Genomic DNA, 103942 nt, shown 5'->3' with positions numbered 1-103942 from the left:
ATTTTCAGATGAAAAGAATGAGTTTTTTTCCATCAGCAGATACTCACTGAAACAAATTCTAAAGTAACATACTTCAGGACAGAACGAAGTGATCCCAGATGGAAGTCTGAAATACGCAAAGAAAGGATGAGCAAAAATAATGATAAATATTGGGATAAATCTAAAAGGACATGAAACAATGCTATCTTATGAGGTTAAAAAAAGGGAACATGCAAGTCAGACGGGGTGGGGGAGCTATGGACAGAATCGTATTTCCCCAAAATTCACATGTTGAAGCCCTTACTCCCACTGTGATATACCATTTGGAGGCAGGGCCTTTGGGAGGTGATTAAGTTATGAGAGGGGCCCTCATGATGGGATCGGTGCTCTTATAAGAAGAGACCCCAAGGACTTCCCTGGCCGTCCAGTGGTTAAGACTCCGCCTTCCAGTGCAGGGGGTGCGGGTTCGATCCCTGGTCGGGGAGCTAAGGTCCCACATGCCTCGTGGCCAAAAAACCAAGACATAGAACAGAAGCAATATTGTGACAAATTCAATAAAGACTTTAAAAATGGCCCACATCCAAGAGTAAATCTTAAACAAACAGAAAAAGAAGAGACCCCAAACAGCTCTCCCTCTCCCCCCACCCTGCCGTGTGAGGACACAGTGGGAAGGCGGCTGTCTGCAAACCAGGACGGGGGGCCCCACCAGAATCCAGCCACACTGGCACCCTGATCTTGGACTTCCAGCCTTTACAACTGTGAGAAAATACATTTCTGCTGTTTAAGCCACGCAGGCTGTGGTACTTCATTATGGCAGCTGAGCTAAAACAGGGATAAATGCTGCAAAGACCCTTGTATTGTCCTGAAGGAGTGAGCAGACAGGGCTGGCACCCAGGCGGCGTGAACCTGTACATCGTCCCAAGTGAATTGGCCACTAGGGTTCTGATTGGTCCGTGTGTGTCATAAAACAAATATTTTTATTACCTCTGCAGAAAATTATTGACTAACTTTAGACTTTGATAAATTAAGCTTTCATATTATAATTCTTAGAGTAATGACCCATTAAAATTTTTCCATTTAAAACACAGAAACTGTCAGAATGAGGAAAATATCCAAATATTTGCTAACAAGAGGCATATCTAAAACATGAGAATACAGATGTTGAAAGTCAAAGGACAGTAAAACATGCAACAGGAAGATGTTAATCAAAAACAAAAAAGCCACTGGAACATTATAAATATTAGATAAAATAGATTTAAGGCAAAGAAAATCACCAGGACGAAGCTCGTGTCATAATGATAGAAGCTCTTTCAGTAGAACAATGTCAGTTTGGTTAAAAGAACAGGTTCCAGAGTCAGTCTGTTCAAGTTCCAGCTCGGCTACTTACTATACGTGTGATCTTCAGCAAATTGCTTTGTCTCTGTAGTTTTCAGTTTCCACACGTAAACGGGATACTAATAGTAACTACCTTGTAGGATGGTTAAGAGGATAACAGAGTTAGCATATATTTAAAGCACTTAGAACAATGCCTGCCATGTATGGACACAGTAGGCATTACACACATAGGGCATGAAATTGCAAACCCTAATAACATGCATCAAAATACGTGAAGACAAGTTTAACAGCACGACAGAAATGAACAGATACCAGTCCAAATTCTCAATGAGCTATTTTAAACACATCCTCTGAGTGATTAAAAATTCAGTAGCAATATGGAAGAGTTGACAATACAAAAAGTCTATGGACACATAAAACACTGCATCCGATAACGTATACGTTATTTTCCAAAATTTGCCGTATACTGGGTCGTAAAGTGAATCTCATGAAATTTCCTACAAAGCATGCATGAAATCATGAGAGACATGTTCTAGAACTACATGCAGTAAAGCTAGAAACCAAGAACAAGCCAAAACACCTAGAAAATCCTCATCTGGAAATTAACATTTCTAAATAATTCACACAAAGTGGAAAATGTCTTGAACTGAGTGCACCATCACTCCCCACTGTACAGAGGAGGAAACTAAGGAATCGGTCATTTGAGTAACTTGCCCAGGGTCACAGAGCAGAGGCAGGACTTGAACCCCAGAAGCCTGATTCTAGAGCCTCACTCTTTACTGTGGTGCTTTACTGTTTCCCTTAATTATAGAAAAATAAGGTGAATGTTATAATGGTCAGCAGCAGTCTTTCGTCTCTATATCACCATGTCCAGCATATCAAAAGGCCTTTATACATTTAAAAATAATTGATGAGTTTTTTTTAGGTAGGTGAACATTTACTTGGTTACAAAATTGACAGGTACTGAAAGGGGAACGTAGCAGAGATTCCCCTCCCCACCCCCAGACAGCCGGGTGCCCTCCGGAGGTAATGCTGTCACAATCTTATGGGTCCTTTCAGAAATGTTTTATGCACATATAAACGAAGACATATTTTTTCTTTTTATCTAGTGAATAGCATATATGCCCATTTTCCTGCTCTTTGTTTCTTCACTTTAATGATCTATCTTGAAAATCACATGAATGCATTTGAAACATCCTCATTCTTTGTACAGTTGCAGAGCATTCCATTGTGTATGTACTATAATGCCATCCATATTCTGTTGCCAGAACAGTAGGTTGTCTCCAATCTTTTGTTATTTTAAACCATGCTGTGGGGAGTATGTCATTTTGCACATGTTCAATTAGGTCTGAAATACCTATCCGTCCCAGTTACTGGAATCTGTCCCGGTTCCTAAAGATGTATAACCAGTTACACCAAATCGGAGTTACCTAAAATGATGACATTTATTTCAGCTCACAGATCTGCAGTTTTGCCCTGATGAGCTCTGTCGGGATGGATGTCCCTGCCTCAGCAGGTGTCACCTGTGGCAGTTCATGGCGGGGACTCTGAAGGGGTCTTGCCCACTCATGGGGCTGGCAGGTGATGTTGGCTGCTGGCTGGGACCATGGCTGGAACCAGACTTTGCATGTGGCCCCTCAGGTGGCCTGGGCTTCCTTACAACATGGTGGCTAAGCCCAGAGGGGGGTCCTGAGGGAGAGCCAGGCTTCTTGCCTTTGTGACCTTGCCTTGGAAGTCAGGCCTGCAGTGAGGCAGCCCCCAAGTCCCATCAGCTCCAAGGGGAGGGAAATAGAATCCACCTCTTGACAGTGGAGGGGCAAAGTGCTGGAGGAGAACGTGGGGCTGAAAATACCATCCTCACACTTTTGGAAAATCCACTCTAGATGTGGATTTACTTGATCACGCATATGTACAGTCTTTTTTTTTCTTTTTTGTCCTTCTTTGTTGGCATTGCCTACCATTATTACTATTATTATTATCATCTTGGCTGTGTTGGGTCTTCATTGCTGTGTGCGGGCTTTCTGTAGTTGTGGCGAGCGGGGGCTACTCTTTGTTGCAGCACGTGAGCTTCTCACTGCGGTGGCTTCTCTTGTTGCAGAGCACGGGCTCTAGGCGCGTGGGCTTCAGTAGTTGCGGCACGCTGGCTCAGTAGTTGTGGCTCGTGGGCTCTAGAGCGCAGGCTCAGTAGTTGTGGCGCATGGGCTTAGTTGCTCTGCGGCATGTGGGATCTTCCTGGACCAGGGATCGAACCCGTGTCCCCTGCATTGGCAGGTGGGTTCTTAACCACTGCACCACCAGGGAAATCCCCTACCATTATTTTAAAAAAAAATTTTATTGGTGTATAGTTGATTTATCAACACAGTGTTGTGTTAGTTTCTGCTGTACAGCAAAGTAAATCAGTTATACGTATACATACATCCACTCTTTTTTAGAGTATTTTCCCATACAGGTCATTACAGAGTGCTGGGTAGGGTTCCCTGTGCTATACGGTAGGTCCTTATTAGTTATCTATTTTATATATAGTAGTGTGTATATGTCAATCCCAATCTCCCAGTCTATCCCTCCTCCTTCCCCCGGTTTCCCCCCTGGTAACCATGTTTGTTTTCTACCTCGGTGACTCTATTTCTGTTTTGTAAATAAGTTCATTTGTGTCATATTTTAGATTCCACATATAAGCGATATCACATATTTGTCTTTCTCTGTCTGACTTACTTCACTCAGTATGACAATCTCTAGGTACAGTCAGTGTTGACAGATGTTTGCTAACTGCCCTTTGGAGAATGTGTCCCAATTCACTCCTAACAGCAGGGCGCGAGAAACACATGCAGGACGGATTAAGGGAAAGAAGGGGTGAGTGGATGTGCCGCAGGAGTGAAGCTGGTGCACCATGTGGCCACTGGGGGGCGGAGCTGCGCCCTCGGGAGGCTCCCTAGCACTTGGTGACACGCACTTTAGCAGAGGGAGGCCGGAAGCTCCCTGCATCCGGTCCGTACTTCGGGGTCACACGGCATGGATGCCTCGGTGGACGGAAGAGGGGAGCCGGGATCACAGATTTCCGTTTCTCTAGCTCATCTGTACAGGGGGCGTCTGTTCCCCGTGGAGAGTCCTCCCCAAACCACAGGACCGGGACTCAGAACCCACCTGTCTTCTGCAGGGGCCTCAGGGGGTGATGCAATTCCTTTAAAGGCAGGTTTCCAAACGGCCTCCGTGTTAAGCCGGGAGTCGCTCCGCCCCGGGAGAACAGGAGATGCTGCTCTGCGGCCCAGAGACCGTGCGGATACTGAGCCCCGCGCTCCGGCTGTTGCCCAGGTGATTCCAGGGGCGCAGCTCCTCGCCCCGCCCTCCCGCGTGCAGAATCCTCAGTCGCTTCCAGGGACCCCAGACCAGAGACCCCGAGAGCACGGGGGTCGGCTCCGGGCGTGGCATCCTACGGGCAGCAACACCCACTCTGCAAACATCTGCCCACACGGTCGTTTGCGGAACCTCGCATCCTGAGATGCAGGTCCGCCCTGGTGTCATCATCATACAGATGCCTATTCCTGACAGACCCAGTGGGGATGTCCGCGTCCACCACTGAGACCCGGGCGGGGCTCGGGACCTGCTGGAGTCAGGGAGGGTCGCGGGAAGCAGCACAGCGCCTCGGGACATCCAACAATTGCTTTCAGTCCAAAGTGGGGGACCAGCAGCCTTCTTCCGCTGAGCCCTGCCGCCTGCCATGAAGAGGCCGTGTTGCCCCTTGCACGGACTCATCTAGTTCTGGGGTCCATTTGTGCCCCAGCCCCTCGCTTCCACCTTGCAGTCCAGCCTCAGTCCGGCAGCGGGGAAGGCTGCCCAACGAGTCCTCCTGCAAATTCCTCCAACGCCTGGGAAGGCGGGGGCGCGGAGTCTCATCAGGAAGGCCTGGTTTGAACCTCAATCCTGGGACCCTGGGCGGGTGATGTGGCCTCACTTTTCTCACCTACGAAACGGATCACAGCCCCCACGGCACAGAATCGCTGTGTTCAGTCAGAAAGCACACGCAGCCATCCTAGCGTGAGGCCTGCCACGGGGGGCGGGGCAGGCCAGCCCCTGTACCAGTCCCGCCACTCTGGCCCTGCCCTGACCTTACAGCTCCCAGCCCTGATGCCTTCGTCCAAACGGGAGATGCAGGCGTCCCGGCCACACTCACAGCAGAGGCGGGTCACTCTGAGACTCAGCACCAAGGCTGCCGGGGCTCACGAGCCTCCCTCCAGCTTCCCCTCCACACTGTTTCTCCAGCTGACGTGGACGGGCCCTTGGGGACACGGCAATTGCTCCCCCTGCATCACCTGTGTTGGGGGGCAGGTTGAGTGTCAGGCCCCGGGTGCCGGCTCCACCAGGGCCCAGCCCCGCCTGACTCTCTGCTGGACTAAATGGATGCTGGACTTGGCCCTGAGCCCGGTGCTGGTGGCTCCAGGCCACAGAGGGGTGGGGTGCCCTCCTCTCCATGCCGTGGCTGGCCCCTCACTGCCCTCTATCCACATCCACTAAGGAGCCTGCCTCCTACCCTCCCAGGTCGGAAGCGAGGCCCCTGCTAACCTCCTTTCGGGATTGCTTTCCTGCGGTGGCCTCGGAACAGACTCCGTATGAGTCCAGCGGGCAGGGCCGGGAGGGGTGGAGGCTCCAGCAGGCTCCCTGGGCCCCCAGGCTGAGCACAGGCGCGTCTTTTTCATGCAGAGGTGGAGGGCCCGGCGGGGCGTTCATTAGTCTCTCTGACCGCTTGTCTTAGCAGAGGGCACATAACCATGGTACTAGGTGTGGGGCTGACTGGAGGATGTTTATTCTGTTTCCCACTTAAAGGCAGTTACCACATGGGAAAGGACAACCTAGGGTGCTCCCCACCCTGGACCGGTGGTTAGGGACCCACCCGCCTGGGTCAGCTCTGCAGACCAACTGCACCCGGGGCAAGGAAGCCCCCTTCCCCCCTTCCCCCCTGGCCCCGCGTGATGGGCCAGGACCCCAAAGCAGCATCTTTGTAAGACACGCGGCCCGAAGAAAATCAAGGAAGTGCTTGGCTCTCTTTCACGCCGCCTTTGACGCTGCCCGGCCCCGCGGGGCCGAGGGGCAGGGCACCCCCCGCCATCGTAACCTGCCCCACAAGCTGGTTTTATGGGCCATGAAGGGAGATAAGGGAACCTTTAAGAGTAGGTGCTCACAAGCCCAGGAGAGAAGTCCCGGGAGCCTGGGGCCAATTCACACACCTGCGTGCATCACGCCACCTTGTTCCCACCCCAAGGACCCCATGGCGGTAGAAACAGAGCAGAGACTCAGACTAACATCTCCCAGTCCAGCCGCGGGAGGATGAAGCCCTGTCCAGTGAGTGACATCAACGGGGACAGCCCCCAGGCAAGGATCAGGCCCCAGCATTTGTCTTCCCAGGTTCTGAGGCCAAGAGCTCAAAGGGGCTCCTAACTTACCTGCCCCGAGACCATAACATCTCCCAGGGGCTTTGGGCAGCCAGGACCCATCGATATAAACAAGTGAGAAGCTTGGTGGAGGTGCCGAGCCGCAGGCAGGCTTGGAAGCGAAGGGACAGCCGCCCTGAAAGGAACATGGAGCTGGGCCACCGGGTGTGAAATCAGGGATGGCGATTCTGCATCCCTGCACCTGGGGTCCAAAGACGAAGATGGCCAGCAGGGACTCAGCTCGCCCCCGAGTGCACCAGGGCTGCACAGAGCCTCCTTCAGGAGCCAGAGTGACACACAGCCCCCTCCTGTGGTCTGGGGCCCAATGTCCAGTCCGCTTGGTGCCTCCGCCGGCTGAGCAACAGCCTAGGTCACCGCAGGGGCATCTCTGGGCTCCTATCAACCATGGAAGGGCAGGTGCTGACCTGGCGTTTCTGGAACTTTGGCGTCCCTAAGAAACACCTGCGTGACGGGATAAACTGTGGATTCCACAGTCTCGCGCTCAAGGTTTGGGAGAGGGCCCGGAAATCTGCATTCTAATACGCATCCCAGGTAACTTTGAGGTGGCTAGGGTGGGGGACCGCCCTGGGAGAAAACCCCGGCTCTGCTGGTAAGACAGGGAAGGGGCGCCTGGCCTGGCTCCTCCCCCCACATTCAGGAGCACCTTGGCTCCGATGCCAGGCTGAGTCCTCTGTTAACTGCCTTGGGCCCCTGTGCCCCCAGCATTGCCTCAGAACCCGCTGTGGCCGCCAGCTGGCCGCTGGGGCCCGGGGCGGGGGGGGACGGCGGCGGGGCGGGCGGGGGGGCCGAGTGGAGGGGCGGGAGCGCCTTGGAGGGGATTACGAGAATACCCCGCGGTGACTCGCTCAGCTCTGCCTCAATGCACAGGCCGTTGAAACTCTCTAACTTACAAATCAAATGAATGCCTGGGTCCTTGAAATATTTCAAAGGCGCTCAAAGGTAACAACACCCGACCTTAATTATCAAGGTCATAAAGTCTCGATTTCGAGAGGGTACATTTCGAGCCACCGTCACGCGCGCACGCAGAAGGCAACGTCTGATCCACGCAAACGCTAAGTTACGCTCATGTCTGCAGGATGCGAAGGCTACGTACTCTTCAATTGCCCGACTTCAATTTAAACTGGTTTTAGGCCAGAACAGCCGAAGCACATCCTAGAATATTAAATGCTTTGAAATGTCACTTCATGGGAAGGCTTGGTAGCTTTAAATTACTCTCAAAGGGCATATTTTCTTCATTTATCTTCATTGTGCATCAGCTACCAACTCACCACCTCTAGCTAATCACGGTGCTGTGTTTGACGCTAATTACTCAGATCACAAATGTGAGGGATGGATGCAGTGGGGGATCTGGAAAGACGACAGAAGCAAATATTCACGACAGAGCTACTGTGTTTGGGCACATCCATGTCCAGCAGGTGTCAGCTCTGCGAAGAAAGCAAATCTCTTTCTCATCTGAGTCCCTGTCAAGACAGATACCTCTACAAGTTACGCACACCTGCAAATTCAATACGTAAGTCTTCTCAAGCTTTGACACACCTCTGTATTAGCACTGCCTTTGCGGAATACAAAACTGGCGCCCAGTACAATGCGCTGTTAGCGGTGTGAATGCTTCTTGGTCAAAGGATAAGAAAATCAGAGAGTGATGATGTCAAGCAGTGGTTCTCAAACTGTTAAGTAGTGAAACCATATTTTCAAATGAACCCCCAATAATAGAATTTCCATTTCTAACACTCAACGAAAACATTAAGGTTCTTTGGGGAACATAAAAATTTGAGACTGGGGTTAATTAAGGCCGGCAATTTGCAAAAGTAGCTTCAATCTCCACATTATTTATGTACTGTGCTTTGCTGGCGGTTTAGAGAATATCCTGATTCACAGACATAAGGAGATGCATACAGCACGTGTTTCAGAGCACACCATGCGTGCAACCCTTCTATACCATATGAGTAAAGATATCGCAAGTTTTATTGCAGAGTCCTTGCAAAAACAGGTTTGCCTGGTAGAAAATCTGAACCGTTGGTGGTCTGTTATATTTTGGTATTCGACAACAGTCTGCATTTTTAAAAATCACATTTAAAAATATTTTAAAAATAAACATTGCATCAAATATTTACAGACTGAGGGCTCCTGGGAATGAAGGACTAACCCATTCCAGACCAATTCTTTACAGAAAACAATTATAAACTGGACAAAATAGACCTCACAACTATTTAAGGCACTGGAGAGAAATCAAAAAGACAGTAGAGGAAGTTGACGCTTGGAAGGAAAGAAGTTTGGTGCATTTCCTGTTTTTTAATGGCTTTTTTGCCTGAGGACAGGCTCCGTCCTGCCAAGCAGGGCAGCTAAACTTGAATAGAAACCCTGAAGCCTTGCTGGCGTATCCCAAAGTCCACTGGCTCAAAGAATAAGAGGACTAAGTTCAGAGTGACCAGAGTAGATAGAAAGTGAAGGAGGATCCAAGAAAGGAGAGCCTGAGAAGGGACCCAAACATTCTGTGAAAAACTGCCCACCTCCCGTTGATCCTGCAACTAGGCCTGAGCAACGCAAACTCCAGGCAGCCTGACTAAACTAAAAGAACCTAAAAGATTTCTGCTGTTATACATTGCAAGGGGAGTGGGGAAGCCTTGGGAGCTTAATTCTAGCCATGTTAACTGTCTCTCTTAAAAAAAAAAAAAATTGGCACTTTTCAGAGGAAAATAATGGAATCCAGAGTCTCTGAAATGCGTTATTCACCAAGTTTAGGATACAAACCCAAACTACTAGGCCTTGTGCACTCAGGAGAAGAGGCCATCAATAGAGACTCATCCAGAAAAGATCCAGATGTTGGAATTAGCAGGCAAAAATGTTTAAAGAGCTGGTGTAGCTATGTTCAAAGAGGTAAAGGAACATAATTCTTATTTTTTGGCCGTGACGCGAGGCCTGCAGGATCTTGGTTCCCCGGCCACGGATCGAACCCGTGCCCCCTGCAGTGGAAGCTCAGAGTCTTAACCGCTGGACCAACAGGGAAGTCCCGGAAAATAAGCTTTTCATAAATGAACAAGTAGGAAATCTCAGCAGAGAAACTATAAAAAAAGAACCAACAGCAAATTCTAGAATGGAAAAAAAAGAACAATGAATAAAAGATATACTAGATGGGCTTAAGAGCAAATTATAGATTACATATGAAGATCCAGTGAACCTGAAGATGGAGACATAAAAATTATCCAATCCGCAAAACAGGAAGAAAAAGAATTTTTAAATCGAAAGAGTCCCAAGCAATTGTGGGCCAACATCAAAAGGTCTAACATATGTATACAGGCAGACCTCGGAGATACTGCAGGTTTGGTTCCAGAACACTGCAATAAAGCGAGTCACGTGAACTTTTTGGTTTCTCAGCGAATATAAATTTATGTTTACACTATACTGTAGTCTATTAAGTGTGCAATAGCAATATATCTAAAAATTAATGTAAATACCTTAATTTAAAAAACTTTATTGCTAAAAACTGCCAAAACAATTAACAATAGTAACATCAAAGATCACTGATCACAAACCACCATAACAAATGTAATAATGAAAAAGTAAAATATTGAGACAGTTACCAAAATGTGATGCAAAACATGAAGTGAGCAAATGCTGTTGGAAAAATGGCACCGACAGACTTGCTTGAGGCAGGGTTGCCACAAAGCTTTGATTTGAAAAAAATTCAGTATCTGTGAAGTACAATAAAGCAAAGCACAAAACGAGGTCTGCCTGTAACAGCAGCATAAGAAGGCAAGTATGGAAAGGGGCAGAAAATGTATCTGAAAAAATAATGTCCAAACATTTCCCAGATTGCATGAAAGACATAAATTTACAGATTCAACATCAGTGAACCCCAAGCAGGATAAATACAAAGAAAATCACATCTAAGGATGTGGAGCAACGTTGCTGATGGCGATAAAACAGTATATCCACTTTGCAGAAGTCTGGCAGTTTCTTATAAAACTAAACAGGCACCTACCGACGATACAGAAATGTCACTCCTAGACTTTTATCCAAAGATAGATGAACACGTATGTCCAGAAGGGACTTGTGTTAAGTCTTATCCAAGAAAATGGATAAACCCACTGTGGTATATTCATACAAAGGAACAGTACTCAGCAATAAAAAGGAACTAACAATTGACACAATGACACAATGCAATAACGTGGATGAATTTCAAGAACATTACGCTCAAAGAAGCCAGAAGCAAAAGGGCACGTACTGTTTTATTCTATTAGATGAAGTTCTAAACAGGCTAAACTAACCCATGGAAAACAAACAAACAAAAAGCTAGAACAGTGGTTGCTCTGGGGACTGGAATAGGAGAGAACTGAATCTGAGAGCGCCCGAGAGAGCTTTCTGAGGTGAGGATAATGCTTCTATCTTGATGGGATTTGCACTACACGAGCGCACACATTTTAAAACTCATTGACTGGTATACCTAAGATGTGTGCATTTCACTCTAAGTACCTTTTACCTTAAAACATTAAATACAAATATTAAACTCTAATTTATGATATACTGAAGTGCTCAGGGGTGAAGTATACTGGAACTTTGAAATGCATAAAATAAGGTGGATTGATGGATGGGTGGATGGATAGGTACGGGTGCGTGGGCATTTACTGAACAGGTCTGCTGTGGAACAGGGGCGCCACCGTTTGAAAATAAGACTTAAGAGACCAAGTTCTGCAACCCAAGCGATGGCCAGATTCCCCATCTTTAAGGCTAGGGAGCTGGACTAGCCTAGCACTAAGAAGCCTTCTAAATATAATATAAATAAATAAGTAAAACTGACCTAAGTAAAACTAATACGCTACATAGAGTATTAGTACTAAGGCACGAGGCTGTCGAGATCAATGAATAACCAACATGCTGCAAATATGGAGAGATTTTCTATACGTTTGAAGCTGCAGCTGTGGTGGCTTAAAAAGCCCCCTCAGGGGCTTCCCTGGTGGCGCAGTGGTTAAGAACCCACCTGCCAATGCAGGGGACATGGGTTCGAGCCCTGGTCTGGGAAGATCCCACGTGCTGCGGAGCAACTAAGCCCGTGCGCCACAACTACTGAGCCTGCGCTCTAGAGCCTGCGAGCCACAACTACTGAAGCCTGCACGCCTAGAGCCCGTGCTCTGCAACGAGAGGCCACCGCAATGAGAACCCTGCGCACCGCAACAAAGAGTAGCCCCCGCTCGCCGCAACTAGAGAAAGCCCGCGCACAGCAACGAAGACCTGATGCAGCCGAAAAAAACAAAAAGCCCCCTCGGTCCTGAGTACTGGGCCCAGGAAGGTCTCCACCCTATTTGTACCCCATCTCATGACACTGTCCTTCTTCTCGCTCCATTTCACCGATCCCTGGGTTCCATGGTCACCTGTCACGGTCTTTCCCACTCAGCAAACACCAACGCTGTCCCCGCTATTGAGAAACCCCCTCCCTGCCCTTGACTCCCAGCTAATTTCTGTCCATTCCTAGACCTCAGCTTCCCCTGGTCCAGTCTAGACTGAGCAGACCTCACCTCACCCCTGACTAAAGTACACAGACAATGATCAAAATTACTTATTCGACAACATATGACGTCTTTCTCTTTAGACGAGATGCTCCATGAGGGTTAAGACCGACCTGTGCCTCATCTTCCGCAAGTGGCCTGCAGATGCCTACGGCCAACATTCCCAACTGTCGACAAGGTGTCCGGCACAGTTCTGTGCACTTTACGCGGGTTATTGCATTTACACTCTTCTTAAGCCTTCGAGTGTGTGTTGACGAAGGCTTCTCTTCTGCTCTTTCTTCTGCAAACGACCATCAGTCAGTAAAGATGTGTGGGCCCCTAGGAAGTACCAGGTGCTGTGCTCAACAAACAGGCTGTAACAGTAAACACGAGGCCCCACGTCTGTGCTGCGGAGCCCAGGCTGTTGGGAACACACCCAGACAGAGTGGGAGCCGTGCGTCCAGGGACAAGGAGGAAACCCGGGGTACCTGGCAAAATGCTTCATGTTGTAAAAATGGCACACGATTAACTTCGGGTGAAAAAAAGTAACTGGAAAATCTGTCATCCATCCAATCACTGCACAAGCAGCTGCTCACCATCGAGGGGTCGGGCCGTGCCGGGAGGGTCTCGGGACACGCAGAGGAACGTAGCACACGCGGAGCACACCATGCACACGGGCAGCTCGGGGCAGCGGCCACAGCAGCCTCGACGCCAGCCTGCTCCCGCTAAGGCGCCCCTCTTACCCCCCGACCCCCCGCAATGCTGCAGTTCAGATCTCCCGAGAACCTTCCCCGGGCCAGCAGCTGATCTTCACTCCGTTCCCTCCCACAGGACGCAGAGAGGATGCCCCTTTCAAAGGTTAAACGGAAGCATCTCAGAAGCAATCAATGCTCCAGGGTATCAGTCGCTATGATAACTGAGACTGGAGGCGGTCGAGACGCCTCTGTCTTCTGGGCAGGCTGCTTCCTGCTCTGGGAACGGCTTCTTCTTTCTAACTGTACCAGTGCTTTCCCGACTCACTCGAGAATCCAACCTGAACTCTTGGCTACACAAGAATTGTGCAGAAATTTAAATGGGAATCAGAGCAGTATCTTCTGTTACCTAATAAGGAAAATGCTAATTAAAAGCCCCACCCTTGGGCTTCCCTGGTGGCGCAGTGGTTGAGAGTGAGTCTGCCTGCCGATGCAGGGGACACGGGTTCATGCCCCGGTCCGGGAAGAGCCCACGTGCCACAGAGCGACTGGGCCCCTGGGCCATGGCCACTGAGCCTGCGCGTCCGGAGCCTGTGCTCTGCAACGGGAGAGGCCACAACAGTGAGAGGCCCACGTACCACAAAAAAAAAAAAAAAAAAAGCCCCACCCAACCCCCAACTTCCCCCGCTCCCCGCCAAAGATTAAACATACAACACTGTTATAAATAAGCAAAAGTGTTTAGGGTTAAAAGTGTAATTTTATTTAGATGTTACTTGTACATAATCTATAGTAAGATATACAAACAGATAAAAATTGTTTACTAGGAGGTTTTTTTTTTATACCACTTTAAATTCAATGTACAACAGCATTGGTAATACTGCAAGATGACAGACTCTGGTTTAGAAAACAAAAATTACTTGCTACTGTCGCTGACACATTCCCATGAGTGTTCAATGGATGAAAATGTATCATGGATTTCAGCTGCAAATTATTACAAAACTTTCACAACCTAGCCACTTGGTGCTCAGAAAAGATTTCGATATTCTAAAAATTTACTGAAATGAAAATGCTAATTCTCCAACAGTATACTTCTACTGAAGAAAACCAAAAGTGACCAAATCTTATGGTTTGGGGCCAAGAACAGAAAATCAACCACATCATGGGTGGTTCTGAGGAATCTTCTCATCCCTCTGCCTGATCTATGACGTGAGGAAAAGCTTGTAAGAAATTAAACTAAATACACGCCGGGGGAAACGGGACAATTTAAAATAACCTTACCACATACAACTACTTTAAAATGTAAAATCCATGGATATGAAGGATGCATTTACATGTTTTTCTCCATCTGTTTTGTAAATACTTTTTGCAAATGAGAACGGACAATTCAAAATAGTCACTTTTTCCTTTTCATGTACTATCGTATTAGAAAAAGTCTGGATTTCATTTTTAGAATAAATCAAATGCGCTGAGAAAAATACTGCAAAAAATAATCTACACTGGATTTCAGTCCTCTCCCCTTCTGTTAAAGGCTACGTAACACATCAGGGCGAAAGCTTTTTCACTAGTCAGAATATCAAGTTGAAAATAACTTGCTAATTAAACTACAGGAAGACAACCAATACTTAACAGGCTCATGAATATTTACGGATAAAGTGCCACTAATTTTATCGTGATGAGATATAAACAGAAGAAATCCTGACACGGATAGTAGCTTTACGCATTCTCTCCATCCTGAGGACAGAAGGGCCGTAAGAAAAACCAAGGAAGCATTACAAATACAAGTTCTAGAATGACACAGGTGACTCCTTATCCAAAGTAAAGCTAAAGACGAAATATTATAAGAAGGACAAAATACGATCAAAAGTGGTAAAAGTCCCGAGGAAAATGCCAACACAGTTGGCCTCCACACTGGGGAAAAAAAGGAGAGAAATTAAAGAGAGAAACTGAAAAGTTCATTAACAGCTACTACTTACAGGCAATAAACGTATGGTGACGAGCTCCAAGACACAGAAACTCAATCAAGAACCACGTGCCCAGACAGCTGGCTTTAGCTGAAAAGACTCAGATAACCTGGCCCGGGCACTGGGAAAGGTAATACAGACCTGAGGCTTTTCAGAGTTCCAACCTAGGTGACTAAAAGCCCGTCAGGCTGGCCTTACAGGACGACCACGACCTTCCACAGGCCACAAGTGTCCCTCGGGGACACAGACGTGATGGGGGGGGCCGGTGACGTCCTGAGGAGAACTCATTAACAAAAGCCGGCAGTCAGGGTCCTGCTGACATTCTACCATCCACCCAAACACCTCTGTCTCAGCTACAGATTCCTGGGCCACAACTGAGTCACTAGGACCCACAGTCCGTTTGACACACGGTACAGACGAAAGAACTGCTCAGTGGGTAAAGTGTCTCGTACATCTGTGAAGTTATATCTGAGATCAAAGCCTGGGATGTTTATTCCTTCCAAACAAGCAGTTACCCTTCACCCAGCATTACAGAATGTAAGCTCTCATTTATGAGTTTCCCAGGGGTTTGCCTTGGGCAGGAAAATCTGCCTGGGCTCGCGTGTCACCACGTGGGAGGGGACAAGGAAGGGACATGACCTGCTCCAGCGAAGGGGCGACTCTCCTCTGAGGTACCTGGTCCAGCCTCGTGTGCTGACAACCGTGTGGGAAAGGGACCGATGTGCTTCTAGGACAGAGCGAAGGCCCTACTCGTGCTGGGTCCCTAACTGGCCATCGCGCCAGGAAAGGTGAAAAGCTGCCCCAGTCTCCTTTCACCTAAACTGAAGCTGTCAGGATTCAGACCAGGTGGGGCGAGGTGCCGCCCGGCCCCTCCTCTGCAGCACCGAGGCCTCCACGTGGCCTCACTTGGCACATGGCTCCGGAAGAGAGGTTGTGCAGGGCTCTGCACCCGGGGCCACCCGGGGCCGGGCAGCCTGGCACCCGAGCTGCAAGGACCGCCAAGGGCTCTGCATGCCATCGCAGACGGCAGTGGCCCTGAAGGAAGAAGGGCTGATCTCCACTTTCATTACGGCTGCGCTGCTGAAACCTCTTACAAAACTCCTCAACAAGCACCGGCTCCACGGATGCCCACAGGGGATCCTGCCTGCAAAGGGCCAAGTTCCCATTTCACAAGAGGGAGCAAAGGAAGCGCAATTCTTCAACAGAGCGTTCCCACGCACAGAGGCTACCAGGCCGAGAGACTGAAAACAGAAACATCTAACTCTCCTACTTGTCAAATCTTTCTCTCTAGAACCAACTTCTTCTGAAACACATTTAAAAAAAAAAAAAAGTGGAAACAATATCTCTTACGGATGGGAAGACATCAGTCTGACGCACAGTCATTAATCTTGCAAAGACCAGACATCAGGCAGCTTCACAAATGCACAGCGAGTCTGCAGGATTCTAATGATCAAGGGGAGTGAACCCAGACTGCACTAAGTACTCTCGTGGCCAGGAGGGAGGAAGCAGAAGGCTGTTTTCGGGACAATGCAATAGTTACAGCTTATTTCCTCGTGTGCAGCACGGTTTGCTATGTTTCGTGGCACTTAAGTATTCCACAGTAAATACTGAAAAACCCAGAATTTTTGCATGTGCAAGAGCAATCTCACGTTATCGATACAAAAGTCGCTAAGCTACGGGATTATAATACCACTATGTGGGCGCCGGGGCCACAGAGATCGTCAGCACACTCCCCAGCCCGGGGCCCTGGGCGCCAGCCTCAGTCGGACCAGTCGTTCTCGTCCAGCTCCGAGTCATCGTCCGAGTCGCTGTACTCGACGGCGATGCGGCGGGACAGGATGGTGGCCACGTCGTTGCCCACGGGCTCGCGCTTGGCTTCCTGCTCCTGCAGTTCTTGCACCTTCTTCAGCTGAATTCCTGGATACACGGGACACGGCTTAGAACGACACCCCTTGGCTTACCGCTCCAATCACACAGAACGGACAGGGAAGTCTACCCGACTGCTGTTCTCCCCACTGACACTCTCAGAAAAAGCTTGAGAAATCTGAGGGGAGAAGCTTGGGAAACAGAGTTTCATGAGCAAGAAAAAAGGAATGTGCGAAGTCATAAGGTTCTTTACAGCGGTGCGTTGAAATGTAAGAAAGTCAGTTACAATTTCAGCGCACACGAGCACCGTGAAAGAAAACTCCAGGACGGCACAGCCTGACCCGGCAGCCACCGGGCACGAGAGGCTGTTTCAAGGTAGATTTACGGTGGCCGGTGGCCCCCATAGTGGACCGTGTTCCTGGACAGCCTGGGACCCAAAGGCTTGGGAAACAGAGCCAAGCTTCTGGCTAAGCGGGCGAGGTAATTGAGAAAGCTCAACTTCAACAATTACCGTTGAAAATGGGTATGAGATCGCAATCACCTTACTCTCTTACTTTTGTAAGTAACAAAATGGGATATCTAACAATGTGCTGTGTTATTTCCTTAACCTTTTCTTTCAGAGTAATTTCAGACCTATAAACTAGCCGTAAGACTAGTAGAAAAACGTTCCCATATAACCTACTCAGATTCCCCAACTGGTAACATCTGACCAAATTTATCCTCTTTCGCTCTCATTTACACACACACACATACTTTTTTTCTGGACCATTTGAGAGTTAAGTGGCATATAATGTCCCTTTGCCCCTAAAATACTTCATGTGTCTTTCCTAAAAAAAAAATTGATCAAAATCAGACTAGCAGCAGAGATACAATAGTACCATCTATTCTACGAATTTTATTTAAATTCTGCAAATAGACCTAATATAACAAACGAAAAAAGTTTTCCACCAGGTTTGGGATCCGCCATGGGATCTCACCTGTTACATTACTCGCCACGTTTCATTAACCTCCCTTAGTCTCTGTGTTCTACGACCTTCACGTTTCTGTAGGACGTCCCTCGATGTGGACCCCTCAGAGGTTTCCTCTGACACATCCAGGTTACGGATCCCTCTCATTGGACAAGGCTCACAGGTGTCAAAAAGCAAAACACTGTCCTACCAGGCCCGCAAACGCGTGATCAGTGAGGTATTCTGACTCTGGGACTTTCTTCTTGACAAAATCATCGTGCGTCAGTAACGTCAATGCATACAAGAGCTCCCCGCCCTGATCTGACCAGAGACGCTCCACTTCTTAAGGTTTTGTGCTCTGGGGTTTGGTGTAGGACCTTCACCTGACAAGGGTTTTGCTACTTAAATAAATGTTGAAAATCTACTGGCTTAGCACATCAAACTAAAAATATGAAAAGGCTAAGTAAGTTACATCCTAGGTTTCTAAAAAAACTAAATCACTGACATGAGCTCATTTTCTTTCATTTATACTTTGGCCCTTAGAGTAGAACGCAGAGAAAAAAGATCCAATTAACTAATGATCATTTTTATTATCCGTTTCTGCTCAAGTAAAGCTTTCCCGAATTCAGTGCTTTATCACTGAGCTTACTTTGCACTGAAAAAAAAATGTATCCACTATCAAGAAAAAAGAAAACCAAACAAGGCTCCTTCAACCCTCTTCTACCGGCCCTCTGGGGCAGAGGGGGTCCCTGGAAGCAGACGAGGCTGCAGCCGCCGGGACAGGGGGCAGCGTCCCGGGACGCGCACTCACCCATCCGAATGGCAGCGAGGAGGTCGCTCCGGGCGTCGCTCACGGGCGGCTGCGCAGCCTCCGGCCTCTTTGCCTCGGCTCCCGGCGGGCCGTGCATCGGGGAGGGGGAGAGCGAAGAGCCGGCACCTGGAGGGCCCGGCGGCGGCGGCGGGGGGCCCGGGGGGGGCGGGGCCGTGACCACCAGCCCACCGGAGGGAGGGTGGGTAGGACCCGCATAGGAGGGGCCGGCGGACGCTGGGAAGGGGGGCTGCGTGGGCATCTGGAGGGGGCTGACGAAGGCAGTCTGTGCGGAAGGGATCATGGGCGGGGGCGGCGGCGGCGGGGGTCCTGAGGGGTTGTAATACTCCATGATCTGTGCCGGGAGCATCCTGGCGGAGACACGAAACAAGAATCACCAAAGAGCAACCCAGGGTCCCAACCTCGGAGGTTCCCGCACGCCTCGGAGAGGGGCCTCCCCGGACAAGACGCACACTGGCAGCTGAATTTACAATACTGCAGGACGCGAACATCCACGCTTTGGACCACAGGACCACACCAATCCCTAGGTCGGAATTCAAGAGCATCTACTGACGTGCACCAGAAAGTTAACCACTGAAAACGTAACTTTCTGTGGAACACTGGAACAGCTGACTGCAGAGGTAAGAAGGCAGCACACATGCATCCTCTGCACGAGGCATCTCAGAAGTGGGGGCTTGAAAACCCATCTTACAAGGGTTCTGTGGCCAATCAGATTGGACACTTCTGTATTTTATATCGCGTCTCCACGGAAATTCCCCAAGCCCATGACGCCCATCAGAACATCCAAAGCTTTGAAAACCCCTCCAGCCGAGAAATCTGCTGAGTTCCATTTAGCCAAGAGCTTTCCAAACCAGCTGGACCGCAAACCCTCTCTGCCTGATGCTTGGGAGGAGCCACAGAACACACGCTGGGGATCCTGACTTAAAGAGAACCAACCACGGGAGAAAACCTCGGGGAGCTGAGGGACCTACATCCAGAACGTGACCCACGCTGCTCTGGAGTGAAGAAAAACAGTCGATGGGAACACATTTTCAACTTCCCTGGGCGCTGACTCGGAGGGGCTAACTCTTTAAAGGCTGAGGGGGTGCGAAAACCACAGCCTATCAAAACACAGGCGGGGGCTTCAACGAACAAACGCTGAACAGGAGGGTCTTTGTTTAGGTGGTGTTCGAATTTCTCCCAAACGACAGAAAACAAGAGGACCTGGTGGCAGAAGAGTATTTGGGTACCAAGAGGTCCGGGTGACATGTACACGTGTAGCAAGCGCTGCACTGTACAGCCTTCTCCTTTGAGATACGCGTTCTCTGCGGTTCGCCCGGCATATCAGAGAAACACTGGAGCAGCTGGGACAGGCTCACAAAACCGGCAGCTCATCCTTTGTCAATGCCTTGGCTCAGTCATTCAGACATAAAGGGAACGTGTGTTTGCGAATACAGACACCAACCTGAGGTTTATCTGTAATAAAAAGGGGCAGCAGCATGACACTGCATTTTTTCACACAGGATTTCTCACGACTGACAGTATCCGTATCCGGTCATTCTGGGCTGCATCCTGGCCTCCACAGTGTGATTATTCAGTGAAAACTCTTCCACCACGCACAGCAAGACCCCAGTGCAATGGCAAGGCACGGTCAGAGCCCGGGAGTGGGGAATTACCCGTAGTCGGCGGGAGCCAGGGGCGCGGGGGCCTGCGACGCCTCTGCGGCCTGCGGCGGGGGCGGAGGCGGCTTCTGGGGCCGGTTCAGGGCCAGGTGCCTGGCCGAGGCCGACGGGGGCCGGAACTCGTGCTCGGGGGCCTGGGCTGCCGGCCCGCGTGGCGGTGCGTCACCGGCTCCGTGGGAAGGCGTCCCGGGCTGCGGGTGCAGAGAATGGTTGGGGGTGGCAGGATACGAGTAATCCGTGACGTCCGACGCGTGGGACCTGACGGCCAGAACCAGGGGTGGGAGAAAACGACGTAAGTGAAAAAGATTCCCCCTCCCAGGCATCAGCATGTATTTGAATAATAACATGGCCAAGGCACAGAAATCACACGCTTTTTCCCTTTCCCATCAGCTAGGTCTAGGCCCACAAGCGACAATGTAATCACGACTTTGGCAGCAAGCGCCAGGGTTACGCGGATTCAGAGCCGCAGCTTTGAAGTGAGCGCATCAGACGGACACAGACGGGCAAGCGGCAGGCAGCAGAGCCCCCTTCCTCAACATCGCAGCCGACTCTCTTCTAAGAGAGGCTGCAAGACACACTGTGCTTAACTTGAAAATGGCATCGGAGACCTAAGATTTTAGTGCAACGAAACTGACAGCACATGATGAGACCTTATCAAATGGCAGACGAACCGGATACATATTAACAGTAAGAACAGAAAAAGAAATCAAGGATGCGATACGGTGAGTCGCGGTTTTCTTAAACAGAAGAAACATATTTAGCCAAAAAGGAGAGGAGTGCGGTGCCACGCGCAGAGGCCCTCTTGCTGTCTCTGAACGCACGGGTGGGAGGGAAACTCTGAAAGGAATGCGCGTCTCGTTTTAGTCAGCAGGGTTCAGGAGGATGCTGGTACCCGGCCGCTGGGGGAGGGGAGGGCTCGGCAACGTCACACGGTGTTAGTCACCCGGGTTACGGGACGCGTGGTCAGTACAGGGGGCACATCCTCTCGAGACGCCGAAGCAGGGGGCTGCTGAGGCTGCGATCCAAGAACAAGCGGAGCGACAAACCCTCTGGGCGTCCTGTCGTCTCCCGAGCTCCCTGCCTGCTGCAGTTTCCTGGCGTCACTCATAAACTCAATGCCCATCTTCCTTCTCTCCCACTCTTCTCTTCTCGTTCTTACTTTTCTCACACTTACTTGCTGGTTTCTGTTAGGATTCAGCTTGTGTCTCTCCCTCTGAAGGAAAGAGGCAAACACACATCGGGTCTTTGGAATTCAGACAGTAGCGTCCCTGGAGCGTCACACCACACAGAAAAGTTCTTTAAATGGCAAAAGATCGCTGGCTTTTTTCTTTTTCCTTCCCTAAGTGCAATATAATAATAACCTGTAACTCACTTTCTTCTCCCCTAAGTGCCCTATGAACTCTAGCTTACAGTGCGCGTGTGCCTGCCTTCTGAACTGTGGCAACCGCTCGCTGGTCAGAGAGTTAAAAATATTTTCAACGGGGGAAGACTCTGACCTGTATTTAGATTTATCTTATTTTAAAAACGTAAATACCTAAAACTCTGGAGTCCTTGACGATGGGTGCCTGGCTCTGTCGGGGGGGCTGCGTCATAGACTGGGCGTAACTTTCTAAGGGAAATGGACTCGTCTACAAAACACGGACTGCTCCTGAGGGGATGAGAAGCCAGGAACTGGGAATATCCTGGCACAATTTGGAAAGCTGTCCTGTAGAGCAGCTTGGTGATAAAGGGCCGAAAGGAGGCAATACAAACGGCATAATCGGACGGAGGAAAGGAATGGGCGGTGAAGGTCCGACATCAAGAATTACAGCAGGAGAGCGGGAAGGACAGGGCTCTGACGAAGGGTGGGTGGGAGACGGGACCGGTCACTCGAGGGGTCACTGTCCAAGTACAGGGGACACCGGTGGGCTGGAGGAGAGGTGAGGAGGGGGGTGACCTCTGAGAGACAAGGACCCCTACAGGAAGGCAGAAATCAGCCACAGAAGACACGGCACTAGTGTGGGCACGAGCGGGTGGTCCTGAAGCTGCATGAGCGTCAGGAATGATCTGTTACAGGAAAGAGAACTTGGAGGAGTGAAGACAAGATGGCAACAGGAGGAAGTAGGTGTAAGCAGTGGAGACCCAGTGGGAGAATCAAACGAATCCCGCAGGGTTCTGTGGGTGGGAGGGTGGGCAGAGTCGGGCGTCTGCAACACCCAGGACAGGAGGAGGAAAGGGGCGAGGATGGTGGGCAAGGAGGCATCCTGCTTCCGGATCGCTGAGGAGAGCAGTGGACAGGCACTGCATCAAGTCTCATCCTAAACGTACGCTTAGAATCAAACCATCCCTGACCATCTACAAAGAGAGTAAAACTTAACATCAGTTTATGCAATCAGCTTAAAATATGTAAGTTATATGAACAACTTATACACGTACCATGATACCTGATACTCAAATTTCCCTCAGTTATCCTGAATACATCCACTAAAAACCAAGTTTCTAAGTAATACTTAAAACGTGAATACAAGAAGTTAAAAAATCAAAAGATAGAAAACAGAGCAGGATTTCACTTTTGTAAAAAAAAAAATTTTGCATTTACAGAAAAAAGACCAAAGAAAGAAATACACTAAAATGCAAAAAAAGTGGTTTGTTTGGATAACAGGATTATGAATACTTTAATTTTTTCTATAATTTGCAAATATGGAAAGTTTATCTTATTTCATAATAAGAAAAATAGTGATATGCTGTAGTCAAATAAAAATTTCCAAAATAATTTAAGGGAAATCATCCATCAATTGTACACCCAGTATGGCACAATCTAATCTCAGATTCTAGAATAAATATCAATTATTCAACTGAGGGATTAAAAAAAGTCACTTTCCATCTACCTACTGAAATGAAAGGGAATATATGGAGAATTGCAAAGTATATGTTTTGCATGAGTCAACGGTCACAACTAAGTTAGCTGGAAAAAAACAAAACCCAAATGGCTCTCCTGGGACCGATCAAGTTCAAGCACTTCTCCCACCCAAAGAACTATGGGCACAAGTGTGTCATCATTCTTACTTTCCACAGAAATAAACTGACATAAAGATTAAAACTTGAGGCCAAGGCTCAGTTAAAGCTCCAGTAATTCTCTAATAGCTAACCGTTGGCAGCTTGTACAGAAAAATGACCTAGACCTGCCTCACAGGCAATGACTGACAGCCCTTGTGGGGTAGGAGTATTTATAGGGCTGTAACCACCAAACATCAAAAGTATCTTCCATCTGTCAGTCTGTGCTAAACGCTCAGGTTAATAAAGACAAACATAAAAGAAACCAAAAACCCAGATCTAACGCAAGGTCCAGGTTGTTGCTGTTTGTGAAACATCCTTGAATCATGTAAGAATTCTCTATTCACATTTTTAAACACTGACGGAAGACTCCAACTTTACAGAAGCAGAAATAGGAAGTTAACCGTAAGTTACAATTGACTGGTCAGCTCTTCTCCTTCAGTGAAGCCCTTTTGGGATACATGCTGCTTACCGACCACATCTTTCACATCTGCAAGAGAGATTTTTACTTAATTGCTAACAAATTTTTAAAATAAACTTCCACAGAATTCTCCTCCTGCAATTAGAATACATAAGATTAGCGAACTGAAGGAAAAAAATCTTTGTTCATCACTTTTAGAAAAGGTTATCAAAAAGAACAACAGTTATTCCTTGATCACATCAGCTACCACCTACCAATCGGTTCAGATACCAAGTGAAAGGAAAGGCAACATTCTAAGCAAAAGAGGCGGAGAGAAAATTAAATGATTATTAAAAGGGTCAGTCATAGGCAGGTACTATGCCCAAATTCAGAATCAATGTTAAAACAGTGCATCTAGGTTAATGGAATGCTCGAGTTAAGCCAGAGAGACAGAAAATCACACAAAGTAACCCAACGTCACAGAAAACTGCTGTAAACTACTATTTCGAAGTCAAAGCATATATACCGTTCATTTTTAAGGAAAGTTTGGAAACACACTGTGGGCCAGAGAAGCACAATGCTACCGTGCATTTCCATTTACAGGGAAGCCAAGGCCGGCTTTGCACACACACATGCACACGAACACGCACACGCACACACACCTAGTGTCTGGGGACAGGGATCCCTCGGAAGATGCTCCGTGGTGTACGCTCTGCGACAACCTGGTGTCGGGTCTAAGCTCTTTGTCATACGCCATCATATTCCATTCCTGGCGCCTGTTTCTGGCTTTTCTAACCTTTTTCACCTCCCGGGTTGTGCCATCTATGCGCTTTTGCTCCTGACGTCCGGGAAGGAAGGCAAGCGTGCCGAGACAGAGGGAAGGAAAAGAGCGGGTTAGTGCAGCGGCCCCGGCAGCCACGAGCCTGGCGTGCAGGCAAGGCAGGCCCGTTTCCATCACTCCCGGGTCAAGAACGTTCTAACATGCTTACCCAACTCAGACCCGACCAAAATAACACATACCTAACGAGTTAACGTCGACACATCAGAGTTACCGTGCTGCAACTTCAAGAGTCGCTTACCAGCATTTTGGATCAAGAATTCCCACTTCACTAGGATTTAGCTCGTTTTCAATGTACGACACCTTTTAGATCCCTATTACACACATGAAATACCTGCCCGCACCAGACAGAGAAATCGTTTCCCACCCCTACACCATTCTGACTTGTTAACGTGCAATCATCTTTCAAAACACAATTTTAAATGCTCCATTTCAGTTTGAAAAGGTTATTGCAGAATATTTAAGCAAACCCTGCAACTAGCTTAACAAAAAAAACAAGATAAGAACTTACCTTCCCTCCCGTACAAAGAATCATTCCTGCTCCAGCCCTACTTTGCCAGCAAAAATGTCTTCGATAAATAACTTGGGTCCTACGCAGGTGCTTCTTTAAAGGTGAGGACAGTTACTTCTACGTGTGTTTACGTCCCTCCTGCTTCCCCCGTGAGATCTGCTGACCTTTAGGGAGGTGACCTATGCGCCTTTATGTCCTACGCTCCCCTCACGGCACCTCCACGCGCGGCTCTACAGAGGGTCCACGCTCAGTAAACGCGGACTGAATGATCACGTCCAGGTGAGCGATGGTGCTCACTACGTCCCAGCACCTGCCAGGCCCGGACGGTACAAACGGCAAACAAAAGAAGACAAGGATCTGCCCTCATGGAGCTTGAGGTCCAGCGGGGAAGCCCACAGAGTCACACAGGTAAATGAGCAATTATGAAATGTGCAACAACACGACTGTATTACACAGAGAACGCTGTCCAGTCTGGAAGTCAGGGAGGGTGCCCGAGAGGCTGGGACGAGCTCTGCAGGGTGAGGAGGCCTGAGTCCTGCAGAGGAGGGGGGCAGACGCACACAAGAGGCCATGGGACAGCATCTCGCCAGGAGAAGCGACAGAAGGCGAGTGTGAATTCGGGCGAACGGTGGGTAAGACCTTGAAGGCTGCATAGAAATGTTGTTCTTTATCCCAAGAGCAACGGGAAACCATGAAGACTGAGAGGGGAGGGGCTGGCACGTGAGAGCAGCCCCTGTGCTGGGGACAGAGTCCACGGGGAGAGGCAGGGATGCCGGGCAGAAAGCTGCTCAGGTGTCCAGAAGGAGAGGAGGCCCATGGGAGAGGAGGGGAGCCATTAGCCCACGTACCCAGGAGGCTCAAGTGATGTGCTGGCAGACGACGTGAACGTGAAATTCACAGAACACATGCCAAGTGTTAATAAAGACACAGAAAGATGTGCAATTTGTATTTGATTTTTTTGGGGGTGGGGAAGCTCATCAAAAAATAATAATAGTTCATCAGCAGATGAATGGATAAAGAAGATGTGGTACATATATACAATGGAATACTACTCGGTCACAAAAAAGAACGAAATAATGCCATTTGCAGCAACATGGATGGACTTGGAGGGCATTTTGCTCAGTGAAATAAGTCGGACAGAGAAAGACAAGTACTGTATGATACACTTATATGTGGAATCTAAAAACTACAACAAACTAATGAATATAACAAAAAAGAAGCAGACTCACAGATACAGAGAACAAACTAGTGGCTACCAGTGGGGGGGGGCACGTAGGGATGGGGGAGGGGGAGGTGCAAACTAGTGGGTGTAGGGCAGGCTCGAGGATGTATGTACAACATGGGGAATAGAGCCAATATTTTGTAGTAACTGTAACTGTAAATGGAAAGTAACCTTTAAAAACTGTATAAAATTTTTTTTTAAATTTTTAAATAAATGAAGATAATGCCAAATAATAATAATAATCTTCAGGACCGGAGGAGGCCTGTTAGGAGTATAAGCTGGTTCAGTCCTTAAAGGGTCAGGAGCAATAGGATGGGATCTTTCAAATTTTCACGTTCACATTGCACTTCTGGGAATTTACTCTGACGAAATATGTGCACATGAGTACAGGTACCCCCTGCAGTGCTGTCACAGCAACAATTCAGCAGCAACCTAAATATTCATTAATTCGGTAATGGGTAAATGGTTTATGAAGCCTCCGAACTTTGGAACATGACACAACTATTAAAAAGCATGAAGTCCACCTTTATTACGTCACTGTATGTATATGTCTGTGTGTGTGTGTATACAGGTCAATTCTAGGAATAAAAAATACTCTGTGACGTGTGTACACATGTATTTATGAACGCCCTACAAGGCCGAAAAGTATGCACATGTGTTACCAGAGGGTGGTTATGCCTGGGCAAGGGAGAAACTCACCCCCAAATTTTCTAAACAAATGTGTTTTACTTCAGGGTAGGTGGGGCATTTTACAACTGGCATGTATTGTGTGAACACTTTTAAAACCAAAAGAGAGAACAAAGAAGGGAGACCTCAATGGACTCCAATATACATCTCACTCAAGCGTCACTGTACTACACTAATTGATAACTATCACCCTTACTTTTAAGAGATGTATGCTGACATATTCAGGGATAAGTGTTGTATCTGCCACTTTCTTTACAATGGTTTAGCCTCCAATCTACCCATCAACACGCACCCGACACACACACACACACACACACACACGCACACACACACAAGCACACACACACCCCAACTATAATAAAATGCTAACCATGAGGCATCTGCATCTCAACTACGCTGCCTAGGTTAAAATCCTGAGGCTACTGCAGGCTGTTTCCTGCCCCAGGATGATCCTAGCTGCTCCTATCAATACCTGAAAGCCCCTCGGTCTGCCCAGCACGCCTCCGGCATCCCCTCTCACGTACATGCACGCACAGTCGCACACACACTCACTCTGCGGAGCTAACTTCTGCTCTCAGTCCTTGCACCTCAGCGAGCAACACCGGGGGGCCTTCCTCAACTCACCACCTCACCTTCTGCACTGTCACCCCACCTGCTGCTGCCACCTCCCCCAAGGCTTCTCCTTCCCAGCACTGTAACTACAGCCTTACAACGACATAACTATTTGCATAACTTAAAAAAAATGTTCTTAGACCATCAAACCAAGGAAATTTAATGTTCAGAAACAATGGATGTCTTATCCCCAAATTTTCTAAACTAATTCTTCCTTCAGATAGAATTGTCTGTTCCAAAGTGAAAGTGACTTTTGGGCTTCTAAAATCCTGGGAAATTAAGGATATCTTGCCTCATTTTCTGTTCCTATAGAAAGCAGATTTGTATTAAAATTTTCAAATTTCTTTCCCTCTCTGAGTTCCAAAGGACAGCATGATTATCTAATGTTTGTTTCCCCCGCTATATTTTCATCTCCATGAGGGGGATAATCCTTTCTTTTTCATCACAGCATTTACAAGCCATTCAAAAAAGAACCGTTATATAAATGAATGAATAAGAAATTCTCATCAGAATTTTACGTCTTTGAGGAATATGGAATGAGACAAAACTGCCAAGGAAATGACAAATAACTTTGAAGACACAGTAACCACACAGAGTAGATTAAGACTAAAGAACAGTGGCAAAAAAGTTAAATATTTTTGTCAAAAGTATCACTGATGCTTCTAGGAAATCCTGGGAGGCCACTTTAAAAGCAGGAGATTTTTAAAGGAGAGTCCTCTTAAAAGTACTTGGGGGTTTGCCCTGTTACCATCAAAGAGTTCGGGGATTCAGACCAACAGGCCTTTAAATCTCTGTTCCTTTTCCTTTGGAGAGATTAGTGTCTTCTTTTTCTTCACCTGAACACTTTGCAGCTTCTTTGCTTGGCTATTTCTCCACGTGAATACCCAGCAACTCTTCGAAGATTTCCCATTAAATCTCCCCAACCCATCAGCACGAGAAGTGCACACAGATAACCAAGTCTGTGGAACTCTCTCCCAGAATTCGTGGTAACCTCTCACACTTGCAGTCTGCAACCTATTTCCATGTTCCCTTTCCTAAATCCTGTTTTCAAATCTCAAGTTCTCTTCCATCTCGAACTGTCACTCCTACTGGGCCAATACACCTACTAGATGTCTCAGAACCTTCAGGCAGCCAGCCCACAACATGCTAAGCTCTTAATTCACACACCCTAATAGTTGTCAAACAAAGCAGGTGGTCATTTTTTAAAACACAGCTCACATATAAAAGGCTTGGCAAATATCTGCCTTTGGAGAGTTAACTCTGATTTTCAATGGTTTAAGTCTAATTTCTGGGCCCCAAAGGGATAATTTTCAAAACGGAAGTTCCTTAATCTGAGAGTGGGTTTGTCCTCCCAAGAGCGTTTGCAGTACAGATGTCTCTCAACCTTCCAACTTGCAATTCTCCTGCCTACGACCACCCCACCAAAGGGAATCTCATTTTTAGTAAATACTACCCTCCTCCAAGTGTGCAGATCACACACGCTTTTCAATCCAATATGAACCTCTCACCACGGTCTTAATTACAGTTAGGTGACAACCCAACAATTAATAATGTTAAAAAGACCAAAGCAGAAAATTCTAACTGATATGGAATGTTGACTACTTTACGAAATTTGAAGAGCAAGAGAAAAGTTATAAACCACAGTTACGAACAAAACTGTATTTATTAAAGCAAGTATTAGAGAACAAATCAACAGTATTTATTGAAAATAGTATTACTGTGTTAGACTGAATGGTATCTTCATGTGACAAATGCAACCTCTAAAACAACTTCACGAAATTCAACATCTCAACCGTTTAAAGAATTTACTGATTTTAAACTTCTAATTTCTAAGGGAGAATCCCATTTATACGCACGTTTCCCATACTAGAATTATTTACCTTTTGACGTCTTTTCTCTTTCCTTTTGTCTTCTGTGTCCTGTAGCATTTTTTCTTTCCAGAGGTCAAAGAAATAGGAAGGATCAGTATAGAACTTCAGCCCGTCCTTTTTATCATCTCTATAAACCAATGTATTACAAGTCGGGGGGGAGAAAAGGTCGTTAGAGAGTTTCATACAGGGTAAACATTAATGTTAATTCTAAATCATGAGATGGTAACATCTACGTGAGGAATTTGAACTGTCCTTATACACTGTTAAGTCTCCCAATTTTCCTTATTTGGAAAAATGTGTGAACATGCAAGAACAGCACTTTTTTTCTAGAATAATGAAGTAAAAACTACTCTTGCAAATTTAGATTTCGGTACAGCAAAGTGCTGCCCGAATCACAATGTGGCTCGTAAACAGCAACATTTAGTCCCACAGTTATTCCAAGGTATGTTCTGTTTATTCCAATGGGGGCCACACACACAGATGGATGGATTCTCAGTATATATATACATTCACTTCTACTCTGGAGCGACAATGTTATTAGGATAAAAATTAGCAAGTACTCTGTGCTTTTCTCTTAATCAGGTTTGCCCAATGTCTACAATTCAATTAGGAAAGGAGCAAAAGGTTCATGGTGTATAAATGTAACTAGGATAAAAAATGATGACCTAGATATTTTTTTAAATGGAAGTAACCGACAAAGAAAATTCACTTGTAGCCATTTCATTGTCAAGAACTGCTGCAATTACTATATTCTAAAAAATACTTCAAGTCTTTTTTAAAAAAATTTATTTATTTATTTTGAGCTGCATTGGGTCTTCGTTGCTGTGCACGGGCTTCTCACTGCGGTAGCTTCTCTTTGTTGCAGAGCACCGGCTCTAGGCACACGGGCTTCAGTAGTTGTGGCTCACGGACTCAGTTGCTCCACGGCATGTGCAATCTTCCCGGACCAGGGCTCGAACCCGTGTCCCCTGCATTGGCAGGTGGATTCTTAACCACTGTGCCACCAGGGAAGCCCCAAGTCTTTATATAAGTTATTCATTTATCATAAAGCCAATAAGAATGCAGCCAATATGAATCCACAGTTGTAATATAAATCAATAGACAGCAAAGCTCAAAATAATCATGATAAGGAGGGAACACTCTATTTATTCTACTAATGCTTTAAAAAGTATCTGGCCTGTATATTACCTTCAAGAGAAGGCAAAACATTTACATTTAAAATTAGCATGTCAGGGACTCCCCTGGTGGCGCAGTGGTTGGGAATCCGCCTGCCAATGCAGGGGACACAGGTTCGATCCCTGGTCTGGGAGGATTCCACATGCCGTGGAGCACCTGAGCCCATGTGCCACAACTACTGAGCCTGCGCTCTAGAGCCCGTGAGTCACAACTACTGAGCCCGTGTGCTGCAACTACTGAAGCCCGTGTGCCTAGAGCCCGTGCTCCGCAACAAGAGAAGCCACCGCAATGAGAAGCCCGCGCACCGCAGCGAAGAGCAGCCCCTGCTCGCCACAACGAAGACCCAATGCAGCCCAAAATAAATTTATTTTTAAAAATTAGCATTTCAATTAGTCATTTAAGGCATACAGAGAAAGAAAAAAAAAAATCAGAGAAATGAGTATAGAAAAGAGTTTGTAGCCACACAGTCAAAGAAAGTGACATGAATTACTCAAGGAAACATGGTCTTGAAGTTCCTGCTATGCCGTGTTCTGTAAGCTTCTCAGCATCAAATAAAGAGACCCAGGCTTTCATGAGGGTCATCTGGTAGCTCTGTCTTAAAGTCGCTAACAAATCAGCACAATTCACTCTGTACTTTAAACTTTAATTACTTAAAATCCTTTCTTTTCCAAATTTCCTAAGTGAGAAGCAACCTGCACTATTGAGATTTTATTAATAACATTATTGTGAAAAATATAAATTATTTCCCTAAGATACTAGGCCTTCAATATAGGTGAAGACAGAAAAACTGAGCAGGAACTTGCTGCAATTTTAAGACGTATAAAATGCACCTTCTTTTTTTCAAAAATGGAGCTAATACTTAATGGAATAAATATGTTTAATAACTTAAGCAAATGTTAACCTTGACATCAGAATATAAGCAGAAATGTCCTATGTTTATCGCAACTAAACATTCGATTTTTCAGTCACATTGTACATCTCATATTTAAGACTGCATTGTGACTGTGTCATATTTAAGTCCAAATGCAAAAGTTTATGTGTTTTCTTACCCCAAACATTTCTGTATTAATAAAAAGTAGATTTGAGCTGGCACTACTATTCTTAAATACTATTAAAAAGTCGAAGACATTTTTCTTTTCCATAAAACTGAGTAAACACACAATAATATAATATATAAAGGTCGATTCATTTTTTATGCAATTAAACATTTTAAATCACCACAAATATTTAATCATGATCTTGAATAATCAAACACAAGTGGTTCATTGAATTTTCTGGGTTTCTTTTTTCCTTTAGAACAAAGTATTTACTGAGGTTTCTTAGGAAAATTTTACTACGTTCTCATGGCTCTGGGCTAATAAGTAAAACTGAAATTGTCCCAGAAAAATGTCTATTGAACAAAAGCAAAGTCACAAGTTAAAACGTTAGGCTTACAGTACCACTATTCATCTACATCTTTAAGTGAGTGCGCTAAAACCTCCAGAAAAGTGTGCTTGTTTCATATAAAAATGTGGTACCCTGGTCCTCTCCCATCACGGTTTCCATGGAATCTCTATTACATTTTTTGGAGAGTCTTTCTGTCCATGCTGAAAGACAGGGATGCAGTCTGAATTACTGCTTTACTAGCAGAGCCGCAACAAAGCACAGCTCCAAACGTCTCCTTTTGGACCCTGCGAAAGGATAGTTAATTCAGACCCAAAAAACCTCTGGGCACTCCCTGAGAAGGGCCACTGGGCCCAGGAGGACAATAATGGACGTGAAGGACACAGTGATTTCAAGAAGGCCTCTGCAGGGGTACTACCCAGCAGAGCTAATCCTGGGGGACCGTGGGGACCCCACCACCAGCCTGACTGAGCTCATCAGAAGCTGCACCAGTGAGCTCGACAGTGGGGTGAAAAGACAGGGAAGTACAGGGAAGTACATGAAATGGGAAAGAACACACGGATGTGGCCGGCGGGAGGGGAGGAGTTCTAAAGGGCATTTTTAGTTAGTTTCTTAATATTCATTTTTTGCGCATTTTCTATTCTTTTTCCTGGAAGTTTGGTCCTAATAATGTGTCCTACCACTTCACACAGAAGGTTAACTTCTTGACTATATATTCACTCTTAGAAACCTCTAATGCTGTAGAACATGTTTCTCTGAATTCAGTAACAAACGTCTGCAGGGCTGAAATGCTGAGACAGGTGTTTTGCTGCATTCGAAGTGAATTATGCAGTTCCTTTAAACTTGATTTTGCATGCGAGGAACAACACAATCACACAGGGTTATTACATAACGTGCCCACTTCTGCTCTAGATATCTGCGTTTAAAAGCTAACATGAGCGCTCCCACTTCTCTTGGTAAACTTATTTATATTTTGAAAGACTCAGACTTTAGCAATTCTGTAAATAACTAATTTCACTGTGGCTAACACCGCAATTACCATTCTCAAAGTCTGAAAAGATATTTTCACCGCACTGCTCGCCTCTCTCAACTTACTTACGCTGAAAAGGCTCTGGGGATACACAAGGCCGTACCTGTATGGCGTAAGGATATTCAGAGGAGGCGGTTTATCACTCTGGTTGTAAATGTCAGCAACAGGATTGGGAATGCTGTTCTTTGAAACCACCTGCTGGTCTTGGACTGTGGAACTTTTGAAAGCTTTTTTCATGTTGATATCCTGTAATGACACTATTTAGAGAAAAGTCCAAGTCGGGTTATATGGAAATATTTTAGAAACAAGTATAATTTGACTCACAATCATAAACATCTCCTAGAATAGCCAAATAATGTCTTTTATTGTTCACTTAAAACCATGCTTAAACAGTACATGCCTTCCCTCCCTCTGATAAACAGTTATCTCTGTAAGTCGCGCCTTTCCTTCTTCTGTAGCGATATAATGATTTCATTGAACCTGATATTAGAGCGTCATTCTTTACTCAAATAGCATTTCTCAGAAACCACACAGGAGTAGAGTTATGAGTATAACAGGAATGTAAACACAATGTATCTTAGGGGGGAAAATCACTCAAACAGTTAATACCAGTTTAATTACAATACATGTGGGAAATACTTCTGCAAAAAACACACAAATGTAAAAACTGCATTAAATTTTTCTGACACTAACATTAAAGAGAGAGGGCAAAGCTTTACAACCTACCTGTAGTCCTAGAAACTAAGCAGCATGATACAAATCTGCACTAAGGAATGAGAACCAGGCTAATTATCCTCATTTCTTGAGTTTGTACAACATGTTACATCTCAGGTTTCAACTCATCTGACCTCCACACAGACTTTTTGAGGTGGGTAAACTGTTGCATTAACCCACTGGACCAACGAAGCTGACGGTCAGGGGTGTTCAATGACCTTTCCAAGGTCACCCTGCAGAACAGTGGCAGGCCCAAGGAGAGCACAGAGTTCCTAACTCAGCCACGGGATTTTTCTACAGTTACATCCATGGCAAGGAAAGTAATAAGGTAAAATCTTGACTGGCAAGAAATGTTAAGGATATGAGATATGCTGTAGAATCTCATGAGATTTAACCTACAGACTAACCTTCTCCAGTGTAAGGTTTATCACAGGCGTTACAACTGCAAGAACCAACAAAAAACTGAAGACAAATATTTTTTAAAAAAACACTTGTGATACCATTTGAAAAGTGAATGATTAATTTAAAATGTTAAAAATTTCTTATCTGAATAGACCAAGCAGCTATTCAGATTTTTATTTTTTAAAATAAGAGACAAATTTTAAAATCAGATTAAAAAGAGCACAGCCTCAGCTTGTTACTTACTGTTCGAAGAGTCAGTAAGAAATGCTCGTAACAGGTATTAAATATCAATGTTCTACATTTCTGTTAAATTTTTAGTTTGCTAATTTAATTTTGACCTTTGAAAAAGATCTGAACATGAGAAAACATGTTTTTCTTAAATGATGAGGGATGAATTCCATAAATAACTATATTAAAAAAAAGAAAACCTTCTTATTACTACTACTATTAAAGGCCTAGTAGAAAAATCAGATGCTAGGATTGTTTTAATGCAACAAGAGAAATTGTAGGTACCCTTATATAAAGGTAAAAATAACTTTTCAAAGTAAATATAAAATGGCATATCTTGATTTTGGGGGACAGATTTTTTCCAGTCTAATTTCAGTCTTCTGTTCAAAAGAGACAGCAAGTGGAAAAATTTTAAAAGGAATTGTTGAATATTCATTTTGTTGAAACTACCCCTATTTCAGGGTATGACCACCAATTAACTACACAGCGCCTGTCAACACTAACTTTGTTTTAAAACCCTGAAGCCTAGAGGCCTTCAGTAAATGTTATTTCTGGGCAGTTAACCCAGCAGGATCAGCGGCATGACTTAGAAGCCTCGGCCCTAAGGAGAGCAGCAGGTGATAGCTCACCCTCCCCCTTAGTTGGACAGAGTCTGTGATTTTTAGGTAAGAAATTATCTTTACTACCAGTAACTACCAATGACGTCCATGAGGACTTCTAATACTGAATGCATTCAAAGAGTCCTTTAAAACAAATACTACATGTGTAGTTTATTTAAAAAGAGAGTGTGGGGCTTCCCTGGTGGCACAGTGGTTGAGAGTCTGCCTGCCGATGCAGGGGACGCAGGTTCGTGCCCCGGTCCGGGAAGATCCCACATGCCGCGGAGCGGCTGGGCCCGTGGGCCATGGCCGCTGAGCCTGCGCATCCGGAGCCTGTGCTCCGCAGCGGGAGAGGCCACAACAGTGAGAGGCCTGCGTACCAACCAAAAAAAAAAAAGAGAGTGTGGCACACAAGGCTGACAAGATAGGACTCTCTTAATTACTAATTAACCCCATTGTTGTGGGTTTTCCCCCTCATCGTTCTTCTAGAAAAAGACAAGATGAAATAACAGCATATGACCCCAAGGAAGAAGCAGGAATTACCCTGTGATTAACCACTCCTGTCCCGTCCGCATCATTTCCAGCTCACAGCTCTCAGGCAGTTACCTACCCTCTTCCACTGTTGAGTCCAGCTGGGTGACTTTGACAGCAAGGCGATCGATTCTGTCTTGAAGAGAATTTGCTCGGATGTAGAAGTTGTTGGCCTCATTAAACAACTCACCAAATATGTCTTCAGCATGTTTGCCTGGAGAAGGAACGCATGGGAAAGGCCACCTGGTCAGAAACCACATTCTCACCCAAGCCAAACTCCAATCTCAACACGTGGGGTTTTGCGCAAATGATCACAAAAATAAAGTATCACAGTCAAAGGCCTGTAGAATTTTTCAAAATTTATTAGGCATGTTCACACATATCTGAGACTGACCCAAAGTTGTAGAATTTTTAAATGCCCCAAAATGGTATAGAATTTTTACTTGATTGTTCCATGAGCTATCCCACCAGTTGCTTTCCATTAAACTTCTTTAGAAAAAACTACTCTCTCATTTTGCAGGCTGCATGTATAAACATCTCAGGACCTACGGTTTCCCTTTACTTCCCAAGGTAATTCAGTAAATCATGTTGTTTTCTAAACTTAGGATTTTACCTCATTCACAATTGGAAATGTTAGACATCTCATATGGCGCCGACAACTTTCCAATAGCATTAACTTCTTCTAATTCATATTTCAAAATCTAGGTATACAGTGCTGACTCTGGCCCTCCCTAAAAGTCGACATGTTGAATTCTGAGTTAAATTGTTCTCTGTGGATCACCTCTTCATGCTTGTGAGTGCTAGACATACTTCCCAATTTTTCTTAAAGTGTAATTAATAACATTTCTGAAAGTTTAACAAGCAAGATAGGAATCAGTATCTTACGATGAATTTCCAAATCCGAACGCTATTCCTTTATTCTCTCAACAAGCATTTAATAACTACCTACTTGAGTGTACAAGGCATGCCTGCATCCTCTCTCCCCGGACAGAGATACCACTATTTTTTTTTTAACTAGATTTCATTTTTTAGACAGTTTTAGGTTCACTGAAAAACTGGGCAGAAAGCAGAGAGTTCCCATGTAACACCTGCCCCCCACACACATAGCCTCCCCTGCTATCAGCACCCTGCACCAGATGGCACGTGTGTTATAACTGATGAACACACGCTGACATGCCATTATCACCCCAAGTCCACGGTCTACATTAGGCTTCACTCTTGGTGTAGGACATTCTATGGACTTTGACATGTATATACAATGACGGGGATCCACCACTGTAGTTATCATACAGAGTAGCTTCACTGCCCTAAAAATCCTTTGTGCTGCAGCTGTTTACCCCACCCCATCTTGGCAACCACTGATCTTGCTTTTACTGTCTCCATAGTTTCGCCTTTTCCAGAATGTCATAGGATTGAAGTCATATAGTAGAGAGCCTTTTCAGACTGGCTTCTATCACCTAGTGATATGCACTTAAGGTCCCTCCGTGCCTTTTCATGGCCTGATAACTCATTTCTTGTTGTCACTGGATAACATCCCATTGTCTAAATGTAACACAGTTTTATTTACCCGTTCACCTACTGAAGGACATCCTGGCTGCTTCCAGTGTTTGGTGATTATGAATAAGTATTTGGGTGCAGCTTTCCGTGTGGATCTAAGTTTTCGACTCACTTGGGTAAATACCAAGGAGCATGACTACTAGATTCTACGGTACGAGTATGTTTAGGTCTTTAAGAAACAGCTAAACAGTCTTTCGAAGCGGCTGCACTCCCACCGGCAATGAACAAGAGTTCCTGTTGCTCCACGCCCTTGCCAGCACTTGGTGGTGTCAGTGTTTTGCATTTTTGCCATTCTAATCGGTGTGTAGTGGTGTCTCGTTTTAATTTGCACTTCCCCGATGACATATGATGTGGAGCATCTTTTCATGTGCCTGTTTGCCATCTGTACACTGTCTCTGGTGAGGGGTCCGTTCAATAAAAAGCCTGCACACAAATTACATATGTTTTAAATACTGCAACTAGACGTGGCACCAGAGTTAACGTCTGTTTGCTGCCTTGTCAACTCTTTCCTGAGCAGACTTGTGCATCTAATTACCTCATAAACATCTCCACATGGATGTCCTGTAAGACTCTCAACGCCAGCACAAGTTCTCATAGGAACTCGTGTCCACCTTAACTCAAACGTGCACCCCCACGTGGAAAGGCACGGACCACCCCGAAAGAAGCCCAAGCGAGAACACAGTCCTCCGGGACAGCTCCCTCCCTCCACGGCCACTGACACCAAACCTCGGCCCCTTACGCCCCCAGCCCCTCGGCTCTGGCCCTCCTTGTTTCTCGCCCGAATTACATCAACAGCTTTGTTTTTCTGCCTCCAGACTGACCTTCCGCCCTCAAATCCCTGCGGCACGCTGCTACTGCGCCGACCCTGCACGGCTCCCAGCAGCCTAACGCCACCCCTGAGGCTCTCAGCAGGACACGGGGGGCCCTGTGCACCTCCGCGCTGCCCCTTTTCTGGGCTCCAGAAGAACGCACTGGCGAAACCTGCCCCACTTGCTCACAGACCCTGTTAGTCCCTCCTCAGGTTCGAACCCGTGCACTGTCACCTCGCTCAGAAGACACTGAAGGTGTCTGAATAAGTACACACCCGTACTTATTCATCCCGTTTCCTGCCTGGCTCCTGCCACTAGGACATACGATCCGGAGAGGAGGTCTCTCCTCGGTCTGTGCGCTGCTGTTTCAGTCGCCAAGGTCTAGGGCGTGCCTGGCTCATCACAGGTGCTCAAAAAGAGTTTTGAATAAACGAATAAAAATGCATACACTTAAAATCAATCCTTCCAGATGCAGACTGGGGTCTGTGAGATCAGAGGCCCCTCTCTGTGTTCGCAAATACAGTAAGTCTGTTACATACGAACCTTCAAGTTGTGAAATTTCAAAGACCCGAACATGCGTTCCCAGGTCCAGTCGTGTAAGTTAGTTCACGTGTCTGGCGTACATGGTCACGTGCGTGCGTCCTCTACATGTGGTTGTGCTTTTGTGTACTTTACTGTGCAGCACTGTATAGAGTACAGCAGTACAGTCCCTTCATTTCAAGCCCAGGATGTCCAGAAGCAAGTGTAGAAGCAGCAATGATGTGGCTGGTACTACTGTACTTTTCAAGGTGCTGTACTGTAAGATTAAAAATGTTTCATTGTTTGTGTTTGTTTTTTATGTATTATTTGTGTGAAAAGTATTATAAACCTATTACAGTACAGCACTATATAGCCAACTGTGTTAGCTGGGTACCCAGGTTTTGTTGGCCTTATGAACAAATTGGACTTACGAACGCACTCTCAGAACAGGACTTGTTCACGTGTCAGGGACTTACTGTACCCAAAGGACGCCTCAGTCACAGGACGCATCACATGCCCCTATTCTTGTCTTTATTGACGAAGTTCTTTAAGGGTGTGAGCCATGCCTTATCTGCATTGCTTCTCTGCACTGTCTGTGCTGAGCCTGTGCTCAGTATCTCTTGAATAAAAACACATAACCTGTACCAGTGTTTTCTTGTTAACAAGGACACAGCCAACAAAGGCTCCCTGCTCATGTAAGTTTGGGAAATGCTGGACTAGAAGGATTAAACGTGTATCTACGCCTCAGGGCATCTTAAAATCTTTAACACGCTCGTGTGTGTTAGGATTCTGCAGAAGCCCCTAGCACACCCTGTTTTCAAACTGACTGGGCCTGGAAACACCAGTAACACCTTTCAGAAATACTGTTTTCTGAAGCCCATTTGGGAAAATGCCTGCCCGTTCACCGGGATGACCTGTAGACAGAGCACCGTGTTCCGAATGCTTTAGATCCAGGTCTAGGAGTTGTTTATTTGGAATGCCAGACATAGTCAAAATGGAACCAACTGATTTTTGTTTTTCTACTTGCCCATTCATGGTTAGAAAAAAAAAAAATTCCAGTGCAACTCCAGAAGAACCCTTTTCCCTTCAACTCTGCAGAAATCTAACTAACAGGGACAGCATATACCAGCAAGAACACAGGCATGTACAGCACGACCTCTTGCAGAAGACATCAGCGTTCTCAAAGCACAGCAAGCACTGCTGAGAAGCACACTCTGCTAGATGCTAAATACGTTGAAAAGGGTCAATAACACGGGCCCTTTACCTTCCATGCTTAACCCTACTTGAAAAGAACATACAACTGCTACTATACTCCCATTGGAAGTTCTCAATTTATAAAAAGAAACAGAAATTAAAGACTTGCATACTTAATCCCTTCCAGCTGCTGAAAGCTGACGAGTGACTAAAGAGAAGAAAATGGAAGAACTATATTTTCCGATGAACAAGAATAAAGTGTTGCAATTACAGCATTCCGTTTTGCAAACTGCAACTTATTCGAAAAGCTTAATTGTACTCACTCTTCCAGTGGCAAGTCCAATAATAGCTGCACTAAAATAATTCTGAATTGAATTAAAGACCACACAGAGGTAAGCACCATTTATTCATTCTTTACTGACAAAGGATCCATTTACAGATTTATTGGCACCACCACGAGCTTACGTCCAAGTGTGTCAGGTCGCGCAGTGCGCCTCCCAACTGCCAAAGCATCAAAATTATGTGCGGATTTTCTGTTGTATTTAGGATTTTCGGGGAACAATCAGTGTGTCTGTGAGAGTCCTTCCTGCGGAACAAGGCACCAGTCATAATGAGGTCCTTCAGAAATTTTAATCCGTACACCTAGCACCTTGATCTTGGGTTCGTCACGATTTTGGCTTTCCATTTTCCACTAAAAGGAACGAGGCTCCTTGAAAAAATGACGGATTCTAGGGATGATGGTGAAAAAGTACAAGATGTGCTTAGAATATCTTGGTGTGCTTTTCAAAAAAAGCAAAGAAGTATTCAGAGAGTGGTGGGGACACGTCAAAAGGACACAGAAGCCAGCATGAAAGGGTCCCACTGGCCAAGTCCGGGAAAATGTGAGTACTAAGACAAATAATCAAGATGACGGCTTATAATCCACGGAATAAGAGTCCATGAGTCCAGACTGTTGTAAATAAACGAATGAATGAATAACAGGCAAAGAAGTGAAAGCACTTACATCAGAACTCCAACTAATAAACGCAAAAGAAATTAGGGAATGACAAAAATCACCATTCTGTGACCCCCCCCCAATAATAAGTGCTTTGGCCAAGGACCATCCGTGGATGCTAAGACTACTGGGTAGAACTGGGACAGAACATGGTCTCAAAGTGTCTCCCCACAAGACACTTACTAATTACATAGGGGATAAAACTTTACGGTACAGGAACCCACAGACAAAATGTTAACCAAGCAATCAGAGTTCACAGGGGCAGTTACGGGACAAGCCAGTAACGTGAGCTTCCAGATAGAATGCCCTGAGTAGGAGGTGTCAACCCTCTGTGACAGTCCTGAGAACATCTTAAATCTAGTCATGAGGGAGCATCAGAAGATAGACCAAGGAATGGCCCATAAAACCATGGCTGGTTCCCCTTAAAATGTCAAGATGTCAAGTCATAAAAGTCAAAACAGACTGAGGAACTGCTCCAGATTAAAGGAGAAAGATAGAAATAGATACGTGTTTGTATATATAAGAACTATATATGTATGTGTACGCATGTATGTACACACAGACACAGGAGGGGACAGAGGAGGAGAAAGCAGGGCAGGAGGAAAAGAGAGGAATTTCTGAGAAAAAGAACAGATGAGGTAAAATAATATGTGGGTGAAAGTCTGAGAATTCTTCATTCTCTTTTTGACCTTTTTGTAAGTCTGAAATCATTTCAAAATTAAAAATTAAAAAATTTAGGGCTTCCCTGGCGGCGCAGTGGTTGAGAGTCCACCTGCCGATGCAGGGGACACGGGTTCGTGCCCCGGTCCGGGAGGATCCCACATGCCGCGGAGCGGCTGGGCCCGTGAGCCATGGCCGCTGGGCCTGCGCATCCGGAGCCTGTGCTCCGCAACGGGAGAGGCCACAGTGGTGAGAGGCCCGCGTACCAAAAACAAAAACAAAAACATAGCATACAGCCTGATTCTCTGAAATGTCTTTGTGGGTATATAAAAGCAACACAAGCTCATGGAAGAAAATTTGCAAAACTCGGAGAACAATAAAAAGTAAAAAATGTCACGCATAGTTAACCACAGTGAACTTTTTCGTACACTTGTTTACAACACCCTTTCTAAGCATTTTATAAGAACTAAGACAACAGATGCTGATTGTTATGCATTTTCAGCTTATTCAGCAAATATGTATCAAACACCCACTGTGTACCAGGCACTATGCTAGTCACTTGAAGAAATACAGCAATGAACACAGCTTTTATTATATGCAGACAATACCACACAGACCATAAATAAACACACAATCCATCACATGACAAGTGGTATGAAGAAAACAAAACTGCAAGAGAATATGGTAGGAAGTGGGTGACACTCAGGTGGTCACAAAAGGCCTCTCTGAGGAGGTGACGTTTGGGCGGACGGTGGCTGGAGGTGAGGGGGCACCTTCCAGGCAGAGACAGGCTGCAGGTGAGGACAGCGTTCAGGGAGGAGGGCGAGTGGCGGAGGAGGACGGAGAAAGGGATGTCCTTCCCTTGCGGTGGGGGGACCAGAGTGGGGCGGGCAGGTCCCACAGGGCCCCCGTACAGCAGGGCTGGGGCAGCTGGGACCAGGACTGCGGCAACAGAGGTGGGAGCAGGTGTGCGGATTCAGTACACACTGTGAAGATGCAGGAAGAGAGAAGGGAAAGACCACGGCAGCCGGAAGAGCAGAGCCCCCACCTGCTAAGATACATGGGGGGGAAGAGAGAAGAAAATCATTATTTCGGTTTGATCACGTTGCACGTGAGATGCTTCCGGAAGCAGCTGTACACACAAGTTTGAGGTCTGGGGAGAGGTCGTACGTTTGGAAGCCGTCAGCGTGAAGGTATTCGGGCCACGGCGGGTGAGGTGGCCTGGGAACCGGGAGCGGGGGAGGGCTTGTGGCCACACCCTGGGGCCCAACGATGGAGAAGGGCTCGTGAGGCGAGAGACACCCTGAGGGTGCTGGCCCGAGGCAGGTAAGGAAGCCCTCCAGGACGGGGAGGGAGTTATCAGGGGTCGAATGGTGCTCAGGCATCAGGCCACACGCCTGAGACTGAGCACGGGACTTAGCAACGTGGGTGTCACTGTGGGTGACCCTGACAAGCACAGTCTCAGGAAAAGATGCGACAGAACTTCAGTGGGGACAAGAGACAAGCGGGGGTAGGGTAAAGGCAGGAGTGGTTCTTTCAAGGAAGCTTGCTGTGAAGGGAGCAAGAAATGGGGCGACGGGGAGAGGATGACCTGAGCGTGATTTCTCAGTGTGTTAACATTCAGTAGGAATGATGCGGACGGGGGTGGGGTGGAGGACACGGGAAAGACGGAGCGTAACCCAGTCCTGGAGTGAGTCCTGGGGTCAGCACTGGAGCAGGGGGGGCAGGGCGCCGGTGCACAGGCAGGTCGGAGGGCTGACCTGGCAGGAGGGGGCTGTTTGGTTCTCCCCTGAATGCTCTTATTTTCCCAGGGAAATAAGCAAACCACCAGCTCAGAGTTTGGGGTGGAAAGAGAAGATGTGACACAGGCACCTCCGGGCGGGGAAAACTAACGAGCGAAGGAATTTCAGCAGGACTGCCAGGCAACCGAGTGCTCACCTGAGGAACGCTCGTGATTTGACATCTCTCTTCTTTCCTGATACAAGCATTTAAAGGCACAAATTTCCCCCTAAGCACCTCTTTACGTTAATCCCACAAATACACTGGGGATTCTGTGTGTTCATTACCCACACAGTTAGAGACAGTTTGCAATTTCCTTTTTGATTTCTTCTTTGACCCAAGGAGTTATTTAGAAGCTATTGCTTGGTTTTCCAATATGTGAGAAGTATCTAAAAAGGTTATTGTAATTATTTCCTCATTAACACCACACTCTTTATGGTATCAGTCCTTTCAAATGTCTTATTCTCTGGCTAAGCATATGTCCCACCTCGAGGAACATTCCATGTGGACGGAACATTAGAAGAACGTGTATTCTACAGGTGGGCGTTTAGTGTTCTGTAAAGCTCCATCAGGTCAGATTGGGGGGGAGTATTGTGCAAAACTTCTGTATCCTGGTGAGTTGTGATTCTCAGAATCTGTCTGTCTTTCCAAATTTGGGGGCAGCGGTTTGTCCTGTGACCTCAGTTCTCTGAAGGATCTAAGAGAAGCTGGTGGATTTCGGTTTGTTGAGCTCTTTTCCTGTTATGCAGGTGGGAGTGGCTTCTAAGTTCCTGAAACGCCGGGCTGGAGTCATCTGTGGATCCTGTTGCTACTAACTTCTCTTTCTCTTAATTATGAGTCATGCTTTTCTCCTTTCCCATGTGTCTCCTATTTTAATTTTTTGCTGGACAACGTGTGTAAAAGACTAGTCAAGAATGAAGTAGACAGGGCTTCCCTGGTGGCGCAGTGGTTGAGAGTCCGCCTGCTAATGCAGGGGACACGGGTTCGAGCCCTGCTCTGGGAGGATCCAATATGCCGCAGAGCAACTGGGCCCGTGAGCCACAACTACTGAGCCTGCGCGTCTGGAGCCTGTGCTCCGCAACAAGAGAGGCCGCGATAGTCAGAGGCCCGTGCACCACGATGAAGAGTGGTCCCCGCTTGCCACAACTAGAGAAAGCCCTTGCACAGAAACGAAGACCCAACACAGCAAAAATAAATAAATAAATTACTGAACTCCTACCCCCAACATCTTCTTTAAAAAAAAAAAAAAAAGAATGAAGTAGACAACATTTACTCCTATGAAAGGTGCTATGTTGAGGAGGAACACGACTCAACTCAGGACGCTGGTAATCACAATCGTGGACCTGAGAGGGGAGTGATCATGGTTAGGAGAACTTTAGAAAACAACATTAAAATCCTTGAAAATCTTCCCTCAAAGTTTTTAGATGATAATAACAGTGTAAATCACAACCATCAGGAAGACACCTGTAAGTCACTGAAGACACGTTACCATAAGCCTATGAACTCACGAAATGGAAAGAATACCGATGACAAAAGCAGAGAGGTTTGACGGCAGACTTGACTGAACATTCGGACGTGGCTAGCTCTCCACCTGTGCTCTGGACAATTAGTCTACACTTAAATCCTGCCGTGTCGCAACCTGTCCAGGGCAAGAAGTGAGAAACGGCCCCCTCGTCGTTTCTTCTGTGAAGGAAGTGTTTCCGATGTTCCAGGTGGGGCGGTAAGTGCTTGGATTCCCAACAGTCCTGCCTTTGTGGGGGACTCTCATTATACTCACCTCCAGTTCTACGGCTGACGGAGTTGTGCCTTATACTTTCCTAAGTACACATTTCTCTTACCTCTCTTCACTGGCTTCCTATTTTTATCCACAAGTAATGCAAATACTTATCTCAGATTGAAGCAGTAAACTTTAAAAAATTCGTGCTGTTTCTTCCAGTCAGCTCTGTCCACTACATTCACACGTTTCCTCTTAAAGTACCTCAACCCAGCCTTAACCTGCATGGAAATGAACTTATGACCTATTTCTTGCATATACTGTGTTTACATCTTCCCTTTCACTTCAAAAATCCCATTTGGCTAAGACCATCCAAAAAATCTATTCAGTGCATGCCTTCAAAATACTTAAATCTCTATTCTGACTAGAACTGCACTTGGTATAATCAATTAATACAACCCTGAATTTCAGATCCAATTACATAAAGCAGATGTATTATACTGCAAGCCCTCAAGGAAGCATTTTTATGACGATTTGGCATTTGGTTTGATACGAGACATAATACATACCATAAGGAGTAGCAATAAAAAAAATAATCACTAATTAAAATCTGAGAAGAAAACAGAATTTCTTTCTCATTTATACAAGTACTCAATATAGAAATTAATAGAAAATAGATTTTGTAATAACTTTTTTCAGAGACTCACATTTAAAATTAATGGAGTCTCAAAATTTTAGACCATTTGTAAGAACGATCCTAGCTCTTTGTGAGGAAGTTTGATGACCTATAAGATGTAAGAAATCTTAAAAAAAAAAAAAAAAAAGTGCCAAAAAAGACTAGTGCCTCCCTGACAAAGAAACATACAGTTATGTCCAACAGCAAGATAATGGTTAATGATACTGTATCAATATAACACAGTAACCTCTAGCTATTAAAAATGTGTCTTAGAAGACTCAACAAAGATGTTTACTGTATACAAGCGAGTATAGGCTACAAAACCGTATGTGTGAGGTATCATTTTTATAATGATATATACAAAGCATTATCAATGATTTCCTGATTAATAGAAAAATTGTAATTTTTTTCCTTTGTGTTGTCCTGTGCTAAGTTCTCTATATGATCTTATTAGTACCATCAAATATAAACAAAAACTTTGGGGCAGGGGAGGCACCTAAGGTCTAACTCCTTTCCTTGTGACATACTCTTAAGAAAGGAAAGAGAAGACAGCTATAATCACAAGAACGAAGTGAAAGAAGTGGAAACCAGCCTGGGAGGTATTGAAGTGGATTTGCGTCATCCTTGGTACAAATGCCCTATTTCCTTCTTAAAGCAAATTATATTCAAATTACATTATAATATCAGTAGGAATTTGATTGCAAGACACTGTAATTTTTTTTTTTTTTTGCGGTACGCGGGCCTCTCACTGCTGTAGGCTCTCCCGTTGCGGAGCAGAGGCTCCGACGTGCAGGCTCAGCGGCCATGGCTCACGGGCCCAGCCGCTCCGCGGCATGTGGGATCTTCCCAGACCAGGGCACGAACCCGTGTCCCCTGCATCGGCAGGCGGACTCTCAACCACTGTGCCACCAGGGAAGCCCAAGACACTGTAATTTTAATTGAGCAACTAGCTGATAAGAACAAGAGCACTCAGATAATTAATCAAGGAAAACGATGCAAAAGCACTCCTGATTTAATGTTAACTGCTACACTAAACTGTCATTATCTGAAGAAAAAAATATCAATATTCCATTACTGGAAAACCAAGTGACACACTAATTTTTTTTCAATGAAGTAGAGTTGATTTACAATATTATTTTAGCTTCAGGTATAGAGTATAATGATTCAGTATTTTTACAGATTATATACTCCATTAAAAGTTATTACAAGATAATGGCTGTAATTCCCTGTGCTGTACAATATATCCTTGTTGCTTATTTATTTTATACCTAGCAGTATGTATCTCTTAATCTCATACCCCTATCTTGCCCCTCCCAGTGGTTACCCCACTGGTAACCACTAGCTTGTTTTCTATATCTGTGAGTCTCTGTTTTGCTAGATACATTCATTTATTTTTTCGATTCCACATATAAGTGATATACAGTATCTTTTTCTGACTGATTATTTCACTAAGTATAATGTTCTCTAGGTCCATCCATATTGCTGCAAATGGCCAAATTTCATTCTTTTTTATGGCTGAGTAATATTCCACTGTATATATGTACCACATCTTCTTTATCCATTCCTCTGTCAATGGACATTTAGGTTGCTTCCATGTCTTGGCTGTAGTGAATAGTGCTGCTATGAACACTGGGGTGCATGTATGTTTTCAAGTTAGTGTTTTCATTTTTTCTGGATATAAACCCAGGAGTGGAAGTGCTGGGTCATATGGTAATTCTATTTTTAGTTTTTTGAGGAACCTCCATACTGTTTTCCATAGTGAATTCACCAATTTATTGATACATTCCCACCAACAGTGTACATATCCTCACTGACATTTGTTATTTGTAGACTTTTTGATGATGGCCATTCTGATAAGTGTGAGGTGATATCTTGTTTTGATTTGCATTTATCTAATAATTAGAAAAGCTGGATATATCACCCTCCCAGACTTCAGACTATACTAAAAAGCTACAGTAATCAAAACTGCATGGTACCAGCACAAAAATAAACACACAGATCAATGGAACAGAATAAACAGCTCAGAAATAAACCTACACACTTATGGTCAGTTAATCTACAACAAAGGAGGCAAGAATATACAATGCAGAGAAGACAGTCTCTTCAACAAGTGGTGCTGGGAAAACTGGACAGCTGCATGTAAAAGAATGAGATTAGAACATTGCCTCACACCATATACAAAAATAAACTCAAAATGGATTAAAGATCTAATTGTAAGTTGTGAAACCATAAAACTCCTAGAAGAGAACATAGGCAGAACACTCTTTGACATAAATCACAGCCATTTTTTTCATCTGTCCCCTAAGGCAAAAGAAACAAAAGCAAAAATAAACAAATGGGACCTAATAAACTTAAAAGCTTTTGCACAGCAAAAGAAACCACTGACAAAATGAAGAGACAATCTATGGAGTGAGAGAAAATATTTACAAATGATATGACTGACAAGGGATTATTATCCAAAATACACAGACAGCTCATACAACTCAATATCAAAACAACCAACCAACCCAATCAAAAAATGGGCAGAAGACCTGAACAGACATTTTTCCATAAAAGACATACAGATGGCCAACAGGCCAAGTAACACACTATTAACCAAAACCACTTTAAAAAGTGGCTTTCCTTCTCCCTCCCACTCCCCTCCCCACGCCGTCACTCATATTAGAAGTTAGTAACACTCAAAGGAAAAAAACCTGAAAACTACTAAACACTAATTTTTTATTTTATTGGACAAAGCTTTGAAAGCTTTTGATACTTATTCTCTAATTATAAGGCTGTTCAAGTTACAAATTTCCTCTTCCTCATTTCTATGACTGTTCTTATACTCAATACCAATAAGCAACATTTTTTCATTGAAAAGAAACAATTCCCTGAAAAGCCTGGGAAATATCTAGTTCTGACAAAATTTCTGGCCCTTTAAAGTCAAGTGTCTAGTTTGGATGTAGTGGGAGCACTGTAACCGGTAAAAACCTAAAGATTTCCCCAAAGTTACGTAGAGTCACTGGGGCTTCAAAGGCCTATCTGGTACCAGGACCGGGTTCTCTTGTTTGATGTAAAGTTATTTAAACCTTCATGATGACCCTGAACTGTTCCCCCATAGATGTGATGAGAATCAGAACGATCTGGTGAATCGGGCCCTCAATTGCTAGTCTTCCTTTTTGGAAAAGACCAAAGAAACTCCTTCTGGCCCCTTGGTCTGTTCTTCCTTCCTTAGACCCACTAGAGAATTAGTTACTCTGGATTACGGCAGGAGGACAAGTCTGCTGCTCAGGCAGGTATGACCGCTCTAGGATCAAGGCAAATCCCTAAAGTTCCCCTTGGGATTCCCCCAAGACGGCCTTTGTAGACAAAGTCTAGCCTCCCTCTGTATCACTTATAGGAAGTTCAGATGACTGTACATCACCTGTCCTAATCTGGGAGTGGAGGCGCTGGGGCAGGGTGGGCAGGAGCCTACTGAATGACGGTCAGAAACTCAAAGGAATAAAAAAATAGACTCTGTTTTGACTTTATCTTGAAAATTCATCCTCAGTAATAGATGAATTTTAATATGACAGACTCATACTTTCCTAAAACTTCACTTTAAAAATAACTGATGAATGATTAGAAAATTAGAAAACAACACAAAAACTCTACTCAGTGCTCTGTGGTGACCTAAGTGGGAAGGAAATCCAAAAGGAGGGGATATATGTGTATGTATAGCTGATTCACTTTGCTGTACAGCAGAAAGTAACACAGCATTGTAAAGCCACTATACTCCAATAAAAATTTAAAAAAAGAAATCTATTTATGTCCAGGAAAAAAAGGAAAAAAACATTGTTTTATTGATTTATAAACATTCTTTTAAATTCTTATTTTCCTTAACAATTTTAGATCATAAAAATTTTTTTGCATATACCTTTTCTCATCTCCTGTATTTCCACTCAGTGGGAAGAAAAACCTACAAAAACTAAAGATTCACCCAAAATGTAGACGCCACTCATCATGTGCGAGAGTTTATGGCAGGTCATAATTGCATGTTGCCTATTGTATGACCATATTGACGTCAATTATATATGCTTTTGTAACTTCTAAGTAGGGACCCAGTTGACTTTATTTGCTGTAGGCTGCACCTAGAGGAGCACCAAGTGAATAAACAGGAAAAAATAAATCACTGGTTATCAGTAATTTGCTGCTCCACCACCAATAAACAACCATCCTAGTTTTCTGAAGTTACACCCTTGGTTCTCACGCCCCCGTCCTCCCTGGGCGGCGAGCACGGGGCACCTGGGCACCTGTGAGGGTCTGCCGTGAACCGGCCACGCGGCTCCTTGACTGGGCGCGGGGCCATCAGTGCAACCCTCCTGCCTCGCCGGCCTGGGGCCTCGCTTGTGCCCAGTGCCTGTTTCTCTCCCCGCGCCCTCCTGCCTTTCTTCGTCCGCTGGCTTCCTCTAGCTCCTTGAGGCCTCCCTCCACCCCCCGCAATAACCACGCAGGCCTGCGATGGCCACCGGGACCTCTCGGTCCTGGGCCACACCCCAGCGGTAGATCCCACGATAAACGAGCACACGCGCTGTGTCTTAGTTCAAACTTCCCGACAGAACACGACTGGCCCAGACAGGCTTTTCGATCCAGACACGCAGCATCTGACTTCGTAGGTCACCCCGATCACGATCCCTGCAGTGATTCCTAGCATCTTCTGTTCAAGCTCCCCCAGTGATTCTAGCAGAGAATCAGGGCTGAAGCAGGCTGACTGGGGTTGGACTGTGCTTGAGGCCAGGACCCATGCCTGGTCCACTCACGAGGCTAGAGCAGGATGTGTGTACAAAGTGTCACCACGGCTCCAGTGGTGCACTGTTTCCTGCTGCTGCTGTAACGAATTTTCACAACTTCAGTGGATTAAAACAACACAAAATTACCATCTTACAGCTCTGGAGATCAGACGTGTGAAATGTTACCACGGGGCTGAAATCCAGGCGCTGGCAGAGCTCTGTTCCCTTGGAGGCCCCAGGGGAAGGTCCAGTTCCCAGCCTTTTGCAATGTACAGAGGCCACCTGCACTCCTTGGCTTGTGGCCTCTTTTCCTTTCTTCGGACCAGCAACGGTTGATGGATCCTTCTCACATCCTATCACTCTGACACTCCTTCCTCCCACTTAAAAGAGCCCCGGGATTACATGGGGCCACCAGACAGCCCAGGATAACCTCCTTCTCGTGAGGTGAGCTGACGAGCAGCCTTAATCCTCCCCTTGCCCGGTCACACAGCACATCTGCGGGTTCCCAGGGTGAGGATGCAGACATCCTCAGAGGGGCTGTGATCATTCTGCCTACACACGGACTCTACAGAACAAAACGTACCCTGCGGGTAGTTTCACTTAGAAGAGACTGTGGCCAGGCAGGCACCTCTGATGTAACCCTGCGCACGAGGCATGGTGTGATTATTAAAACCTCAACAGTTCATGTTGGTTTTCATCACTTAGACCTTATGCCAATAGACGTTTCAGTCATAAGAAAACAAGAGACTGAAAAAACATTCTCGTGGAGATATATGAATGCACACAGAAATACTTTCACCCTTCAATAATTCACAAGGTATCCTCCTGTAATTATACGAATTTATACATTTTGCCAACCACCACTACCAAAAATCAATTATAATTAGTTCAGATTCCAGAAGAAATCTATTTTGAAGCACATTTTAAGCAATTTCCAAATTACTTTTGTTTAGCCAATGATTATAGACATAATATATCAAAAATATACCAATAATGATGCGCTACAATTCTTCTAAAGAAAAAAAAAAATACTCATCCATAGTGTTTCTTCTCCAAAACAAATAAAAGCACTTGAGTTGTTTTTAAAACCGCTCTCCCCGGCTTGACGCGGCCAGGATGTGAAATTTCATGGAGGATTTTCTCATTATTAACAGAGGTTCTGAAAATTTAACTGTGAAAACCTGTCATCCAAAATGCAGTGTGAACCATCTAAACTGAAAAGGAGTGGGACGAAGTGAGAAAATAAGATCATGACGTAAATGTAAAAGTTAGGGAGAAAGACTGCAACTTCAAAAAGCTCTGAAGGAAAAGCATTTTCATGCATATGTGAGTCTTAAGAAATAGAATATTTCTTGGGTATTTCATATTCATGTTCAAAATTAGAGTAACAGGAAGTCCTCTCTTCCTTACGCTTGTGTTTGCTTATATTTCTATAATCTGTGTATGCAATGTGTACATGGCACTGCGTACGTGTAACCATCAACTCATCTGCTGACCTCAATCTGGAAGTCAATACCTGCATTTTAACCTTCAGTAGGTTAAAATCAGCAAGTCTCACTAGCTTGGGGCTTGATTCTTTGATTCATTTGGAATATTATTCAATCAACAAACATGTATTGAGCCTCTATTCTAACGCCGGGCATATCACAGGTGCGACCTAGTTTTCAATTCGTTACACTGAAAAATAATTAGTCCTGTCCAAGTTTAATGCATAATTCACATTTTTGAAAATGCCAATTATTTTATCCTCATTTTTAATAAGCTTTTAAAAATGAACACTACTTTAAATCTACACGTTTGGTGGTACCTAGTGACTTGTGAACTGGTCAATGCTAACTTCGTCACATGAAGCTGGTAGCAACAGACCAGTGAGGGGGCCACAGCTGATTGCGTGCTGGGAAATTCAAGAGGGAGGGTGGGAGGGAGGGAGGGAGGCTCTCTCCTTCAAAGCTGCAGGCCTCTTCTCTGGACAATCACATAACTACTGAATTGAAATCAATTTGCTAATTTGTTGAACTATGTCACTGGTAATCAGAAGAAAGGAGTCCCGAGGCAGGACACTCACTCAGACTGCTCAGCTGACGTATGATGGCGGCCAGGGTGCTGTTGGTCACACACTCGAGTTCACTGGGGATGCCCTCGGGCAGGGCTCCCCGGCACAGGTGCCGGGGTTCGATGTTCCTCTTCACTAAAGGCATGGCTCACAATCTGAAAATTAAAAAGACAGTTTTAAAAGCTCATATGCACGTTTTAACAAGCCTAGAGTTTCAACTCCCTGGAAAACTGACTCTTTTCCAGGAATCCGCATTATCCTATCATTTCTATGTGAGAGAATCGGCTCAATATGCAACAGATGTTGAATTCCTTACGTGAATGCCATAGACTTCAGAGATATATGGACAGCACAATCCCACTTTTATAGAAAAGGGATGCACGCGAGATTTCCAGTGAAGCGTTAGCGACTGAATACGTGCATTTTTACCCTTCCCCCACTCCGCTAAAATGACGAGAGAGAGGAAAGGCACAAGCCCACACGTACTAAGGGAGGAAAGGACACAACAGCCCAAAACCACAGGCAGCGCTTACAGACTAGGACACAGGAAAGGCCGAACCTGGGCTGCCAAGGAGGGAGCAGGACGGAGCCCACCTACCTGGGCGAAGGGTCACCAGACACTCAGGAAAGCCTTCCCCGTTATCCTGGGAATTCAATCCACTTCTCTCCTCAAAAAGTACGTTATACATCCAATGACATCTCAACGTTTTGTTTAAGGAGGTATATAGAATTTCAAGCCTACCACCTATACAGCAAATCTACTGCCCCCTACAGCAGGAGAAAACCCAGTGACTGGGACACACTGTCACCCTGACAGGGCGCCCACAAGGTCCAATTCACAGAAGCAGCACCAGAAAAGCCAAGGAGCCTGGTGGCGTCTGAGCAATTCTCGCTATGTGAGACAAATAATACCCTGTTCAAGTCACTGTTGCTGGGTGTTCTGTTACTGAATTAAATTTATTCCCAACTGGTACAACGGCTCACCTCAAGAAGCCGGAACTAGCGAGGCACACGGTAAATCTTTCTTTCCTTCCTCCCTTCTCCATTACCTCTGTTCACGCATCCCATAAACACCTGCTGAGCACTGACCTGACACCAGGCAGTGTGCAAGGTGACGAGGACCCCGTGGTGAGTGAGACAGACAAGGCCCCTCCCCGCCCCCCCGGGGAAGTGAGACATCGGTCCAACCGCCCAGGTCAGTGGACTCAGGCTATGAAACCCCCTGGGGGACCCTGGGCAGCCTCTCCGTGGACGTGACTGCTGAGCTGAAATCAGAAGGGTGGACAGGGGCTATCTCACAGGGCTCTAGCAGAGGGCAAAAGGCAGGGGCAGCTGTAGAGGAAAAGTTCTGCTCAACTGGCCAGTGTTTTTATCGACTATTTCCGCCTCTTGTCCATTAAGGGGCTGGTTGAGCACACCGACCACATCTTCCAACCCAAATACTACTTCATCCACCGACCTAGGTGCACAGCCTGTGGTACATCACTTCACCCCTCCATGCCTTCCTTTCCTCCCCACAAAACGGAGATCACAACGGGACCTACCTCACGGAGTGAGGACTTAATGCATTATTACATAATAAACCACTTAGAACAGGGCCTGGCATATAGGGACACTCAGACAATGTGACTAATTACATTAATTTTATCATACCTCATATGTTGTTATGATGTTAATTCTGACTCTGATTATAACAATAAAAAAGGAACAGTTCACTGTTTGAAAATAAGGCTGAACCACAAAAGACGGATAACAATATCTACATTAAAATTATGTCCAAGAACATATATGCACTATTATGTATAAAACAGGTAACTAATAAGAACCTGCTGTATAGCACAGGGAACTCTACAGCACTTTGCTGTCCAGCAGAAACTAACACAACACTGTAAAACAACTATGCCTCAACTTAAAAAAAAGGAAGGTAGAACTGCACGTAACCTCAATAGCCGTGGACCCATCAAACACTGAGCACCGACTGTGTACCGGCCCGATGCTGACGTCTAACACCTTCATAAATTCAAGCGGGAGACTGAGAGGTACCAAAGGAGAAGGGACTGGAATTATCTAGAAACTGGAAGAAGTGAGGAGAAGCCCCCGACCCTTTCAACTGAAAGCCTGTGGGCCTCCTTCCGTGCAGACACTGTGGTGTCCACTGGGCAGGGTGGGTTTAACAGGCCTCATGATGCTCTCACTGGCCTTCCAAGGCCATCCCATTCCCCACTCCCATCCAGAGCATCAGACTGGGATGTCCCAAAGCCACATCACTGATGGGAGAATATCTGAGTCCTATTTGGGGGACTAGTTTGGGGAAGTCGGGCACCCAAAGGAGCTGTTAGAGTCTGGTTCATCTCAGTGATGTTAGCCATACTTCTACATCCGTTCCTAAAATTGTTTTTCTTCATGTACACATATGCTGACATTAGGAAGACATGGGCACTGTCTCCCACCCCGTCCTTAAACATCTCATGATAATTAAGAATAAGAAAGGGACCAGGTGGTGACGAGAGAACCTTTATATGCATAAAGATAAACTAAAAATCTCCCAGAGTGCCAGAAAAAAGAAATGATGTCAAAGAAGAGGTACACATCCAAGGAAAGCGTGTTAAACTATGAAAATTCTAGATACACTAGCCTCTAGTCAAACGTGTAGCTATGATTTATGCCATTTCTTCCTGGGAGAATCAATTAGAGCAAGAGGCTGGTAACGAGTCATAATAAACTAGAAAATCTCCTAAGGAAAAAAAGAAAAATCATTAACAAACTTAATAAGAGCATAAAGTATAGGAAAGAAAAATACTGAGAACCAATCAGCAGAGACTGGAGAACTAGAAGGCAATTAGGCAACAGCAACTACCAGGTACATAAAGAGGTGGCGAGCACCGCGGGGGCGGGGGGGGGGGCGCAGTTTCCACAGACGCCGGTGAGCAAGGGATGCGGACGGGACCGCAAGGCTCTGAACCCACCTGCTCAGGACGCTGCTCAGTGAGAACGGCCCACGTGTGAACTAGCTCTCGAGTAAGTTCTCACAAGAGGGTTGTACAAGGGCTTGGGGTAGACATGAGCTCGGAGCTGAGCGCCGACTGTGTATATAACATTCTCTTCCAGGTGCATTTGTATTTATTCAAGATGGAATGTCCCTCCTTCCCCATATTTTTCGACCTCTGACAGCCCCAAAACTTGCCAGTCTGACACCCCCCGACCCACCACCCGTATTTCTTTGGATCCGCCGTCGTTCAGATACACAAAATCCTAACTACACACGCACCCCGCAGACGTCCCCCCTGCACGTGCAAAGCAGGCCAAGCGGTCATCACCTCCCCCTCCTTCCCTGACTGGGTGGCTCTCCGACGTCAGATGTGCCGTCACGTCGTCGTCCTGGCGTATCTGGAGCTAACACCGCCGTTTCCCACAAGCCGTCCTGAAAACCACACCAGTCTTTTCGGAGTCTCCCCTGCCCTGCCGCCCTGCCCCGCCCCCGCTGAAGTCCTTCACGTTTACACCTGAGACACCCCCTCCGGCATCGGTGAGCTGCCTGGAGCCTCCGTGTGTCCCTGACAGACGTGCTGAAGGCGCCCACCCGAACACTCGCCTGTGATGCTATCAGGGCACAAAGGAGAAGAGCTTAAGTCTCTGCAGGGGCATTCACCACATCTTGTCTTTTCTGGATTCTCATGCTTCGACACCTGAGCCCAGGCTCAGCCTGCAGGGGCTGCCCTCCCGGGACTGGCCAAATCCTGAACTCGCCTCGCCCATCCAGCCCACCAGTGCAGGGCCCTCGCCACCACCTCCACTGCTCCCAGCAGGCCACCTTCCACCTGCCCTAATCACCCGGGCGCCAGACACCAGGGGTGACCTCACACCCCAGAGCCCCTGAGATTATTCAAATGAGCTCCTCCTAAACCCGCTCACCCTGCCTCACCCGTGCCTCTGAGAAAATCCACAATACAGGCTCCTTCCCCTGATCCCCCCCCACTCCCTCTGCCTCGACGGCCCTGGTGCTTCCCCGTGGGGCCCCCGCCCCTGGGAGCGACTCACTCTCTTGTCAGTGGCAGTTGTCTCTGGATCCACTGGCTTCACTACACCTCGTGTTTCCTATTAACACACCATATTCTAAACAGTGAGAGGTCTGAGAAGGATTCAGAAGAGGCTGCGTTGTCAGACGCTCACACAGCTCCCCGCTTACTGTCCCCAGCACCCCGCAGAGCCGGTGTGCCTGCACTGGGCCAGCACAGACGGCGTCTCTCCCCGCAGGGCAGACCGTAAACTGCCCAGATTTCGGGGCTGAGTCTATCGACTCTGTTCCCCACAAAGCCCTTCACAGCCCACACCATGGCTCGAGCACCCCAATGATGCCTGCTGACCTCGTGCCCATATACATACACACGCATATGTCTATCTGCCCCTCCCTGGGCACCTGGCCTATTGTTCAGTAGTTCAGCTCTAATTAATCCCAGCCTTCACTTCTCACTGTCATTATACCTAGATGTGGGGTTCCCGCACCTGTCTAAATACACAAGACAACAGAGAGAGAGGACATGCTGCCGTCTGTATAATTTTAGAAGAAGGGTTGCATTTCACAGATCCTTTTGAAAGTTCTAATCACCCAGCAATGACTTTTATGGCTTTCCTGTCAGTGTGAAGTACTCTAACAGATGTATTGTTTCCCAGACAGCCTTTATCTGACGCGAATCCAGTTTTGAATAAATGGAAGCGCAAGGAAGAGGTAAAGGAGAAAATGTTGAGTCAATCGATTCTCTTGAAAACGCTTTGCAGTTACAGAAACAGACATGGAATGAGCGAATCCACCCAGTCACCAGCAAACAACTTCCATGCGCTTCACCAGCCCATCCCTGGAACGTCCCAACCATCCTTCAAAGCCACCCTGCGTGCTAAGAAAAAAATCTAACACTGCTAATCAAATGCTCAAGGACTATCCGAGGTAGCATGAGGTTTACTGCTAAGCCTGCAGTTTGTCCAACTTTTCTGGGAAATGTCTCAGTTTACAGACACAACCTGGTTCACGCAACTGTGAACTAGATTCCAAGGCACGACCGAAACCAGGCCAAGGTCCCTCCCCAGGAACCTGGAAGTGGGACCACGATGTCCAGATCATAGTTGCTGCTCTTTGGAGCAGCAGAGATGGAGCACTCTTCACCACTTGAGTGGGAGGCTGACGGTCAGTCTGCAGCAAGAAATGAGAACGGGACAGCTGAGGGGAACCAGCAAAGACCAGACAGCGACGGGGCTCCCAGTGGCTCTGCCCAGGCTCCTGCAGACCTCAGCCAACCAGGACGGAATCTTCTCCTACACCCCACCTCGGGGTCGGACGTGCATCACGCAGGATGCCTCTTCCAGCCTCCTCTCCTCTTTTCACACAGGCACATCCCCCGTCAAACTTTTGCAGGTGGGATCCCATAAGGACACAGAATAATATACGCGGACATTAGACTTTGATTTTTGTGTCACCTTTTCAAAATAACCCCGAGTCAGTGTGTACTAATTACACCTTCTGCGGGTTCCTTACAGGCCGTATGGAGGCTCGCGTGAAAACGTGTGCTGGGCAACAACATGTAAGATACTAATGATCTTATTACTTTAATATTAATATCACGTTCATTACTGAAATAAGATACTTAATATTTCCCATCTAATTTTGCTTATTGTACAATTAACCTAAACCTGAATTTTTCCTGTAATTTTACTCATTATGCAACGAAATGTCTGCAAACTGGCATTTAACTTCTCCAAGTAGTCCTCTTGTGATTAAAGTCAAAGGATTAAAGAATTTCAGAACCATATCAATGTGTTTTCTACTTTCAAACTTTCCTATCTTCCAATAACTTATTTCACCTCTTTTTAGAATTCCATAAACTGAAAATCTTCCGTTTTCCTACAGCATCATTAATTGGAATGCTTTTTTTTCTTAAAAAAAATTATAGAAGCAATTCCACAGATGTTTAAAATAGTAAGAAGTTCTCAGAATGTCCCTTTCCACAGCCATTCCTGTCCATGTGAACCATCTGGAAGATCTCTTTCGGGCGAGCAGTCGACTTAGTAATACAAACACAATGAGTGGGTTTTTCCAGATATCCCACTGCTGCTGGTGTTCAGTTGAATTTCATTGTGTTCAGAGGACAGGCTTTGTCTGACTTTAACTCCCTTAAATTTGCTGAGATTTGTTTTATGGCCCAGAAACCCACGATTGTGATCATTCCCCAGTTTATATTACAATTGTAGAAAGGGTTAACTGGATGCAGAGTGACTTAAAGAAAGTGCACTAAGTCCTTATTACATATTTAAAACTATGTTACTGATGGCCCTGTTTGAGTGTATAAAACTGACAAAACTGTGATGGATTTCTGCCTCCGCCCTGCAGCCATAAAGACTTCCTGAGGCTGGAGGACGCGCACGGCTCAGGAACCTGACGGCGTTAGTGATGCTTTCGTTTCTGCTCCCGACGCGCTGGTAACCTCTGCTCTGACTGCCACATGCCTGGCAGCTACAGCGCAGCACGTAGCAGAGGAAATCACGCGCCCAGACTCTCCTGCACCCAGCAGACTACACGTGTGCCTACTGCACATGCCTGGATTTTTAACCACATTGACTTGTATGTAGGAGTTGTGTCCTCAGAAGAAACGGGATCCCAGCACATGTGGCCCCATCCCTGCACCCACACAGAGCCGGTCCTCTGATTCCCACCATATTTCCCGCTGTGCCCCTTTTACTGTGAGGGGCAAGGACCGTGGCCGCTCCTCCCTGGCTTTACGGGACCCCGCCTGCCTGCTGACATTCCCCGGAAGGTACCCCCAACGCCGTCACATTCCCGCAGCCAGAGGAAGAGCCTGGGCCTCCTCAGCGCCCACCCTGTTCTGTGGTCTTCTAGAGCGATACTGCCTCACCTCTTTTACGTAAGCTTCAGAGGCAAGTCGTGATGAAGTCGGGGGGCGAAGTGGGGGAAAGACTGCGTAAGTGTGACAGTTGTGTTTCACTGGGATAAATGTCTAGGCTTTGTTACTAGACCATGGTCTGTAGGCTCCTGCATGATGAGGGACAGAAAGGCGCAGAGGAACCGGAGGCCCTGGGTTCCAGGCCCAGTTCTGCCACCAGCACTGCGTGACCCTGTGCAGGTTTCTTAACCAAGGTGGGCCTCAGTTTCCTCCTCCGAAGAAACAGATTTGCTCTCACAGGGCCCCCGAGCGCTGGCGCGCTTTCTTTCCTTCCAGTTAGATATACAGCTGGCTTCCAGAAATAGCCATATTGGATTCAAACTGTGCTCCAAAGACCTTGTGCATTTTTATTATACTTTAGCCAATGGAAATACAAAGAATAAACATCAAAAATAAGACAAAATCCCTTTCCTGGAGGAAGTAATGGTTCAGTGAGAGAGGCAGGCATATCAATAAAGTTACAATCCAGGGTGACAAGCACTAGTTTAAGGTATTTCTCATACCTGGGAAATTAAAACACAACTGGAGGGCTTCCCTGGTGGCGCAGTGGTTGACAGTCCGCCTGCCGATGCAGGGGACACGGGTTCGTGCCCCGGTCCGGGAAGATCCCACATGCCGCGGAGCGGCTGGGCCCGTGAGCCATGGCCGCTGAGCCTGCGCGTCCGGAGCCTGTGCTCCGCAACGGGAGAGGCCACAACGGTGAGAGGCCCGCGTACCGCAAAAAAAAAAAAAACAAAACACACAACTGGAAAGACTTCACTGGGGGATGGGGAGGTCACACCGCTTCACCGACCCTGCAGCGCACGCTCGGCACACGGAGGCCACTCAGGAAACGTCAGGTGGTGGAGGAATGCAGTTCGTTTCCAAGGGTTGGAAAGTATCATCTCGTTTTTGCTCAACAGCCTCAACAAGTAAATAATAAGTACCCCAGGGGAAAAAAGCAGATGTATGTCTATGGAATAACATAGTGATATGAAACCCCTGTCAAGTGCTTATTTTTGGAGGACGCTCAGAGATAAGAAACGGTCGCTTGTCTTTTATGGGCTACAAAACATCACCTGGACATGTTTTCAGGTGGACGCTAACATCTGGTTCTAACTGAAAAGGCAGAGAGTAGAGGTCGAGGCTGAGATTCCTCTGCACCAGCGTGTTCACCACTGGCTCCTGTCTTGTTTTTGTCTGCTGTAGAAAGAAAGCTCAAGGCCAGAAAAAGTGAAGAAAATAACCTACCACGAGTGGGATATGGAGAAGCAAGTGGTGAAGAGCATCCAGTAAGTGAAGAACAATCCGTGGTCTCTGCCCCGCCCTCCTCTCCTGGGCATCACGGGGGTGGCCATGGGGCTCAAGAAAGCTGCTCTTCTAGAACCTTCCACCAGTTATCTGCCTATCTACATTGAAATTGACTTTTAAGCTCTGTTATGTCCTTCTTTAGTTTGGACTGGTTTTTTTTTTTCAATTTAAAGTGATGAAATAAAATTATTTTTAAGGCAGAACAAGAAAATGTTTAAACATAAAATTTTCTCTGCCATTTGAGCCACTACCCTCCCCCCCTCTTTAGTGTGCACTTTGCATCTGTATCACACATTATATTAACTGGATCCCCTTAAAGACACAGGAATGCCTGCTCACCCAAAAAAAGCAACTTCCTACTGGTGCCAGTGATGCAATGACTTAGGAATAACACTCCTTTCTCAATCCTGCAAGAGGTCACCGTGACCCACGACTCGCCTTGTTGGGCTCACAAACTGTCAATATGTTCCTCTGATGTATGACTCTTTGTCTCAAAAACTTATATAACGTGTGCTTTGACCTCCGATGAGCAGAGTCTTCAGAGATTTCTAAAAGACTGCCTCCTGGGTTATAATCTTCAGGATGGCCTGAGTAAAATTTTCTCTTTCTTTCTTAGATTGACTATTGATTAATTTTTCATCAACAAATTACTAAATTCCTTTTAGATGTAAACCGCTTTAAAAATATATTCGTATTTTATTTCTAAGTCATTTTATAGTGTCTTGGTATCCATATAATCAGACACTCAGTACATCTGGGACTGTAGGATACACTTTATATTTGAGCCTACACCTGTTTTCTATTTCTCTGTTGCACATTGAAGTTTATTCTGATTCACGTTACTAATCCAGGAACCTCAGAGATGCTTTCACCGGGAACTGCCTTCCTTCCCTGTTTGACCAGCCAGACAAAACCAGCTACTTAAATAAACTTTTTTTAAGATAAATGGAACCTGGGAGATCTAGACTGTAAAATAATCCCAGTCACTCCCAAAAGCTTCATTCTAGAGTAAAGGGGGAAAATCACTAGTAAAATGGATGAAAGTACAAATCACTTATTGAATGAAGGTCTTATATGCAAAACATACAAAGAACTCTGAAAACTCAGTGATAAAACTATCCAATTAAAAACATGAGCAAAATGTATGAACAGACACTTCCCAGCAGACAGACAGATGGCAAATAAGCACCTCAAGGACATTTCATACCATCAGTCATTAACCATGAAGGAGATGCAAATTAAAACCACAAGGAGATAGCACTGCACACCTACTAGAATGGCTGAAGGCAAAACCACTGACCACACCGAACATCGGTAAGAATGTAGAGAAACCAGAACTCTCTGCTGAAGGGGATGTAAAACAACCCAATCACTTTGGAAAACAGTCTGGCAGTTTCTTAAAAAGTTAAACGCACACTTATCAGAATGACCCTAGGAACCATTCCACTCCCGGGAATTTATGCAGAAGAAATAAAAGCATATGCCCAGGGACTTCCCTGGTGGTACAGTGGTTAAGACTCCCAGCTCCCAATGCAGGGAGCCTGGGTTTGATCCCTGGTCAGGGAACTAGATCCCACAGGCATGCCGCAACTAAGGAGCCCGCCTGCCGCCACTAAGACCCAGCACAACCAAATAAATAAATTAATTAAAAAAGAAAAAAAAGCACATGCCCACACAAAGACCCGTACATGAATGTTCATACAGCTTGATTTGCAAAAGCCAAAAACAACCCAAAAGAGAAATGACCCCAAAACCCATCAACGGGTGAATGGATAAACAAACTGCACTTTTTTTTTTTTTTTTTTTTTTGCGGTACGCGGGCCTCTCACTGTTGTGGCCTCTCCCGTTGCGGAGCACAGGCTCCGGACGCGCAGGCTCAGCGGCCATGGCTCACGGGCCCAGCCGCTCCGCGGCATGTGGGATCCTCCCGGACCGGGGCACAAACCCGCGTCCCCTGCAACGGCAGGCGGACTCTCAACCACTGCGCCACCCGGGAAGCCCAACAAACTGCACTTCTTAGCAACAACGTGGAACGAATTACTGATACGGGAAACAACAAGGATGAATCTCCGATGGTTATGCTGAACAAAGGCCAGACCAAAAGAGTACACACTGTAGGGTTCCTCCTATGTAACTATGATACTGTGATTTATAATAACAAATATGTATTTTGTCTTCATCACCACTAATGGCACAGAGCTCCTAAAACTTAGAATTTCCTAAGTGATAAGAGCTATAAAGGGGTCTTTTGACACAAACCAACCCCTTTGAACCACACTTGCGTATGTGAATGAAGTGACTTCCGGACCTTCCCTAAGGATGGGGGCTGGTTGCCAGGGGAACCAACCCAGTGATTAGAAGGTTGGAATTTTCAGTCCCACCCCCAGACCTCTGGGGAAAGGAGAGGGGCTGGAAACCATGTTCAGTCACCCACCGCCAATGATCTAACGAATCGTGCCTGTCATGAAGTCTCCAGAAACCCTCCAAAAGGATGGGGTTCAAGAGCTTCTAGGCTGGTGAACCGGAGGCATCCACGTGCCAGAAGGGTGGTGCACCCCAAACTCACGGGGTTCTGTGTCTCATCATCGAGCCGCTCACTCATATCCCTGAAGGTCCTTCGCAACAGCCTGGTCGTCCATCTAGTGGGTAAACTGGTTTCCTGAGTTCTGTGCACCATCAGGCCCAGACAGGGGTCACGGGAACCTTGGATTTACAGCCACTCGGCCAGAAGTGCAGGTAACAAAGGAAGCTGGGGGGCTTGGCTGGGGGGATCTTGTGGGACAGGCCCTTCACCTGTGGGATGGGTGCTCTCTCCACCAGATAAACGTCAGAACTGAGTTGAACTGCAAGCCACCTGGCCGGTGTCACCAAACTGTTTGCCGTGGGGACACTACATGCCTGGTGTCAGAGTGAAGAAGCAGGAGACACACAGAGGACTGCTTTTCCTTTACAGTAACATTCTGGAAACGCACACCAATCTCACGACAGAGAGCAGATTCGTGCTTGCCTGGAGGTGCGGGAGAGACGGTGGGGGGTGGGGAGGGTGACAAAGGCCGGAGGAACCTTCCATGGGCGACAGCGTGCGCGCTCACGGCTGCGTGCACAGGTCAGAACTCACCAGACTGCACCTTTCAAACATGCATCATTTACTGTTGGCCAGTTACGCCTTATTGAACGAAGGTCTTATATGCAAAACATACAAAGAACTCTCAAAACTCAATAATAAAGCTATCCAATTAGTTTAAAAACTGGATCCGTGGGTTTGGATAAGAGATAAGAGCAGAATACAAATTGGGAGATGCCTGGAAAATTATTTCATATTTAGATTTTGACACGATGGTCAGGGAGAAAGAATTACTGTGAGCCACAGACACGGGACGAAAGACCACGACAGAAAAAAAACAGAAAAAGATAAATTTAGCAACTCGTCAGGCGCCACAGTTAATGGCTCGATGAATACAGCAAACGGAAATGCTAACTCACTTCCTAGGAAAAGTTTTCCTCCTACAGAGTTCCATCCTCCAGAGTGGATGTGTCCCCGCTCCACCATCAGGGACGGGCAGTGCAAACAGTGAGCACAGACAGCCGTCCTGAAAGGGGCCTGGGCCTGGCACAGCAGCCGAGCAAGCCAGACCAGCGAGCAGAACCCAAGTTCTTCAGGAGCTCAAGCCCACTACACCCCAGTCCTCACCTCCAAGATGGAAGCAACGCCTGCCTGCTCCCCTCCGAGGGCTCCGATGAGACCTCTGATGACGTGGTACACCAAGGCCACAAACAGCGCAAAGCGGATCCCAAACCCCAGATGCTACCCCTGTGCAGGAATCAGTGCTTACCTGACACATTAGAAAACGAACTCTGCCTCCCTTTTCCCGTTAGCTGGACAAGCGGGGGAAGGATGGTTAAGCAGCACCACCATCAGGCTGCGGTCACACTGAGATGCGTAGGAAAGGCTCGCAAGCTGCTCAACGCGATGGTATTGTCACTAGTTACGACCCCCACTAGGTATCTGTTCCATGAATGCCCTTTTAAATAAAACTAAAATTGTCAGCTTCTTATTCAAAGTACAATAAACATATGACCCATGGCCACTTTATAAACACAACATTAAGCTGAGTGAACACTGCGTTATTCTCATAACACGAAACACGTGAATAAACCCTCAGACGCTATAACCATCCAGAGTGGCTTTAGCACTTGCGAGGGTGAACGGATCTCAGAGAATCTTCAGGGACTCAGACTCTACCTGTATGACCTATGACCTCGAGGTTTAATTCTCAAAAGCCTCTAGTTTTTGTTTCTATTTACTTGACCATAAATTGAAAGTCTTCTTGAAGATTAGGCAGCATCTCCTCTTCTTGTTACGAAAGATGCAGCACTTATTTTTCTCTGTCCTACTCTTTTGCACCAATTACTTGAGAACAACGTTCACCAAACAAATTAACGAAGCAAATCCAAAATGCGTTAAAAATAAATGTAAGCTCCTAGAGGAAACAACAAATTATAAGATACAAAACTAGATCATTTACCAAGTGTGTAAAGAAAACACTAACAGCAGAGCCTGAAATACCCACTTGGACCATATGGAGCTTCCACTTTTGTTGGTCAAAAATAGCCAAACGTTGGCAACTCATACGAACGACATCCTGAAATAAGGTCAAAATAGCAGAAAAGCTGTAGAACCTACCAACTGTTCCCTAGCAGACACGCTACAGATCTTGAGCCTGTATTTTTAGAAACCAAAAGCATCCTGGTGGCAATATTTTTGGCAACTAGAAGCTGTGTTCATGAAAGATAGTTAAGATAAACTGAATGGTTATTTTAGTTAACCACTCCCAACTGTTGGCACTATGCAAGTACCAGAGAAATACTAGTAAAATATCTAACATTTGCAACACTTGGTCTCAAAACATCAAGCCTGGCACCCTATTGGCTTCATTCTTCTCAACACAGTCCAACAGGTGAACCGTGACCATTCGGGGTTTCTAGTTCACCTTATAGAAAATCAACCAAAGAAACAAAATCATAAAGCTAACGATGGTAACCCCGTTACAGGTGATAAATGGGAACATTTTACATACCTGAGCATTTTATTATATACGTTATGTCATTTACACCCCACTACAACCTTATGGGTTGGCACTGCCCTCGCTTAACAGATAAAGAACTCAGGGCTCAAAAATTAACTTATCCAAAGTGACATGATTCATAAGTAGAAGAACTTAAACTCAAAACCAGTTCTGCCACATGCCGTGGAGCGGCTGGGCCCGTGAGCCGTGGCCGCTGAGCCTGCACGTCCGGAGCTTGTGCTCCGCAACGGGAGAGGCCACAACAGTGAGAGGCCCGCGTACCGCAAAAAAAAAAAAAAAAAAAGTTCTGGTGGGTGCCAAAGTCTTATGATGTTTCTGCAACTAAGACCCTCTACCAGCATCACCATCCAAGGGTCCACGGTCTCTCAGATGCTCTGAGGAATATTTTCAATGTTTTCAGCAGCTTATCAAGATTATTATCCTCCTTTTACAGATAAGGGAAATGAGGATCAAGGATTTACGTGGATTTTGCTCGAAAGCTTAATTAAGCCTCTATGTTTTTAGCATTTGGACCCAAGATCTTCCGTAACTTCTAAATTTATACTCGTCCCCTGTGCTATACCAAGTACCGAGCACCAAGTGACAGGGCCGGTAACATGTAATGAAATGCACACAATTATTAAATTTGTTTAAGATTTGTAAGTATTCTACTTAGGCCAAAAAACAATTTCATTGCAAGAGACTTAGAAATGATTCCAGTAAAACCACCCAGAGATGCTGTCCTGTCATAATTCTCCCAGACAATTGGGACCACGACTCAAGATTCCCTCAGCCCCACACTGCCAACCACCGCAAAAATGAGCAAGTACTTGGAAATTACATAGCAGCCATTAAAAGGCACAATATGTGTCTTATATTATTACACAAAACACGTCTGTATAGTCTAAGAACTGTTAACTCCTCCAAAGTTAAGTGAGGGTTGTAACAGATTTAACAAATAACGTTGTTTGCCCTCACAAAATTTTAGAGGACATCTTTATATTGTTTCAGATAGCCTTTTTCTTTAACTTAAAAAACAAAAGCTATTTAATGAAGTTTAAACCAATGTGTAACTTTTAAATATTACACGTGGCTTTCCAGTTATATCAACGGAAAGAAGAAGATGCTGAAATAAGACTCTCACGATAGATTATGCTGACTTTTAAAACTTTAAAGAACAGTAATTTAAACCCACAAGTGATATAAATGTTGCCTTGCTTTTATGATTTTCAGATCATGACCACAGAACCCAAAATGTAGTAGATTTTATGTGCTGGCATTCAACAGCTATTCCCCAACTCCTGCTCTCCCTTCTATATCACAGAGGCTGGCAGGCTAAAGCAACATTTCTCAGGCCCCTTGCTAGGGGAGTTCTAAATTTGCTTTTGCTTCTTTCCCTAACCATATGCCTTTTATTTCTTTTTCCTGCTTTATTGCACTGGCTAGGACAATTCTGAATAGGAACGTTGAGTGACTAGCCTTGCTCCTAATGTCAGGCAAAAGCATTCAGTCTTTCACCAGTAATTGTAATATCAGCTGTAGGTTCTTCATAGACAGCTTTTATCAAGTTCAGGAAGCTCCCTTCTACTCCAACTTTTTTGAGAGTTTCCTTCTGTTCTTAGTTTTCTGAGTTTTTAATCATGACCGGATGATGAATACTGTTAAATGCTTTTTCTACATCTATTGAGTTGATCATAGGGGTTTTAAAAATTCTGTTGTTTAGTTTGTTGATATTGTGAATTATTCCTGCATTTCTGGAATAAATGGTCCTTGGGCATGATATATTACCCTTTCTATATAAACTGTATTTAATTTGTTAATATTTTGTGGCAAAATATCCGTTTTTTGTATCAGAGTAATACTGACCTCATAAAGTAGTGTTCCTTTCCTTCTGTTTTCTGAAGGGTTTGTATATAATTGGTAGTATTTCTTTCTTAATAGGTTGGCAGAATTCACCAATGAGACCATGTGGGCTCAGAGCTTTCTTTTGGGGACAATTTTTAACTACAAATTCAATTTCTTTAATAAAGAGCTATACAAGTTACCCATTTCTTTTTTTTTTTTTTTTTTAAGATTTTTTGATGCGGACCATTTTTAAAGTCTTCATTGGATTTGTTACAATATTGCTTCTGTTTTATGTCTTGGCCTTTTGGCTTGCGAGGCACATGGGATCTTAGCTCTCCAACCAGGATCAAACCCGCACCCCCTACATTGGAAGGCAAAGTTCTTAACCACTGGACCGCCAGGGAAGTCCCTATCTATTTCTTCTTGAGTGAGGTTTGGTAGGTTGTATCTTTGATGGAATTTGTCCATTTATCTAAGTTATCGTATGTATTAAGTGGCTCATAATATTTCCTTATCTTCCTATTAATATCTGTAGGATCTAGATTGATGGTCTCTCTTCTCTTTTTCCTGATCACTATGACTACAGGTTTGTCACTTTTATTGATCTCATCAAAGAAACAGCTTTTGGTTTCACTGATTTTTCTCCTATTTTTTTTTCCTGTTTTTTATTTCATTGTTTTCTGCCCTTATCTTTATTATTTTCTTCCTCTGCTTGTTCTGGGTTTAATTTGCTCTTTGCCTTCTAGTTTCTTTTCTTTTTTTAATTAATTTTTTTGAAGTATAGTTGACTTACAATGTTGTGTTGATTTCTGCTATACAGCAAAGTGATTCAGTTATAAATATATATATTCTTTTTCATATTCTTTTCCATTATGGTTTATTACAGAATATTGAATATAGTTCCCTGCCTTCTAATTTATTTTCTTTTCTAACATCTTTATTGGAGTATAATTGATTTACAATGGTGTGTTAGTTTCTGCTGTATAACAAGGTGAATCAGTTATACATATACATACATCCCCATATCTCCTCCCTCTTGCGTCTCCCTCTAACCCTCCCTATCCCACCCTCTAGGTGGATATAAAGCACTGAGCTGATAAAGTAAAAGTTTATACTATTGTTTCAAAACTTCTGTTTTCTAATATAAGCCTTTAACACTATAAACTTCCCTTTGAAGTACTGCTTTAGACACATCCCATAAATCTTGATATGTTATATTTTCATTTTCATTCAAGATATTTTCTGATTTCCCTTGTGACCTCCCCTTTGACCCGTGGGATCTTTATAATGTGATGTTTAATTTCAAAATATCTGGTGATTTCCCAAACATCTGATACTGATTTCTAGCTTAATTCTGCTGTGGTCAAAGAATTCAGACATACTCCTGGAAAATTACCTGTAACATGAAAGTATGGGAATCAACATCAGTTTTTTGACAGGAAGTTACTGGAGTGCCAAGGTCAAGGTGAGGCAGGATTAGAGGTCAAGGCTTCTGGCGTGCCCCACACACAGATATCAAGAGTAATACGTTCTCTCTCAATACCAACTCAGAACCAAGACTTGTTATTCTCCCTCTACCCTTAATGCAAAAAAGGACAATTCCACAAACATCAAGTGATTTTTTTCACTCTGTAAAGCAGGCAAGACAGACGGCAGAATTTTGTACAGAAGGAAAGTGAGGTTCCGAGCAGGACCTGCCTTCCTAGTACACCATCCTCGTTACTCGAGGCATTCCTCAAAGATAGGGAAATACAGGTCATTTAAACCCGTAAATAATTCAAAACCTCATTTGAGCCACTGCTGGAATCACCACTTCACTTCAGAGTGAGTTACAGTAACACCTGAGGAGGTTTAAGTCTTATCATCGTGGCTTCTCATACCCACTCGTTATTAACAAGATCCAAAGAATAATGAACTGGTTAAACGTCAGGAAACAGAAAGTAAATGGGCAAGATATATAGGGGGGGAAATGAGACCCCAGTTTAATGAGTCAAAAACTGCATATCCATACTTGTTCACGTAAAAATTAATAGGAAATGAATATATCAAATTATAGTTTTTCTCTTTCAACCTCTCACTGTTGATTAGGACCAAAAGCTCTAAAATATTATCTGCTGTTAATATTTATAGATTAAAATATATTGATATTTTGAAACACTAACATATTTTAGCCTACTCCATTTCAAATTCTAAACTATAATGTTATAGAAATTAAACGGCTTTAAGGGTAAAAGGCACACAGTCTTACCGTGTAACTGTTGACTTATGGGTTGCAGAAATGTCGCTCAGGTAGCATCACCACTTTGGCTCAGATATCAGTAGTAACAGCAATCAAAATTAAAACTAAGAAGAAAGAAAAAAAAAAAAAATTAAGTACCGGCAAGCAAAATGCATTCACGTCTCCAAGAAAGTCTTAAATTCAAATTTCACATTCCAATAATTTCGTCAAGGGAGCTCTAGTCCCAGAACTGGTTCTTTTTAAGTTAGTTTAAGCAGGGAGCTAATAAGGAATGTGAATTCTGGTATAATTCCCACTCTCTATCCCGGAATAAGCTCTGAAATTAACTTCAAGGTATCTAGTAAATAACAGCCGAAGGGAAGAAAAACAAAAAAGCCCAGTGTACCACAGGTCTATTCAACTGAACTGCTTACACACATTTTAGGTTTGTGACCGCCCACAATTAACTGAATACATATCATTTGCATAAGAACACAAGTCAGTAAAAATCTTGGTGATCACTTCACAAATATTTTAATAGTACATGTGGGGATAAAACAGTAACGACGACGTAAAACCGGGTGAATTGACCCTAGAAAGTGTTTCCAGGATAACTGATATTAACAGCAAGCCTACAGAGTTATCTGAAGATAAACACTGTTTGTGGTACCAAAAATATAGTACAGTTTCCTACCCAAATAGAGTTACCATTCACTTAGGAGAAACATTTAAGAAACATGTAGAGAACAAGCATTCGTTCATTCGGCAAAACATTTCTAAGCATCTTGCGTAAGCTGGCCCGCCTTTAAACCCTGCAGACACAAAAATGACTGAGAAAACGCCTGCTCACGAAAGAACTGAGTCTTGCAAGGGTGACTGATGTGCGTAGATAATTATAATACAACACAGTAGATTCAGGAAAGAGCAGGGCAGCCCAGAAGTGGGCTGGGGTATAGCAAAAGCTTCGAGAGAGGTCAAGGAAGGGTGGGGGGAGGGGGAAAGGCCGTGCAGGCCCTGGAAAGGAGGGGGTGTGATGTCTGTAGGAAAGGAAAGCAACTTGAAGTCTAGAAGGGACTGTCTGGCTGTGCGTGAGTTGTATGTGGGCCAGTGGATAACGAGAATGTCCACAGTTAAGACTGTCACCATCCTTTTGAAAGTGTGAAAAAAAAATAGGAAGGTCATTCGATGATACTACCCATATCCTCCTACTTTGCTCAGTTAAAATTAAAAGCAGCACATGATTTTCTCTCCCTTCCTTCGGAGCGGCTGGACAGCACTTGACGATGCAAAATGCAAAAGTGACTCTTTCCTGTCGTTTGCATAAGTGATCATCCTATTTCCAAATACAGAGAAGCATCCCTGGGTTTTAGATTATCCAGGCCAAATTTCACCTGAACCAGATCACCTTATTTGCATGGTTTTGAAAGTAACCAGCACTATGTGACTATACAGCTAACTGTACCTAAGGGCGATCCAAACGTGTGTGCCCTGGACGCCCCTTCACATTCGCAATCACGTGTTAACTCTTCCTTTGGGAAACACAACTATGCATTTTCCCATTTGTGTGAAAGGTTAAGGTTATGTTACTAGTTACCACTTGGTGAATGCCTTACTGAGGACTAAGCAGAGCGCTGAGTCACCTATGAGTAACTTAATCTTCACAAGGCAGGACGGAAAAATGTTGCCCGCCATCAAGTTAGCAGCCGCTGCAGCTGCCCTGATGGTGCGCCCTGAGGGGATTCAGGACGGAGAAAAATAGGATACTGGTCCTAGATAGTTAAGATGCACATCTAAGGAAGAATTTCAAAGAGCCCAGACTCTTGCATCTTCCCATACATAGAAAGACACTAAAATCATTAACTTGAGATGTTTGGTTTTTGCGATCGGCAGTCATCTTTAGATGTTCCACTACATGCCCCAACCCCACCCCCACCCCCCCCACCCCCCGCCAGCAAAAACTCCTATCCTGGCTCCCTCCTCACCTCTTTGGAATACTTCCTCAGAGTATCTGAGAGGCTGTCTCCCGGGTTATAGTTCTCGGTAAATTCCCAAATAAAACATAACTCGAAGCATTTATTTAGCTTGTGTGATTTTCTTCAGTCAACACAGGTAACATCTCCATTAAAAAATGAGGAAATTGAGGATCGGAAGGTGACTTGCCCCAGCCGACACAGCTTGGAAGAGGCAGAGCCAGGACAGGGCTGTCTGGCCACCGTCCCTGTTCTTAATTACTGTATCAGATGGCCTCCTCTGGACGTGCATACGTGCCTTTTTCTTTCCTACTGAGCTGATGACCCGTCTAACCTAAGTCAGGAACCACGAAGGTCTTGAAGAGTTGACTGGACTCTGTGAATGTGCTGCCTTACTTTACAGGGGAAAAGCGCATGTTGAACTCCTCTGAAGGTACAGGTTAAGGTTGTTAAGTGTGAAACGCAGCACCTCTACTAAGAGGTGTTGCATTAGCACAGGGAAACACGTTTATATGAAGCACCAGGATTTACATGGTTTCTGTCCTGGTTAAGCCCTGGCCATGGTGCTGAACGTGCCACTCCGGCTGCACCTGGGAGCACAGCCACCCTGAACTTCCTGCCAACTGGCTTGCACCTGTGATGCTCCCCTGCCACGAACGCCTCTCCTCGTGTGGCTTCCGTGCATCCAAATTGGCTCCAGTCTTTACAGCGCAACCTGCGGAGCCTCCTCCACCCACCGTTCCTCCCTCTATCAGTTTAATAAACACTTGCCTGCTGTGGTGATGTGTCAGGCTTCATGTGCCCCGACCCTGGACAGCCAAAACCCAAGCCTGCACCCCCAAGAACCTCTTGATCCCCCAGAAGAAAGGCTGTATCAACAAGGAATTGGTATTCAGTGTGACAACTGTGTGTGCGTGGTACCGAGAGCGGGGGGGGGGGGGGGGGGGGGGGGGCGGGGGGCAGCCGGGGTGGGGGCAGGGAGGCTTCACAGCTCTGGTAACACCATGGCCTTAATTCAGATGACAGATGACCCAGACCTACAATAGATGGGAGAATTTATGAATGGGAATGAACTTGGGAGAGGTGGGCACTGAGTGCTAGAGCGGATGGGCACCGAGGGGTCTCGGGGGTGGAGCCCAGGAGCAGAGGCGGGAATGCCAGGCTCAGCCCCCCGCAGTGATGGGCGTGTTCCACACGTGGACGCAGGTCCATGTGGTGGGCCCAGTCACAGAGAGCACTCGACCGACCACTTTACCTGTGCCAAGTGTGACTGAGGGACTGAGTTTTCCATTTTCTTTCTTTTTAATTAATATTGATTTGAAGAGCAATACGTGGCTAGTGGCTACGGGACTGAACAGTGCAGCTCTTAACATTGCAGACTCGAGATTCTGAGCTGAGGGGTTGTCACCAGACCTGGGAAAAGGATCCCCAAGAGAAAGGGACGCGGACACGCAAATATTTGTCGAATAGATGGACGAACAGGCCAACGGACAGAGTAACAAAGTGGGTGGTCTTAAAGGGTTCCTCCCTTTAAAATCCCATCAAGAGGTGCGTGTCCTCGCCATTCGGGTCTTGAGTGATGCCCTCAACGTGGCAGCATCCACACGTACTCATGCTGGCTCCAGGTCGCAGCCTCATCCTTAAAACACTACTGCTACCTTACAATTCCCTGCACTACGAATTCCTCATACTCTGAAGAAAGCAAAAGAGAGACAGAGAAAAGGGGGGGAAAGGAAAAGCTATATTTCTGAAACCATAATTTAGAAAATAATCATAGATTAAAGATAATCAGTGAAGCCAGGATAAACTGCTATCTAGTAAAATATGTTATTTTCTAAAAACATGAAAGGAAGCAGGGAGGGGAGAGGAGTAGCAGCTTTACCATGAGGTCAGGTAATTTCAAATACATTACAGACCCTTCAGCTCCTAAGCAGTTCAGCTGACATTTGGTCTACACTCTTCTGTACTCTGATGAGAGAAAAGACTGAATTTACTCATGAAATACCTTATTTTGTTCTAGAGAGCATTTTAAAAGGTCAATGATAATAAAGTTTTTCCTAGGAATATGCCCTTTCCTCTTTGTTACCTACAACATCCAAAGTCAACATGAAAGAAAGAACTCTGTGACATGAAAACATTTAACCTGAGAACAGGTTGTGTCTAAGTAACTCACTGGTAATCTGCCAATATTACCCTAATCTGATTGTATTAGGATTTGTGTACTATTTTGGTCCTTGCCATCTCACCTAAGCTTCTGAATTCCAGCTTTCCAGAAATGGGAAGCCGCGTACATACAACACACACACGTGGTCCAGGATAGCAGTTTCTGCACTGCATTCCGGGGCCACCTTCTTCACCAGGCTCAGATTCTAGTTCCTCTCCATCCAGGAGGTCGTGTCATCAACGTTCTTCACTATGCACAGAGCAAGCTCTACTTACAAGACTGTTAGACACTCTGCAACGTGCAGACTCCACTATCTTCAGAGAAACACTCATCAGCACGTCTAACGGGAATGTTTTCAGCCAGAAGCGCGTCCAACAACACGACAAAACAGCAACCTCTGTGCTGCCTTGCCCGGCCTCTCAGTCGGTTACCTGAGCTTCAATTCCCACGGCTAGAACTGCCCTGCATCACTTAGAGCAGAGCCACAAGGAACACACGTAGCTGGCCCCGCAGTTCACCTCAACGCGTTAAGTGAGCTCTCACGTAGGAGGGATGAGGAGTAAGACACGGTCCTGGTGCCCAGAGAGCTTTACCTGCTGAGGAAGGGTGTCTGTGTGTGTGCGTGCGCGCCCGTGAAGCAAGCCGCAGCAGGAGCACTGCTGCACACAGCACAGCAGCCACGCCAGTCGACACGGACTGAGCCCCTACGTATAAGCCCCTTCCCAGCTAGGGGCACATTCAGTTAACAATTAATAAAACCACATTCATTATTCGATGAGGGTGCAAATGAAAAATTCTCCCAGTTTTTTTTTTTTTGCGGTACGCGGGCCTCTCACTGCTGTGGCCTCTCCCGTTGTGGAGCACAGGCTCCGGACGCGCAGGCTCAGCGGCCATGGCTCACGGGCCCAGCCGCTCCGCGGCATGTGGGATCTTCCCGGACCGGGGCACGAACCCGCGTCCCCTGCATCGGCAGGCGGACTCTCGACCACTGCGCCACCAGGGAAGCCCTAATTCTCCCAGTTTTAAGTAATTTGTTCATTTAAAAAGTATGTACCACAGACCTAAATACTAGCATCATAAAACAATAGTTTCTTCCCCTTAACCTGATGAACAGTAACTACCTAGTGAAATAGGAAGACAAAATGATCAATTCTTGATATAACATGGCTGTGCAGAGAGCCACAGCTGGCCCATACCTCTGGGCTAGCGGTCCCCGGCCAGAGAATCGAATAACGCAGATCAGGATCTGGGCCACATCAACCGCCCATGATCTATTCAGACACTTAGTTCCTTTCTACAATACAGGAGCAACGCAGCCATGAGTCAGGCAGCAGGGACACGACATCCAGAAAGACAGCACACCGAGGTCCGAAAGTGCCAAGTGGCAAGAGAGATTGTGCACGGTGTCGTGGGAGGAAAGGACCAATGCCGGCTTCAATAAACAAGACTTACAATGTGCGTGCGGAGCAAAGCGACACCGAGAGACTGACTCCTGTCCTCTGAAACGCACAGAGGATGCGAGGTTAACATAAAGACAAGCGCTACCTCACCACCTAAACATGAAGACATCACGAGGGGGTCCAGAAGTTCCCAGGTCCAGAGCTTGCTCATAAAATAGAGTGTGTACTGCCCGCCTGGGCAGCTACAGGATACGCGCAGGCCAGAGCTGTAAGGGCCCAGAGACCCACCCGCCGTCCAGTGCCGACTCCCCTCTGCCCCATCCCTGGCTGCTTCTCGTGAACACTGTCCAGGGAGAGGAATGTGTAACCTCTCGTAGAGAACCCAAGCTCTGTATTCGGTTAAAGCCTGTATCTTTAACACTTCAAACCAATGCTCTCTGTTCTGCCCTCTGAAACCAGAGAATCTACCAAAGCCTTCAACTCTGCAAGCTTCCAAGGGTCTGAAGGCACTCTGGCCTTTCCCAGTGCTCCAGTCTGCCCTTCACAGGCGCAGGGACAGCAGGGGAGCCGAGGGAAGCAGCACACCCTCTGTTAACGCGGCCCGTCGGCCTGTTCCATCGGCTTTACCTTGGGGTCCCTGACACCGCCGCCCTGCCCCCACAGGGACAGGCCAATTCCTGGGCAGGGTCTGCAAGCTTCCCTCCCATCACTCCTCCCCACACTGCCTTCATGCACACACCCTCCACACCTGCATCTCCCCACACCTGCATCTCCCCACACCTGCATCTCTCCACACCTGCATCTCTCCACACCTGCATCTCCCCACACCTGCATCTCCCCTCCCCACACTTGCAGCTCCCCACACGTGCACCTCCCCTCCCCACACTTGCAGCTCCCCACACCTGCATCTCCCCATCCCACACGTGCATCTCCCCACACCGGCCCTCCTGCCCTCTACCTTCTGACCAGTGAGGAGTCACTTCCACCGCAAAGCTCTGCTCAGCTGCCGGCAGAGTCCACCCCCTCCTCTGTGCCCACCAAGTCAGCCAGGCGACACAGGATGCCATGGTGCAGTGGGCTCTCAAGCCAGGATTCAGCTCAAACTGGCCTCCCACTTACACCCTCTAAGGCAGGTTATTTAAGCTTAAATTCCCCGAAATACAACGAGAGCGAGAATCAAAGGAGTGATCCCTGGGACAAGCCTGGCCTCACACGTGGTAACAAGCCCCTGAGAACATCCATCACTGACCCGGCACCACTCCTGCCTGTTGCTCTGGCACTGTGACGGCCCCCAGCGTGGGAAGAGGGTCACCCACGTCCTTATGCCCGCAGGGCTTCACACAGAAAGGAGCTCCGAAGCCTCCCGAACAGTGTTGAGTCCAGAACAAAACAAACAGTGAATCAATAAACGAGCACACAAAAGCCTAAAAGCAAGATGACTGAAGAAGCCCAGATTTAGTTCTGGTCTTACCCGTTTGCCTGGTTACCATCACTGCAACACAAAGTACCGCGCTGCCGCGAGAGCAAAGAACTCAGAGGCGGAAAAGGTTCGGAAATTCACGGTAAACCATCAGTTTTCAAAGCAAAAGTGCATTTTCTAGTTATGTGTCGCTTCTGCCTACCTATGACTGTTAAGCTTTTATAAAATATATATATATATATTTTAACACTCATCGCAGAGAGGTCTGGCCCTGCGCCACCACCGGAGTCCTAAAACTGCACTCTTCACTATCAAAGACCTTTCTCATTTTCTTTTTTTTAATTCCTGGCTCAATGTTCGGCACACAAGCAACACTCAAAAAACATCGGTCAAATAAGTGAACTTCCTCAAATGACTCGGTTAAAAAAATCATCATGCATCTCCGTGACCTACTTCAGCCAGCAGTGTCCTGCGACCCGGTGCTGGCCCCGTGGTCACCATTTCAAGGGCTGCGCTCCGCCCAGGGAAACGGCAGGAGAACTGGGCTCAACAGAACACCACTTTCAGGGCAACCAAACAGTTAATGAGCTTTTGCGGAATGGGCATAAAAAGATAAAATAATAATAACTTGCACAGGATAAAAATAAGGCTTCCAGCTTGAAGAAAGATTGCTGACTGGGAGCAAGTTTTCAGAAAGCTGTTTAGCAACATTATGGAACAATCCACAACCAGTAAACACAAATGTGGAGTGGGACCAACGGGCAGCAGCACGCCGTTTGCTTTCGCAATATTCACAGGCAGCTGGAGGACGGAAAAAACAAAGGAGCGGCAGGACAGATGCAGGAGACAGAGCGACAGAACTGACCATTGGGGAGGGATGGAGGACAGGAAAACAGGGGGAGGCCTCGGGACCCCTGAACACTTGTTCCAGAGTCCCGCAGATGACAGTTACAACAAGCTTACCCGTCAAGACATCCCTTCTTAGAAACGGGACACTGTGTCCTCGGCCGAGGTCCTGGCACCCTTCCTGTTGCTTGTGACCCCACAGGGATGACAAGCCAACGATTCCGGAGGGGGCAGGGGATGGCTGAGGATAATAGTCTAAACCCTGAAACAGGTCCAACTCAAGTAAAAAGATTTTCTTGCCTAAACGATGTTATATTTTTCTCTGCTTTAATTACTGAATCCTGTAACTGGAATTTCACCACTGATTCAAAGAGATGCTAAAAATAGTCTGTTCTAGAATGAGGAATGAGAAGCATCGTGTAATTTTGCTACTAAATGGACTCCTGTTTTTTTCACAGCTCAGTAACTTACTCTTCAAATATATTTCCTCTTTTTATTAACCAAAAATGTAAAGCACTTCAGATGCATATTAAACATTAATTTTCAACACTAATTATGTATTTATAAGTTTATAAGTAAAAACTCAGACATACACCAACCTTACTTAAAAACAGTCTCTTTGACTCTTTTCCTCAACATCTAATCATGACCTTCATTAAACACCTCTGACTGCAAGAATACAGTCTCATTTCCATACGATGAATGAACAGAGCTGTGATCCAACAGGCTCCCGCTGCAAATGGCAAATTATTAGTAACACCTCACATTTGAATCCATGGTGCCGTTTACAAAGGGTTTTCACGTAAATCATCTCGTTTAATCTCTACAACAACCCTGCCACAAACAAGCAAGGCAGAAATTACTTTAACCAGCTTACAACTGAGGAAGCAGGCTCTGAGAGTGAAACAGCTTGTAAAGGTGGGACAAGCCCTCACCTACGTCCTGCTCACGCTAAGTCCCACCTCGTATTCCAAACTCAGCCCCTCCTAAGACTCACACAATTCCCATCCTCCAAGTCCAACAGAACTCAGGATGAGCAGAACCCAGGTGACTCCCAGCACCTCTCCTTTCCACTGAGGCTTACGTCCAATGCACAGGCTCTGTCTTCTCAACTCAACTAGAAGCCCTGGAGGGTAAAAATGGAATCTCACGTTTCGTACTGTCTAGAATGATAGCACACACATCACAGGGATACACTGAATTACTGTCATGATGCCACCTGATCATGATGCCATGATCAACATCTCTTGATCAGAGAGTCATCAAGGAGACCAAGGTCTAACTCCAGCACCCCAACGATGGCATGACTCTTGGCTTCGGCCCACCTTCCTAGCTGCAACTAGGTTGGAAAATCCTGGAAGTCTGTCCCAGGCCATCGTAAGTAAATATAAAAGAGGTTTCCTTAGCAATGACTAAAGTTGCCTTACATCTTCAACTGGTTTGAGTCTTTGCTGCTCCCCCACCCCCGTAAACGGTCCCTGGATTCTGACTGTGTGTTGGTTCCTGAGCACCCGGGAACGGGACCCACTGGGTGTCTCCATGGGGTCTATTCGCTTGACGTGCCCCGCCTTGACTCCCATATTCACCTGGCTTCTGTTCCCGCCAGGACCCACAGCTTGAACTTCCAGCCCCACTTGGTTCTCTCGAGCCTGGCTTCCCAGCCCACCCTCACATCAACCACAGTCGGCCCGTGCGGGGACCTGCGGAGCTCTACAACTGACCGAGAGAGGGGTCCAGCCTACGTTTTTATCTTCAGCTTAGACCTGGAGTTCTGCATGTCCACAACTCCTTCAAGAGAAGGACAGACGTAACACAGGTACCAGAGCAGTCACTCTGACTCCCCCCCCAGTGACACAATGTCCTTCCCTCCTCAACCTCAGACTAAACAATATAACAACCTCCTAAAATACCATACAGGCAGCAATCAACATGCTGTCAGATACCAAACAGATCATAACCAAATCAGGATTACTGTTTAGTTTCATTAAATATGCTGAATCTTAAATTTGGACCAAAAAATTATTACATAAATATACAAAAATACTTAGGAAATCTGCACATTATCAGATGGAAACAGCAGATGTAAATGCCGCATGGCAGACGGCTGGGTTTTTTTCCGATCACCATGACGATTTTTACATATTCCAGAATCAAAATCTATTTCAAAGCTTTCTGTGTAATGTTAAACCTGACATAAAGATTACACAAGCAATTCAACAAGTAACATCAGTTATTTTTCTCCCTGAGGAAAGTATAGTAGCAGCCGCTGTAACAAATGGGTCCATAAACGTCCCCCCACAGGTGACCTGTGCGTTCAAACAAGACTGACACACGCAGCTGTCACGTTCAAGTCTCCCGAGCCCCCAGTCATACCTTGCCATGGCTGCGTCTGGGGTGTGGGAGCTGAACGGCTCAGCGCACACAGTGAGAAGGAAGAACACAGCCCACGAGAGGAGACAGAACAAGGGGAATGATTACCGCCCAGAAAGGAAGACAAAATTTCAGTCGCCTGTGGAGAGTAACTCATCACCACTGAATAAACAGGAAAAGGGAAGGACTGAGAATCACTCCCCCACCTCCAACCTTAATCTGTCTCAAAAGGGAGCAGAGGGCTTCCCTGGTGGCGCAGCGGTTGAGAGTCCGCCTGCCGACGCAGGGGGCACAGGTTCGTGCCCCGGTCCGGGAAGATCCCACATGCCGTGGAGCGGCTGGGCCCGTGAGCCATGGCCGCTGAGCCTGCGCGTCCGGAGCCTGTGCTCCGCAACGGGAGAGGCCACAACGGTGAGAGGCCCGTGTACCGCAAAAAAAAAAAAAAAAAAAAGAAAAGAAAAGAAAAAAACTAACAAACAAAAAAAAGGGAGCAGAGCAGGGGAGAGCAGGTCGCGATGGAAAGACAATAATTACACGCTTGGAGGTGGAGAACTGACGTGCAGGGGACCTCCAGATCACCAGTGAACGCAGAGCTGAGGCTGGAATGAGAAGTCACAAGCCTCCAGCACTGCTGTAATTGAGGGAATGGAACAGAGACATAACAGATGGCAAGGCCAAGGGGAATGAACACGAGATGGGGAGAAAATGGCATCAGAGACCAAATTCCAGGGAAAAGGGGATCTCCTAAAATGTCAGTGGGGGCATAAATTGTGCCACTTTTGTTGTCAGTATGTGTTAAGAGCCTTAAATTATTTAAATTATTTAAACTACTAATTCTTTAGCAACATATCCTAAAGGAATAAACACAAATATGGGCAAAGATTTATACATAAAGTTGTTCCCCTTAGTGTTACTTGTGATAACAAAACACAAGAGAAACTAAATATGCCAAACAAAAGAATTAATTTAAAGTAAATTATGCTAGATCTATAAAATAAATTATTATGCAATACCTACGTTGCATTTTAGAAGACTTTTAAATTATGTGATAAAAGTCTTATGACATGAGATTACATGCGAAAGCATACAAAATAGTATATACAGTATTTACTTATGAAAGAATTATTTGTTGAATACCTTCTGTGTACTAGCACCTAGGTACTGGGGAGAAAATGCAATAAAAGAAATAAGTCCTTATTTCTGTGGAGCATGGATTCTACTGGTAAGTGTCCCAGAAAGGGTAAATAAATAAATCTGCAAGAGAACCTCATAGGAAATAAATGCTAACAAGGCAAACGTAACAGGTGATGTAAAAAGAATACTATCAACTATAAAAAGTACCTGAAATTGACTTAAAATAAATAAACTGCAAGATTAATAGTAAAAAATAATGTCAACTGAAAACCAAAAGCAAATTTCAGGTGGTAACAAATGGTCTAGAAAAAGAAAGGTGGCATTGTTATAACCGGAGAGTGTCCGGGCCCTTTATGGTTTACCCTTCAGCATCCCCAGGAGGCAGAACTTACAAGCTCTCCCCTTTCTCAACCTCAAATATAAAAATCAGGAAGTGCACGAAAGCAGCCTGGCTACGGAGGCCTGTGCCCCCCCTGGACTGCTCTGGACCAAAACGATCTCCTCCGTAATTTCACAAGAGAAGTGATCCTTCCAAACACAAGCTAGGACGGTATTTGGTACCTTTCCATTTTCACGACAGATCAACCCCCCCTCCAACACACACACACACACACACACACACACACACACACACTCACTCACTTACCTAAGTTTGTTCATTCATTCATTGAACCAATATTATAGGGCAGGGACTCCCTCAAAATCACAACATCCCCTATAGAAACCAAGGACCAGTTCCCCAAATGCAAAATGTTCCATTCCTTAAGCATTTGTGAAAACACTAAACTGAAGGAAAGCACTGAGAATACTGACGCGAGCTGTACAACATCTTACACAAACGCTCTGAAAAATAATGCGTCTATACTTAAAACACATGCACAACTCGGATGACATTTATCCTCCAAACAATTACTCTTCAGCAGATAACTGGTAAGAATGTCCTCATAGTAGGTATGGAGAAATTGAGAAAACATTGTAAAGTAAAAATACTATATAATTCCATGAGGAAAACTACTGCAAAAAGCCACACAAATATTCCCTGTATTCTGGAATATTTCCTGAAAAGTAAGATTTAAATGCATACTAATTACTTATATTTTTAAAAAGTCAAGTTTCAGAATGAGATATTATATTATGGAGGTTGGTTAAATAAAGCATTTTGCAGAGGTAGGTGACATCATAAACTTCATTAAAACCATAATACAGGAAAGCTTATCCTATGGAGATCAGGCAAAGCCCGGAGCAATCTAGAATCACTCTGACGTAGGAAGCAAAAGAGAAAACCAACTTCCTCTTTCCTTCTAGGTCCTTCTAAGCTACTCCCTGATAAATATTTCCTTCCATCAGGCGGTCAGCCACCCACCCTGAAGAAGCAGCTGAGCACACTGGGGGTTAATGCAGAACACAAGGGCCCACAGCTCAGTCCCTGGACCTTTGCTCTCCTCCATCACAGCCCCTCCTCTCAGATCTCATCCAGTCCAGACAACCGCCAAGTTCACATCACCAGACCAGACCACTGCCCTGAATTTCAAAGCAGTGCCCTCGCTCTGCTCCCTGCTCTCACCTATGGCTCCGCCAAGCCCCCCAGCCTGGTCTCCACTTCTCACCTTGACTCTGCTGGCCCCAACCTGATCTCCCACCTCCACCCTTGGCTCCCAATAGCCTGTTCTCCACTCGGGAGCCAGAGCAATTCTGTCAACAGGCAAGTCAGATCCTGTGTCTCCTGGATTTGAAACTCTCTCAGGGCTGGTCACCTCACTCTGACAGTACACGGAGCGTGACAGGGAGTCAACAGCTAGCTGCTGGGAGTTTGCGTGGCATTTCATTCCTACTTTTTATACAGAAGACACTAGAGAATTGTGAGATTATCAGACTTCTGATATATTTATTTGGAACGTTTCTTGGGTGATCTCATCTAGTAACCTCATCTATATCTGCCTGTACTTAACTCTCAGCCAGATCACCTTCCACGAGTAGATTTTTAGGGGATATTTCTGGTTTAAGATCTACATTTAAAGATGAGATCTGTAGGGAGAAAGACATTTTCAAAGAATCATCAATTCTCCACCTTACGCCTCCTTTTAGTGTTTTCCTCAAATAAAAAAGGTCAACATTCCAAAAAAATGACTGAAGCAGAAGTAAATACCACGTTACATCTTTCTACAGAGAGAGGCGGCAACCTCACCAGTACAGAAACCATTAAAAACAGATATCAGGTGGTTTACCCTTTTTTTTCTGAATATGATTAAATGGGGAGGGGAGACCTTCTCAGCAGAGGATCACGGATAAGAAATGAACAGGATGGAAACCAAGCACCCCGGCCTACGGCCAAGAATACCCTGACAGCCTCTTGTAATGAGAAACCCTGTTGCTGCACTACTCAGACAGGGCCCTTCAGCGTCAGTTTCCCCAAAGGAACTGGGTTCATTCACAGGGGGAGGGAAAGTTACACACACAAGAACAAAGGCATGTTTACATTTTCCATTCACTCCTGTAACCTGAGCTGATGAAGTCACATCCGCTGGCACTGGGGGTAGGCGGGGGGGGGGGGGGGGGGGGGGGGGGGGGGGGGGGGGGGGGGGGGGGGGGGGGCCGTCAAGGAATTAATGCAGAAACGGGACACTGCTTTGCTCCAATTCAGTATAAGAGGCACGACAACAGTGCTCGCGGATGCTAAAATCTAAAGAAACATCTAAGCCACGAGACTCTGTGTTCAAGACAATCCAAAGCACGAGGTCTAACGTTCTCTCGGAGGGAGAAGGTTCACTCCAACCCAACCTCCACCAACGGGACTGTTTTTAATTTAATTTCAAGAGAGGTACACACATAAATTTGCCCAGCTCTGTGGCGCTTTGGAGAAATAACAAAAGGGAAGATTTAAATACCAGATATAGCAAAATCATTCCCTAAGTATTATCGTGGTACCGAGTTTCCTCTTAGAATTCTATTAATGCTGAAGCAGCCACCCCTCCTACACATCCATCTATGGACAGCGCTGCGCCAGGCTGGAATCTCTGACCTTCACGGAATTTTGTCACTTGAGACATCAGGAACTGTCTAGACCAGCAGTCCCCAACCTTTCTTCCACCGGTTTCGTGGAAGACAATTTTTCCACGGACAGGGGCTGCGGTACGGTTTCCGGACCTTTCAAGCACATTACATTTATTGTGCACTTTATTTCTATTATTATTACATTGTAATATATAATGAAATAATTATACAACTCACCATAATGCTGACAGGAGGCGGAGCTCAGGAGGTAATGGGAGCGACGGGGAGCGGCTGTGGATACAGATGAAGCTTCGCTCGCTCGCTGCTAATCTCCTGCTGTGCGGCCTGGTTCCTAACAGGCCACGGACCACTACGGGTCCGTGGCCCGGGCGTTGGGGGCCCCTGGTCTAGACCATACAGCTCCTGAGGCCCACTGGGCTCAATGTGTGGTCTACCGATGCACCCATCACAGCGGTTCCCACCAGACACGCTGCTCCCCCATCACTTCCTTCTGGGCTTTGCTGGCACCTGCCCACTCCCTCTGCCCGAGGCAGTCTCGAGATGAACCATTCCTAGTGCTATATTTGATGCCTGATGGAACAAGCTGAAACTTCTCCCAAACGATTCCTCTAACAAAACAGAAGACTCCCTGCAGCCCAGAGATTCAGCTGAACAAAAACAGAAGAGAACCACGTCACACTCCATCCAGCGATTAACAGAAAAGCAGGCGTGAAGAAACGCCCGACCTCGAGTGACATCCATATACGCGAATGAAAGCCGCGATGCCATACACTCTTTTCACTTACCGTATCAGCAAGGACTGAAACACGAAAACCCCCGTGTTGGCCAGGCTGGGGTTCCTCAGGCACTCTGACACTTCACTGGCACAAGCAGAAGCTATAAATGAGGCTCTTTTTAGACTGCAAAGGGTGCCCAGGATCAAATTAGAATCTAAGGGAAAAAATATGTATTTCCCAAAAGGTAGTCTGTGATTGACAGCTGACACAGAAGTCAGTTTGGGATGCTGTTTAACGCTGGCGGAAACCGGAAGGGTTAGCGTGACACCCCCCACTCCCCACACTTCCTGGCCACGTGGTGACCAGGACGGACACAACCCAAAACGGGCCAGTCGGCTTCCCTCCCAGGAACGGGGATCTGAGAGCCCGATTCTGGTGGAGTCTCATCACGTGAGCTGGAACGAAGGAAACTGAACTCACATCGAGAGCTTCATCTAAAGAAGTCCCGAGTTCCTGGCATATTCTCTTCCTGCTTAGCACACAAACGGCATCTGGATTCAGTGAACCGACTTTCACTTTGAGTTTTTCAAATTTATACTCTAGGATTATTTTCTGCTTATGTCCTCGTTTTTCCTAAACTCCGATTTCAACCAGTTTATTTGACGACCATATTGACTTCCTGTTTAAGAGCATGATGAGCTATGTTTCTTAAACAGACTGGGTCTGGTGCAGCTAGATTCAACAAATCCCCAAACTCCCCCTCCGCTTCAGAGTATTATTCTGATAGGATTATAGGATTTCTGGTCAATTTTTTGAGGGTTTTTTTTTTTTTAAGTCCTATAACAATTTTAAAATCAACGAATCCTGAAAGTAATTTTCCAAAGGGGGCAAAAAAAGAATTATCGTCTCCTCATTTTTAAAACTCACTTTAATTTCATGGTAACTGCCGTTCGCCAACAGATGAAGGCCAATTTTCTCTCATCATTTGTTCCATTATTTTCCAACCTGTTACAGAATTCTACAGACTATAGATGCGATGTGCCCTTCAAAATGTGAAGTCTGACTTTAGAAAATTAACATAGCCTGGCTTGTCTTCTCCCATAATCATTCGTCCAGGGCTCTCCCCCAACCTCACAATGAACACTCAGAAAGGGAAGAAGATATATACATACTTATTTCAATCATAAAAGTCAACTATGACAACACAAAGAATTCAAGCTTTCAAAGCACTTAATTCTGCTGAAGATGCAATCATGTTACATGCTTCGAAAATAACGCACTCCCCCATCCTGTTTTTAGAGAACTTTGAAAATCTAGACAATATGCTTCCTTTCAAAACACCAACTGCTTCCAGAGAAAAAGAAAGAAACAGACAAATGATCTTGCCAAGAACCATCTCTGCAGTTTCTCTTGGTAGAGTAGCCCTTTCAGTGGCTACAAAGATTTAAATTCAATCCTTGATTGGATTGATGATATACCTCCTTTCATTTACTTAGAACTGGATTTTAGAACAAAAAAGAGCTTAGAGTACTCTAATTCAGTTGTTTCCAACTTTTGCAAGGACGAGGACCCCTCTGTGATGCTAAAAAATGTTAAGGACTCTTACAATAGCTGTGTCTAGTGATTGAGAAAGTAAAGAAGAAAACCATGAGTGCACAGTAATTCTTTAACAGCCACCTGCACACACCTGTAAAATAGTAACACATGAATCTAATTCTTCTTTCTTATTACAGAGCCAGTTAACGTCAGAACTGAGTCTCAAAACAAGTCTCCAGACTTACGACACAGATGGGGTTCTAAGATTCCAGAGCGTCACTCAGCACAGAGGAAGGTTTTCTCTAAGTATCCCCAACAATCCGCTTAGGAACTACACAAAGCGATCTTCAAGTTCTTACGGGAAAACAAGCAAAGATCCGGAATTCTGAAAAAGAAGACTAAAGAGTAGAGGGCATCCCTGTCGGCCACTGAGGCGCTGTACAGCTAATGACTCCTAACACCTCGGAACGCAGTATAAAATGGGTGTGGCATTTCGTATCGCTGGAGTAAAGATCATTCATTAAATGCTACTGTAACAATCTATGGGGGGAGGGCAATCAAACGGAGTCCGTCCTTACCGCTCAGGCCAAAAGAAGCTCCAAACGGAACCAACAAAGGACCAGAAGAAACACAGAAGATTTTTTTTTTCTTAATAATCTTGCAGTGGAGAAGGTCTTGTGAAACATGATTGAACAACAGAAGCCAAACGTTAAACTACTTGAAAGAATCAAATATTACTTCACTACTGAAAATCCGACAAACAAAGCCAACGTCACCCACCGAATGAAGCCCCTCCGGAGCGTTACAATCCTAACCATCAGACAAACCCAGATTCTCTGCCATCCAAGCACAGCACTCCTGTTTGCCATACAATCCCAGATTCCTCAGAAGATAGTTTTAAAACCATGAAAAATTAAACCTCACAGAATCCATGGAAACGACCTCAAACCTTCCTTTCTTGCCTAGGCCTGTGGAGTGAGATTTCTACAGCACCACCCTCAGCTGTGACCTCTACTCACACTAGAAACCATCAGCAACACAGTAAGTCTTTCGTAGGCATTGGGGGCCACAGTTTAACTTCAGCAAAACGTACACGTGGCAAAGCAACAGGCATTTTTTCAGAGTAAGTCTGCTCTGGGATGCATGGTCTGACAGTCAGCATGCAGACTCAGCAGTGAATGCTCACCTAGTTTACAATGTCAACAGACACTACTGGGCGCCTGTTGCATGTTAGCCAAGCTCTAAGATGAAGAAGAACCAGTCTTCTGCCTTCCAGAAGCTTACCATCTAAGTTACCCGTGAAACAAACCGTGAGGAACGGATGTCCTTATCGACAGCAGCAACATATGTTTCAATCTTCGTATTTCCCCATGTGACTGAATAAAGCAAAATTACAGTTATCTAATGTATTACTTATAAGCAAATCCCTTCTAACCATGGGATTTTTAAACAATTAGTTTACGGGTATACCTAAGTGACTCGGCCCCCAAACCGGAAGGCACCACGGAACAGCCCGTCAGCTGAGCGGGTGCTCCATCTGCAGGGAAATGTAAACAGCTGCTATTTAAACTCAGTCATCATTCAGTATCATATTGGTCCAGAAACTAGGCAATTTTTACCTCTTGTGGACTTTTCCCCTTTATCCCTATCTGGTATTCCACCAAGTTCTCATCCATTCATTCTTTCTCTTTGACATGAAAATATTACCTGTTACAATTACGTATTCACTCACTTCTGTCAATTTTTTCAAAGTTTTTCTTCCTCTTTTGCTTCCCACACTATCGCTTGGGAGGACGTTGTGTATTTCACGATGAAAGCTCTGATTCAGAAGGCATCTGCCCAGCCCCCCCGCCGTCTCTTCCCAGAGGCTGGACGCTACTTCTCCTCCATAACCTTGGCCAAACGGCACCAGCCGTCAGAACTATCAAAGGAGGAACTGTTTTCACTTCGTTCCATTTACAAAGACTTTGAAACAGTTCTGACTCTCTGTAGGATCATCTACAGGGCAATTCTGACTTTGCAAGAGATGCCAAGACCTCTTGTCCTATATGTACCTTCAACACACAGATACTAGCAAGTAAAATTCCTGAATAATTATCTCACGTGTTTCTTTGCCGCCCATGAGTGCTTCCCAGATAACATAAAACGGAAAAATATTTTATAAGTTCCTTATTTTAATTTAAGGAATGACTGAACTCAAGACAAATCATCCTTTTATCTGTTAATTATAAAGAAATGAACCCAATAAGCTATCCTTAATAATCTGTAATAAATAATTCTTTGGTTAACAACCAGACTCTCGATATTCTACGGTGAACATATCAACTACAGATTAGGTTAACAGAGGCCATACAGTCTTAATTCTAGATCCTATGAATACTGTTTCAGAAAAATTATGTTCACTGCCTAGTACTGGAAATTAAAGTCACACTTTTACTCTAAAAATAAGCGCTCTAGAGAAGCACTCTTAGCAAGTATTTCCCGTGAATTATAAGACACCCTCATTTGCCACAGTCAAGGATTTTCATAGTAAGATCTTTAAAATCCTGAGATGTTTCATTTGTATTCCAGCAGAAACCATCAGCCCTCAAGAAAAAGCAAGAGAAAGGCTCCCCATTCTGTTAATTCACTGGTCCCCGGCGACTAAGCCATGATGAAGCACCTTTGCTATAATGCTTGCTGGATCTCCATAATCCTGCAAAACCAAGGGTGTCTTTTTTTTTTTCCTGGAAGGGAGGGGGATGGTAGGAGAGCACCAGAGGTACCACTTAAAAGTTAAGAGATTTAAGTGAACACTAGGAAAAAATGCAGCATCTTCCAGGAGGTCAGAGATTCACTGCCCTGAGCCCAAAATGAACTTCACTGAACTGAGTTCTCCGGATCTTTCTGAGCAGATCACCTCCTGGTGAGCCGTGGCTTCTGTCCTCCAAACCTTTTCGGGCTCCTGAGGCAGCAGCCACACTCCGGATGCCTGTTACCATCTGCTCCTACTATCTGAGGGGAATGAAACGGTCCTGACACAGCCTCCCGACCACAAAGGCAAATTTCAAGAAAGCAAGAGTGGCTTCACAAGACCGTCACAGCTTTAAGGAGGAAGAAGGGACATTCTACAGATTACAGAAGGATAATTTAAAGACAGCTCCCAAGCCCCAGTACAGTGTGTTTAGGGCCACTTTTCTGAAAAACTGCTCAAAGAAGCGACAAAAACAGGAAATATCATCAAATTCATAACTTTAAAAAAATGCTTTTTAATAGAATAAGGAATTTTTAATGAAAACACCACCTGACATAAAAGAACTGTGCTTGGGTTTGAGGATCCCTGGGCCCTGCTTCCCCCTCACCTGTGCCGACTCTGACTACGACCTTCTCTGCATCTTCTGTGGGACCGTTTTGGGCACAGACAGAATAACAACAGGTGCACAGGAGAAAGGGCCCCCCGCTGCATCAGGTCCTCAGCCAGCACTACCCATTCACCCGCTGCTTGAGGCCCAGAAGCAGTTCTCTGTGTCTCATCCATTAAGGAAAATCATCCTACTTTTTCCCATCCTTGCTTGTCTCTGTTGCCTCTGGAACTTGCCCTCACGTGATCCGGGACCATCTGAATAAAAAGCTCCCGCAGAGGACTGCCGTAGACATCAAATTTGATCACGTAATGAAGACCCCTAACACGTACATCATCAGACGTGCACTCTTCTGAGAGCTGACACACATCGCCCACACGAACTCTGTCCAAGCCACGGCACCTTAGCTGTTACCCTCTTTCCACTAAGACCCCAGGCTGCAAATTACCACTTAGCATTCATTTCTTTCTGCCCCATTTTTAAACGTCCATAGAGGTGCCCTTCCACAGCTTTCTTAGTGACTAATTATGCCCTCAAGGTATTGACCCTCTTAGGAGATCTGTTAACAGCTAAGAAGGACATCTAGGTTGTTCTGCCCTCTCTTCCAAGGTGTGGTCCCAGGACGCACACACAGGTCTGAAGGTTTCTTAGGAATTTTCTTGCTGTTGCTATTGTTCTTTATTCTGCCGATTCCTGGGCGATTTTTTACTCTCAGTACAGAAGTCGATCCTTCATTCAGTATTCACGTGGCTTCCTTTACTCCTTACATCAACTCTGTGGGACAGGCGTTGTTTTCTTAGACAAGGAAGTCAAGGCTCACGGAAGTTAAGAAATGGCCCCCAAACCACACAGCTAATAAACGGCAAAGCCAAGATGTGACCCCAAATCAGTCTGGCCCCAAACACCGGCTCTTGACTGGGTTGCAATTCTGTCTCTCATCGGGTCTGAGAGGCACTCAATCATCCAGCCCTGTGCACATCCCACTGTGTTCCAGAAACAAGACAGCATTTATTGGAAGTAGGTGAAAAAAAGAAAAGGAAAATAAGAATAGAAGCATTAAGTGAGCTAGAAATGAGACACATACAGAAGGCATCCCTTAGGTCCTGCACATCTGCTTCAGGTGAGCCACAAATCTGGTTCAAGAACCTGTAAAAGGGAATCTAAGGTTTTACAGAATAGTGTCCACAAGCCACACATCTACCAACTACTAAACCGAAGTGCCTGTACTCCTGATTCTAAGAGCTGGAAGCAATTCCAGCAAACATAGAGTCCACACCTACTGACATCCTATCCCCAAGCGGGGGCTGAATAATCCCCAAGGCATATTCCTCTTTCTTCAATGTTCCAAATGGCCCCTCTGTTCTGATTCCAGAGCCTAGCTGGCATAGCCTCATAGCAAATGACTGTCGAGGAAAGAATCTCTAGTAAATGGTCATTAAAAATAAAAGCCAAGAAGCTCTGATCGTCTTCCATTGATAATATAAGCTGGGACCCCTTGCCCACAGAGCAGTAGTTTTGTAACTTTTTTTTTTTTTTTTTAAACAAAATTTTCACCAGAATGCCAAGCAGCCAGAAGGGAGTAACTCTGGTTGGAACTAGAGTGAAAGCTTCCAACTGATTTCTTCATCATAACTTCTCTGAAACTTGGCAAGTCACTCAGGACTGTCCCCTGCCCTCCCTGACACTTACAGCTAACCCACCTCCTACTGCTTCCTTCAAAGTTTATCGCTTGTTTTCCTTCCAAAAGGAGCAATTAGCAGCAAAAGTGAAACTCCGGGTGGTAAGCCTATTAAATAATACACTTCTTAAACGTACATACAGGATATCTCAGCAAATTAAGAAAACTGAAGCAATACGTAACAACTTACATATGGCAGCAAGGAAATACGAGTGACTAGAAAAGTTACAAAACTATGCTAGATTTAACAGTGAGAGCATTAAAACGTAATCTTAGGATACAGCATTTACCGTTTATACATCTGGGGGAGAGGGAAGGAAAACATCAAAAAGCTCTGGTCAACTCAAACCTCTCTGGGTTTCTATTTATTCAACTTTCCTAAAATGTGATTTAACTAACTACTGTTCATATCCCTAACACTTCAGGAATTCTGGGAAGTTAAATGTAAATGAAATTTGCCGAACCTTATGATTTATTTTAGTACTTTCATGAGAAGACCAGGATGAATCAAATTTCACTCAATTTAGGAAAAGAAATCACATTCCATTCATCCAGATAAGGAAGGATTCCTCATTCCACCAATGACCAATGCGTGCAAAGCAAACATCATCTTTAAAAACAACAGAAAGAAATTCCAAAATTACCAGAAATAATTTGAGGCTGACACTAGACTTAAAGGGCGGAAAAAAGTCAACAAGCACCGAAATGTATTATATGAAATCCAACACTTCAGAAATAATATTTGAGTGCTAACTGGACCTACAAACACATATGCGTCTAATGCTCGGCCGCTTTTATACAAAGCCCGCTGAAAGTGGGATCCCATTCACGGAGGTTCTCTGAGATGTTCCAGACAGAAACAGCAACTGCGCAAATGCTTAAGCTACTTTATGCTACAGCACTTCTGAGGGAAAAACAGCGTGAAAGCCAACTTTTGAACATATTCATATTAATAAAAACCTATCCTAATACCCTTCTAAATGGAAAAACGTAAGAGGTTATTTTTAAATGCAAATTTACATATTGGAAAGCCAAAAATACGCAGCAAGAAATGACTGGAAATACAGGCATCTCTACTCTTCAACATCTAAGGTTTCGGAAACGCAGTCAGTCTAGAAATCACGCGTTTTTCGGCATGATTCAGTTTCATTTTTTCTGGGCTCATTCATTCGTTTCTGATGACCATGCACAATCAGTGGGCACGCTAACCGTCGGGAATGCTGTCTCCTGGTGGAAAAGGGTCATCACAGGGGCGTATATCATGTCTAAAGATCACCGTAAGGTGGGGACAAAGAAGGAGCAAGATACAAAGAGAATAATGCTTTCCTTGTCTTTCATTCTTTTTCCCCCAAAAGTTCAAAGAGACAAAAAAATAATGGTAAACTAGGCACGGTGATAATGGACGTGAGATTTTGTTTTATCTGCAAAACAACCCAAAATATCAATGTCTCCTCAGCGAAAGAGAACTGTTGTTTTCAACCTTATTTCCCATTCTTGGCACTTCAGTTTAGTGTTTGTCTGGAATCAGGCTACTCACCTGTGTAATCCATGGAACGTTAAAATATTTGAATTTTGTCTATCATCTCAAATTACTCAATAAAAGGAAAGCAAAAAAAAAAAACCAATCATTAAATAATTTGCTTATAATGAATCATAACCAGCCTTCCCCTTCTCTAGCTTGGATATTTTATTGACTTTTGTATTTTAATCTAGTTTCTCTCTTCTTGTTGTTTTAGTTTCACAACAGAAAGACAGTTCCGCACAACTATCATTCTAAAATTCTATAGTCTAAAACACAGTCAACATAAATAGGTACATAGATGATTTCCATCATTTCCTTTAAACTCATTTCCATTTTTCCTCTCACTTTTAACTTACCAAACCAAATTATTACTGAATAACATTTTAGCCTCAGATAAGGTCTCAAATGTTTCTTTGAAAAGATGAATGTTAATTTTAAAACAAATGCTTTTCACCTCTCTTTAAAAAAATAAAAAGTAAAACACAGTCACAGATCATTTTTCGACAGTTTTGAGGTTAAGTTCTACCTAGACGTTAGGAGATTAACAAAACTGACAAACCTTTAGAATGACCACACACACACAGAAAAACGAGAAAAATCACACGCTGGTAAAATCAAGAATGAAGAATAGACATTGAGGGGCTTCCCTGGCGGCGCAGTGGTTGAGAGTCCGCCTGCCGATGCAGAGGACACGGGTTCCTGCCCCGGTCCGGGAGGATCCCACATGCCGCGGAGCGGCTGGGCCTGTGAGCCACGGTTGCTGAGCCTGCGCGTCCGGAGCCCGTGCTCCGTGGTGGGAGAGGCCACAGCAGTGAGAGGCCCGCGTACCACAAAAAAAAAAAAAAAAAAAAAAAAAAAGAATAGACATTGATCACTACCAACCAGAAAAACTTCACAAGGATTACAAGGGAATACTCTCAAGAAGTTTATGCCACCAAACCAAACAACTTAGATGAAAAGGAAAAATCCTGGAAACATACAAATTAACAAAACTGACTTAAAAAGAAAGAGATAAGCTGAATAAATGTATGGCAAGTTAAGAGATTGAATTAGTAATTTAAAATCTTCCCACAGAGAAAACCTCAGGCCCAAATGACTTCACAGGTGAATACCTAAAACAGAAATACCAATCTTTCACAAATTTTTCTAGAAGAGGAAACACTTCCTAACTCATTCTATGAAACCAGTTTTATGCTGACACCAACGCCAGACAAAAATAGCACAAGAAAACTACAAATCAGGGCTTCCCTGGTGGCGCAGTGGTTGAGAGTCCGCCTGCCAATGCAGGGGACGCGGGTTCGTGCCCCGGTCCGGGAAGATCCCACATGCTGCAGAGCGGCTGGGCCCGTGAGCCATGGCCGCTGGGCCTGCGCGTCCGGAGCCTGTGCTCCACAACGGGAGGGACCACAACAGTGAGAGGCCTGCCTACTGCAAAAAAAAAACAAAAAACAAAACAAAACAAAAAACTACAGATCAATATCCCTCATGAATTAGATGCAAAGATACTCAACAAAATATTAACAAATCAAATCTAGAAACACAGATAAAGAATTACATACCATGAACAAACGGGATTTATCCAAAGAATGCAAAGTTGGTTTAACCTCCAAAACTCAATTAGTACTATATGTCATATTAATAAACGACAACACTACATGGGTGTCTCAATAGATACAGATTTTTCTTTCACAAAATCCAACACCCATTTGTGGTTAAAAACCCCCAACAAAGAATTTAGCATCTATTCATTCACGGTCAGGGCTTTCTATTTAAGACATTTTTCCCTACTCTAGGTCATGAAGCTACCCTATATTATTTTTTACCTTTCATCTTTAGATCTACAGTCTGTCTGGCATTGATTTTTGTGTATGTTATAAAGTAGGGGTCAAATGTCATTTATGGACATCCATCTCAAGGATCACACACCAATGACCAAAAAGACCATCCTTTCCAAACTATTTTACACTTAACATAATCAAATGTCTACAGATGTTTGGTTCTGTTTCAGGTCTCTCTGTTCAGTTTCATTCATCTGCTTGCCCACAGTTGTGACAATACCACATGGTCTAGAATATTACAACTTTATAAACTCTTGATATCTGATAAGTCCTGCCACCTGTTGTTCTTCAAGGGTGTCTTGAAATTCTTTGCCCTCTACATTTATATAAATTCTAGAAACAGATAGTCAATTTCCACCTCCTAAGATTTTTTCATGCTATGGACTAGGGTTGAACAGTATCTATATCAATTTAGGGTGAACGGACATCTCTAAATTTCATAACATGAACATGGTATAAACCCTCTTTTCTTACCTGTTCCTTAAATTCTCTAAATATTTTACGGTTTCCTATGTAAAGGTATTATAAATTTCTTACAAGTTCTATTCCTATATATTTGGATTTTTAATGCTATTATAAGTAGTACCTTTATTAACTTCATTTTCTAATTGTTTACGGCTATAGAGAATCTAGCAACCATGCTAAAGACACACCTTAAGTCTAATAACTTACACGGATTCTTTTGGATGTTTCTGCATACACAATAGTTTCACCTGCATATACTGAATTTTTTTCTTCTTTTCCAACTCTAGTATTTTTTATTTCTTTTTCTTATCTTACTGTGCTGGCAAGAACCTACAATATAATGCTGAATAAATGTGGTAATTACAAGCATCCTTATCTCATTTCCAATTTTAGAAGATAACTTTTCATTATTTCAACACTAATATGATACTTGCTCTAAGTTTTCTCACCGATACTCTTCCTAGTTTGCTTAAAAGTTTTTCATCATGAATAGATATTAAATTTTAGTGTTTCCTGCATCTAATGATGACTGTATAGTTTTTTTCTCTATCAATATGGTGAGATGCGTTGGATTTGTTGAATGCTAAACTGACACTGCATTCTAGAATAAACACCAATTGTTCATGATATATTATCATTTTATGTTGATAGATCTAATTGTTATCTTTTAGGATTTTTGCAAGCATGTTCATGAATGAGACTGTCCTATGATTTTTTCCTTGTAACATCCTTGACAATATTAGATATTAAGATTATGCTGGCCTGGCAGGACTTTCAGGCTCAGAGGATTTTGTCCACCTGCTTCCAAATCTCCTCATACATTCTCCCTCCAAAACATACACAAGGAGAGCAAAAAAATCCACATATGATCCATGCCTTCCAGCATTGATATAGGAGGCGGAATACAACAGCCTTCAAATCATCTGTAAGTGGAGGAATAAACTAACTGAATTCCAACAGAGCTTCCAACACACACCACTGCAAGCCTAGAGATGCTTCTCGTGCTGAGTCACTGACACGTTGCATTATTCACGTAAGCCCACCACACCTAAAACACCAACTTGGGAGGCTCAGCCATCACTGAAAGTACAGGTGTTCTTTTCATTCCTGATCCTCATGTAGTTTTGATTCTCATTATTTATATACAGCTTTATTATGATGAGTATTTCCTATAAGTTCATTCAAATCCTTATTTAATGGGGGACAAGACAGACAAGCTCCCACCACTTACGTCCAATAAAATCATAAGCATCTCAAACAGTAAAAAATTGGATAAAGTATACATTCCATTAAAAAAAACTGTACATGCAACTTTTACTTACACACAGTTGATCTAAGTTATATCAGTGTCCAAAAAGAGAAAAAATGCTGAGTAAATATTAAAATGCAGGGCAATACTGTTTGTCTCAAATGAAATTTGACTATCAGTAGCAACCAAACAGCCTAAGAAATAAAGCCACAAACTTCTAAACTGCATAGCAGAAAAAGTAGCCATAAATGTAGTTTCAAAGAAAAATTCTGTCCTAAACCCTTTAATGCCTGAGCCCCAACACAATTCTTCCAAATGATACCCTAAGTTTTGTCATGACCATAATTTTTTTTTTGGAGGGGCAGAATGGAAGGAACTGGGCATATTGGAAGTGGAAGAAGGCTTTAATTAGCCTATGTGATGCAGTGGACAAACAGCACAGAAGCTGTGCATTTTTAATTACAGCTCAGGTAGGGACTTCATTATCGCTGATAAGCCTTGTAACCGTTCAAAATTACAATGCCAATTTTTAAAAAAAGAAGTAACGTTTTAATAATCTTCCTCCCTGGGATATCTCAAAGAACAATTCCCACTTTAGTCAAGCCTTTGGAAACAAAGTTGTTTGCAGTGTGTAATTAAAATCTGAAGGCAGGTGACTGGGGAATTTGGGGGTTTCTGTGACTGCTGGTTTTTAAACCAATAATCAAGGTAGTTAACTCTAAAAGGTGTACAAAAACGGGAGACAAATCCTATGGAAAACTAAGAACCAAGATATGTTTTAAATCTACAGGGTTGGTTATAAAACAAATGTTTTCCCATTTCTACTGAAACAGACGAAGGTCCTATTCTGAAAAATTACAATCATGCCCCCAAAATTAAGGTCTTACTTTGCAGAGATGGAAAGTGAATCTATTCCTCCCCTTTCTAGGCTGTGGACAGCCTCGCACAGGATGAGACCAACGTGAGCACAGGCTCTATCTCCTTGCAACCTTCTGGTTAATGTCATCCTCCCTTTGGATGGGACATTTTGCTCCCTCCTGTTTAGACACTATTCCTTCCATGCACCACAGGGAGTAATTCAAATCCATGGCCTCTCCTTAAGCATTCACTCTAACCTGAGGAAAGAATACCACCCAGCAAAGAGTTACAAAGTCAGCTGAAAGCTGATATCTGCCTAGGCAATTCCCTAACACAGGACTACATAAGGTAATAGGCAAAAACCAAAACCCCCTGTGTCATACACATATTTTGAGGAGCTGAAAAAATAAGTGTGACATTAGTAGGGCAAGATGACTCAGATCAAGTTTTTAAAATTACATAGTAGGGGTAGTGTTCTGCTTAGGTCATGAATCAAAACTTATGACATACTCAGTCAATGAAAAAGTATCTGTTGAAGCTCTTCTATGGCAAAGAATACACTGTTACATCCACTTAGCTGATAAAATACAGCTCCATGGGTTGTGGTTCACAGTCAATCACATCCACACTGTTATACTGCAACAGAATTTCACTGAACTGTTCACGTGCACAAAAACAAGTACCAGCACTCATGGGAGGATGCTCTGAGATGAACTACAATGCAACGGTTGCAGCAGGCGATGCAATCTTCGGATTGCGCTGGAGCACAACTTTTATAGGCCCAATACGGGTTTTCAGAAATCAGAAGTACTCAGAGACCAAAGGTCACATCCGCTGGGGGAAGACAATGTGTGTTATCACTGCGAGCTAAGGCTATGACCTAACGAGGTCTTTACCTCAGGTTATCTGACAAAGGCAGACACACCTACGAAACAGGCACCACGATGTCTGGTTGTTGACCAGAAGGGAGTTTATAGTTACGGGAGCTGGACAATCGACCCTCTGCCTCACCTCTCTAGCTTTTGACGACAGGACCTTGGCTGTATCAACACTGTTATCACCAGTAACGAGCGTGATACACAGTAGGCACTCAAACACGTGTGGACCTCCTGAAAAGAACCAGAAAGCAAAAACTGAAAGAAAGAAATTAAAATAAATAAAACACTGAAAAAGTTCAAGAATATAGCTGAAGACGTCTTTACATTAGTTTCAAGACCACTGCTCCAGAAGGTCAAAGGGCATCCCAACAAGAGGAGCAAGGGACAATGTCACTCGTCCAAAGTTTAGAAATGATCCCAGATGCTGTGCTCAGGGTCAAGGCCCAGAGGCTCTAGTAGACCTGAAAGGTGGGAAAATACCCTGGGATGTTTGGGATGTTTAAAATTTAAAAAAAAAAAGTCAACAGAAGCAAAGAGCTAACCTCAAAGAGAACAGGCACAGGTCCGGGGAAGAAGAAACAAAACAGGGTGGCTCTAAAGATCAGGAGTGAAATCCGAGTATATGGAAAAATATTCTAATCTAGGGACATCTATTAAGTTAGGAGGATAGGCTCTGACACAAAACAAACAAGACTGGCCTTGAGGTAAGTGGCTGAGAAAGCACTGCCAGGACAGGGCAGCAACGGAGAGGACGTCACAGATAATGTGACCCCAGAGGACACCAGGACCTGGAAAAAGACAAGGCTGTGCGCACACAAACCCACCCTTGGAAGGACCACCCGCCCTAGGAGAAGCAGGCCTTAAAGGGAAAACAGCATCCTAAAAAGTTTGTTTTTAATAAGAGTAAATAAAGTCACTGTTAAAAACATTCCACCCTGCGCCAGACGTTCTTCTCTAGTGAAGGCCCTTCTCTCCTCTTCAAAATCCAGCCTCCCCTGACTGGCTTCACCTCCTTAGCACCACCACCCCTTAATCCACGGCAATAAGGCTCCACTGTGATGCCTCTTGCCAAAATCAGTAATTACGTCCTAGGGCTAAAACCAATGGAAATTTTGAAACCACCATCTAGCAACCTCTGTCTAGCAACCTCTCTCTCTTGGTACTTTAATATACACAAATCCCTCCATTAAAAAAGAAAAAAACGTCCCCCTTCACCCACCCTCCTCTGTCACCCTTCAGCACCAGCACACTCTGTGGCCCCTGCTCACTAGGAAGCCCTCTCACAAACCAGCCATCTCACTCCTGCCCCCATCCCTGCGTCATCACTGCCGTCAGCTATGTTACAATGACCTGGCTGTTATCATCCCTCTTTGCTGACGTTTTCCTGGACCATGGCTTCCCAGACACCCAAGCCTTTCCGTCTCAGTGTGGGAGCTTATCTTTTAAACACAAGAGTCCTTCGGATCCCATTCTCCGCACTCCTTTTCTTTACGCATGGTCTGCACAAGCTTCTTGAATCTACTCCATTAACAAAGGCAGAGGTTCTAGAACTTTCTCTTCTCACTGCACCGGTTCGCTCAGCCCTGATTGCAAGGACAAATGCCTACTGAGTAATAGAACCATTAGATACTGCAAATAACAAGTATCTATGTCCTAGCAACTTAGTACCCATTTGAAAACAGCACACTACAACTGAGAGAAAGTGGGTATTTCACTTCTCTCTTCAATAAAGCACAAACAGCATAATTTCTCACACCTTGGAGTCAGACTGGATAGCACCTCCCCCGTTCCCTGGTCCACACCGATCTGCACGCAGAACAGCAACCAGTGAAACCCCAGCTTTGCAAAGATGACGTCATCAGAAGGAACGTGACATAAACTCCTGGAGAAACCGAGCAGGCAGGTCCCGCAAGGCTGACAGCTGTTTGCACTGCTGAGCGTCCTTCATCGAACTCATACTCCCTGCGAGTTCACTGTGGCAAACAGTTTGGGAACCGGTGCTGAGAACTCTCACACGCGTGCCTCCAGTCCAGCCACCTCCCAATATCCGGATCCCAGTGCAGCCACTGACCGCTGCGTCCCGCAGGCACCTTGAACTTGACAAGGGCAGCATCTTTCCCCCAAACGGCGGCTGCTCGCTGTCCTGGGGCCTAAGGACGGCCTCACCACCCACCAGCCGCCCGGCCACAACTCGGCACTGCCCTGTGCCCTCGCTCTCCCAGCACACGCGCGCGCACAGACGCGCGCGGACCACGCCGTCCTACCCCCTCAGGCTCCCCTCCCTCCAGCCTTGCCCCGCTATCCGTTCTCCAAGGGCACGTCTGACTGCGTCCTTCTTCGGCTCGGAAGGCTCCGGCCGTTTTGGTCACCCAGCAGGGAGGCCAGGCCCATCCTAAGGGGCCTCGCAGGGCCCCGGAGGCCCGGCTCACCCCTCCTCCTGCCACGCGGCACCCCGGCCCCCTCCCCCCACGCAGCCCTAACCTCGGCTCTAGCTGCTCCAAAGCCTCGTGTCCCCGACAGGCCTCTGTACTCTCTCCTTCCCCCTGGCACTTCTGGGGGCGCTTTCCTCGTCTCTCCGAACCGTCCCCAGGCTCGGGTTTCTGGTCATCCTGGGAGCTCCGCGAGGGCCCGTTCGGAGCACACTGCGCCGTGACCAGCGGCTCCCACGGCCGCAGATGCCGCCGAACCGGGAGCTCATCCGGGGCCCACAGAGGCACCTGCCTTGTTCCCCTGTGTCCCCGAACACCCCGTGAACCCTGGAGTTCGCTGAATGAATAAAGCGGGCCAATGAGTGGGTCCGGCCACTCACGGGATGCTCCACGGGCCTCACCGCGGGTTCTGCCTCAGCAGCCGCCGCGTTGCACGCGAACTGTTCGTCTCGGCACACCATGAGCATCCTCAGAGCTGTCGTCTCTTATTTCTGCAATCCCAGTATTGAAATAGCAGCGCCCGGTACTTCGCAGGCATCCACTAAAGGGCTTTTGAATAAAAAAGGTGACTACCCCATGGCATTAAGTGCGGTTACCCCTGGAGAAAGAAACAGGACCAGACGGGGGGCGACAGGACCAGGAGGAAGGGGGAACTCAGACTTCCGGCTCCACTTATCTCTACAGTGACAGTAAATGTATGTTACAACATGCGTTATTTACGCATTGCTGGTCTACAATATTCCTGCATTACCAGCCTTAAATGAAGGCAGGGGTAGAGAACCAGCGGGGAAGAGGCATGCATGGGTCCCAACGCCATGAGCAGCTCCCGAGAACATCTGCCCTCTAAGAGGAAAACCAGGCCTTAAGAAAAAAAGAGGACTTAAAAGAGAAGTCGAACATTTGCAGTCTGTCCAGCCATATGGAGGCGCTCCCAAGAAAACATAAGGAAAGATAGCAGCCTGTGAGTGGAAAACACAATCTCGAATATTCTCCAGAGAAAGTCCTGGGAACTCTAAAACACCATTAGCAGTGGCCCACGAGCTATATGTTGAATACTTATAACAGGCAACTATTTCAATCAAAACGTTCCAATAACCAGAAGGTTCCTTGCCACATGAAGGCTTCCATGGGAAGGGTAAGGCGCGTCTACAAGGACACACTGAGAAGAGATGGGTGCTATAATGTTGGCAGGACCGCTCGGCAAAGTGTCTTTTTTCACCTTTATTTTCAGAATTTTGTAAAAATGGTGTAGCACATCATTGCCTATTAGGTCATAAATTTGAGGCAAACAGAGAAAACAATGCTATAATGCAACTTCATGTCAGCAACCAGACATGAAAGAACAATTTTTATAAGGAGATAGTTCCAGAACGAGCTTCTTTTCACTGTGTTAAGAAAACAGAGACTACAGGTCAGACGGTAACTATATAAAGCCAACCAAACTTTCCAACCTAGTGAGCTTGAAACATCTGAAAAGACACAACTCTCATGAATATCAATTAAGGAGGTCTTTAAAAAATGAAGAAAAATGAGTATGACGTGGACGCTCTTAGGAAGGAGACCAGACGCACAATGAGAACTGCCTATGGGAAAGGCCAAACCCGGCTTTCTTTCGTTTAACCTCTCAAGTAGATAAAAGAACTAGCTTTAAAGAATCTCTGCATTGTTTCACTGCTAGAAAAGGAAAGTTGGGTAAAGCACGTACAAAAAGAAGCCACCAGCATTCAATAGAATTTGCCCTAGAGGCAATAGAGAAGTAAGTCAATTATAACACTTTGAACCTAGTTTTGACAGAGAAGCAGACATTTTAAGTTTTAGGAAACCTAATTTTTTTTAAGATGCAAAACATTTCTAATGGCTGGCTCCTGCCCTTAAAAAATGTGGATTCCGATTCTTAATCTTTCATGCCCCACGATGCATTTGATTTGAAGAGCTTCAAAGCAAAAACAGGCCTTTTTAAATGTCAGTTGTTAAAAACGTAATAATTACTGCTGGTAATAACTGAGAATTTAAAATTCATCCCCAAACGAGAAAGAATTCCTATTCCGCCCAATAGCAGCTGAGAAACGAGATGCTCCATTCATCCTTAAACCCACAGCTGAGTTTCTTAATAATTAAGAACTCTGCTCTCCACCAGGGAACTCTCCCTTGCACAGAAGCTGAACCAAGAAGAAATCGCCATTGCCGGTTAAGCAGCACACACGGAGCACACACGGAGAGGCAAAGGCTTTCCCCTCGCCGAAGCCCCGGCGCGCAGGAGGCGCGAGAGCCAGGCCCCGCCGGGAGAGCCTCCCGAGAGGACGCATCCCGGCCCGCGGGCCCCGGCGCGCCCAGTCCTCGCACCCCGCAGCGGGCCGCTCGCAGGCTGCCGACCCCTTCCCGGCACCCGGAGCCCAGCTCGGCTACCAAGGCCGGGACCAGGACCACGGGCGCCCGCAGCCCCGGGGGAGGGGGCACCGGCCGCGGGGAGGGCGAAGCCGAGGGGAGAGGGCCGGACCCGGGCGGCGGGCACGCGGGGACTGGGCCAGGTGCGGCGAGACCGCGCGCAGCCCGGAGGGACGCGAGGCTCCCGGACGCGAGGCAGCCCCGGGCCCACGCGTGCGGCGCGGGCCGAGGCCCGGGCGCCACCTGCGGCCGGGATGGCGAGCGCCTGCCCCGCAGCCGGGTGGCGCCCACCGGGGCCGGGGGGCGGCGCGGGCGAGAACGGTGCCGGGCCGCGCGGCGACGGCGGGAAGCCCGGGTCGGCGCGGGAGCCGGCGGGGAGGATGCGCCGGGCTGCAGGGCGGGCGCGGGCGGCGGCGCGGCCGCAGTGGGCCCCACCGCCCGCCCGAGCGCCCGGGCAATGCAGCAAGTTCACTTGGCCGCGGGGCTGCGGGGCCCGCGCCCGCCTCTGCCCGCGGGGCAGCCGCCCAGCCCGAAGCCGAGCAGCGCAGGGGTCAAGGCCGGGCACAGGGAGACGGCTGGCTGCAGCCCGCACTCACCGGTCCGCGGTTCCGCCGCCGGCGCCGGCGCCGCGCTCTCAGCTCCATGGTCCCGCCGCTTCGCGGCCGCCCGGCGCCCCCACCCCGCACCGCCCCGCACGCAGCGGCGCCAGCGACGCCGCCTCCGGCCCGGCCACGGCCGCGGCCACGCCCCCTCCCGGCGGGGGGCCAGGCCGGAGCGAGAGGGGGGCCCAGCGCCGGCTCCACCAACCAGGGCCGGCTCACCGGCCGCTGCCCCCGGATTGGCGAGCGCCTCGGCCAATGGGGGCGCGGCAGGAGTGCGGCGCGTCGGCGCCGGGGGGCGGGGGATTGCGGAGGAGGTGGCTCTAGCCCTTCGTCCTCCGCCCCTGGGGTCGGGCTGAGGCTTTAGCCGGAGTCCCTCCCGGAGTGGACAGGTAGGGACTCTTTGGGCAGAGTTTAGCCTGGGGGCCGTGCAGCACCTCCGCTAACGATGTACCACTGCAGTCCCTTTGGGTTTCCACCCATACTCTAACCTCCCCTGGGTTTGAGGGCTCTTGGAGACAGAGGTCCATCTACCTGTGTGCTGCAGAGTTGAGGGTTCACAACCCTGAGAGGATTACAGCCATGCCCTCGGTTGGTCTTATGCCCTTCTCAAATCCGTCAGCATT

General features: G+C 45.7%; 1 protein-coding gene across 1 annotated transcript; it reads right to left on the bottom strand.

Annotated features, from left to right (window-relative positions):
• Positions 1-13678: 13678 nt before the first annotated feature.
• On the bottom strand, positions 13679-103446 carry WASF3 (WASP family member 3). The gene is made up of 10 exons (XM_079902848.1): positions 103314-103446; positions 69537-69631; positions 52150-52292; positions 35514-35648; positions 33064-33217; positions 29381-29498; positions 24293-24468; positions 20192-20455; positions 18519-18886; positions 13679-16811 (listed from the first exon to the last, which is right to left on the bottom strand). The coding sequence occupies exons 3-10, from the start codon at positions 52280-52282 to the stop codon at positions 16654-16656; spliced, it is 1506 nt and encodes a 501-aa protein (XP_079758974.1). The 5' UTR covers positions 52283-52292; positions 69537-69631; positions 103314-103446; the 3' UTR covers positions 13679-16653.
• Between the last annotated feature and the right edge of the window lie 496 nt (positions 103447-103942).

Source organism: Stenella coeruleoalba (assembly GCF_951394435.1).
Source record: "Stenella coeruleoalba genome assembly, chromosome: 18".
In the NCBI taxonomy this organism is placed as follows: domain Eukaryota; kingdom Metazoa; phylum Chordata; class Mammalia; order Artiodactyla; family Delphinidae; genus Stenella; species Stenella coeruleoalba.
The sequence above is the reverse complement of the archived record's forward strand: the minus strand, read 5'-3'. Positions and strand labels throughout refer to the sequence as shown.

Bases quoted from the DNA above. Each gene is read 5' to 3' on its own strand.
- WASF3 (XM_079902848.1), bottom strand. From the start codon at position 52,282: ATGCCTTTAGTGAAGAGGAACATCGAACCCCGGCACCTGTGCCGGGGA. The intron at 35,649-52,149 runs GTGAGTGTCCTG...TTCCTTCTCCAG, and splicing joins ACGTCAGCTGAGCAGTCTGA to GCAAACATGCTGAAGACATA. The intron at 29,499-33,063 runs GTACGGCCTTGT...ATTGGTTTATAG, and splicing joins AATATCCTTACGCCATACAG to AGATGATAAAAAGGACGGGC.